The sequence below is a fragment of the Zalophus californianus genome, chromosome 7 (assembly GCF_009762305.2).
Source record: "Zalophus californianus isolate mZalCal1 chromosome 7, mZalCal1.pri.v2, whole genome shotgun sequence".
In the NCBI taxonomy this organism is placed as follows: Eukaryota; Metazoa; Chordata; class Mammalia; order Carnivora; family Otariidae; genus Zalophus; species Zalophus californianus.
The window spans coordinates 65,392,411-65,536,589 of NC_045601.1; the positions used below are offsets into that span (position 1 = coordinate 65,392,411).

A 144,179-nucleotide genomic window follows, 5' to 3' on the forward strand; every position below is an offset into this window, starting at 1 on the left:
TATATACTAGTTTATTTGTCAGTTATACTTCAGTAAAGCTAGGGTGAAAAGGCCCTCAAGGTGATTCTGATGTACACACTCAAGCTTGCGAACCACTGCCATGGAGATTTTAATTGACATTTATTTAAAATTATACTTCACATACTTCAGAATTTTTATTAACTACTTCATGATTCACAAATAAAAATAGTATTCAAAAACTAAAACAAAAAATACTTCTTTAAATCAAATAAATTAAATTTAATATATAACATAATTTTTGCATATGCAGATAAATATATATGTTTATAGAAATAAATGGTGATGATGATGGTAACTTTACTTTGAGCATTCTTATATACCTGGAGCTGAAGTTTAATTGAAACAAACATTATTAAAATCAATTTAGCAAAATATGTCAAGGATTATAAAAACAATTTAATAAGATTTGTACCAGTTATTCTCTTCCTAGTAATCTATTAAAAAGAAAAGAAAACAGGGCGCCTGGGTGGCTCAGTTGGTTAGGCGACTGCCTTCAGCTCAGGTCATGATCCTGGAGTCCTAGGATCGAGTCCTGCATCGGGCTCCCTGCTCAGCGGGGAGTCTGCTTCTCCCTCTGACCCTCCCCTCTCTCCTGCTCTCTCTCTCTCTCATTGTCTCTCACAAATAAATAAATAAAATCTTAAAAAAAAAAAAAAAAAAGAAAACAAAACAAAACATACACACCCAGAAACTCTTACAATGATTCATCTTCAGCAGAGTTTAACAAGACATTGCTTATGATAATAATAAAATTGAAATAGTCTAAGTATCCCCAAATGGAGGACTAGTTAAATAAAATATGGTACATGGATATTATAGTGGACATTTGTGAAGTACTACCTGTCATTCATTATTTCTTGTCCCTTTCTCGCAGGACCTGGATTGTCTCCCATTTTATAATATCTATCTGATTTTTGTGGTGTGGGCCCTGATTGGCTTGATTTAAAAATATATATAAATGGACAGAAATTAATAAGGTGAGAGGCAATTGACAGACATAAGCCAGTCAGTTCCCATCATTCTCTCTGTATATATTGACTGGTTCAGGCTAAGTATGTCAAGTATTATGTTCAGCTGTAAATAACTGAGAACCCAAATAATAGCAATTTAACTAAATATCAGTTTATTTGTATCATGGAAAAAAGCCTAGAGCCAGGCAGGCTGGGACAGGGTCAGTAGCTGCATTATCCATCAACAATATTAAGTATGTTCTTTCTTTTCAGCCATTCATATCAGACAGTATCATACTTGTGTCTTCATAGTCCCAAAATGGCAGCTATACAACTAGCACTTGCCCATTCCAATCAGGAAGAAGGGAAAAGGGCAAAGGCAAAATATTCATTCCAGTGAGTTTTTCACACTTAAAGAACTTCTTTGGAGCCACCCAACAACTACCCTGTGCTACTCCTAGGTTATATGCTTAGGAAATCTGGAAAATGCTGATTTTAGTTTTTTGAGGTATTGTTGGTAAATGAGGAGAAGACTAGGTAAGGTAGGTAATTAATGATTTCTGACAAAGGTAGGTATAAAAAATGAGTTGGTCCTAACAAAGTGATGCCCTTGACTTTTCCCATGGTTTAGAGAGAAGGGTTTACATTTAAGACTTTAAATGTCTTTTTTTTGTATGAATCAAATAATGCTTGATTAGTATACATCATCAGTGCCCTATAACATTCTTACTGTTTTCACTAAGAGTGAATAAGATATTAAAATTGACTATTCTGCGAAAATAATTTGTATTCTTACAGAAATAAGGTACATAAAATTGTCTGTTAAATGACAACCAATGCAAATTATTTTTCATTCCATAAAAATGTTTGCTTTCTATATATGGAGACAATTTATTTTAGGAAGTTAAATATGCCTTGAGTATATCTATCCTATCATTCTCTCTCTTAGGATGACACACAGTGATGGGAAGGATAAGGAAGTTGTAACAGGAGATTTGAGTTTGGGCCCAGACCCCATGTTTACTAATTAGGGGCTCTTAAGCAACTATCTGAAAATAATTGCTCCATCTATAAAATGGAAGTAACTAGAGTATACTCAGAGGACTCTTACAGGGATTAAAGGAGAAAATATTTGAGAAGCATTTAAGAAACTGTCCAGTTCTGCACACATGTTTTTGAACATTACCCTTTTATCCCTTTTTATTTTCTCTTTTATTCACTTATAAAGCACAATGTTGACTTACTCAGCTTAATTAATGTAATATCATGTAACCTCAGTTTCATACAAAGCTCTACCATAATGAAATTTTATTTCACTTACACTTTAGAAACACTCTGGTGCCATTTCCTGGGCAGAAACAAAGGGAAAAGCTAGCCCTAGGCATGGGTCTAACAGGCTGGACTCTCACCAAGCATATGGGCAGGCAGTGCTTCAGTGGAGAGATCAAAGCACAGTGGATGGCCTTTCTCTGGATGACTTCCCCAGATGCTTAAGGTTCTTGAAACAGCTGTTTCAATCCAGGCACAGCAGGTTTCCCACTCTACCCTCTGCAAATTGTGGATTCTTTGCAATATCCCCAATGGATTTTTTTTCCCTTACAAATTGGCCTATAGATTAGGCATGACAATTAGCACTAGTCTATAGACTTAGAAAAAGAAAGAAATTAGTCTGGAACTAAAAGAAAACATGCTGTGCACTAGTAAAACATATGATATAAATTAAGTCAGTAGATTATAAATGATGGAACTAGAAGGGACCTTTGAGACTCCATAGCCCATTGTCCTAATTTTACAGATGAGGAATCTGATGATACTGTATTTTGTTAGACTGCTCATGGTCACCATCTCTAAAATTGCTAAATTTGTCAGTGGGGGGGGAAGCAAAGACAATTTTGAAGATTCATTTTGTATATGGCTATATTTTGAATCTAAGCGTAACACAGCCTTATACATTTATTCAAAACACAGCAATCATTTAATCCCTGTAATCTATAAGAATACTCCCAAATTTTAAAAATACGATATTTTTTCCCTTTTATTATGTTTTAACTCAGATACAGTTTTCATTAGCATTTTAAGTGCAAGCAGTTTCTTGCTCTCTGGTCAAATCTTATTTTTAATGCAAATCCAGTATATCAAAGCAAAAAGCACTCTATTAAAAATTCATTTATTCATTCATCATTCAATCATCCAGTGAATATTTACAAAGTATCTATTACTGTTTTAGTAAAGGAGAGAGTATAGATAGTTCTTGAGAAAACCAGTGTGGAGCTACCTTGTCTAAGTTTGAGTTTTGTCTTCATTACCATCTAGCTAAGAGACAGTCAGCAAGTGACCTAACCTCTGTGACTTTAGTTTCCTCATCTGTTAACTGTTCATAATAATACTAGCTAGTTCACAGGAGTTTATGAGGATTAAACGATGCAATCTATGCATAGTTTTAGCATACTCCCTGGCAATTATTAATCACCAAATAAATGTTCATTACACATGACATTAGAAACTCCTTATCTAGTGAGAAATACAGAAAATTATACCACTACTCACAATATGATAAACTATGGTCTGAGAAAGATAAGCACGTTTATATGTCCTGTAAAATATGTCTCTGTTCCTATGGTACTACATAGATGCAGCACCAAATCTATGGTTGGAAGATAAGGCCACTGTTCCCTGAGAAGTTAATGCTTGAGTTGCTTTTTATAGATTTATTTTTCAGTTATTTGACAGCGACTTAGGAGAAACATAATATGAAGAGTGAATATTCCAGGTAGAGGAATGCATTTAGGTTTTAGAATGATTGCTTTGCCAACGATATTTAAGGTGGCTTGAACTTATCTTGAAGATAGGTGTTATGAAGGTAGACTATTGTGGTACTGCTGCTGAGGAATGACGTATGAAGAGTATGAGAGAGAAGACATATTTGAGAAACATTTAGAAGATGGAATTAGCTAGACTTAGTTGCTGATTATATGTGGAAGGTGGGGGGAGAGGAAGGAATTGTGTAAACTTCTTGCAGTTCTTTCCTTTAAAAAAGTAGTTATGGAGTCAAGTCCATTTACTGCAATAAGGAAGACCAGGCCTGATGAAATGATGAGGCCATGAGTCTGCCTGTGTTTTCCATGAGCAAAACTTTCCAAATAACGTATAATTCATGAAAGAAAAAGATAGTAAATCTGGATATGAAGATAAAGATATCTTCACTGTAAAGTGGCTAAAAGTCATATTCATGGATGGAATAATTTATTTAGAAGAGAAAAGAATGCTTTGGTTAAGCCTAAGATTAAAAGACTTGGACTGGGAGTAGTGAGGAGATAAATCAATCACTAAAGCTGTCAGGTACATTTGAGATGAGTTAAGGTAAAGGAAAGAAGAAGTATATTGAGGTACCTAACATTTAATAAATGCACACTATAACCTGAGCCATTTCCATGTTAAAATATTTAATTCTCAAAAGAGCCTGTGATACAGTCATCACTATTTCAATACTGAGAAGACTGAGGCTCTGCTGGCACAATTTTTCAAAATCACACAATTCGTATATAGCAGGGCTAGGTAACACAAAAGCCAACTCGACATCAAAGCCTTCATGTTTCAGTACCTCATTTCATAACCAAAAAAGCAAGATGAAATAAAACAAAGAGTAATATCAGACAAGCCAAAAAAGGAGAAAATTCCATGAACGTAGATGTAGAGAAAATAGAAACAGAATATTTTTGAAGATGTTGCAAGTGAAAAGAGTAATACTATTTATTTGGATTGATGTTGTTATTACTATTTTGAAGATGGGAGAAATTTGAAAATACACACACACATACACATGGTTATAGCATCCATATTTTTTTAATGATGCAACTTTGGAATAACTTTTCATTGTATGAATGATTGAGGCATAAATTTATATGTGTATGGTGAGTTGAAAAAAATATATAATAACCAGAATTTATTTCAGTAACATTTTATTTCAGGAATATCATCGTATTTGATGGGAAGACATTTTCTGATTATCCAGATTAGAGTGAAAGCTAGAACTTAGAGGGGATGGGGGAGCAGACTCTGGCCGTGACTGTATTTCAAAGCCTAGAGTTTCTTGTTTGTGAGAAATAAAAGGATGGGAAGAGCAAGAGGAAAAGAAAAGGAAAAGCCCACTGAGATAGATGACAAGAAAATTGTGCAGTGTGTTATATGAATCCCTCCAAGGGGACATTGTTGTATTCTGTACAAGTGCAGAGAGCACCAAATATTTTGACTTCAGTGGATTTCTTCTTTTATTGACTGTTAAATGGGCAAAATTAACTCTAGGAATTCAGATGTTAACCTCCTATAGGTTCTTTGTGAGAATTCCTTCCCTTTGACATCATTTTGGTTGATTTTAATTTTTAATTTTTCCCTTTGGCTATGTCTTTCAATAATTTCAATATGTTGAACTTAGGTATAGATTGCAGTTAATTTAACCTGCTAAGGATTCTTTTGGAATTTTTTTCTTTAAATATGGGTATGATGTCTTTTGCTTATTTTGGAAAATCTTCAGCCATTATCTCTTATATACTTTCTCTACCTAAATTTCCCACTTGTAGGACTCTATTAAATGTTTGATATTCTTATTGCTTGATTTTATCTTATCCTTTCTTCCAAAATTTAATCTCTGTGCTTTATTCACAGTACTAAACTGATCTTCCAGTTTACTACTTCTCTTTGCAGCTATTCTGTTTAATCTATACATTGAATTCATCTTTATAGTATTTTTCATTTCTATGAATTGTATTTCATTGTTGTGTAAATCTGTATAATTTTTAAAGTCTTTTGTTGTTTTTGTTTGAAAATTTCAAACATATGTAATCTTAGTCCGTTAGAATGGTGATCTACCATGGGCCCTTAAAATTCTCGCTGGGCATTTCAAAAAATGAAGTCTCTCAATGTTCTTTATTTCAGCCATTTCTTGAGCTTGAACCATTTTTTTTTTGTATTTGCAGTGAGCAACCATGAAGGATAAGAGAATATCTCTTTTTGGACTAAAATCAGACATCCTTTTATTTACTGTAAAAGTGGTGAATCTAGTAAGCTCTCAATTAACACAACCCACTGTGTATGCAGGCATCCACCAGAGGCACTGTGCCACCATCCTGGACATGGGGAAGCAGTGTGAACAACATGCTGATGATGTTCTAGTTACTGCTTTGTCCTAAATAATGAAATCCATTTTCCTCTGACCCAGTAATCTAGTGTCTTCTTCTAATAATCTACAAATGGTAATAGGCTAGTTTTTTATGTTGTCTATGTATAACCAATACCCACTGAAACAAATAGAATACATAATACATATTTGACTAATCTTGAAACAAAGTGCCTGTTAAATATGTATTTTATGTTCCCCTTGAACAAAAGTGCTTAAGAAAAATACTGTCTCGAGGCAAGTAAATAACAAAGTTATGTAATTAAATATAATTTAATTATTTTATTCAAAATCATTCTGTCTCAGTTAATATCAATTATTTTTCCAAAACTATGTATGGAATTGCTCTGCAGTGTACAAATCTTTCGCAGTGAATATTTTTTTCTACTTTTGTCTGAAAGTTTAGTTTGTCTTAGAGCTGGTATAAGATAGAGTTAACTGCAATGAAGTGATTATGAATACTCTATGTAGACAGATTAGATTAAAATATTTTGCTATCTCATAGAAAAGATAAGTAAATGAAAGCTGTACTTATATATGCATACTTTCTAGAGAAGGTGGTTTATTTAGAAGTAAAATAAGTTGAATCTGATCACCTATTGGAACACAGTAAGATAAAGCCATTTTAAAGAGCCCAATGAGTATTTCCATACAAATTTATTAAAATTCATATTTAATAAATATGAATAATGAATTTATAATAAATAATAAAATTCACATTTCTATAATGTATGGGGCCTGATAATGAGTAAATTGGGTTAAGTGAAAAAACCTAAAGAAAGCCCTAGTTGTAATTTTTTACAATTTTAAAATATAATTTTAATATCAATTTTATAATTTAACTCTAAGAAAAAAAATCAGATATATAGAATTTGGAAAAGAAGTTGTTTTTAGTCAATTATGGTCACCTTGCTTTTTATAGGAACTTGTCAACTTCAATTTTCTCATTGTAAATTCCTTTATAGCAAGCATAGGTCTTAGCAAACAAATAATAAATGATATTTTTGAAAGAAAATAATTCTGTTTTTGTGCGTAGTCTGGAACAAGCAGCTTCACATTACCCCCTGACATAGGTGTATATGCCTTTAAAATGAATGCACCAAAGTGATTTGCACTGAATTTTTTTATCGTTTGATACTATACCCGGTGCTTTATAAGGTCGAAAAGCCTCAAAGCTTTGGTTTGAATGGTGCCAAACATAAAGTAGAAAGCACTAAGTTTGATCTGAAACCCACAAAATCAAAAGATTGCTTTAGCCAAAATCCAACATTTTACTGTCTGTAGATTGCAATGGGAATTAAAGTATTACTTTTATTCCTTTCATCCAACATTCTGAAGGACGTTTGGGAACTTGATTTATGGCTTTGAGGAAGTGAGTCTGGGGGTTAACAAGCAAAGAATTTAAACATCCAATTGCATATATTCGTTCAAAAACATACCATTGGTACCTCCTGTACTTTCTTTTTTTTTTTTAAAGATTTTATTTATTTATTAGAGAGAGAGAATGAGAGATAGAGAGCATGAGAGGGAAGAGGGTCAGAGGGAGAAGCAGACTCCCCGCCGAGCAGGGATGCCGATGTGGGACTCGATCCCGGGACTCCAGGATCATGACCTGAGCCGAAGGCAGTCGCTTAACCAACTGAGCCACCCAGGCGCCCCCTCCTGTACTTTCATTAAGTGGTGTGTCTAGATTATATGGCCAAAGGAGGAGAATACTTCCAGTCTAGTTTTTCATTGATGTGGATGTAGCAGAATTTCTTTATGATCTATCATTCATGTATCCCACAAATTTTTATTATCTAAAGTGGGAGTTGAAGTTATAATTCATATAACTCCAAAATTGCGGTCAAGCATTTAAAATGCCCATACTTAAGATGGAGATGATGTATAAATAGATATACCACGTCTTTCCTATAGGAGGCCAAATTATTTTGAAAATGTGGGATGGAAGACAGAATTCATTGTGTAAACCAGGCAGCTCAGAAATAATTTCACAGTTGAGCCTGGAACAGTGAGCCTATACTTTGACTTATTAAACTCCCATGCCAACATATGTTAATTGTTGAAAAATGGTTTTGGGAATATCTCTTGGAAATATCTCAAGAAATGCCTTGCCATTCTGACCCAAGATATTAGAAACATTCTCTAATATCCATTGACACTTTTTTTTTCTATTTTCTTCATCCTTTTCTTTTTCCGCCTTCAGTCAGTTTAAATTGATTTTTTCTCTCCAAAGTTAAAAAAAAATATAGTAGGAATAGAGCTGGTAAAAAGCAAAGACATTGTCCTGGGGGAAGAAGTATACAAGATAGAGTCAGAACTAAGGATCCAGACTGTAGCTTTATAAGATGCCATCAGAAATCACCCTGAATCACATAGGTGCATCCATGTGGTACCAGATATGTCAGTGCCCTAAGTTAATAGCGTGAGTATAATTGGGTGAGGGATATACATTCAAATTGCCAGAAGTTGAATCTCAGTACATAGTTAAGTGCCTGTGTCTGATACTTTGAATAGAAATTTTTCAAACTTCCTCGCAACTACAGTGAATATAAGGAAATCCTTTACTTTTCTCTATTTTGCAACAAAAATTTGCATTGAGTTGCTTGCAGTGTGAATTAATGCTAAGTATTCAATATGAAAAGCAGTGTGACATTCATTTTTAAATTTCATGCTTCGTGTCACTTCACCTCTCTCCTTACTAAATTATATTTGGTCATACTTTAACCGCACAGGATGATGCAGCAATGTTATATGTGGAAGAGGGGCAGGTAGGTAGAAAAGTGCAGGAGTGTAGTGCAAAAAAATTAAAATTTTGTTTACAGCTCTCCAGGAAAAAAATATAAAGCTGTGGCCCACAGGCCAAAATATTTTGAAAGATACTGAGACTGATTCTTGTAATCCTATATATATTTATATTTACACTGAAGGTTAATTCATTCATTTTAATTCATTCACATGTAGTCGTTAAAATACCTTATATGTTTTGTTGTAATCATGTTATTTATGAGATTTACGTATTAAAGGTTTAGAATTTTTTACGTTATCACTACTTTGTGCAATGGAAAAAAAAGTTATATTCTGAGAGATCTGAAAGAGATAAGGAAAACACTCTGCAAGATCGTAAAGAGAAAAGTAGAAGTTAATTGGTAGTTTGTATTGAATCCTTAAATAACACCGATTCAATAATTAACTCAATACCTGCTATGAATAAGACACTCCTTAACACCCTGCAATGTAAGTATTGTAATCTTCATTTTATAGATAAGAAAACTGAGTCTCGGAGAGAAGCCTTTGTTGTAAGGTTACACTAGTAGTACATCAAAATCTGGGATTTTTGTCCAAATATACCTGTCTTGGAGGCTCATGCCTTTTACTATATATCCCACACTTTCCCTGCTATAACTGTTTCTTACTTTTAAAAAGTTTAAGGATTAATATAAATGGCAGAGATATAAAGAGCTAAGTGTAATAAAATTAGGATGAAGTAAGAACTAAACAAGATGTGATACTCTTGCTGTACTGATGAGAAAATGATTAAAAATATTAGTGTGGTCAGATAAGATTTGCTGGAGGAAAAAGTTCTTATTTAATCAAAGTTCTTTAACAAAAAACAGTAGATATGCAATTAAGTATAGTATACACACAGTTATGTTTTAAGTGTAGACACATAAATAATCACAGACTACATAAAAAGTCTGTTTTCTGTAGTCATTAGGACCACAATCTATAGGTTACATCTGCTTTGACTCAAAATCCAACTTTTGCTACTTCCCTACTGCATGGTATTACAAAGCCAGTTTCCTCATCTGTAAAGTAGGCTGTATAGTACCAACTTGTTTTTATGAGGCTTAAATGTGATAATCCATGTAAAGCTAACACAGTGCCTTGAAAATAACTAAAGAATCCCATAAATAGTTATACACTGATCACTCGTGATAGGCATATGGTATGGAATTTACAAGCAGAGTTTGGGAGAAGAGATGAAAAAGATATCCAGGCTGAGTGAATAGTGTTGCAAGTACATAGAGTCCTGAATGAAGCAATTTGCTGGGGATGATGGTTGGTATGGCCAGAATGCTAAGTGCAAGGTCATGGGAAGGGGCAGGAGATGATACTAAAATTCATTTTAGTTTTTTTGGACGATGCATGTCTTTCTTTTGTGAATAGTTTTATTATATTATTCTTATAAATTTTTAGTATACATTTAATACCAATCTCCAACAAAGCACTGATTGCCCTGACCAGAGCACAGCCTAGGTATTTTATACCAGGAGTTGTGAAACTGACCAAGAAGGAGCTGTGGGCTAGAGAATCAGAGGAAGACAAGTTAAATCTCTTTGGGGTAGCAAAGATGGTTTACTTGGAAGACATCAAGAAAAAAATAAATAAAAATAAAACTCTCAAGAGTGAACAAAAAGGCACAGTAGACACTAAATCTGGACATGTTAATTAGAATTACTTCTCTATAAGTAATAGAAATCTACTCTGAGTAATTCAAACCAGAAGGGAATCATTGGTAAGCATTTAGCAAGACTCTCAAAAATAATGAAAAGATATAGAAGAACCTTAAATGCATATTATTAGTGAAAAAAAAGCCAATTTGAAAAGGCTGCATACTATATGTTTCCAACTTTATGGCATTCTGGAAGAGACAAAGTTATGAGACAGGAAAAACAGCAGCAGCTTCTAGGGGATGAGGGAGAAAGATGACTATGTAGAACACATAGTACTTTTAGGGCAACGAGTATATGCTGTATGATGCTGAAATGATACATCATTATACATTTGTCCAAACTCAATAGAATGCACAAACCCAAGAGTGAATGGTAATCTAATTACCATGTGTCAATGTAAGTTCATCAGTTCTAACAAATGTACCACTCTGGTGGAGGATGTAGAGAATTGGGAAGACTATACATGTGTTGGAGTAGGGGACATATGAGTAATCTCTGTACCTTCCTCTCAATATTGCTGTGAACCTAAAACTTCTCTAAAAAAACTGTCTACATTTTTTAAAAGTTATTTTAAAAAATCTGGACATACTTTAAGTATATTTCTGAATTTCTAAAAATCAAATTGCAGTATCATCAACAATGTGGACAAACTCTAACCTCAAAACAAACACAAATTGGCAGGTACTGTAAGCAAACAAAAGCCCAGTGTAATCCAATGTAAAATAGATTCTCCACTCATTGTAAAGTTTGTGTGTATATTTTAATCCAAAATAGGCACTACTCTTTTTGAGCCTGTTCTGATATATTAGGTATAGAAATAGCAGTAACTGACTTCCTTTTAGCAGCTGCAGTGGACATACTCTCACTTTGAGGGTATGGTGAGTTCCAGGAGATTTAACCAATAAATCTATACAGAAAATTGTGGTGAAAACTTTTTGCTGTAATAGTCTATAATCAAAGAACTTGGAGAGAAGATAGTTTTAAAAAGATTCATGGAAACTGAATTTTATTTAATATCTGCTAAATGCCAGCCACAACCACCATACCTGCATATAAAGGCTAAAACTATGATTCTACTTTTTCTTTCCTCACTGCAACCCTCTTAAATAAGCATTGTTATCTTTATTGTACAGATTAAAAAAAAAAAAACAAAACTTCATTGAAGCTAAAGAATGTTTACAATTTCCTGCATTTTGTGGTGGTAGAACTATGATTTTACTCTGTATCTTGTGGCCTTTTACATATAGCAATATTAAAAGAACATTAATCTATAAACTTTCTAGAAGACTGTATAACATAGATCTCATAGCAAAAGTCAACTTTATTCTAGTTCTGTCTTCTCAGATAAATATTGAAAAGGTGAAAAGTCATATAAGGCCAATTGACAATCTAAAATTGATATGGTCTTTCTTGATATGGTCTTTCTTGTCTCTGGAGGCTTTGGTTAAGGGTACCTGAAGAAAAAGAATGTCTTTAGATATCGCCTGATTCAGTGGCAAAAGTGGTAAGCCTTACTAGTCAACTCTAACATATCGATAATAATCCATGTCATCTCTTCACTTGAACCATTACTTGAGCATCCTAGGAACAGTGTTGGTTGAAATAGTATTCCACAAATAGCCCAGAAAAAAAACCAAAATGATAACCTCACAAATGAAATCCTATGGGAACTGTATAGCTCAAATTAATGAATTCTAAAGGCATTTAATTCTTTAAGCATTTTCTCTACCAAATAATTTTTTATATCTAGTTTTAATAGTAAAGCTAATCTAAATTGTTTATTTAGTAAACTTGAGAAAACACTGCAAAAAAATTCTAATAAAAAACAAAAGTTTAATCTCAGGCATATGATGAAAAAGCAGCTGTGGTCTGAGGAAAAGAATATTTAGACAAGGCTTAGAGGTCTTGGGTTTGAATTCCCATTTATCCATTTACCAGCTGATTTTCACAGATAAATTATTTGGCCTTTTTGAACTTTGTTTCCCTCTGTGCAAATGTAGATGATAAAACATTCCTTAAATGAAGCTTTTTGAAGTTTGCAACCCAATAGGATTTTTGTACATTTAGGTATATTTTTAGAGGTTGTATATTTCTTAAAATTTTACACAAATGTCTTAAAAGTATCAGAACACCTCCTAACAGTTTAAAAATTACCAAATTAGACTGTTTCAAAATAATTATAAAAAATTGACCTTAAAGGACTAGACTATAGTTTAGTGAACAATTGATTGTTAAATGTGAATCTGAACTCAGGACATTAGAATAAATTATTGCATTTCAGATATTGTGCATATTCAAATAATCAGGTGTCCTGAAGCCATGCATTTCTCTACTTCACTTTCTTGTTTCTGTTTGTATAACTATTGTATTGTGTAACTGAGGGCAAGGTGATGTTTATCTGTATAGCCTGGCACAGAGTTGGTTGTTGATAAATGTTTATCGGAATAAACAGGAAAAAAGCAAACTGTTACCTACATTAATATGTATAATTAACACAAATACTAAATAATTAACACAATTAACTTATATGCAATGCTAACAAATTTGGCAGTTAATGAAAAGAAATGTACAAAAAACTTGCTAAAAATGAAATTTAAAATTATAAAAACTCAGAGCATTACTGTCATGCACTTTGCAAATGCCTCACAAACACTTAAGGCACAGCTGGTGAAGAGCACCAGACTCTCTGGAAATATTTATGTAACTTATAATTTCTCAAAATGATGTCTTGCAAAACAACAGGTTGGGACTCTGTGTGAAAGTTATTTTTTTCTTTAATAAACAAATAAATAAGAAAATTTGGTTTAAACAAAACTATGTCTTAAATGCAGGACTGCTGAATACTTCTATGTTAAAATGTCATGTGACTATCAAAACAACAGAATAGCCTTTCCTCAATATTTTTATTTTTTATGGGACTTTTCATCGTTAACATAGTGGGCTTTGTGTTTGTTGTTTGGGGAGGAACCTATTATTATTTCTCACAGCTAGAAAACACATGGAATGTAATTTGTACACTATCTAAAGAAATTATATAGAGTTGTCCTTTGTCACCCTGTCATGAGGAAACACTTGTAGCTAATGTATGCTCTAAAGGGAGATCTGTAAAAAGTGTTGTAAATATTTTTTAAACTTTTTTTTTTTATAAATTATATACTTGCTGCCCAGAATATGGCAGATATAGTTCTAAGTATTGAGTATACACATATCTGTTAATCCCTCTGGTGCTTTTATTTTTTTATTTTTATTTTTTTAAGGATTTTATTTATTTACTTGAGAGAGAGGGCACATGAGAGGGGGGAGGGTCAGAGGGAGAAACAAACTCCCTGCTGAGCAGGGAGCCCGATGCAGGACTCGATCCCTGGACTCCAGGATCATGACCTGAGTTGAAGACAGTCACTTAACCAACTAAGCCACCCAGGCGCCCCCTCTGGTGCTTTTAAAGCTTGCTTACTAGACTGTACTACATAAGGAAAAAAGAAATAATGAGCGTGAGAAGTGTTAAGAGTAGAACAGGCACAAAGCACTAACGAAGGCAGTGATAAACCATGTCAGAAGAGAGGAGCTTGAGGAATTCTGGAGTCAGTGGAATCCTACTTGGTCAAACAGTGAGCCTTCCTATTCTAGGAAAATTGCAAGGGCTTAACTTTGTTTTGAGGTTGATGTTGTTACTGATTATTGAGCGTTTTGGTTCCTTGAGTCTCTGTGATAATGATCAGAAAGAGTTACTTAAATTGCTTTGATTCACAGGTAATTAAATGACTCTCTACCTCACTGTGTGCTATGAAAGATTACACAATTTATCTTGTCTAATAAGGCAGAAAAATAGTAGTGATATGCTATTACAGTGTTTTATTTTTGAGCACATAAATTAGTGCTAGAAAAAGACATGAAAGAAAAATATTTGAATGTGTAATATCTGCTTTTAAAGCAGTTTTGTTGAATGTTAATTCATCATGCTTTTCTCCACATTGCTCTAAGGGTACTAGTTATGTGACTAGCCATGGATATATACATTGTTTATAGCAAATGAAATGGTGAGTTTGAGCTACTGTTTTTCCCTTGAGAAATAATATAGCTAAAGATTTTAGCCATTTCAGAAATCAGTGTTTTGCCTTAGTAATAATACTATGTTTTTCAACACTGGGAAAGTGAAGGTTTGACAGTCTTTGTATCAACATAACTGAAAGGCCCATTGCCTGAATAAAGTTATCTATTTTGCCATTGTCCTTCAAAAATTGTGCTTTGTAAAGTTGTTTATTATATTTCAGTAAAAATACATTTTAGATGGATACAGATTCTGGTATCTAAACTCTAATAATTAAAGAGTATATATTCTAAATGTGGAAAATTTTTGAATATTTCTTTCACAGTAACTACCATAAACTTACTAATGGAAGAATCTTCTTACAGTTGTAGTTATTGATATCCAGTGTAGGTTGGTATCATGCTATGTAGACATAGTTATTTATAAAGTAAGTCACAAAGTGCTCACCTTAGGCTCACATTTAGGCAAGATTTTTTTTTTAATTTTTTATTGTTATGTTAATCACCATACATTACATCATTAGTTTTTGATGTAGTGTTCCATGATTCATTGTCCGTGCACAACACCCATTGCTCCACGCAGAATGTGCCCTCCACAATACCCATCACCAGGCTAACATATCCCCCCACCCCCTCCCCTCCAGAACCCTCCGTTTGTTTTTCAGAGTCCATCGTCTCTCATGGTTCGTCTCCCCCTCGGACTTACTCCCCTTCATTCTTCACCTCCTGCTATCTTCTTCTTTTTTTTTTTTGTCTTAACATACATTGGATTATTTGATTCAGAAGTACAGATCTGTGATTCAACAGTCTTGCACAATTCACAGCGCTCACCATAGCACATACACTTCCCAATGTCTACACCCAGCCACCCCAGCCCTCCCCCTCCCCACCACTCCAGCAACACTCAGTTTGTTTCCTGAGATTAAGAATTCCTCATATCAGTGAGGTCATATGATACATGTCTTTCTCTGATTGACTTATTTCACTCAGCATAACACCCTCCAGTTCCATCCACGTTGTTGCAAATGGCAAGATCTCATTCCTTTTTATGGCTGCATAATATTCCATTGTGTATATATACCACATCTTCTTTATCCATTCAACTGTCGATGGACATCTTGGCTCTTTCCACAGTTTGGCTATTGTGGACATTGCTGCTATAAACATTGGGGTGCACGTATCCCTTCGGATCCCTACATTTGTAACTTTGGGGTAAATACCCAGTAGTGCAATTGCTGGATCGGATGGTAGCTCTAATTTCAACTGAGAAACCTCCATACTGTTTTCCAGAGGGGTTGCACCAGCTTGCATTCCCACCAAAAGTGTAGGAGGGTTCCCTTTTGTCTGCATCCCCGCCAACGTCTGTCGTTTCCTGACTTGTTAATATTAGCCATTCTGACTATCTCATTGAGGTTTTGATTTGGATTTCCCCAATGCCAAGCGATGTTGAGCACATTTTCACGTGTCTGTTGGCCATTTGGATGTCTTCTTTGGAAAAATGTCTGTTCATGTCTTCTGCCCATTTCTTGATTGGATTATTTGTTCTTTGGGTGTTGAGTTTGATAAGTTCTTTATAGATTTTGGATACTAGCCCTTTATCTGATATGTCATTTGCAAATATTGTCTCCCATTCTGTCGGTTGTCTTTTGGTTTTGTGGACTGTTTCTTTTGCTGTGCAAAAGCTTTTTATCTTGATGAAATCCCAATAGTTCATTTTTGCCCTTGCTTCCCTTGCCTTTGGTGATGTTTCTAGGAAGAAGTTGCTGCGGCTGAGGTCGAAGAGGTTTCTACCTGTGTTCTCCTTTAAGATTTTGAAGGACTCCTGTTTCACATGTAGGTCTTTCAACCATTTGGAGTCTATTTTTGTGTGTGGTGTAAGGAAATGGTCCAGTTTCATTCTTCTGCATGTGGCTGTCCAATTTTCCCAACACCATTTGTTGAAGACACTGTCTTTTTTTCCACTGGACATCCTTTCCTGCTTTGTCAAAGATGAGTTGACCATAGAGTTGAGGGTCCATTTCTGGGCTCTCTATTCTGTTCCATTGATCTATGTGTCTGTTTTTATGCCAGTACCATACTGTCTTGCTGATGACAGCTTTGTAATAGAGCTGGAAGTCTGGAATTGTGATGCCGCCAGCTTTACTTTTCTTTTTCAATATTCCTCTGACTATTCGGGGTCTCTTCTGGTTCCATACAAATTTTAGGATTATTTGTTCCATTTCCTTGAAAAAACTGGATGGTATTTTGATGGGGATTGCATTGAATGTGTAGATTGCTCTAGGTAGCAGTGACATCTTCACAATGTTTGTTCTTCCAATCCGTGAGCATGGAAAGTTTTTCCATTTCTTTGTGTCTTCTTCAATTTCTTTCATGAGTATTTTATAGTTTTCTGAGTACAGATCCTTTGCCTCTTTGGTTAAATTTATTCCTAGGTATCTTATGGTTTTGGGTGCAATTGTAAATGGGGTCAACTCCTTGATTTTTCTCTCTTCTGTCTTGTTGTTGGTGTATAGGAATGGCACTGATTTCTGTGCATTGATTTTATATCCTGCTACTTTACTGAATTCCTTTTTTTTTAATTATTTTTTAAAATTTTTTATTTATTTATTTGAGAGAGAGAATGAGATAGAGAGAGAGCATGAGAAGGGGAAGGGTCCGAGGGATAAGCAGACTCCCTGCCGAGCAGGGAGTCTGATGCGGGACTCGATCCCGGGACTCCAGGATCATGACCTGAGCCGAAGGCAGTCGCTTAACCAACTGAGCCACTCAGGCGCCCCTACTTTACTGAATTCCTGTATGAGTTCTAGCAGTTTTGGGGTGGAGTCTTTTGCGTTTTCTTTTTTTTTTAAGATTTTATTTATTTATTTGAGAGGCAGAGAGAGAATGAGAGATAGAGAGCACGAGAGGGATGAGGGTGAGAGGGAGAGGCAGACTCCCCGCCGAGCAGGGAGCCCGATGCAGGACTCGATCCGGGGACTCCAGGATCATGACCTGAGCGAAGGCAGTCGCTTAACCAACTGAGCCACCCAGGCGCCCCTCTTTTGCGTTTTCCACATACAATATCATATCATCTGCAAAGAGTGAGAGGGTGACTTCCTCTTTGCTGATTTGGATGCCTTTGATTTCTTTTTGTTGTCTGATTGCTGTGGCTAGGACTTCTAATAATATGTTGAATAGCAGTGGTGAGATTGGACATCCCTGCCGCATTCCTGACCTTAGGGAAAAAGCTCTCAGCTTTTCCCCATTGAGAATGATATTCGCTGTAGGTTTTTCATAGATGGCTTTTATGATATTGAAGTATGTACCCTCTATCCCTATACTTGGAAGAGTTTTGATCAAGAAAGGATGCTGTATTTTGTCAAATGCTTTTTCTGCATCTATTGAGAGGATCATATGATATTTGTTCTTTCTTTTGTTAATATATTGTATCATGTTGATTGATTTGTGGATGTTGAACCAACCTTGCAGCCCAGGGACAAATCCCACTTGGTCATAGGGAATAATCCTTTTAATGTACTGTTGGATCCTATTGGCTAGTATTTTGGTGAGAATTTTTGCATCCATGTTCATCAAGGATATTGGTCTGTAATTCTCCTTTTTGATGAGGTCTTTGGTTTTGGGATCAAGGTAATGGTGGCCTCATAAAATGAGTTTGGAAGTTTTCCTTCCATTTCTATTTTTTGGAACAGTTTCAGGAGAATAGGTCTTAATTCTTCTTTAAATGTTTGGTAGAATTCCCCTGGGAAGCCATCTGGCCCTGGGCTTTTGTTTGTTGGGGGATTTTTATGACTGCTTCAATGTCCTTAGTGGTTATAGGTCTGTTCAGGTTTTCTATTTCTTCCTGGTTCAGTTTTGGTAGGTGATACAATACACCCATTTCTTCCAGGTTATCTAATTTGCTGGCATAGTGTTGCTCATAATATGTTCCTATAATTGTTTGTATTTCTTCGGTGTTGGTTGTGATCTCTCCTCTTTCATTCATGATTTTGTTGATTTGGGTCATTTCTCTTTTCTTTTTGATAAGTCTGGCCAGGGGTTTATCAATCTTTTTAATTCTTTCAAAGAACCAGCTCCTAGTTTCGTTGATCTGTTCTACTCTTCTTTTGGTTTCTATTTCATTGATTTCTGCTCTGATCTTTATTATTTCTCTTCTCCTGCTGGGTTTAGGCTTTATTTGCTGTTTTTTCTCTAGCTCCTTCAGGTGTAGGGTTAGGTTGTGTATTTGAGACCTTTCTTGTTTCTTGAGAAAGGCTTGTATTGCTATATACTTTCCTATTAGGACTGCCTTTGCTGTATCCCAAAGATTTTGAGCAGTTGTGTTTTCATTTTCATTGGTTTCCATGAATTTTTTAAATTCTTCTTTAATTTCCTGGTTGACCCATTCATTCTTTAGTAGGATGCTCTTTAGCCTCCATGTATTTGAGTTCTTTCCGACTTTCCTCTTGTGATTGAGTTCTAGTTTCAAAGCATTGTGGTCTGAAAATATGCAGGGAATGATCCCAGTCTTTTGGTACGGGTTGAGACCTGATCTGTTACCTAGGATGTGATCAATTCTGGAGAATGTTCCATGGGCACTAGAGAAGAATGTGTATTCTGTTGCTTTGGGATGGAATGTTCTGATAATGTCTGTGACGTCCATTTGGTCCAGTGTTTCTTTTAAAGTCTTTATTTCCTTGTTGATCTTTTGCTTAGATGATCTGTCCATTACAGTCAGGGGGGTGTTAAGTCCCCCACTATTATTGTATTGTTGTCAATGTGTTTCTTTGCTTTTGTTATGAATTGGCTTATATAATTGGCTGCTCCCATGTTAGGGGCATAGATATTTACAATTGTTAGATCTTCTTGTTGGACAGACCCTTTAAGTAGGATATAGTGTCCTTCTTCATCTCTTATTACAGTCTTTGTTTTAAAATCTAATTTGTCTGATATAAGGATTGCCACCCCAGCTTTCTTTTGGTGTCCATGAGCATGGTAAATGCTTTTCTACCCCCTCACTTTCAGTGTGGGGGTGTCTTTGGGTCTAAAATGAGTCTCTTGCAGACAGCATATTGATGGGTCTTGTTTTTTAATCCAATGATAGCCTGTGTCTTTTGTTTGGGGCATTGAGCCCATTTACATTCAGGGTAACCATTGAAAGATATTAATTTAGTGCCATTGTATTGCCTATAAGGTGACTGTTACTGTATATTGTCTGTGTTCCTTTCTGATCTATGCTGCTTTTAGGCTCTCTCTTTGCTTTGAGGACCCCTTTCAATATTTCTTGTAGGTCTGGTTTTGTGTTTGCAAATTCCTTTAGTTTTTGTTTGTCCCAGAAGCTTTTTAACTCTCTTCAATTTTCAATGAGAGCTTAGCTGGATATAGTATTCTTGGCTTCATATTTTTCTCATTTAGTGCTCTGAATATATCATGCCATTCCTTCCTGGCCTGCCAGGTCTCTGTGAATAGGTCTGTTGCCAATCTAATGTTTCTACCATTGTAGGTTACATATCTCTTCTCCCGAGCTGCTTTCCAGATTTTCTCTTTGTTTCTGAGACTCGTAAGTTTTACTATTAGATGTCGGCGTGTTGACCTATATTTATTGATTTTGAAAGGGGTTCTCTGTGCCTCCTGGATTTTGATGTCTGTTTCCTTCCCCACATTAGGGAAGTTCTCTGCTATAATTGCTCCAATATCCCTTCTGCCCCTCTCTCTCTTTCTTCTTCTTCTGGGATCCCAATTATTCTAATGTTGTTTCATCTTATCGTATCACTTATCTCTCGAATTCTGCCCTCATGATCCAGTAGTTGTTTATCTCTCTTTTTCTCAGCCTCTTTATTTTTCATCAATTGGTCTTCTATATAGCTGATTCTTCTGCCTCATTTATCCTAGCAGTTAGTGCCCCCATTTTTTATTGCACCTCATTAATAGCCTTTTTGATTTCGACTTGGTTAGATTTTAGTTCTTTTATTTCTCCAGAAAGAGTTTCTCTAATAAATTACACACTTTTTTCAAGCCCAGCTAGTATCTTTAAAGTCATGATTCTGAACCCTAGGTCCAACATCGTACTAATGTCCGTATTGAGTAGGTCCCTGGCAGATGGTACTACCTCTTGTTCTTTTTGCTTAGGTTATTTTTTTTGTCTTGTCATTTTGTCCAGAGGAGAATAGATGAATGAGAGAACAAAATGCTAACAGGTTAACAACGTCCCCAGCAAATATACTCTATACAAATCAGAAAAGACCTGAAACCAGGGGAAAAGAAAGGGAAAGAAAGAAAAAAGAAAGAGAAAAAAAAAGAAAAAGAAAGATAAACAAAAACAGAACAAAACAAAACAAAAAAACAGAATATGATCAAATATGATCAGGCTAGTGCATAGATCAGTGCCACACACTAGATTTTGGGCGTATTTTGGTCTGTTAGAAGAAAGTGTCTCCTAAAATTTTAAAGGAAGAAAGATTTCTATATGTACAAAATAAGGGTTGATACAAAGAAGGGATGGAAGATGAGTGTAAAGATGAAAATTATAAAAGATTTTATAAAAGGAATAGATAAGATAAGAAGTTGTTTGAAAAAAGAAAGAAGATTAAAAAAAAGAAAAGAAAAGGGAGAGAATGTGATCAGGCAGGAGACTAGAACAAAGCCATATACTAGTGATTTATGGTATATTTTGATCTGTTAGAAGAAACTGTATCTCAAAATTTTAAATAGAGAACAACTTACATATATATGCCAAAAATAAGGGTAACTATTATGAAGGGAAAAATATGACTCTAAAAATGAAAAATATATATTTTTTTAAAAAGGGATTGATAAGATGTTGGTTGAAAAAGGGAAAAAGAAAAATTCCAAAAAAAAGTTAAAAAAATTAACTTTGAAAAACTAATGAATCATGGTAAAGAGAGACTCCCGTCTCTCCGGTCTATGGCCGCAGTCCGTGCTCACCTGGCCTGTGACCGAGCATTCTATGTCTTTCACCTGACCCCGTATGGAGTCTCCAAACCCAGCAGATCCCTGCAGTGCCCTCCCTCGCCGCTCCTTCCTGGGGAGGAAGGTGAGTCTTCCCGGCTCTGCCGCTTGTTGGGTCCCTGCTGGAGGAGCAGTGGTCCGACTGGGCCGCGGATCACAGTCTATGGCAACCCTGAGCGGAGAGCCCGCGCCTTGGCTCTGTCTCTTCAGCCGGCTTCCCCGCTCTGATACCTGGGAGCTCTGCTGCACTCAGGTATCCCCAGTCTTTCTGTGACCTCGAGGGTCCTGAGACCACACTGTCCCTTGAGGGTTCCACCCCAAGCTAAGCCACTGGAGCGACGTCCCTCAGCAGAGCCAACTTCTAAAAGTTCCGATTTTGTGCTCCACGGCTCTATCACTTGCCAGAAGTGGCCGACGGAGGCCCCCTCCCCCGCTGTCTATCCTCCCAAATATAGCCTCAAATTCACTTCTCCGCACGTCCTACCTTCCAGTAAGTGGTCGCTTTTCTGTTCAGAGAGTTGTTGCTATTCTTTTCTGCGATCTCCTTTTGAGTTCGTTGGTGTTCAGAATGGTTTGATCCCTGTTCAGCTGAATTCTTGAGACCAGACGAAATCCAGGTCTCCTACTCCTCCGCCATCTTGCTCCGCCCCCTCCCTAGGCAAGATTTTCAAGTGAGTGTGGGTGTTTACTTTCAGATTGAGAAGAGTGAGTGGAATTTTACATATCGTTACAGAGGACAACTCCCATATTAACAAACATATACTGGTCAGAGATACACAGCCATCTAGGGCTACGTGATAACCTTGGCAAGGGAAGCTTTCTATGGAGAACAAGATAGAAAGATCCCACTTGGACACTAGGAAAATCATATACAGCTTGTAGACTAACTTCTTCCAATTAGGAAAACATTTTGATTGTAATGGGACAGACTTCTTTGTTGCTATTGCTGTTGTTACTCTCAGCCAAACCCTAATTCCAATAATTCATTTGCCATCAGAAAATGCTCATGATAGATGGTATATGGGGGAAACAATGGATATAAATAATGTGTAATTATGTGTGAAGTGTGTGATAATAGGAAGGAGGGTGAGGAGAAAGAAGTAGGAAGACTTGAAGACTGGAAATAAACAGATGTGTTCATTTTAGTGTTTGTCCTAAATAGAGATTATAAGTAACTGAATTTTCTTTGGATATTCTATATTTTCCTATGAAATACAATCTGTATTAATAAACTTATAGTTAGAATATTACAGTTACTAAAAGATTTAAACACTGATTATGCATAGAAAAAATGAGGAAATTTAGCTTGTACTTCACTGGCTGGATCCTGAAAGAGTCTCACCCTGGTTTCTTTGTTCTCTGTCACACTCTGCTGATGATGAAATGTATACATATTCTTCACTGGTTATAAAAAGGACAGTTCAAAAGGTGAATAAAGGGTCATTATAAACATTGAGTGAACAGTCAGGGAGAGCTTTACCTATATCACACATTTACCACTATCTGTATTAAAGTTCCTTAATGGAAGTGCATAATAGATTTAGTGCTACAGATTTTTAGAGAAAATTAAGCATGGAAAGAAGTATAGACTGTTGAGCAAACATACATAACCTCCAGTAAAAGAGAAATTTATAATGTTGTACTATGAATTTTGCAGATCACAATGGTACATAAGAGGCTTGTGGTGATGTCACCCTGCGACCCTCAGTGAAAAGAACATTTCAGTAAAGAAGGTTGTGGATGATCATGTTTCTCTGTTGTGCATTGAATTGTGTCCTTACAAAGATTTATATATTGAAATACTAACAGTCACATTGGGAAGAGCATCCTTCGGTGATACCTCTTTTTTTTTTTTTTTTTTTTTAAGTTAAGTCCAAACTCTACTTTGCCTACCAGGAATCTCAAAGCCTGGCCCCATCCCACCTCTGCAGTTGACTTTCTAGCATTCTTACCTTATTAGTCTCCTGGTCTCATATAAACAACTTGCATTTTTTAAAAAACAAGGCATGTTTTCCCTCTTTCCTTCATCACACTTTTACACCTCCTGTTTGTACTTCTGGAAGTGTTTTCCTCTCTTCTACTTTATGCTATTCATTCTTCAGATCTCAGTTCAAATGTTTTTTCCTTTAAGAGACATCCCTGCCCATGTAAGCTTGCCTTAGCAGTGCTCTTTCTGTGTTCCCCTTTTAAGTACCCTTTACTTATCTATGTGAGAACACTTATTCATTTGCATTTTATTATCTATTTACTTGTCTATATTTTCTTCTATTATGTAAGTTTTTTGGAGTGTAAACTGTGTCTTTGTCATTATAGTCTCTCAGATATTTAGCCTTCTAGGCTAAATAGGCCCATGATAAGTACATGAAAAGTTACATATAAATGCATGAGTGATCAATAGAGTGATGCCAAACTTCTCATGGTAATTGGGTGCTCTTTGTTGGGCCAAATTAGCTTCATTATAAGGAAATTGTTATTTATGGTGAAGGATTTAAAAAGGCTATTGATATTTTCTAGAGGTAATGAAGTTTTTTGAGTGAAAATCTAACTGATATTTCAAAAGGCAAATCTTTGTATATGATATATATAAATTTAGAGTATATGGGAAAGTCTTTCTGAATGATTTGGTCTTACAGTTTGAACATACTTTGCATGAAGGTGACTACAAACTAATAAGCATGCAAAAATTTTTGTTTTGACAACTGAAAATCACGGAGTAAATCTTATTTACTGATACAGTGCTCTACCATATTATGTTATACTAATTAATAACTTTGAGAAATTTAGAGGCTTCAAATAATCTGATTTCCTGACGTGATAGAGTATAAATCCTGAACACTGTCAGTACCACAATAAAAACTTTAAAGTTTGCTCTAAATTAAGTTTAGGGAAAAAAAAAAAAATTTGATTAGGATTCAGTAAACCTCTACTTTAATCTTTATTATCACTAGTCATGTCTCACTCAGCCTTTCTGGACCTCAGATTCTCCATGTTCAAAATGGAGAAATCATGGGTTGTACCCATTTCATAAATCACTATGGAAAATCAGTGCAACAATATAAGTGAAAATCATGAAGAATGAAGTCATAAACAAATATAAGAGTTTTTATTGATGCTATTAGGCTAGGAAGCATCTATAGATAAGTCCTCTGAGATAGTAGAACGTTATAGGAACGGATAGTAGAGATGGAAGATCTCATTTAACCATTTAGAAAGTGACAATTTGATAGTTTCCTTTTATGGAAGGAGCATGGAAGCAATATTAATAACATTCTTAAAAACATTCTCTCTCTTTCTGTGTCTCCCTCTGTCAAATAAATGAAATCTTAAAAAAAAAAAGTGAAAACAACAGTATTCTTTTTTTTTTCTTCCTGTGAGACAGTTTTATTGTTGCTCCAGTCAGATTCCACCCTATCTACACACTGATTCTCCTGAGTTTTGGGGAGGCCGCCCCAGCAGGGCTGGGTTCCCCTCAGCCTCCCAAACCAGAGCCTGGTCATGGGATCTCTCTGAGGCAGGGGCTTTGGCCTTCTGGTTGCATCCAACATCTCTCTCGGGCCTGTCCATGCTCTGGGCTGGGCTGGCAACTTGGCTATTCCTCTAGTCCCCGCCCCAAGGCCGCGGGTGCCCGGGGTGGTGCGGCTGCCCACGTCAGTGGGGCTTGGGGACATGGCTGTCCACGTAGAAATTCCTGGAGATATTTGGCAACGTGAATTCGGCCCCTTCCAGCTCAGGAGTCAGCACGATTTGGCAGCCCAGCCGGGAGTTCTCCTGAAGAAGGGGGGCCATGTCCAGCATGTTGTCCTCCCTCTCAGCAGGAGGAGGCAGAAGGTCCAGGTGGTCCTCGTTCACGTACACGTGGCAGGTAGAGCACACCAGGGAAGCTTCACAGGCCCCTTCCAGGTCCATTCCATGGCGCTGCGCCAGGTGGAGAACATTGTCCCCCACTCTGCTGCTCACCGGAATCCGTAGGCCTGACCGGTCTACGAACAACATGTTCACCACGTCCCTGGGCCGCTCGGGGCCGCCAGCTTCTTCTTCCCCCACCGGGCACAAGCCTGTTGCTCAGAATCTTCTGGTTGTCACTAGCGCCGCCACCTCTCCCGACCCCTGAGAGTCCCCAGGCTGGCTCCACCAGGCTCCCCTGGCCGCCCACCAGAAACCCAGCACTCACACCTCCCCAGGCCACAGAGGCGGCCAAAACAACAGTATTCTACAGTTCATAAAAGTCTACATATTTTAATTTTTTATATAATTTATGTTAAATGTTTTAGGCATACAAAAGTAGTATATATAATCTATTTATTTTATGCATCATGTTTTGGAGCTCCTCATAGGTAAGGAGTATATTTTAAGTACATTTCTTTAGTGAGGAAAGTGAAGCTCAAATTTATTGAGACATAACAGATTCATGAAGAAAAGACATAAGTAGGACTAAACAGTTGGCCTTTTGTTTTTATAGCCCGTGCTCTTGTCTGTACAACCCGTTAATTCTTTTATTAAAAGGTAATTACTGCATATTGACGTTAGATGACACAATGGACTTGGTGCTCAACAGCACTAAGAGTAGTGTGGCTGAGGATTAAGTCTCGTGATTTGTACCAAATGGCAGTCCTTTCACCTTTTGGACAGAGACTTTGTAGAGGTTGATATAGGGCTATGAATATTTAATATTTTTAATAAAACCAGTTGCTTTCCTTGCTCTCTCTATAATTTCATGAATGAGACTACCAGCAAAAATACTGGAAAACAAATAGTTTTCAGTATGTCAGACATTTGATACTCCCATCTAGATAAAGAGGAAGGAAAGGAGTTATACTTCCAGGCCCCAAAGCATGATCTGAGTAATCTGTTATTTCAATAAATAAGCAAATAAATAAAGTGTTTTAAGTTAAATATTCTATGTTGTTAGGTGTTTTAAAACCAAAACAGAACTTTCTTTAACACTTATTTTTTAACTATCACTGAATGTAATTCTGATTAAAGAATTAGCTAATTCTTTTCAAGGACTATTGCTTGAGACCTTGAGGTCAAATCAAAGGTCATCAGTTTGGAGGAGAAATACCATTTGAAATCTCCTTATAAGCCTAAACTAGTGTTTCCTTATGCACCTACCAGTCACCTCCTTTCTTATTCCAGGCCCTTTGCATCAATGTTTCTGAGGTGGGAGGTGAGCAACTACAGTTTAAAGCTCTCCTAGGTATTCCCAGTGCACACTTCCTGAAGAACCACTGACCAAGTAACAATAGTACATCACTAAAAGAGCACCTCATTTTGTTCTTTTGCAAATGATTTCCATTAGGACTATTTCAATAAGACTTTAAGGCTTCTTCTAATTTTCCCCAGACTAGTAATGGTTCGCAGTCTAAAATCCTCTTTATATTTACCTCTAGAATCTATCCACATTTCTAGTGAGGCAAAAATCTTCCTGGTAAGTATAAGCCTTTCTGTTTATCTTTTCAACTTTACCTGACAACCCATCAAAAAAGAAAAATGTTCCCTTGAATGAATGTCATAACTTACACACAGTCTAATACAGGACTAAATTTATAAAAAAAAAAAAAAACTATCTTTCTCCCTTAGATAACATTTTTTTTCTCCTAAAAAATTGAGATTACAACAGGAAAGATGCATGTCTACCCATGGTAAAGGGTATATGTGAAATGATGTACTCTTATTTAGGTAATAATAGATTTACATGCATATACATTTTTATTTGTATCAGATATAATTCACACATTATTATATATTGCAACAGAGGCTTTTACCTTAAATTAAAACTCATAAATTTTGACTATGTTGCATTCTATTTTATTTACCTTTATTGGCATAAAAGTGTTGAATTTTTATACAATGCTCTTAAAGAGATGGAGCCCTCTACTTTCATTTGGGCTCCCTTAAGGCTTTGAAATGTTTGTTTTCACTTGACTCATCCCATTGATAAAAGAGCAGAAAGATCCAGGAGAGTTATCAGTGACAGGTTACAGAGCTATTTATGAATATCAACCACTGGCTCCACACTCAGAACCAAGTAGTAGAAGAATATGGAAATGTCTCTACTCTGTCGTGTCTGGTATTATTTCTAGACTGTTCCCAAAGAAAGCTTATTTTTGCTCTTGCCAAACCAGAACATTTATATTAGAAAATCACCTTCTATGCAAAGAAGCTATAACCAATATACTGCAGATTTCAAAAGGATGTAAATAGAGAATTTATAAAATTATCTATAGTAGTTCAGTTCAAAATTTTACCTTAGACATTCCTTACAAAATTGTACTTTTGTGCTTCAAATCCAACCCATGCTATAGTATTTAACCTTCCTACATTTGTGCTTCCACTCTCTGGTTATCCCCCAGACTCTCACTCTTCCATCTGTTCATGATACAGAGCACCGTACCTCTCTCTCTAAACTTCTGTTTCCTTACTTGTATAACATCACCTATTAATTATTTAATAAGGTCTTCTAGTTTGATTATCTCTTTTGTGCTAAGTAAACAAGTTTTTTAAAGTGCCTCCTCAACTTGTTTTGAATGGACACTTCAAACTAGTTTTATTTTGCAAAATATTTCCTTGCTGAAGATCTGGAGGAGTGACTTCCAGTCTGTGAACACCAGAGTTACTGCCAAGTACTCTGAAGTCCGTACGTATACCAAAATATTTATAACATACATGTGGAATGATTTTGCAAATGTGTGCTAATGAAATGCATGTCATTAAAAATAGCAGCTATTAGGGGCGTATTTATTTAAGCCAGTAAAATATAAATATCACATGAGAGGTATCTACAAAATTTTCACCTAAAGTTTCTTGGAAGATACTTAACTGGAGAAGGCACACCTGAAATTCCAGTTACTTCATTCTCAAATAGAACTAATGTAGTCCTATTCTACCACCACTGCCCCCTGTCCCCAGCCCCAGCTCTAAGGAGTTGATTCTTAGCTGAAACTTGAACTAAGTCTCTTCTTCAAAACACATCAGAGATCAATAATAATATGAAAGGACATCAGTGATTTTCCCCACTATATCAAGCAGATCAAGACTGGATATTTTCATATTCTCTCTTCTAGTGACAACACCACACAGGTCTTCTATTATTGATTCCTATTTTGACTCAAAAATCACAAAATTCCTGAGAATACAGAGAGTTTCTCCTATCAGAAGATAACAATTATTATTGGGCTAATGTGGTAGATATCATCTTTCTTTAGGCTCTTAAGCATCATGATTGTCACAGTTGTTCTCAACCAAGGCTAACTGGTTTAGGCAAAAGCTACCTAAGACTTGCCCTCTCAAATCCTGCTCTGTACCAAGCAAGCGTTAGTTATGTTACCTAGTGACAAAAAGGACTTCAGACTTCCATTCCTGCCTACCCTACTTTCTGAGTCCAAAAATATCATCCTTTGAGAACAGAAGAGGGGGCGCCTGGGTGGCTCAGTCAGTTAAGCATCCGCCTTCAGCTCAGGTCATGATCCCAGGGTCCTGGCATCCAGCCCCAGGACTGGTCAGGCACCCCACTCAGCAGGGAGTCTGCTTCTCCCTCTGCATTTCCCCCCTGCTAGTGCGTGCATGCTCTCCCTCTATCTCTTGTCTCTCAAATAAAAGCTTTTTTGGGGGGGCAGTTCCTTTTTTTATTTAAATTCAGTTAACATATAGTGTATTATTAGTTTCAGAGGTAGAGTTCAGGGATTCATCAGTTGCATAAAACACCCAGGGCTCATTCCATCACATGCCCTCCTTCATGCCCATCACCCAGTTACCCCATCCCCCCAACCCACCACCCCTCTAGCAAACCTCAGTTTGTTTCCTTTGCTTAAGAGTCTCTTATGGTTTGTCTCCCTCTCTGATTTCATCTGTTTTATTCTTCCCAGGTTTTTGTTTTGTTTTTACTAACCAGAATCATGCTGTATGTATTGTTCTTTGATGTGCTTGTTGGAGATGTTCTCAGCCTAGCACACTCCTTTTATCCATTATCTCTCTCTCTCAAATAAATAAAATCTTAAAAAAAAAAAACTGAAGAGAAAAAAAAGCAATTTGTACCTTGGCATCAGTGATATTCTTGGGTTTATTAGATATCAGTGATAATTTGGGGGGTCACATGATGGGAGTCATATCATAAATAGCCTTAGGAAATTTGTTTCTATAGCTCTGGCTCCTGGATTTTTACATCAACATCCATCCAATGCTAATAGAACCAGTGCCATTAGAAAAGTCTAACTACCCTTAAAAGGGAAAATTGTTACAGAGAAACAGAGATATATGGAAATAGATCTTTTCCTTTGTTTTGCTAACTCCTCTTTCTCCACCTATATATTTTAACATTGAGAACTAAAAAAATGTTACATTTGTAGTAGGAAGGCTTAATCCATTGATAGCCTTGTAGAAGATTTTGTTCTAGACATATTCCTTTAATTCAACATAGATTTTTTTTTTTAAGATAAAATGTATGACATCAAAATAGAATGATTTCTTATGCTCAGATACTAATAATCTGATCAGGATCATTTCTTGCTAAATTGTTATTTGCTATCATGAATAAAACTGCATTGCATTTTGTAAATCGAATAATTAGAGACTCTGGTGTGTCATAATATGTAGTAATTACAGTACTTCCAAAGATTTGGTTACTCTTTTCCCTGAAGTCATGCTGCCTTTTCAGTCAAGTACAAAGTATCAAATTTTGGTCATGGCAAAACTATGATGAACATTATTAAGTGTTTGTAATTATTATTATTTTTTTCAGTCCATTGTATCTCAGGATATAAATATATGTAACAAAAAAATTAACTGAAATAAATACTTTTTATTTTCCACTTTATATATCCCCACGTGATTTCTGTGGTAGAGATCCAATTTCCACCTGGAAAAAAACTAAGGAAGAAAGTGGAAATGATTAAGGCAATGTCAGCAAACAAATAATGAATTTGGTTATTTTTTCCAACATTTAATTGATTCAGTGAAAACAATCCACACACTAATTGCTTCACCAAAATTAATAAATCACTTGAGGCAATCAATTGCTTAGCTCTAAATTTCACTTTAATCCTAGGAAGGATGAACTGAGCCAGGAAACATACAATCCAGTCTTAATTAGTATTTTTTAGTTGAGAATTCCAAAGTAGTGTTTTACCAATAGAGCTTATTTTTTTGAAATATCTTACACATCATTATACACGATTTTAGGGAATAATTCCAAAGCATCTTAAAGTGTTTGCCAAATATTTTAAATAGTAAGTGTGAAAAAAGCATAAACTTTAAAATTAGAGATCTAAAATAGTTGGTGTTATTTTTGACATATTAAATCAATATACCAGTTATTCTTCAGAATATTTTTTTCTGAGAATATACTTGATTTTTCTAATAGCTACATTGTCTTCCATTAACTTCATTCATTCATTTAATGAACATTTACCTTCTGTAATTTTTCAGTTGTCCACTAGGTAGGCCCCTACAAGGGTTTCTTTCTTTTCTTTTTTCTTTTTTTTTTTTTTAATTATGCACTTTTGTGACCAGCATTTCATATTTTAAGATGTTTGTTTCATTGGGATATATTTCCAAAATATTGACTTGAGAACATTCTATGCCTTTCTTTTCCAATAAATATTTCATAAGCTTTGGTATATATTATTTGGTCTCCAGAATAACTGAGCAGATTTACAACCCACTAACAAGATTTAACATGTATGTGCCTCTACATGGCCTGGCAAACCAAGTTAATGATTTTTATTAGATTAACAGATGTAAAGTGAATCCTTAAAATTATTTTAACTCACATTATTATGCATGACTTTTATTATTAATGAAGGTTCTTTCTCTAAGTATATATATCTCCTTCACAATAAACTTTTTTTCTGTCCTTTGTAAAAATTTGTCCATAATGATTTATCTTTAGAAATATCTGTGTATGTATCAGTTCTTACAAATTTTTAGAATAAGTGTGTCATTTTCCATTGTTATATTTTTTTGATTACATTTAAGCTAAAGGTTGAATGATTCATGTTTATATGGCTCTATTAGTTATGACTTAGTTGATTTTATCTATTTCTTAAATACTCCTAAATTTTGTCTTGTCTTCTTTGTATTGCTTCTGTTTTGTCATTGTCAGAATAGCATTGGTCTACTTAAATATTATAATACCTTTGGAATTAAGATTTTGGAATTTTTTTAAATTCCTTGTTTAGAACCTATTCCGTGTAACTGCATCTTTAAAATGGTGTAATCTTCAGTAACAAATATTGTGGACTCTACCCTCAGGATTCACTTGATTCATTATTTTAGTATATTTCCATAAATTGCATAATCTGTATCCTGGTGGTATAATTCCTTTGTAAGCGCCTATTATGTGCCAAGTTATTTATTCATTGACTCTTCACAAGAGTATGAAGCATTCTTCAAAGTCAAATTTCATCTCTGTCAAAAAAAAATTCATCTCTGTCAGAGTCACCTAAAATGTTTCAACAAGGACCACTGAGTCAAAATCTCTGAGAATTTGAGGATTAGGCTGGAGGGATCTACTTTTTGTTTTGTTTTTGTTCTTAGTAACTTTTACTGGATTTTTTTTTCTTTTCTAGACCCCAAAGTCTGAGGACTGCTATTCTATAACACTATCTTAATCACTCATTCTAAGTATGAGGAAATAAAGTCTAAAAGGAGTTAAATGTCTTACCTAAAGCCACATGAATTTAGGAGCATGGAATCAAGATTACTCCAAGACTGATTACCTAACCTATAGTACCAACTCAACCCCCGAGGGGATGCCTAAAGAGACCTGAAGCTTTTTATTCTATCTGAGCTAAAATTAACTAGTTTGTTTTGATTCAACTGCTTATTAAGAACTAAAATTTGGGGAGCACCTGAATGGCTCAGTCAGTTAAGCGTCTGCCTCTGGATTGGGCCCTGATCTCAGGGTGCTGGGATTGAGCCCTGCATCAGGCTCTCCACTCAGTGGCAAGTCTGTTTCTCCCTTTCCCTCTCCCTCAGTGATGTCTCTTTCTCTCTCTCTCAAATAAATAAATAAAATCTTTAAAGAAAAAAAAAATTAAAATTTGGGTTTCGAGTAGATCTTGCTGGCATTGAGGCTAAAAAGATGACAGTTCTAGTAAAAATAATTATTCATAGAACATATACTTTTAGAACTGTAAATATCACCATCATACAATCTATGAAACAAACTATATATCTAGGTCATAATTAGCATAATATACCCATTACTATATGCTTTGGTGGATATCTGGTAACAAAATAACATGAAAGTGCATGTTCCTACACACACACATATCCCCCCAGCTTGAGAATTATTACTCCAACCTGATTCTTTTTAAATACATATTTTCACATATTTGATATAACAATGTCTATCTCTATGGAAATTCATAGTTATATCTTTAGAAAAGAAATCACGCATATTACAGAAAGAATTATAAAGTCTAACAAAGTAGTTATTTTGCAATAGAGCAGCTTTGATTTTTTTTTAAAGATTTTATTTATTTATTTGAGAGAGAGAGAGAATGAGAGAGAAAGCACATGAGATGGGGGTAGGGTCAGAGGGAGAAGCAGACTCCCTGCCGAGCAGGGAGCCCGATGCGGGACTCGATCCAGGGACTCCAGGATCATGACCTGAGCCGAAGGCAGTGGCTTAACCAACTGAGCCACCCAGGCGCCCTGAGCAGCTTTGATTCTAATAAGTAGAATGAGGTAGGTAGGCAATTCTATAATTTATGGCCTGTGGCCAACGTAAATAAAGAAATGCTATATTAACATAAATAAGTCTATAAACTAGAAGGTCCCTTATTACTTTGAGAGAAAAACCACAGAAATTTATAATTACATAATTTTTAATAAAATATAAGGGGCATAAAACAGGTTTGAACAAAAAAAAAAAACAAGAATCAGGGGCACCTGGGTGGCTCAGTTGGTTAAGCATCTGCCTTCGGCTCAGGTTACAATCACAGGGTCCTGCTTTTCCCTCTCCCTCCACCTTCCCACCCCGCTCATGCTTATTCTCTCTCACTCTCTCTCAAATAAATAAAAATCTTAAAAATAAATATTTGAAAAAAGAATCAGATTCACATATATATATATATATATATATATATATATATATATATATACATATACATATATTTTAAGAGATTGAGAGGGCAGGGGCAGAGGGAGAATCTCAAGCAGGCTCCACGCCCAGTGCAGAGCCTATGCGACACAGGGCTGATCTCACAACCCTGAGATCACTACCTAAGCCGAAATCAAGGGTCTGACGCTTAACCCACTGAACCATCCAGGCACCCCTGGATTCACATAATTTTTAAATAGGCTACAGGGAACTCTAACAATTTTGAACAAGAAGTAAATACTTTTAAAAATTCTAATGATATATCAGAATCAATAAAAATGGGAGTGAGAGTAAATATGGTAGAGGATCAAGAAAACAGAAGGGAAGTAAAAATTAGACAAAAGGCAGGTAAGAGAAATATGTAGATTATCATCATAAAACTTTGTATTGTACAAAATGAGTGATAACAGTAGATAGGCCAGGGGTCCTGTCTGTGAGCAGAACAGAAGTTAAGCATAGCGGAGTTCACAGTGATCAGACCATATGTGGAGATGGCCAGCATCATGAGGACACCTTGGGATGTCTCTAGCACTGTGAACAGGGCCTCCTTAGGTACTGGCAGTGGTAAATTAGGTAGGAAGTAGGAAGTTAAGGGAAAAAGTCAGGGAGGTTCAATTTAATTTTCCTAGCCAAAAAATTCCTCAAGCAGAGCTACTTTAAAGATCGGTATCTCACTCTGACCCAGTGAAGTAGAGACATAGGAAGAACCACACACTGAGATAAAAACAAGAAAGGGGGGAAACATACAGTTAGAATAATAAGTTCTCAGGTATGTATGAAGAAAGTTGCAGTTGCAGGTGGTGGGCCTCTGAGGGTTATTATTTACTGCCTTAAAAAAATGGTAGCTGATTCTTTTCACAGGTGCTTATTTTTTATCCTTAAATTATAAAAGCATCATTTGTCATAGAACTGAGAAGGCAGTGAATGAAGAGATACAATTTTGTATATTGTAGTGACCTTGACTAGAACTTTATTATCTCTAAAATTGTATGGAATCAATCACATAGTATATAGCTATGAAATCATACCTTGTTTGTAGGTATACATGGATATATAAGTGATTGAATGAAATCAGTCATGTGACCAGAGGATCATCACATGGAACATCTACAATTTTAAAATAATAATTTATTAATTTTCACCTCTATGTCTAATGCTTATTTTCCTGTGAATAAGAAGGAAACACAAAGTATAGAGCATAGAGCTCAGTTCTGTACTTAGACATACCTGAACTGGAAATTTTGCTCCTCACTCCCTTGAGCAAACTGCTTAACTTCTATATTTCTATGTCCTCATCTACAAATTTGAGGATATTTATAGTACAGAACTCAAGAGGTTGTAGAGAAAATTTAATAAGAGAATATATTGAACATATTAAGCATTCACTAAATGTTAGCTATTATTATTAAGAAGGTCAAAAGGACCTACAAAGCTTGAGCTTGTGCTTTATCAGAAAATCTCTCTGGAATGGAATCATTACCATGCCATTTCTCTCTGAATATGACGACCTCTTCATATTATAAACCCCACAGAAACCAGCCTCTCTGTAAATAGCACATAGAACTGACAAAAGTACCAAGAATGTTTTTTATTGAGGTCAATTTTAGGGGAAAATTAGATAAAACAATGAATTCAGCATGTATTTAAAAGTCCCTGAAGAAACCAACCATCTATATTTGAAAGCTTTGCTTTTAAATTAGATGATATTCCAAAAATGTTTTGGACAGAAACAGCAAAATCCGTCCTTCCCCCATCTCTGCATTTCTTTACCTGAAATTAAACAATTATCTTCTCAACTGCTTGACTTGTTGAACTGGATGTCAGAAAATGTGTTCTAAACTTCATTACCAGGCTAATATTGCATTGCTGTTGACAAAAACGGTAAAGATTGATTTCTTGAATGATATAAAAATAGATCATTTCATTATCTTTTTAACACCTTTTTTGGGGATTGATACAAAATAAACTGCACTTATACAGTTTTCTAAGTTTTCATATATGTATAAATCATATTATCACAATCTATGTAATTAATATTTCTAACACCCCCTAAAAATGTCTCTTTGTAATACCTCTCCCTCATCCCTCCAGGCCCACACCCAACCTAAGCAACCACTGATCACTATCTGTCACTTTATGATACTTTTTAATGACACTTTCTGTCATAGTTTGCTTTTTCTAGGATGTTATATAAATGCAAGCATATAGTGTGTACTTTATTTCCCTACTTGATTCATTAAGTGTAATTCATACTGTTGTGTGTATTAATATTTTGTTCTCTGTTGCTGAATAATGCATCCCATTGTACGGACATAACAATTTGTTTATACATGCATCTGAGGATGATGAACATTTGAGTTGTTTCTAATTTTCAGCTGTGAAAATTAAGGCTACTATGACACTTGTAGAAAAATCTTTGTATGAACGTTTGCTTTCATTTTTCTTAGGTAAAAATCTAGAAGTGGAATGTCTGGGTCAAGTGGTAGGTTCTTGTTTAATTTTTTTAAGAAACTGTCAAACCTGTTTTCCAGGTATTTGTACAATTGAACATTTCTCTCAATAGCATACATATGAGAATTCCAGTGCCTCCATATCTGCATCAACATTTCAAATGCTCATACTTTAAAATTTTAGACTACTAATATATGTGTAATAGTATCTCATTGTGCCTTTTAATAGGCTTTATTCTTTTAGAGGAGTTTTGGGTTTACATCAAAATTGAGCAGAAAATACAGACCACCCCCATATGTTCCCTTCCATTCCCTACACACAGCCCCCCACATTGTGAGCATTCCACAACAAAATAGTACATTTGTTACAATCAGTAGACTTTTTGACACATCATTATTACCCAAAGTCCTTAATTTATATTATGATTCACTCGTGGTGTTGTACATTCTGTGGGTTTAGACAAATGGGTAATGATCTTTATCTATCATGGTATCATACAAAATATTTTCACTGCTTTAAAACTCCTCTGTGCTCTGCCTATACATCCCTCTCCCCCACCCACAAGCCCTATCTATCAATGATTTTTTTTATTGTCTCCATACTTTTGGAGACACATAGACACATCCTTTTCTAGAATGTCATATAGTTAAAATCTTACAGTATGTAGCCTCTTCGGATTGGCTTCTTTCATTTAGTAATAAACATTTAGGGTTCTTCCATATGTTTTCATAGCTTTATAGCTCATTTTTTAAGTGCTAAATAATATGCCATAATATTCCATAATATGTCTGGATGTACCAATTTATTCACTTACTGAAGGACATCTTGGTTGCTTCCAAGTTTTGGCAATTATGAATATGGCTGCTTATTGTGGTTTTAACTTGTTTTACTCAAATGATGAATCATGCCGAATACTAATTATGTGTTTGTCATATATATTTTTTTGACATGTTTATTTAAATTTTTCCCTTTTTTGTTAACAGCTTGATTGAAGCATATATTGTACTAACATAAAATTCACCTATTTTAACTTGTATTGTCCAATGAAAGAGTTGTTCAGTGACCATCAGGAGAGAGTTCCAGTACATTTTTATTGCTCCCAAAAGTGCCCTCATACCCAGTGACAGTCGATTGCTGCTCCCATCCCCTGTCCCAGAATCTGTTCCCCTCCCTAATTATTCTGGTTTCTTAATGCATATAAGATTTGCTTCATCTAGAAATTTCATATAAATGGACTCATATAAATTATATTTTTTCCTCTGGTTTATTTCTCTTGCTGTAAAATTTTTGAGGCTTATGAATGTTATAGGGCATGTTGTCCCTTTTTATTTCTGAAAAGTATCCCATTATATACTTCATTTTTTTTATCCATTCACCAGTATTACCCTTTTGGCTAGATGCTGATTTCAGCTGTTTTGAATAATGTTGCTATGAAGATAAACAGACAAATCTTTGGATGTAAGATTCCAGTTTTCTTGGGTAAATACATAGGAGTGGGTTCCTGGTTCATAGAGTAAGTATATACTCATCGTTCAAAACAAACAAACAAACAAAAAAAAACCTGTTTTCCAAAAATGGCAGTACCACTTTACATTCCCTCCCCAGCAAGGTATAAGGGTACTGCTTTCTCTACTACATTGGCAACACCTGGTATTGATAGTTTATATCACTATAATTATTCTATAGAGGTGTATAGTGGTATTTCATTGTAATTTTAATTTGTATTCCCTAATGTTTAATGATGTTGAGCATCCTTTCATGTTCTTTTTAGATATCCATACATCTTATTTTATAAAATGTCTATTCAAATTATTTTCCCATTTTATAAATTCACTTGGTGATGCTGTATAATTGATTTTATGTCTTTCTGGATATAGTTTGCTAATATTTATTAAACTAGTGAAACATCAGCACCTGGACTTTTTGTGGAAACATTTTATTTACTAATCCAATTTCTTTACTTGTTATAAGTTTATTGATGTTTTTACTTCTCCTTGAATAAACTACAGAGATTTTGACTTTTCCAGATATTTGTCCATTTAATTGAAGTTGTCTAATTTTGAGGCATAAAGCTCTAACTTTTCATTTTTGCAGTGTCTGTAATGATGTTCTATACACTTCATTTGTCTCTGTGTATATATATGTGTGTATATATATTCTAAGGTTTTATATACACACATTCCTAGAGGGTCTAGCTAAATTTGAATTTTACTCATTTTCAAAGAATCAGTTTTTTGTTTTATTAATATTTTTATTGATATTTGTTGATTTTTTTGATCACCTAAAATGTATTTAGGTTTGTTTTATATCTTAGCATTTGGTCTATCCTGGAGAATAGTCTATATGCTTTTTTAAAAGAATATATATTTGCTATTATTGGTTCAAATATGAAATTCCACTTAATACAAATTGTTTTATAGTATTGTTCAAAACTTCTTTATTACTGATTTTCTTTCTAATTGTTATCTAAATCATTGACAGGGGAATAATGAAATCTCCAACAATTGTTGAATTGTCTATTTCTCTTTTCAAATTCGTCAACTTTTGCTTAACCTTGTTTGGGGTCTGTTCTTTGGTACATATTTTTTGTATTTCTTATGCATATCCAATGTATAAATAAACTTTTAGTCATTTTGAAATGTCCCCTTTTTTCTACTAATAAATCTTTTCTGAGATCTACATTTTCTAATATTAATATAGTCACTCCAGGCCTCTTAAAATTCTGTTTACATGGCCCATCTTTTTGCATTCCTTTACTTTGACTTTTGTGTATCATTGACCTTTTTGTGTCCCCTATTGATAGCATAGCCATGTCTTTTTTTCTTAGCCATTTTTCCAATATCTACCTTTTGATTAGAATGTTTGGTCCATTCATGTTTAATGTAATCACTTATGTGGTTTGATTTACATCAACCATTTTGCTATTTGTTTTTTGTATTCTTCCTACTTATTTCTTTTTCTTTATTCATTTGTAAAATATTTTTAGTGTACAATTGCAATTCCACTGATAACTTTTAAAAGATTTATTCTTATATTTAATGTCCAGTATCTTGAAAAACATGTTTTATATATATTTTGTACTTTTTTTTTTTTATTTAGAAACAGAGTGTCTGTGAGAGAGTTGGGATGTGGCAGCAGAGGGAGAGGGGAGAATCTTAGGCTTCATACCCAGTGTAGAGCCCCATGTGGGGCTCCATCTCTCGACCCTGAAATCATAACCTGAGCCAAAATTGAGTCAGTTGCTTAACTAACTGAGCTACCCAGGCGTTCCCATTTTCTACTTTATTAAAGTTCTTTCAAGCAACCTCCCCTGTTAGTTCACTCTGGCTGGAATTGGAAGTCTATTCATTAGGTTTTATTTGTATGTTAAACATAGTAGTTACAAAAATTTCATGTTGAAAAGGAGTTTCCCACATTTTATTCACATCATTGTAGGATAGGGAAACCTCACCAAAAAAATGATGCCTTTATCCTTCCTTTTTATACAGTAATAATTATATGTGTGCTATCTAAAGATAGTAGAGATCTTGTCATGCAGTTTTATAGTTTTTCTTTCAACTATCATACATGTTTAATATATACATATATGTATGTAATATTTACCCTTTGTAATGCTCTCCTTTCTTTCTTTCTCCTCTCTATCCCTTCCTTCCAATCTCTTTTTCTTCCAAATTAAGTTTCTCTCTGGCATCATTTCCCTTCCATCAGAAGAACTTCTTTTAGTATTTCTTTTGGAACCTTTTTGCTGGTGACAAATTCTGTAAGTTTTCCATTATGTGTCTTTTAGTTGGTGTTTTTAAACCATTTGTATTTAATTTAATTATTATATAATTATGATATTTTAATTGTATCATTTGTTTTCTCTTTGCTTCCTGTATTTTCTGTTTCTCAGTTTCCCTTTCCTGCCATCTTTTGTGTTCTTTCAATATTCTTTAGTATTTCATTTCCATTTACCTATCATGTTTTTTAACTAATTCTTTTTTTCTAGTATACATTTGTTCCCCTGAATATAGAATTATAAATTGTCACTTTTTTCTTTTAGCATTTTTTAAATGTTGGCATATTTCCTTTTGTCCCCATAGTTTCTGATTAGGGAAAAAAAATCACAGTCATTTGTATCATTGATCCTTTATATGTTTAATTCGTCTTGTTTTCTGATTGATTTTTAAGAATTTTTCTGTATTTTTGTTTTTCATCATTTTTATTATGATCCATCTGGGGAGGGAATGCTTTGACCTTATTCAGTTTTATATCTCTAATCTTCTTGAATCTCTTATTTGTCTTTCACCAGAACTGGGAAGTTTTTACTCATATTTCTTCATTTTTTCCCATCACCACACTCTTCCTCCTTACCTTCTAAGTGCCTAATGACAAAAGAGTTGGGTTTTTTATTGTATTGTGTCACAGGGTCCTTATTTCTCTTATTTATATTCAACTTCAGAGTCTTTATCATCTTTATTCTGCTATTGAATTAATCCAGTGAATTTTATATTCTTGTAAATGTATTTTTAATTCTAAAATTTTTATTTATTTAATCTTTATGTTATCTGTTTCTCTGCTGAGATTTTCTATCTTTCTATTTATTTTAAGTGGGTTCACCCTTACTTCTTTGAGCATGGTCATAATAAAAGCCTTCAAGTCCATTAGTGATAGTTTCAACATTAGTACCAACTTTGCATGTCTTTTTTTTTTTTTTTTTTTTAGTTGAAATTATCCTGGTTGTTTGTATGCCAAAACTTCTAAATTGTGTAATAGAAATTTTGGATGCTATGTATGAGATGCTGGCTCTTAGTTTAAATCATATTTTTTTCTTTTGTCCGTTTTTGTTATGACAGGGAATCTATCAGATTAGATTCAGTCTGAAAGTTCTAACCTCCCTTCTGTAGTGTGCAGTTTTAATGTCAATTCAGTTTTCAAGATGTTTATATATGTTTATATGTATGTTTATCTGTTACACAGATCAACCTCATGTGCCCACTAGTGGTCAGTCTCAGTCTTATGTGGTAATCTACCATATGGTTCAGTTGTCAAAGCCTATTTATATTCTTTTGGGCCAGATTCATTCATGCAAGGCTCTGAGGTAAACTCAGGAGATTTTACACAACTTTATGAGATTGTTCTGAGTTTTCACCACCAACATTATCTAGTTCCATAGAAGCTTCCCTCCCCAGTCCTTTGGCCAGAAAGCTGGTGCTTTGGATTTTCTACTCTGTTGCTCATTTCTTATAAATGAGGCTGCATATAGAGCTAAAAAGAGAAGGACAAAGAGAGAAAAAAGGGCAACAAGAATTCAATCCAAGATCTTAAGGCGGCAATGCAACTGGATAGATAGAAGGATTCCCCTTCAGGGTTTTCATGCCTTCCAGTTGATGCTGACTTCACCTCCCAGCCCCAGCAAGATTCTTGAGGGCTGAGTCAAGAGGAATGGATGAAGAGGGAAAATCCCACAGAATTTTCTCCATTCTATTTAATTCTTAAAACAGAGGGATTCTTTGAGGATTCTTTCTGTTCTTATTCAGTGCCTGCCTCTGAATTTCATGCTACCTTTGAGTCTAGGCTGGGTGATACCAGAGGAACAAAACTCACCACTGATTTGTTAGTACTTAAGATTATGATGTCTTTCCCAGTTTTCCTGCTCACATATTTACCTCAAGGTCCTTAGATAGCTGTTGCATGCAAATTGTCCAGGGTTTGATTTCATTCAGTGAGAGAACAGGATGCAGTGAGCTTCTTCCATATATGGAACTGGGTGGAACTCCTTTAGGTTCCAAAACTTGAACACTTTGATACTTTTTAAAGAAGTCTTCCTCATGGGGTGCCTGGGTGGCTCAGTTGGTTAAGCTACTGCCTTCGGCTCAGGTCATGATCCTGGAGTCCCGGGATCGAGTCCCACATCGGGCTCCCTGCTCAGCAGGGAGTCGGCTTCTCCCTCTGACTCTCTTCCCTCTCGTGTTCTCTATCTCTCATTCTCTCGATCTCAAATAAATAAATAAAATCTTAAAAAAAAAAGAAGTCTTCCTCAATCTAATCCTTGAAATAAGAATATTTAGAATATAATATAAATATAATATGATATATATATATTTAGAATATATTCCCCCTCATACTGTCAGTTGTTGGGGTAAATAGTATACTTTTTTTTTTTATTCTTTTACTAAGGATGAGGAGTGCTGGGGGTAGTGAGGATAGAGCATATGCTCCCTGGATGGTACGGAAGACATAGTAGAATTTCCAAAGCTAAAGGGAAAGAAAAACATACTTTATGTATGACCCAGAGATAATACAAATATCCCTATCTTGTAGGGGTTTGGTTTCTTGACTCCACACTCAGATGACTGCCCTAAAGGAAAATCATAGAGAGAAACTTTATGGAAAAATATTTCACTGAGAATGTTAATAATGAATTCAAAGTCTAGGGGACTGAGCTGCTAGAGCTTCCCATGATAGGGTTTTTCCAGTGGTACTTATCTTTTGAAATTAGCATTCTTTATTTATAATATACATCAAAATTCTAAATATGTCTATTATTTGATCATATAATTCATTATAGTGGTTTAAATATATACATATATTATACACACACACCCACATAATGTATACAGTTTTTTCTTCCACATCATTAACCCAAAGAGAAGTTGTCAGAGTTCTGAAGTGAAAAAAGTTTCAGAAATATGTGTTTACATTTTTCCTTTTTAGAGATTCACAATGAACATTATTATTGTAAGTGCTCAGAGAAATTATTCAGTACAGAAAGCTATTAAACTTTGTTGAACCCAGCACCTCCCAATCCTATTATATCAGAAAAGTTGTCTTTTGTTTTTTTTGTGTGTTTGTTTTCTTGTCATCTAACACAATAAATTTAAAGAAACCAGTGTTTCCTGGAACACACTTGAGAATGACCGTTCCATTGTAATTCAGGAGATTCCATCTTTAACCTGATCATTTATATTAATTTATGAACAACCAAAAAATAATATTCCATCAGGTAGTTTGAACAGATGTTACCATATCCATTGTTTCCCTAAAATTATGAGAAAAAAATGGGAAAAATTATGAGAAATAAAAAAATGAGAAAAGAGGTAGATTCTTGTAATTTATAAGTACCTCGCTATAAACTGTTTTTTGTTTTTTTTTATTTTATTTATTTATTCATGAGAGACAGAGACAGAGAGAGAGAGAGAGGCAGAGGGAGAAGCAGGCTCCCAAGGAGCAGGGAGCCCGATGCGGGACTCGATCCCAGGACCCTGGGATCATGACCTGAGCCGAAGGCAGACGCTTAACCATCTGAGCCACCCAGGCACCCCTCGATATAAACTGTTAACAACTCATGAAACTAATTAAGGAGTAAAAGCATTAAATTTAACCACTTACGATAATATTAAGAAGGGGGCATAAGTAAATGTTTCTTTTGAAATTCAAACTTAAAGAAAAAATACTAGAAATACTGTTCAAATGGCAAAAAGAAAAAATAATCACTCAAACTCCTAAATCAGTGTTTATTAATTATTTGAAATATATTTATTTATAACTATAACTTATCCCCAATTTATATTGTTAAAGAAATTGGACATTGATCACTAAATGCTACCGTATCGATAAAAAAAATGTGCTCTGAATTTTTGTTTGTTAGGCAGAAAGACACATTGCTGAAAAAATTTATAGAATGGCTCCTTCATGAGCTTAAAAGGGGAAGTTCATTGTGATCATGCTAACATGGATGCACCCGAGATAATGTAGAACAAATATACACATCCCTTGTGACATTGGCTAAGACAAAGTCCATTGTCATTGGTCAGGAAAGTCTTCAGTCGGATCCAGTGAGAGTCTATCATATATGTGTTACTTGAGGTTTATGATCATTATCAACATCAGATGTGGGTCACTTCAAATTCACAGTTGTTATTCAATTTTAGCTGGTTAGAACCAGTTTTAGTGAGTTAGAACACATGATTTTGATATCTCCTAGGGAAATGCTGCTTCATATAAAAAGTCCTTTGACAGCCCTTCTTGGTTTCCTACCTTCTTAAATGAAGAGGTGGATGCAAAAACATAAGCAGACTATTAGCTTTATAGTTTGTATCACTATACTAGTGTTAGGTGTCAGTGTCACATAATTCAATCTTTTTTGATACAGAATCATCTCATACATAAATATACAGGATGTTAAGTATGCCTCAGCATACTAAACACTGATATAATTGACAAGAGCATTAATTAGGAATGAAGATAGAAATAGCATAATTAGTATTTGTAGAGTACTTTTTATTTTATTTTTATTTTATTTTAAATATCAGTATAGTTAACATACAGTGATATATTAGTTTCAGGTATATGGTATAGTGATTCAACAGTTTCATACATCCCCCAGTGCTCATCACAAGTGCACTCCTTAATCCATTAGGATTAATCCTTAATCCAATCTCTTAGTTAAGAGTCTGTTTCTTGGTTTTTCTCTCTCTCTGTCTCTTTCTCTCTTCCTTTGCTCATTTTTTTTTGTTTGTTTCTTAAATTCCACGTATGAGTGAAATTGTGGTATTTGTCTTTCTGACTTACTTTGCTTAGCCTTTTACTCTTTATCTCCATCCATGTTGTTGCAAATGGCAAGATTTCATTTTTTTTGGTTCAATAATATTCCATTGTGTGTGTGTGTGTGTGTGTGTGTGTGTGTGTGTGTGTTTACACACACAATACACTACATCTTATTTCTCCATTTATCTATCAATGGATGCTTGGGCAGCTTCCATAATTGGGGTATTGTAAATAATGTTGCTGTAAACAGGGGTATGTATATCCCTTTGAATTAGTGTTTTTGTATTTTTTTTAGTAAATACCCAGTAGTCCAATTACTGGATTGTAAGGTAGTTCTATTTTTAACTTTTTGAGGAAGCTCCAACTGTTTTCCACAGTGGTTACACCAGTTTGCATTCCCACCAACAGTGCAAGAGGGTTCCTTTTTCTCCACATCCTTTCTAACACTTGTCTTTTATTGTCGTTGTTATTTATTTTAGCCATTCTGATCAGGTGTGAGGTGCTATCTCCTTGTGGTTTTGATTTGTATTTCTTTCGTGATTAGTGGTATTGAGCATCTTTTCATGTGTCTGTCGACCATCCATATGTCTTCTTTAGAGAAATGTCTGTTCATGTGTTTGCCCATTTTTAATTGGATTATTTGTGGGGGGTTTGGCTTGAGTTTTATTAGTTCTTTATATATTTTGGATACTAATCCTTTATGACTTTGACACTTTTGAAGAGTGCTAATTAGATTATAGGATCCCCCTCAATTGGGATCTGTTTTTTTCCCATACTTAAACTGGAGTTGTGAATTTGCAGGAAAAATTTTTGTAAAGGCAAAGTGATCTTCTCATTGCCTCATACCACAGGATACATGTTTTAAGATGGCTTACTGAAAATGTTGCTTTGATCATTGATTCAGGTAGTGTCTGGCAAGCTTCTTCCTGTAAAGTTTCTGTTTTCTCTTCCCATATGCACCCTAAAATCTGTTCTATTAATCTTGTCTACAGCAACTATTACCGTGCTATTCTACTGGTGATTTTCTAATTCTTTTATCCCTCTGTATTTATTATTTGGAATTTGTCTGTAAGAAAGATGTGTTCTTTCTTTCTCTCCTTTTTCTTTCTTTCTTTCAGTATTATTTATCAGTATGGACTCATGGGTATTTATTTGATTCTTTGGGTTATAATCTAATACTTTCATTATTTATTTTGTTGTCCATATTATTCCAACTCTGACCATTGGGAACTCTTTCAGAACAATTCCTTGGTCCCCATATCCTTTACACATGATCCAATACTTTATTGTTTTATTGTTATGTGTGTGTGTATGTGTGTGTGTGTGTGCATGTGTGTGTTTAAGCATTTCCTTACCTTATGGAACTATAAGTATTTGGCCTGTTTTCGATTTGTCATGAAGCATGTATCTAAACACAGCTGAAACTATTAGCTACAGAGCAAATGCCATATTGTTTTAGTAAATAATTAAAGAAATGTTATAGTGTAGCAACATTGCATCCAGCAAGTTAAGGTTCTTTTGCTGAGTTTATATGACAGCAACACTTCCATTTGTGATGATTATTATGGTAATAAAATATTTTGTATGCCACATTATAGTTGGAAAACATTATCTCTGATTCCTCTTGGGATTTCTGCACTTTGATGGGCACATTATTTTTATAAAATTATAAGGAGATTTTAGGTATTAGGAACCATAGAGTTTTAAATCCTCAAAATAGGATACAAAACCATTTCTCAATGGGAGACAGTTCCTCTTTTTCTAATGAAAACATTGTGTGGCAATATTACCCCTATAAAAATACACAAAATTAAAAGGACCTTTACAAGAAAAAAAAATGGTATATCTTAAAAGGATACTTTTCAGGTTTCTGGGAACTATATGGTAAAAGTATTGAGTTTTAAGAGGAAAAAATGTAGTTAGTCTAATCAGTGCAGTGATATAGTTCTGATAAATTGCTTTAGGTTAAACAGTATTATCAGGTACTTCCAGTGATGTCATAGCATCAGCAACATTATACATTACAGAAAACTTGTCATTCTCTGTGACTGAGGTTGTTATTTTGTATGTACAGGGATCATTGTAATGCCATTTTCACCCCTTTAACAATTTTAACCATAATAGTTTTATTTTTCCCAAAAACTGATTGCTGACTATTCAAGGTATACTTTTAGAGGTAATATTATTAATTATGGTTCAATCAGATACAAAAAATAATTTCTATAGATGAACCTCACCATAAATGCTGCTAATACTATTTTAATGGAATATCCTAGGACTTCCCCAATTTTCTGTGGGAAAAGGACTATACCTAACAGTTAATTAAAGTTTCTACTCAGTTATACTCTTGTTGAATCTAAAACAACACACTATCTAAATAGTTTATCCTAGCATTACCATATTTAGAAAAGTAATAATGTAAATTATCAAAGGAATTAAAATACACATAAGTAGCCCTATTTAAAGGTATTGATATTGACCTGTTGTTCCCAAGTAAAGCTACTTTATATTGCTTATGATACTAAAATTGTGTTGAGTTTTTTTCACAAGTCTGATACCAATACTGCCCTGCACACACATGCACACACACTTAGAGACATATTTATATTAAAATATATTTATTTATTATTAAGATTTATATTCTGAGATTCACTGCAAGGAATTGCCTTATGTGATTATGGGGGCTGCCCAATCAAATCCAAAATCAGTAAAGCATTTAGTCAGAAGAGGAGGTTATGATAGTATAGCATTCCACTGGTGCAGACCAATGGTATTATCCACAGGTGGAATATCTTCTTCCTTGGGAAAGCTTTCAAGGCTTTCTACTAAGTAAGGCAAGCCCACCCAGATTATCTAGAATAATTCCTCTTACAAAAAGTAAACTGTTTAGGACTTTAATTGAATCTGAAAAATCCTTTTTCATCAATACACAAATAATGTGATTGAAAGACTAGAGACTATAGCCTAGTCAGGTTGACACATCAAAAAAGCTATCATAGCCATTAACTTAATTGATAGTTCAACCTCCTCTTCTCTTAAATTTTTTAAAATTTTAATTATAGCATTAGCAATAAAGAAAAAAATAACATGAATATTTAAAACATTGTTTTTTCTTCCCCCAAATTATTGAATTTTTCTTATTTTAAAATTATATGAGCATATTAATCTCTTCCTACCATTCAGCATTCAAGCAGAGTTATAATTAGTGTATATATAAAAAGGTGGGGTTTTCTCAAAGGGATATTGGTTTTAAGTATTAAGACCCCATGTTTAATATAGAGCAGACAGATAAAGGGTTAATCTATTACAAAGGAAAGTTATAAGGAGTGAGTGACATAGAAACATTGTCAATGGAAGAGGTAGAAACATTAGTCATTGAAATTCAAGACTTTAAATAATATAAAAAATATAGAAATCTATGTGGCATATATAGAATTATTTGGAAGGTGTTTCCTTATTATACTTCAGTGTATTACACTTTATTCATAATTTATTTTCTGTGACAACACTACAAATGTCTAAGAATCTTACATAAGATCAGAAATGCAATATTTAGAACAAACATGTACCTATGATTTCTCGCTAGGTCCTAATCTAAGTATGACTTAGACTTTTTTAAATCAGTTTTTTTAAATTTACATTACCCCTAAAGTGTGATTGAGAAAGCACTTTAACAGATTATTTCTTAAAGAGAATAGGAAAAATTTTATACTTATTTGAAAACAGAATGCCTAAAACAAATCATGGACAAAGGTGCAGGCCAATATTTTGGTAATTCTCCCCTTAACACCTTGAAGGCTACTTTCCAGAACACTTTCCAACCAGGGATCTCTAGTTCTTTCATTTTCCACTGAGCACCTTAGCTGACATTCTTCTGGTTCTCTAGGTGAAGTAATATCTGCTTCAACTTCCTGACCAAAGGTTAATCTGTATAGGTAAGTAGAGGAAAGGCTCAATTAGAGACCACATTTACATCTTTTCTTGAAATTTCCTCTTATTAACACCTAACCGTAAATTATCTTCATCATGAATACCTGAAGTGCTTGTTAAAAATCTAATTTCGTAGGTTCCAACCCAGAAACAGACTTTCCATAGTGGGACATAGGAAATCAACATGATAGAACAAGCATTCCTGAATATTCTCCTGTGCACTTAATTTTGAGAACAACTACCTTTAGGTAAATTATTTTATAACATAGGACTTCAAATGTTTAAACTTTTACAAAATACTTCTTTCTCTGGAATGCATTTTTTACTATTCTTCGGGAAAATAATAAGAAACTAATCATTTAAAAGTACACATCAACTAGTTTAGATCATTCAAATTAATCACCCAGAGAAGGCTTCCTACCTCCCCTGTCAATTGAACAACTTACTTAAGGAGCTCTGTCAGATACAATCCGCTTTACTTTACTTTGTCCCCTGCTGATATCTTTTACAGGGGATTGCCAACACGCTGAGTGCCTGAGGGATCTAAACTCAGATTACAAAAGGAAACCCTGAATGCATGCTCTTGAAAGGTAGAGTTCTATGGGCTACAATGCCAAGTGTTTAGGAGTGTGTCAAATAACAGTGACAGCACCTTGCAACTATTTCACTTTATGAGGTATTTTTAATGCTCACCCTCAGGAAAAGATTCTCATGGACAGATAACAAGTATTAAGAACTCACTGAAGATCATAGCACAAAGCTCTGCTCCATATGCATACAGCAGCCAAAATTCCAAGTCCAGTTATGACCTAGAGAGGAGAGGATAATTCAAATAATGTTTTCTCCCAACCCAACCCCCAATGTTTTACTTTACTCTTGCTAAGGATCCTTTATAGAACATTTAGATGCTATTTCTGTAACTACAGAGCAAGATCTACCCCTCACATGGAGGTAAATGTCCAGGCTCTTTTGCTAGTATGTCAGGAATTTAAGACTTAAACCAGAAACTTTCATTTGTTTTCTTGCTGTTTGAAGACTGAAGCCAACAAACATGCTAACAAAATACAATACAGCAGGCTGAGGAGTCTATTCAGAAACTTATCTGAAAAAAAAAAAAAAAAAGAAACTTATCCGAGAATGATATGTAACTGAATTTTAAAATTTGCAGACACCCAAATTTAAAAAAAAAAAAAAAAAAAAGGGTGCCTGGGTGGCTCTGTTGGTTAAGCGACTGCCTTCGGCTCAGGTCATGATCCTGGAGTCCCAGAATCTAGTCCCACATCAGGCTCCCTGCTTAGTGGGGAGTCTGCTTCTCCCTCTGACCCTCCCCCCTCTCATTCTCTCTCTCTCTGTCATTCTCTCTCTCTCAAAAATAAATACAATTAAAAAATAAAATAAAATAAAATTTGCTGACACCCACTGCCTGCTCATAAAACAGACATGGTGAGCTCCATTGGGAACTGTGACAGTAGCTAGACTTTTCTTCCCATTCCACTACTGAACTCAAATTGTAGAGGCTTATCCCTGGAAGATTTGCATAGTCCCATCAAAACCACTCAGCCCACAGTACTTATAAAGTAATTTGGATAAAATCATCTCTCATTCGGAGAGATGTGTGGCAAACAAAACAAACAAGAAGGTCTTCATTCCTGCTGACTTAAATGAGAGTCCTCTCCCCACCAGCTCATTTGCAAGGCTTTTAATTTTTGACTCTACTGAGTAGCTTTCAGCGAGCTCACATACTCCCTCTACATTAACTACTACTGTTAAGCAGATTCAATATTCAATTAAATTCAATACTCTCGAAGACACAGATGGAGGCATAAAAATAATTTTAAAATATTCTTAAGGAACTTATTCATAAAATTGTGTGAAGGAAGACAAAGTAATTATGAAGGTAATGTAATGGCATACGTAGGTGTCTCAAAAGAAGGGGAAAATTACCAATGAGGTTCAAAGCCAGATTATGAGTCTCAAGTCTTCCCTGGCCTCCTTAAGGTAACCAGGAAACTACTATCTTGGAAAATAGTAAATACATGGAATGCTTAAATTTGGAGTAAAGAGGATTTTAACATACTGATTTTAACATATTCATACCAAGTCATAGCACATCAATTTTGAGAATATCGCATCTGTTTGAACTTGGTGAAATAACTTAGTCTCTCAAGTTATGGAGGCAGCACAGTCCAGAGTTTAAGAGGGTGTAAAGTGGCATAAACCGCAATATTACTATGAGTTACATAAAGTAATTACTATATGACTTGAGCTAATTACTTTCCTTTGAACTGTCAGTTTCCACATTATTAAAAGGGTGAAACAATAAGTACCTAATTTTCAAGATTGAGATGACTGAGTAAAGACATAGTATCTAAGGCTTGTTTTAGATGTTTAATACACAAGGAAGTGTGTACACACACGCAGTCTTTAGGAAGCTTGGCGTTTGCCATCCTTATATTTGGCAAGCATTAACCACTCTGAATTTGTCATCAGGAAAACCTCTTAATCTCAGAGCAAAAAATATTGGGACAAGAATATATTTTTGCCCTAGACTGAGTCACAAATTCAGATGCCTATCATATACTTGCAAGTAATGGAAAGGAATATGATGGGCCACAAATGAATGTTTATTCCCATTTTTCTTGAAATCTAGTCTATGAATCTTCTTTTTTCTTTCCTTTTGGACAAAGACATAGGTACAGATAATATTTCCATAGTATAAGAAAAGCAACGAATAAGGACAACAGTAAGTGGCAACTGTCACTCTTCTGTGATGTCAGGAGGATGACAAACAGTGTTGAAATTGTTGATTTGGGCAGTTTATGTCCCTTCGAAAGAGAATAGCTGTTACTCAGATCTTGACAACTCTTGCCATATGGAAATTCAGATACTATGTTAGTAGATTTTTCAAAAGGTGTACAAGGTGAAATCTGATTTTTTTTTTTAAATAAAATCTGCTGGTTGAAATGTTGAGTTAAAACAAAACAAAAACCCATTCACACTCATTCTACTGAAAAAACATGTCTGTGAAATTACTCATATAACCTCAGTCTTCTTGTTCTGTTTGAGGTAACCATAAATGTATGTGTTCCTTTCTTGTCTGTTCATGTTACTGGTGAAGGCGAATGGCAGTAGACAACCCCTGAGACTTTTTTTTTCAAATCCCCGCCATCGCCTTCTCTCAGTATCCCAGATAGAAATCAGAGGAGTGGTGTTATCACATGTTTGGCATCATCAGTGAAAACTTGGACACTATTTATAATTTAGTCTAATAATTCTAAACTGTAGATCATATTAAAACTACTCGTTTTCTGATTTAATTAGTTACGAAACTACTCCAAGTGTCTGATTTAATTAGTTACAGGTGGGTCTAGGGCATCATTATTTTAAAGCTTTCTGGAAAATTCTAATACGCGGAGTTACCAGTAACTGCTCTAGTTTGGACTTATCTTTTACACATAAGGAAATTGAAGATATGAGGAAATGATATAGCTAGTATGTACTAATTTCACACCATGCCTCACATGTGTGCTAAGTGCTGATGTTAGTATATAGCTGCTAAAGGGGGTCCCTGTTCGTTTAGACCTTCGTTACCAGACATTGTGGATTTGTTTTCTACTGTAGGCCTTTTAGCTTTGTACAAATTATACGACAGACCAAAACAAAGCAACTACTGGGGTCAAGGACTTTATCTTCTGTTATCTCAGAACCAAAGTTTCAACCCGTAGGTTCCGTCTGAGACTATAATCAATGGATTTATTTTGTCAGTTGAAACACTAACATGCTGTAGAAATCACCACAAAGTACATCTTCTGTTGGGTGACACCTGTAGTGGTCCCACTGAATCAAGTTGTTTTGTATTTAAAGTGCTCCACCTCTTATTTAATGTGACAGGTGATTGAGACTATTAGTTTTCTTTTCAGCAGACTCATAAGAGCAAAAGTAAAACCATGGTCTCATTAGAAGGAAATATATAACACCAGCATATAATCCAGACTCCGCAAGGACCACAAATTTGCATAGGCACTTAGAATAGTACCTCACACTAAATATGTTACAATTATACTCGTATTATTATTATCTGTAGAATTTTGTCATAGAGTGTTTTAGAATGGTTCATACAGAGAGTGAAATTTATTTATTTTTTAAAGATTTTATTTATTTATTCATGAGAGAGAGAGAGGCAGAGGGAGAAGCAGGGTCCCCGCTGAGCTGGGAGCTCAATGTGGGACTTGATCCCAGTACCCTGGGATCATAACCTGAGCTGAAGGCAGACACTTAACGGACTAAGCCACCCAAGCACCCTGGAGAGTGAATTTTATTAGTTGATATTGTTTTATATGAGTTTGGAACAGAGGTCAGCAAACTTTTTTTTTTTTTTTTTTAATGTCCAGATAGTAAATATTTTAGGCTTTGCAGGCCAGATGGTCTCTGTTGCAACTACGTAACTCTACCATTGTAGTGGGAAAGCAGCTATAAACAAAATGTAAACAAATGGGCATGGCTGTGTCCCCAAAAAATTTATTTATTAAAGTAGGCTTCAGGCTGCTGGATGGAGTGGATCCATGGATCATAATTTGCCAACCCCTGCTATAGTGGGTAATAATAAATGCTACCCAATTTTTGAATATTGATCTAGTTATAAATAGGTATGCTTCCCTAACAACTGCAAGGATCCTCATATAACTCAAAATGAAAGTAAATCTAGGCAATATGCATAATTAGTTAGGTAGAATGATTAAATCAAATATATTTAAAATATTTGATGAGTTGCTAGAGTAGTGCTAGAGAAGCTAAACTTTATAAGAAGTTTCTAAAAATCTCTTTTCTATGATAATTTATGTATTCACTGTTTAAAAAAAAAGAGATCTAACCCAGCATTTTTTATTCTGATGATTCAAATTAAACAAAAATTTTTGAAAACTCAGACATACTATACTACAGTGTGTGCTCGTTAAAATCATCTCATTTCTCTTGATCCCTACCCTAGCTATTAATTTGATCAATTTCTAATAAGATTTCATTGAGACTGGGATTCGTACTTCGTCAGTTTCTCAATTTTATGATGAGACATTAATCCTTATGCAAATTATACCATTTCTACCTTTACTGGATAATAAATGCCACTGCATGTACACCTGTCTACATAGCCCCCTACTGAATAGATGCAACAGCTACTTAGGATCTTGCTACTCAAACAGTGATTCATGGGCCAACAGCATTTATGTCATCTGGGATATTGTTAGAAAAGCAAAATACTGAATCAGAATCATATGTGCATTAAAGTTCAAAAACTACTGCTTAGGACACATACAAAATATGCTCTCAGGTACTCAGTAGAAATCTGAGGTGACTTTATGATCTTATAATGTTTATTTTAATTAGGAATTTACCCTAAGGGTGCCCCTGCAAGTAGGGATTTCAACCCTGGCTAGGACTACAAAACAAATCCGACCAAATGGGGAAAATGTTCTTTAGCCAAGGAAATCAGAATATGCAATTGAAAATGTTTACTTTTCAACTGACAGCTCTTATATCCTATTGAGAGAATCTTCAAACTCATGTAGTTATTATGTGGTAAGTTAGCCCAAGGGTTGTTGTTACTTTTTATGCTAACAACTGGAATGTGACCATTCCAGAGGTATAAACTGCCCAGTGATAGAAGTGTTGACCTTAAAATGAGAAGACGGGAGTGGAATATGGAGGCCACATTTATAGGACATTAGAGAATCCATTATGTTCACCTGAAGAGTCAATACAGTAACACTTTCATCTCAGAGAGTAAGGAAGAGTTAACTCTCCTTTTCAGAACCCTGACAGCATTTTAGTATATTATTCCTCAAAGTGCACTGCTTTGGTCCTGACCCATATTCCCATTGAATTACACCTTAACATTAGGAGACTGGCGTGCTTTTACTGTAGACCAAGGGTCCCCAGAACAGGTGGTTGTACACTTCCCAATAGGTGGGATCACAAGGTGATCCATAGGGAGCAGAATGGCAATATTGAAATTTTATATCTAATTTCTCCATATTTCCGTTCTCTTTCTGTACTACTTAATACAATTGTGTGCATTAATAATTAAATTAATATTGAATAAATATTCATATATTCGAGATTCAGAGTCTCTCTTTCGTTTTACTTAGAGTAATATACGTTCAGGGCACCTGGGTGACTCAGTCCGTTAAGCTTCTGCCTTTGGCTCAGGTCATGATCCTGGGTCCTGAGATCAAGCCCTGAGTTGGACTCTGCTCAGCAGGGAGTCTGCTTATCCCTCTGCCACTCCCCTTTCTCATGCTCTCTTTACACTCTCGCTTGTGCTCTCTCTCATAAATAAATAGAATCTTTAAAAAAGAAAAGAGTAGTATATGTTCACAATATGGAAACATTTAGAGTAGAAAACCAGGAAAGCTCCAAGATGATAATCTATCAGAATTTTTTCGTGTAGTTGTGAATCTGTATATATAATATGTATGTAAGAATAAATTTCAAAGACATTTCTTAACAAAATTGATCAATATTTTGATACTGTTTCATTTAGTAATCTATATTTTAGGAGAGAATTATTTTATTATAGAATGTGTAGAGAGCCATAGACATTATATAAGAAACTGGATTCATATTTTTTACTATAAAATACCAAAAGGACCTTATTTCCTATTTATTTTTTTTTTAAATTTATTTATTTATTTATTTATTTATTTATTTATTTATTTGACAGAGAGAGAGAGTGTGCGCACAAGTAGGCTGAGCAGCAGGCAAAGAGTGCGGGAGAAGCAGACTCTCTGCTGAGCGGAGAGCCTGATGTGACGCTCAATCCCAGGACCCTGGGATCATAACCTGAGCTGAAGGTGGATGCTTAACTGACTGAGCCACCCAGGCATCCTTAAAGGCCCTTATTTCTATGAGCAGCCAAGTCAACATATAGATCTTAAGGGAGTAAATTGTAGTTATTTTCACACACAAATAAGACTTGTATTTCACCTCGCTTTGGCTTCTATAATCATCACTATATGCTTATTTTTTATTATATATTAACTCAACATAGTAGTCTTCAATTTATTTTTCCTATGTTTCTATCTTAGCTGCCAATTTCACATGTAAATTGAGTAGCTTTAAAAGAAATTTCAGCCTTAACCCTCCTAGCTTCTATAAATGTTAAACTACTTGCCAAACTGAAGTCAGCCATTGCCTTAAATCTGTACCTTCTGAATATTTAGCAGGATTACATATTTTTAATGTTTGAATTTAATGGAAATAAAAACATGCTTTTAAGTAAAACACAGAAGTGCTACTTTGCGCTCTGAAGAATAGGACAGTCATGAAACATAATTCTGATCAATTTCAACTGACTGCATCCTTGTTGGTCTGTGTTTATTAGCATTAAAGATAACTTTCATACTTCTTCATAATATTGAGATTCCTCTAAAAAAATGAGGCTGATCAATAGTCCTGTTCAATACTTGTATGTCAGTCCCAGAGAAACATGCCTATGCTTTACTTTCAAAACAGCAAATGTATTTACCACCTCATAATCTTTTATTTGTAAAAGCACCTGTAGTTTCAAAGTACATTAATACGTTTTTAGAAATTAAAATATCTATTATGACAAGAGTTTGACTAGGATCAAACCAAAGGTAAATGACTTTTCACCGACTAATCCTGTCTGAACACTAACACCTAAAGATCCCACTGAAACATTAAAGACTAGGATCATACTGGCTGTTTGCCTAATTTTGAAACTTTTTAATATAGTGTAAATTATAAAAAAGTCATGATAAGCATATTAGTCTGAATTATTTTGGCTTTAGTTGTCATTTTTTTTCTTTATACCCCTTGTTTCATTTTAGACTCTTAATTTGTTACCTAATTATCTATTAAAAAGGAATATACTCATATAATAAAGGTTGATACTATATTTAAATACATATATATATTCATAAATGTAGTTTTATACAAATAAAACACTATAGATTTTAATGGATTTTGTAAGATAATTTTTAATTATTTCTAGATGAAGTAACAACCTGGGAGTTGCAAAACCTAAGTTTGGATCCACTACTAATTAATGACATAACTTTGGGTATGAATGTCAGTTAGATTTCTGGACTTCAGTTTCATCATGCATCAAAAGGAGATGAAACCGATCTTATGGATTTTCAATAATTTCTGAGTTGCAAAATCATTTGAAATTCTTACCAATAATTTCACAAAATGAGCAGTGTTCAATAATTAAGTCAATTAAATCTTCCAATTGGGCTTACTGCAAATTTAATTTCAGTGTGCATATACATATGTATGTATGTATGTGTCTGTATACCATTAAAATTTATTTTTAAATTTTGAACTTGATTTTACAAGGTTTGCCAATGTCTCATTGTACCAAAGTGACACTATTTCATTCTATGTCTTCTCTAAGCTAAAGAAGGTATTGTTTGATATGTAAGCATTCCGAGACTTCAAAATAAATCTAACAAAAGGAATATTTTTTCTTTCTTTATACTTTCCATTAATTAGAGCGCTTAACATGAAGAATTGTCCCTGAAAACAAAAATAGTAGTAAGTAAAATTTTAAAAACATTACAATAATGGTTTTATGGCCATTATTGGAAGGATTGCCTCTCAAAAAAAGAAAAACTTGGGCCCCTGGGTGGCTCAGATGGTTAAGAATCTGCCTTCGGCTCAGGTCATGATCCCAGGGTCCTGGGATCGAGTCCCGCATCAGGCTCCCTGCTCAGCGGGAGCCTGCTTCTCCCTCTGCTTCTCTCTCTCCCTCTCCCTCTGTCTCTCATGAATAAATAAAATCTTTAAAAAAAAAAGAAAAACTTATTTCAAATGAATATTTTTATATAGTTATGTAGACAAAACCTATGTTCTCATTTGAGGACATAATGAGGAAGTAATTCTTAGTAAAGAGAAACACAAGTTCCAAAAGAAAGAATCTCTTGGGGTACCTGGATGGTTAAGCATCTGCATTCGACTCAGGTATTGACCCCAGGGTCCTGAGTCCCATGTTGGGCTCCCTGCCCAGCGGGAAGTCTGCTTCTCCCTCTCCCTATGCCCCTCACCCGTGCTTGTGCACGTGCTCTCTCTCTCAAATAAAATCTTTAAAAAAAAATAAACTCCTAAAATGTGTTCCTAAAATATTCCTAAAGATATCCAAATTTGCCATACCACTCTCTTCATAGAAGACTTTAAATTTTAGTATGAACAGAGAGTAAGATGAAAAAAAATAATATTGAGATTCCATATTTATTTGCTTAATAATGTAATCAGTGCACATGAAATTTTCTAACTAAACTAAACTTGCAGAGGTCTGTAATTTGCCACAAGTCATTTACCATTGACCCATATAGCAGCAGTAGCTCTTTTACAAAATGCTGTGTGATGCGTAGGACACTTCAGTAATGCTAATTGTGAGGAGAAAAATGATTAGTGATAAATCCAACAGAATCTCCAAACAGTAGATTTCTTTGTGCAACTCATGGTTTCAACATTAAAATAGAAGAGTAATTTTATTTTGTATTATATAGTTTAAAAGTGGCCCAGCTATACTCAGTAACTAATGATTGCTAGGAAATACTCAGGTAGCTTTATTGTAATTTGGAAATTTATGATGGCTTTTGAGAAAAAGTAATGTGCAGTTTTTAAATACTTATACAATTATAAGGTCAAAAACTTATAAGTAGAAAGTGTTTCAGATAATAACTATAAACCTACATGAATAGTTTCTAATTTTTAACTATTATCAAAATAACCACGTGAATACATTCATTCAAATAATTTGCAGTTTTTCACCAAAAAAAAAAAAGTCAAACTTGCTTGATGGTTTGCTGGTTATTCATCTGAAGTGGCTAGAAACATCTATTAAAATGGTAGATGTTGGACATGTTGTCACAGGCTTTTTACGCTTGCACAGAGTAGAAAATACAACTTAAATAAACCTATGCTTTGTATGAAGTCTGTAATAAACTGTGAACATAGATTTATTTGTAATTTGGTCATTTGTGATACATTTTAAATAGTATTAGAGACTTAGTGCATACTTTTGCTCATATGACCTCGTGTGTGTGTGTGTGTGTGTGTGTGTGTGTGTGTGTGTGTGTACACACAGAAGTTTTAAACTTTCAGGTTCTCACAAAATTATGAAAAAAATCTTGATTCAGGTTTTTTAATTTTATTTATTTTTTTAACTTGGCATTTTCCAGCAATTACTACTTTTTTACTTTGCAGAGACACTGGTAAGACATTAATTGGAATTTACTATGAAAAGTCCTGGGGGATTCTTCAGTTGAACACTTCTTTTACCCATACTGAACAAAGATGTTTGAAATTGTTGATGCTGAATTCAGTGTTCATCCCTTTTCTATTTCAAATTATCTTTATGTTTCTTAAAGCTTACTAGTTTTGCAGTGAAATCTGCTTAAAGACTTACATCACTAAATTAGAGTAAAAAAATCTAAGAAGATAAGTTCTAATAAACGAAAGCTGTAAACTGTATTATATGTAGCTCTTTGTTTTCCCAACATGTCTAACTTACTGCAGTGTATTAGGTTGTAGTTATAGGAACACAATTACTGGACCATGGCATGGCTTGTTTGGTGAGCTCAGACATCTTATCTGTTTGAATTACTCCACAGTCACTCTAATCAATTCAGCTGTGAGCAGTGGTTAAATATGGCTGGAAAAAAATCAACCATGAAACAGTCAATTTAGAGACTGCCTAAAAAATACACACATCCTGTGGGGAAAATAGACTCTAATGATAATAAAAAAAGTGAATAAAACAGCTTAAAATAAGTTGAGATGAAATAGAATTTATTTTAACACTTGAAATACTCTATTTTTGGGTGTAAGGACCAGTTTCTCAAAATAATATGGACCTTTCTCTAATCCAACTGCCACTTTCTTTCTTTATGAATTTTTTGTAGAAATGATAGAGATAAGTCATAATTTCTACAGAAATTCTCTCTAGAAATATCCTCTATTTACAGCATCTATTTACTCCATTTTTCATTCAGAGAGTAATGAAACACACAATCCTCTGCTAAGTTTGCTGTGGAAAATCCCATTGCATCTCAAAGCAGTAATCTTTCTAGTCAAAAGATAACATTTTTAAAGGTTGAATTGGACCCCTGTGTTTTCCTTAACTAGACACCTGAGAATGAAAAACACAACTGTCGAGATATCTCCTAGCTGGCATTACAGGAAAGTTAATCCATTTACTTAATAGTGTGATGTTCTGCTAGCTGCAAGCCAGAAAACACTAATAAAACACTTCAGTTCATTATTTAAATGCCTATATTCTCCCCCAACCCCCCAAAAAGTATGTCCAGTGCAGTTTTAGGGTTCTTGAGGGAGAAAGCCATTTTCTTAGCAACTGGTAGGTAAAGAAACATTACAGATTAGGTAATTGTAACTACAAGCAAAATACAAAATTAATATCCTGAAATATGATAAACATGTATAAATGATTTTTTTAAGATACAATATTTCAAGTAGATCCTACGTAATTAACTGAATTTGTTTAGAATCTAAAGACACATGTCAACAGATAAGTGACCAAATTTCAAAGAACTAGGCTCAGAAGTAAAAAAGTTTACAGGACTTCAGACTAAGATTGATATTGTCATTATAGAACATTCCTCCACTTTAAAACCAGATAATATATATGAAGACTAATTAATGGATGGTTATTAATTTTATACAGCTATCCCTAAAAACTAGATGAGACTCTGAAGACTCAACAAAACTTTCAAGATAGGATAGTTTTTCATTTTTTCTTTTCCATCAAATGACTTTAGAATGAAAATCTACTCTGTATGTGTATAGGTCTATGTATACACTTGCTTGAACACACTTATATTAATAGGTAACATATAATTAATATGTGTTAAGAATCTTTTGTGCTAATGCAGTGACCTGCTGTCATCAGTCTTCTCAAGTACTATTCAAAAATTTGCTTTGGTTTTTCAAAAATCAATGAAGAAATGAGAAATGTTTCTTAAATAGTAGGGGCTGACATAGTGTTCTTTATTGAGCATCACCTGACATAACTAGATAAAAAGAACAATGAACTGATCTTGTGGTAAGGGCTAAAACAACTGAAAAATATTTACTGCTCCTATTAAAAATGAATTAACCCAAACAGACAGCCTTTTAATTGAAATCTTTATCACATTTCCTTTCTATTTAAATGCAAATGTAAAATCCTTTACACACTAATAGAAATCAGAAACTAAAAAGTGAACTACAACTTACATGATACAGTAAACTAAAATAAGTTCAGGTCCAATGTAACATATGAAACACTAAAGGCATTAAAACAACTTTTATAGAATTCTGTAAAATGTTACCATTTTGAGAATTTCTAAAGTAATTGCCTATTTTAAGCATCATTTTATTTATTTATTTATTTATTTATTTATTTATTTATTTTTAAAGATTTTATTTATTTATTTGACAGAGAGAGACACAGCGAGAGCAGGAACACAAACAGGGGGAGTGGGAGAGGGAGAAGCAGGTCTCCTGCTGAGCAGGGAGCCCAATGTGGGACTCGATCCCAGGACCCTGGGATCATGACCTGAGCCAAAGGCAGACGCTCAACCCACTGAGCCACCCAGGCGCCCTCTTCTTCAATTTCTTTCATACTATAAAATTTATAGTATCTTGTTCTTGTTTCATGCATATAATACCTTCTGTTTTCTCTCTGAGACCATTAATGATTTTATTTTCTTAATCCTTTAATCATCTCTGATTTCTCCATGTTTTTAAATATATTCTATTTATTTTTTTATGTTAGAGGGTTTCTGTGCACACTTATTAATATCTGATTTTCTTCTAAAGCTACAAAAGAGCTTATTATAAGCTCTTTGCCGTCATCAGGCTCACCTTTGGGCTTCACTCTAAGGGTGATCTTTTGGGGCCATTTCATCTTAATATAGACATTTATGTCTTCTCTGTTTGGCTGTTCAGATTCTCCAGAGAAGGCCTTATCTGAGTACCCTAAAGGCAATCTTTGAAGGGAGAAAGTTTGTATTTCTACCTTGATGTATAAATATTCACTTATTTGTATGTTATTAGGTATAAAATTCCTGCCCTCATAGTGCAATTGCTGGGTCATAGGGTAGCTCTATTTTTAACGTCTTGAGGAACCTCCATACTGTTTTCCAGAATGGCTGCACCAGCTTGCATTCCCACCAACAGTGTAAGAGGGTTCTCTTTTCTCCACATCCTTGCCAACATTTGTTTCTTGCTTTGTTAATCTTTGCCATTCTCATTGGTGTAAGGTGGTAGAACTACCCTACGACCCATCAATTGCACTACTAGGTATTTACCCCAAAGATACAGATGTCGTGAAAAGAAGGGACACATACACCCCAATGTTCATAGCAGCAATGTCCAAAATAGCCAAACTGTGGAAGGAGCTGAGATGCCCTTCAACAGATGAATGGATAAAGAAGATTTGGTACATACATACAATGGAATATTATTCAGCCATCAGAAAGGATGAATACCCACCATTTACATCGACATGAATGGAACCGGAGGGGGTTATGCTAAGTGAAGTATATCAAGCAGAGAAATACAATTATCATATGGTTTCATTCATATGTGGAACATAAGCAATAGCACGGAGGACCATAGGGGAAGGGAGGGAAATCTGAAGGGGGAGAAATCAAAGAGGGAGACAAACCATGAGAGACTGTGGATCCCAAGAAACAAACTGAGGGTTTCAGAGATGAGGGGGTAACAAGGAGAGTATTAAGGAGGGCATGTGTTGTGATGTGCACTGGGTATTATGTGTAACTAATGAATCATTGAACACTACATCAAAAACTAATGATGTACTATACAGTGGTTAACTGAACATAATAAAAAAAAAAAAATACCTGCCCTCAACTCTCGCTAGTGTTCCCCTTTCTAAAGTAGGCTCTTCGCTTTACAGACTAAGTCATCAGTCTTCTTTGGAGATGAGGAAGAGTCATTGTTGCAGGTTTGGTTTCTGGGAAGGAGGCTCTGAGTGAATCAGTGTGATGATTGAGTATTAAGGCAAACCCTTGGGTTCAGTATCTGCAGACAGGAGGGGAAGAGATACGATGTAGTCCCACAGACAGACTCAGCTGACCCGCACAGCTGTGAAACTAAAACAGGCCTTCAGAGTTGATCCTGTTTGTGCTTAAAGAGCTACTAGGCCTTTATCATCCTGCATTGATTAGCCATTAGATATAGGCCACCCTGAGTCAGGCTGAGACCTTGGATAAGATAGCCTTCTGAAGGGGCTAACACCTGAAGTCCGCTTGCAGCACCACTCATAGCAGTCTGATGACAAGTTTTTCATTGAAAGGGAATGTGGACCGTTCATTAGAATACCCAGCGGCACAAGCATTCACAAGAACTGCATGGGGGACTAGACGGGGGCTCCGACTACTACTTCAACAAACTTTAATACAATTCTGGTTTCTTTTTCATGTTTTTTTGTTTGTTTGTTTTGTTTTGTTTTCCTCACTTCAAGAGGCATCCAGTGCTGCCAATCTCTACACCTTTTCATGGTTCTTGTGTAAATTGTGTTACTCAACTTTTCCCACTACCAGTTTAGGATTCAGGTCTCTTGGATATGCTGAGTCAGTCACATGCCTCTGTCACCATTCCAGATTCCAGAAAGTTAGTTGTTGTTTTGTTTTTCCCTGTTTTCTTCACCCTTGTAGGTATAAGACTTTTTGAAAATCCTTCTCTCTCTTTGCAGTAAAAAGCAAAAATTAATGGGGAGTTCAACCCATCATCTTTACATATGTCCCTGGCCTCTCACTCTCAATATGGTAAGTTTTATGTTTCCCTCTACCTCACCTTTTGCTTAAGGTTTAAGCAAAAGTTTACTCTGCATTTTCATTATTATATACAATTCTCTTGCCCTATACCTAGAGGAATCAAGAGGGAATCATTTTCTTAATTATCTTAAAGTTTTATCTAAGTTCTCTCAGTTTTTATCTAATAGTCTCTAATTATGTCTTCATAAGTATTTTTCTACATATTAAAAAGAAAAAATGTTTTTACCCTCTCCACATGGCACATTGTTTTAAGCTATTTTAAGGTAGTCATTATAGGTGGAATAGAGAGATACTCTTCGTTCCCAACTTGGGTCCATCTACATTATTATTTTCTTATTATGATGGGATCTGAACAGAAACCAGTCCAGGTAGGTAGATAGGACTTTTCTCTCATAAAAAATTCTGTGTATAGTATAAAATTTGTAGTTTTACAAGTACATTTTAAAGAAGGAAGTAATGTGGACGTCCTCGAGCCCCTGTCCCTATGTAATACCATAATATATATTAAAGGTCTCAGTATAAAATAAACAGCATTTGCATTTTTGCTCAAAAATTTACCTTCTTAAATTTTTTTTTTTTTTTTACCTTCCTGCACTTGATGCTTGAGGTAAATATCTTTAGATGTCCTTGGTCTTCAAATTTCTAAACACATCTGAAAGGACACCTGGGTGGCTCAGTCGATTAAGAGTCTGCCTTCAGCTCAGGCCATGATCCCAGAGTCCTGGGATCAAGTCCTGTGTCAGGGTCCTGCTTAGTGGGGAGCCTGCTTCTCCCTCTGCCTGACACTCCCCCTGCTTGTGCGCTCTCTCTCTTTCTGAAAAATAAAGAAATAAAATCTTTTAAAAAATAGACATATCTGAAGCTGTTAATAAGTAAAGATCTATAATATATATTCGTGTAGTGAGTGAATACATGCCCTACACTAAGTTTTGTCCTTTAAATAATTTCTCTATTGGGTATGCCATTTCCTTCCTACATCTCAGTTTTGAAAAAAAAAAAAATATATATATATATAAAAGAACAAACATTTGGAAAAGAGAGATTATAATTCAGTTACCGTAACACTAATGCTGCTGCTGAATGCTATGAAAAGGAACATTTATCATTTGTCACAAAATAACAATGTTAGGATCTATTTTAGTAATCCACAGACCATAGAAACAACCTAGTACAGTTCTTGGGTTCACTTGCTTAGGTCAATCCTGTGAATTAATGTATGCAGCACAAGTGCCTATGTGAAAAGAGCAAACTGTGCCCAGTGATGGGAAGGCACTTCACTCATTATAATAGTAACTACACAGGGTGAATTATATATCACACAGGGTGATATAAGCTGACGTATAGAGGGATATACCTATATATAAGTAAGCTCATGCTGACATTTTTTTCTGCTTCCTGGAAATCTAATAAATGCTGAATAAGCCTTTTATTTGATCTTCTTTTAATGCAAGTGTCAGCTGTTCAGTATAGGAGCTGATGGAAGAAAAAAAAATCAAACTCCATCCCCCACAACACTTGTCTCTAAAGGTTCCTTTCTAGTAAATGGCAGTCTATTAAGGTTCTTCCTAGACTTAATCAAAGTGTTGTACAGAAAGATCTGCCTCTGTGTGAACAGCTCTCTAGTCTCTCGGTGAGAGCCCAGGTCTCTAATTTTGTAGCTGGCCTAGTCCTGCGAAACCCACAGTCTGCACAGTGTGTGGCTTCTCGCTCCCTGTGGTTCTTAGTGGCAACAGGAAGTTGGGGGAGAGAGAGGCTGCAGTGCCAGGCCTGCAGGCAGGGATGCTGTCAAGATTGCCTTTCTCTCTTCTCTGCAAATAAGGGGCTAAATCCAATTGACACACACTGAGGTAAACAGGCAGTGACATATTTGTAGACAAATTGTCATACTGTAGATTATTCACAAAACAAATTGTTTTTGATTTGTACTCATAGATGGGGGGGGGTGGGGAGAAAAGTCTGCCAGCACTAACAGCTGCTCCCTTTTCAAAGGAAACAAGCATTTAATGAAAAAGTGAATTTAAAAATAATGTTCTACTGTTGCTAAAATTCCTTAGGGGAAATGTTAAACACTGCTCAAAACTAAAGGAAAAGATACTGTTTCAAGTCCATTTGGAAATATCCTAGTTTCCCTAGGGAATGTAATAAGTCTGTAGTTCTTGGAATCATTTGAACTTTCTTATTGTTGAGAGGATATTTTTAAATAATAATAAAATAATAGAATAAATGTCCAGATATTTTCCTATGGCTCTTTTCTCATTTATAAAGCATTTAATAATTTCTTTACAATAAGATTTGAGCTTAAAAAATTATGTCCTCTCCCACATGTGTTCCCTGTGGATCTTTTAGAATCACCTGGGAGGCAGTACCGAAACTGCTAACAGGGAGAACTTAATGGATTCCACCACCATCTTTAAGACCAGGTCAGCTTTCACCCATTATTCTTATTTCAGTGCCAATATCACCTTTTATGGTATCCTCCTATCTTCAGAAAATCAGTCTGTATTGATATCATTGATTACAAACAACCTCCAGTACCCTGTTACCTAATCCCAGATCCTTCTTCCTAATTCCACTACTTTTAGGCAGCTTCTTAATTCTACAATTCTCTCCTGGATTTTCCCAAGGGAAATTCCATTCCCTACATTTTATATCTTTTGGTTTGGCTGCAAGGGGTCAACTAACTAATCTTAGGAATCAATTTGAACCTATTAACTGTTCATGGTTGAGAGAGGGTAACTTGGAAGCAGTATGTATGTAGGCTGAACATTTTACATTTTAAACATTTTTTTTAAATGAAAAACAAACATATTTTTGGCTAGTCTGACCTGTCAGCACTACTCTAGTCATGCTTTACAGGCTGCCACCTAGCTTAATGTAATCTACCACTTTATAGAACTAATTTTGCCTCAGGGTGTCTCTCTCCTTTACTCTCTTATATATATATATATATATATATATATATATATATACACATATATATATATATATACACACATATGTGTATAGCTGTGAACATTCTTTGGGTCTAATCAGATAAACCAAATATGGAAAATATAGTTACTATTTTGTAACTTATGTCTCCTCTTTTAGCATTGCTATTTAAAATCCATCTTTTCTCAATTTTTCTTAATCCCATTTCCCTCTTCAATGGCATTATGACTGAACACTTCAATTTATCTATAATCATTGCTTTGTATAATTTATGCTACATAGTATTTGTTGTCTTGAATTATTTAATACTTTAAAACATTGAGGGTATATATCTCATATAATGTTTTCCCCTAAAGAAAGGAACTTATATGCTATTTAAAAGTATTTCAAATGTTAATTTCCTTCTACATTTATTTTTATTATCTTCAATATTTAATCCCAAATGTGTTGCCTAATGTTTTAGTCTCTGGCAAATAATTAAGAACATAATGTTTGTCAAAATACGTCAGAATCAGAGGGAGCCCTGTAAAAATTTGAAGTTTTTTTTTAAATGTTGACAGTGATTGCATAATTTCAAAAACAAACAAACAAAAATGGCTTCACTGTACTTCTGGTCTCTCCTCTTACACTCTCATTTATTATCTACTCTCAGACAGTAATCCTTCCCCTCAAAATATTTCAGTATTTTAAAGCCATTTTTATCTTCTATTAGGAAGGTATTTCAAGAGAAAAACCAATAGTCATTCACTGCATGTATAATGACTTAAAGATTAATTTATGAAAAAGCAACCGAGTGATAGGATTTCTTTTCACTGCACTCTGTCCAGAGCACTGTCCCAACCTGCCCTAGAAGCTGCTTCCACCAGGCATTTCATCTCCTACCCCATGCCTGCCAACTAAGCGGTCCTAACTGCCATTTCTGAGATAAATAGAGGGGGAGTAGAAAGGAATCTCACAGTTTCTCAGCAAATAGAACATCTTTAGCTTTTGGTTTTCCAAATGTGATTCAATGCCAACATAATGACTGTCACTGCTTGAAGAGGTAACAGAAATGAATAAAACAAGATTCTTGAGATGTGCAGAGTCTAAGGAGAGAATCAAAAATGGAAGTACAATTGGGGTACCTGGGTGGTGCAGTGGGTTAAGCGTCTGACTCTTGGTTTTGGCTCAGGTTGTGATCTCAGGGTCGTGAGATCAAGCCCTGCAATGGACTCTGTGCTCAGGGTGGAGTCTGCTTGAGATTCTCTCTCCCTACCCCTCCCACTTGTGCTTTCTCTCTCTCTCTCAATGAAATAAATAAACAAATATTAAAAAAAAAAGAAATGGAAGCACAAATAATGATGTCAACATAATAATAAAGTTTTATACAAAATGCTACAGCCACAAAGAGGTAGAGTAAAACAGTCCTTTGGAGGTGAGAATGTGGGGAAGGCTTCACCAAGAAGATGACATTTAGAGTGGTGTCGGATGGGAAGACCTCCATATACTGCTTGCCCAAAGACTTAGGATAAAAAAGAGCATGGTGTGTTCAAGAACAGCGTGGGGATTGGTGGATTTGGCTTATAGAAAGCATTGTGGTATCTCAGAGAATGAGCTGAAGCCAAGCTAAGCTTCTTGCACAAGCTATACATAAAATTTTTGGAATTAAATTCTACAGAGTTTGAATTCTATAATAATATAGCTGAGGAGATGTAATCTTGCATTATCCAACTGGAATCAGGAAAAATTTGGAGAGGCAGTTTAGGATAATGTTTAAGTATCGGACTTTGAAATCAAACAGCTGGATTTGAGGAATGGCTCCAACACTTACTAGTTGTTTAGGTAATTGATTTAAAAATTTTAAGCCTCAATTTCTTATCTACAAAATAACAAGAATAATAATATTTACCCCAAGGGGTCTTGTAGGAATCAGTGAGATAATAGAATCTGGTAATACTCTGAATATGGTAAGTGTTCAATAAATAATAACTATTATTCTTCATCTCCATAGAAAAAAGTGCAGAACAAGGTCATTACATTGTAGAGCTCTGTTTTGTCATCAGCCAAGTTTTCACTTAAGTCGATTTTGTCTGCTGATGTCAAAGGAGCAGCAGGTTAGCCAGGGGTGCAGGTCAGAACAGAAGGTGCATACACCTGCCCAGCCACTAAATGAATCTGTCTTTGTGGGACAGGTGTTGGCAAGCAGGCTCAGTAGCAAGAAATCGAGAAGGTAGAATGCTCACATCTGAGGTTCAGTGCGCTCTCTCACTCTCTGGCTGTCACTCGCGTTCTATCACGTGCTCACTCACTCTTGCTCTTCATTCTTAGCCAAACACCTCCAGTTAAATAGTTTCCAAATTGAACTCATTTTCTAACCCCTACCTCACTTCTGCAACACCCAAACAACTCAGATCAAATTAAGGAATTAAAATCACCAATACATATTGACCATTAAATCCTATGGCTTCTACTTTCAAATACTTTCTCCCTCTCTAACTCTATTCCAGTGTTGAACCACCAATGCTCTCATTTGGGTTATTTCAGTATATTACTAACCCTCTGTATCTTCTCTAATCTTTATAGAACTGGTAGAATTTGTCATTTTTTTCATAGCACAAACATGACCATGTTATTTTACCTCATGATCTGACCCCTAACTGTTTAGCACCATCAACATCTCTCCCCAGCTTGACTCCCTTCAGTCTCCCACAATATATTCTCTGATTTACAGCAATGTGTATTGACTTAGGAAGGTAAACGTTTGTGAATTTGAATCTCAGATCAACCATCACTAACTATATAATTATGTAAAAAATATATTATTCCTCTCTGAACTTCAGTTATGGTATATGTAAAATAGTGATAATATCTTCATTGAAATAGTTTGTGTTTATGGTTAATATTAAGAAGTACCTAGAAAAATTTCTGGCATCTTGTAGACTTCTATAATATCTGCTATACTAATGAATAAGTGAAACAATGAGTGGTACCTAAAATTAATAACTCAAATTTTTATTACCTTTACTCCTATCTTTGCCTGGGATGCCCTCTACCATCTTGGACAACTAATATAATTATACTCTTAAGGCTCATGTGACTCTGAATTATTCTCTTATTTCCCCAAGTAGAATAAACACTTTAGTCCACTATTTCTTTCTTTTCCTTTTTTTATGTTCAGTTAGCCACTGTATAGTACATAATTAGGACTTAATGCAGCATTCAATGATTCATTAGTTAAGTATAACACCCAGTGCTCATCACAGCATATGCCGTCCTCAATACCCATCACCTTATTACCCCCTTCTTCCTCTCCCCTCCCCTCTGAAACCCCCAGATTGTTTCTCGTGGTCCATAGTTTCTCATGGTTCATCTCCCTCTCTGATTTCTCCCCCTTTGGACTTCCCTCCCTTCCCCTATCGTCCTCCATGCTATTGCTTATGTTACACATATGAGTGAAACCATATGATAATTGTCTTTCTCTGTTTGACTTATTTCACTTAGTATAATCCCCTCCAGTTCCATCCATGTTGATGCAAATGGTGGTTGGGATAGCCACTCTAGAAAACAGGATGGAGGTTCCTCAAGATGTTAAGAATAGAGCTACCCTATGACCCAGCAATTGCACTACTGGATATTTACCCCCAAAATACAGATGTAGTGAAAAGGGGCACATGCACCCCAATATTCATAGCAGCAATGTCCACAATAGCCAAACTGTGGAAGGAGCTGAGATGCCCTTCAAAAGATGAATGGATAAAGAAGATGTGGTCCATATACATAATGGAATATTATTCAGCCCTCAGAAATGTTGAATAGTCCACTATTTCTTACTCTGCTATAAGGGCCATCGCTAGTGAGGAGTTCAAGCAATTTAACCAGTCTTAAATTTGCCTAAATTATTTTAAAATAAATCAACATCTTTTGTAGGCCCTTTAGGGTAGTATTAAAAACAAATTTTGAAATTAAATTTTGGTGAGATCTAAAGAAGATATGTAAGTTACGTTGTTCTGTGGGTTACCTCTTACCCAAGCCTGGGGCCAAGGGCAGTGTCTCAGTTGCCCTACTCAAAGAAGCACTGTGTCTAGTTTTAATCTCACTCATTCTTGTCATACTCTAGAATTCTTTGTTTCCTAAACGGTTATTACCTCTTGTAAGTTCATGAAAGGCAGAGGATTTTTTTTTTTAATTTGTGTATTCAAAGCATGGTTCCTAAGCCAAATTGAAATAGATTGACTTGCCTCTGCTATAAATAGAGAGGAGACAACACTGATAGCATAGCTGTAAGCATGTCAGGGAGTTTTACAAGAGGTAATGGGTAGACATCCCAGTGGGGCTGGGGTCAGAGAGGTTAACATGGAGACAAGGAGTTTAGAAGAAAATTATATGAACCAGGAAGACTGGATGATTAACTGTGCTCTCCAACGTGGATTTGAGACCTGGGCTACCTAGGTTCAAATCCTAGCTCTTCTGAATGTTTAGTTCTGTGATCTTGGGAAAATTATTTAATTACTCTGTACTTCAGTTTCTTAAACTGTCCCAGCCACAGAAGGTTGTAATAATGATTATATGAAATGATACGTATGAATAGTTTACAGCAGTATTCCATAAATGTTAGTTTTACTGAGAAAGGTTAGTAGCAAAATATCATTTAGAGAGCTAGTGTTAAAAGTCTTAGAGGAATTAAAGTAATGTTATTAAAAAGAGTGTTTTAACAAAAGGAACAAAGCAAAAACTCAGTCAATCATGAGAACTAAGTTTCCAAGGTCACTGGTTTTGGATAAGAACAAGAAAAAAAGTGCTAATGAATGCTGGATCTAATCTGGGACAGGACCAAAATTACATGCAGGGACTATGAAGGGAAAATTGTCAAATGGTACTTGGAATGAGAAGTGAAAGATGAAGTGACACGGCCCTCGAAAGGCCTTTAGATGATTTGGAAGTATAGTCTGACTTTATAAACTCATTTGGGAAAAAAATGATGCTCTGAATTTCAAACAACTTATAAGTGAATGTTTAAAAATAATTTCACCTTAAAGTTGTCTGTTTTATCTCATTTAACATGATAAAATTACTTACTTTCTGTTTTCATCTTTTAGAGATAAAATGAATTCCAGCAGACTTGAAATATCCAGATGATGATTTAAATTGCTAAAAGGTACTGAACATTTAAATTATGCATTCATGATAGTCAATATTCCACACCAGTCAGAGCAATACATGAGGTCAAACTGGCCATAGAAGCCTTCAGGTTTTTATTCCTTTATGACACCGGGCTGGATCATCTTTTGCCCTCTCACCTTCTCTCTCAGTTAGAGGCTATAACACCATACTAGATTATCTCCCATTTCTTCCTAATTGTGACCATCAAAATAAAACATTATAAAGTTATGTACAAGGAGCCAGCTGAGTGTTAAAACTATTCACATTTGCCCACAACACTGTCAGAGAACTCTCAAAGGCAGTATGACCTCCCTCCCAAGGGTGGGAAGGATGAAGGGATCACCTAGTCATGCCTTTGTGCTGTGGCCACCCAAATTTCTAGTGGCTTGGAGGAGCAAAGCAAAAGAGAGAAAATGAGAGAATGAAAGTAGCCACACATAATTAGAGTGATTAGACCCTTTTACTTCCTGCAGTAATTCAAAAGAGAGATTCCTGTAAGCGATCAGTACCCTAAGTCAGACCTAAGAGGAGAGTTTGAGTTTAGAAGGAGAGTAGTAACGGGATAAGTGGTAAGAAAGTTAACTTCTGTCCGAATAGCACTTCACATTTGTCTCAGACCTTCCCTTATTTTATCTTGTCAGCAAAGTGACAACTATAATTTGTCTATAACTCAAAATGTCACTCTTCTTTCTCTGATTTAATAAAATATATCGAATAATGAAAAACAAATAGCTTGCTTTTATCATTTTCCAAAATTAAAAGTTATCTAAAACATTTTCATTATATTTTTGTTTTGTACTTTAGGAAGTTTTAATTCTGTAAGTGAAGCACTTAATGATTTAAAGTATCAACTCTAAAATTAACCATCTTTTCCCTTGAGGAGAAGAGGTGAGTCAATGGAGTAGTTAGTTTATGAGTTAATAATAGAGTCTACACTTTAGAATTAATGAAAGAAAAGAAATTACTTACTGATCCATATAAAGCAGAATTGTCCTAAAATAAGCAATAAAGCAGTGGCATAACCACAGAAAGGACCAAAATAAGGTTTTTAATGCACACTGTTCATTCTCTTCTTTTCATTGCTTCTATATCTTTATAATTGGATTAATTTTTTGACATTACTAAACATGCACTATTTGCATTTAAATTCTAAATGTAGCATCTTAACACTTTCAGAGGACACTTACAATGAAAGTCACATAAGTTAGCTAAACTAATTAATGTATATCAATTTTTCTTGATATCCTTCATTTCCCACCCCATCTCCTTGATGGTTAGTTATAGCATTAAAATATTGATCTTTCTTCATGGTTCATATCCAAAGACATTTATGAACTTAATTTGCTTTTCACATTCTCATTTTAAAGGATTTATGGTAGGATGAAGTGGGAACACATGGTAACTTCCACCAGCCTGGAGTACCAGCTGGTGGTGCTTGGTTGTTAAATAATCACCCAGCTTTGCTTTTGTCATCTGGAGAAAAGAAGGATTAATAATACATTTAAAATGAGAATTTTAAAAATAATAATAATGAGCATAATGTCCTTGATAATACCTTACAGAGGAGTGAGGTTAATCATCACTGAAGATTTTTCATCTTCTCTACAGATTGGTTAACCTGACTAACAACCAAGAATAAATTTGCACAACAGTTTAGCAGGTGGACTAAAAAAAATACTGGTAGGAGGAGATGAGGTCATTAGAATGCATGTTAAGAGTGACTAAGGGCAGTGTACTGGAACACACCCACTTGAATTAAATGCTGTGGGTATTTTTATAACCTTTGCTGGGTTACTAACTAAAAGAATACAAGTTTCATTTCTTTTGTTATTGGATATTGGCTTTCTTTCCTTGCTCGTATTTTTCCAGAAGTTATATTAATTCAGATAATAGTACCACAGTTGTTTGAATAAAAGTTTACAAAGCATTTCCAAAAGTACCCACACAAACTGATAAGAACAATGTCATCAATATTCAGTTTTACAAATAAGGCAGCCAAGGCATAGGAAAGTATTTCAGCAACAACTACAGAGTCAGTTAAAAAGCAGAGTCAAGATAGAATACAGTCTTTTGAAACAAACCTCACTTTGATAACACTGGCCAATGGGGAACGGAGTTAGAGACATGGATCAGTTGCATATTAATTTCAAATTGCCTATGATTTTTTTTCATTTCTCTTAAATGTCATGACCCTTATCCATGCTCCATGCATATCCATCCTATAAATCATTCTGTTAATTAGTCTATGTGGTTGTCAGTTCATAATTAACAGACTCCTTTTTGTTGTTTTTTTCCCTAGTCATGACAGTAGTCATTGGGTGCGGCCACATATGGGCAGAGCTGCATTCTACACTACTTTGTACAAGACAGTGGTTCACTTGCCTCACCAGTTTATTAAATAGGCAACATAATTTTCATTTAAAAACAGTCCTGTAAAGGCATTTCTACCACAATTCCTAGCTATAACCCTAGAACCAATGAATAAATAAAGCAATAAAAGTGAATTCAGCATCACCAACAACAAAATTCTCTTCAAGGAAAGGGGGAATAATTACCCAAAATGTAAAGAATGATTGTAAAATCAGTGATATTAAACTAAGGGAGGATAAAAAGTAGATATATATCATAGTAGGAACAGGACACTGGAAGTTGCTGACCAAAATACTGAAAACGAGGAAGCAAATATAAAAATATATAAGACTAATCTGAACACAAAAATATTTGCTATATCAGTATTTGTGAGATTCAGTTGTTTTGAAAAAAATGAATACTCTCATACTTAACCAAAAATATAGATTCCAACCTCTTCCATATGCTATATAACTACTTAAAAGTTAATGAAAAAAATAACCTACTTGGTAAATGCAAATCAAAACAAATAATGAAAGTAATGCATCAAATTTAATATAAAAAGTATAAAATGAAGCAAAGAGAACTTATAACAATAAACTACAAAAAGCTACAATGGGTAATTATTAAAGTGTATGTATGGATCAGAATTCATAAAACAAGTTTCTGTAAATACAAAACTAAATTTTTTTAGGAAACAAATCAATTTTAAGAAACTTAAACTTAGTCCATTTCTGCTTATGTAGACACAAACAAATAAAAATACTGACAATATTGGGACGCCTGGGTGGCTCAGTTGGTTAAGTGTCTGCCTTCGGCTCAGGTCATGATCCCAACGTCCTGGGATCGAGTCCTACATGGGGCTCCCTGCTCAGCGGGGAGCCTGCTTCTCCCTCTGCCTGCCACTCCCCCTGCTTGTGCTCTTTCTGTCTCTCTCTCTCTCTCTCTCTCTGACAAATAAATAAATAAAATGTTTAAAAAAAATACTGACAATATTAATAGCACCTAGAATACTGTAAAGAGGTATAAAATTCTCTTTATCTTATTCTTGATCTTTTTACACACACATACATACATACACACATACCTTCAAATATATTTCCTGCCCTGAATATGAACAGTGTGCTCTCATTTCTCATGCTCGTGAAACATGGAAACGGACCCTGGTAATTCTCATTTTTCAAGAAATTCTATAAAAATAGAAATAATATATACCATATTTTCTGGCCATAATACAATTAAATTACAGGTTAGTTTTTATGAACCCTAATGTGAACTATGGTCTTTGAATGGTAATGGGTTGTCAATGTAAATTTATTAATAATTAATTAATTATTAATTAATTAAGGACCATACCAGTCTGCTGGGACATAGAGATAAGGGGGAGGCTATGCATGTGTGGGGGCAGGGGATATGTGGGAAATCTCTGTACCTCCCTCTCAGTGGTGCTCTAAACCTAAAACTGCTCTAAAAAATAAAGTCTATTAAAAAATTAATAATGAGGGCACCTGGGTGGCTCAGTAGGTTAAGCGTCTGCCTTCAGCTCAGGTCATGATCCCAGCGTCCTGGGATTGAGCCTGCACTGGGCTCCCTGCTCAGTGGGGAGTCTGCTCCCTCTACCCCTCCCCCCTGTTTGTGCTCCTTCTCTCAAATAAATAAGTTTTAAAAAATTAATAATCAAATCCCAACAACCTTACATTTACCAAAAATCCAAACAAAAACAAGAACATCCAAACTTCTCTTTTAAAAAATTCCTGTTGGCAGAGTGAAAAGCAATACCTAAGTTGCTCACTGTCTAAAAAGAAATATAATGAAAATACTGTGTGTCAGTATCTGTGAGGACAATTACAGAACTTTTCAGATGAAGGCCTATGTCCTAAACACTTTTATTTTCTAAATAAATATTTAAAATAACAGACTTAAGTCTTCAACTCTAAATGATAGTGAGAGATAGCCAAAATAAATGTAAGGGAAGATGGAAAAACTATAATTACAGATGAAAACAGAAATAAATTAGTTATAAAAAGGATTTAATAAATACAAAATAATAAAATAGGAAATCTTTAAAAACTTAAGAAAAAAGTAGTGATTATAAAAGCACACAATTAAAACTGAAAATGACCAAAGAAGAATAAAAGGACATTGAAATACTTATAAGGTGATAATTCGTTAAATACTGTTCAAATAAATTTGACACTCTTGGATGAAGCAAATAATATTCTGAAAAACTACATTATTCATGTCCGCTACAGCATCAAAAATTGCTGGTTCATCAAAAGTGAACCAGTACAACCATGAAAAATCACAAATTAGGAGGAGATATTTGCAATGCATATTATTAAGACTTTATAAAGAATTTACAAATCCACATGGAAAAAAGCTGATAACCTAATAGAAATATAAGCAGAAGACTTGAGAATTACCTTGTAAAGAGAATATCCTGATGATGAGTGAACATATTGTTCAGCACCATTAGTCATCAGGGAAATACCCAGTTAAACTACAATAAATTACAAATATGCACCAGAAGACTGTTTGTTGGCAAAGAGGTACGGCAACCAGAACTCTCATAAGCTGCTGCTAGAAGTATAAATGAGTACAACCACTTGCAAACACTGTCAACATGTATTAAAGTTGAAGATAGGCAAATCCTACAAACTAGTAATTCTCTTCCTATATAGACACACAACAGAGATAGGTAAATATGTCCTCCCAAAGATATATACAAAAATATTCATAGCCATTTTATTCAAGATAAGCAAAAGCTGGAAACAACTTAAATGTCCATAAACTGTATAATACATAAATAAAGTATAGTCAGTTCATAAAGTAAGAATGATGAACTAATGCTTCTATACATGGTGAAAAAAAGGAAAAAAATAACTGCTTCTAGCAAAATCTTGGATCAATCCCATTGAAAATAAGGATCAAAAAAAGCCAGACATTATATGACTTCAATTATATAAAGTTCAAAAGCAGGAAAAAACTTTCTATGGTGATAGAAATCAGAATAGTGGTTACCTTTGGGGGCATAAAGAATGAATGGAAGATGGAGAAAAAAAGCCTTCTGAAGTGTTGATAATGTTCCATACATTCATCTGGGTTATGCATATATGGTGTTTAACTTATAAAAATGCTTCCAGTTGTTGCAAAGATTTTTGTTCTTTAATTCAATGTTTTGTTTTGTTTTGTTTTTCCCAGAACCAAATTTGAAAGAATGCTTTTAAAACTTTAACACAACAATAGAAGGATAGCTAAAATTTATGGTTAGGTAATTTTCTTTTTCTTTTTTTGTTTAAGATTTTATTTATTTGAGAGAGAGAGAGAACAAACCTGGGGAAAGGCAGAGGGAGAGAGAGAAGCAGGCTCCCCATTGAGCAGAGAGCCCAATGCAGGGCACGATCCCAGGACCCTGGGATGATGACCTCAGCAAACGGCAGATGCTTAGTTGACTGAGCCACCCAGGCAACCCTGATTAGGTAATTTTCAAAGGAAAATAAGCAAATGGTTCTTTTGGAAGAAAAAATAATATAATAATATATAATTAATATTATAATAAGATACCATTTGTTAAGTATTTGAAGATAAAGAATAATAGCATATCAAGGTTTCACGAGGCTGTGGTGGAATGACATTCTAATATATGGCTGTAAAAGATCACAACATTTGGGCGCCTGGGTGGCTCAGTTGGTTAAACGATTGCCTTCGGCTCAGGTCATGATCCCTGGGTCCTGGGATCGAGTCCCGCATCGGGCTCCCTGCTCGGCAGGGAGTCTGCTTCTCCCTCTGACCCTCTTCCCTCTCATGCTCTCTATCTCTCATTCTCTCTCTCTCAAATAAATAAATAAAATCTTTAAAAAAAAAAAGATCACAACATTTGTTAAGAACAATTTGGCAATTTATTTAAACCAAACAATGAACGACTTTTTTTTTTTTTTAAGATTTTATTGTTAGGTAAGCTCTACGCCCAATGTGGGACTCGAATTTCCAATCCAGAGATCAAGAGTTGCATGCTCTACTGGCTGAGCCAGCAGGAGCCCCAGAAAAACTTTAAATGTCCATATTCTTGAACTAATTATTTAATCCTTAGCTTTTTATCCAAAGATCAATTCAAATAAACAAAGATGTTAACACAAGATCTATGTAAGAGAAAAATCCAATAGATTATGATATAACATGCATACTTTTCAAACATTAAAAACATGTTGACAATAATATTTAATAACACTGGAAAATGATGAAAAATGTCATTGTCGTAAGTTGTAAGATGGCATGTATGATAGGAATCTTATTTCTGGGAGAAAAATGTATGCATATCTGCATACACTGTACTGAAAAGAACTTATAAGTTTCCCAAAATTATAAGTATCTCTGATTAATTTTCGATATTATTAATTTGTGTATTAAACAGAAAATAATTTTATCTAAAACACATATTAGTGCAGCCAGGTTTAAGTGTAAAAATATTCAAGGTCCTAAAATCCTGGGTCCATTGCTTCTCAACCTTTTGGCTAAGATCAAGTGTAAAATCCTGGGTCCCTGGTCACCCTGCGATTTTGTTTGTTTAGAGAATGGCGAGGATATATTTGAGCATTCACTGATCTTACTTTTTATGGTATTGTTACTGTATATTTCCAGTGCTTAACTGGAGGATTTGGCATGTGGAACACTGGCTAGGTTTCAGTACCCACTCATCCTGTACACTGGGTGTTCTGCTGGGCACACTCAGCGTAGCCATCTCCAGTAGTCTCATTATGTCTTTATGACCATGCAAGTCCATTGAATGATTTTCTATCGAGATTCTGATGTTCTGAACAGCCACCATTGTCACTAACCCAGAACTGCAATCAATCATAATTTATTATAACCTTGAACTCACTTCCAAATATAGATTAAACATTTTTCAACTATCTGTGAATGATATCTCAGAGTAAAACCTATGAGACAACCTTGGATACATTCCTTTGGTTAGTGACAGTTTCTTTCTCAGTCAAAAGAGCATTGAGATTATTTAGGAAGTCAGCTCTATTTTAATAAATGACTCTTACTGGTCTTCCTAGTCCTTGAATTCATATATGATGACTATGCCACACACTCTGACTTCTATACACATTCCTTGTCATATTAAAAAGTAAGGAATGGAAATTAACACTTATTAATCACCAACCTCATGTCAAGCACAATGGTGGACACCTCATTATGTAAAAATATTTCATTCTTATAATGACTCCTGAGAGGTGGGAAAAATCATTTTTTACTGAAGATGGAAAAATAAAACTCAGAAAGTTAGGGAACTTCAAAACGACAAAAAATAGTATGTGGCAGAACTGGTATTTGAATATTTATGCCTAACTCCAAAGATCCTGATACTCTAGGTGTGCTATAGTGGATAAACCTGTATGTGCTGAGAACCTAAAACTTCCATTGGGAGGCAGCACAGTATAATAATCAGGAAATTAGGCTGAGGAGTCAGACGACCCATCTGAATGCTAATTTCAATGCATTGGCTATATGACTAGAGTAAGGAAAGTTATTTAACATCTCTTAGCACTACTGTCTGGGTATAAAAGTAGTTTATACCCTATCAGATTATTATGAGGATTAAATTAATTAATCTAATTTTTGAAATTAATTAATGAGAAGAATTTAGTTCGTGACGCTTGGTAAGCATTTAATAATTAACTTTACCTCCACTTTTGTTTCATTCTTCTTCTTATTATTAAATGTTCATTTTCAAGATGAGCAGTACTCTGCTTTATTTTGAAAGAAGATGAAATCATCTTGTGATTTGCTCTAAAGATAGGGAATTCAATAGACACATTTACTGAAATATGTTTCTATCGATAACTATAAATGTTACAAACTACTGCTGAATTTTTTCCTCATGCTTCTTGCTGTACTTATTTATGCTTGCAGGAGGTATGAAGTAGTGTAGAGGCTTACCAAACCTTTATGTTTTACGAATTTTAATTTTATTCCTACAAATTAAAAAGATGCCAGGTGGTAATAACATTGGTCTAATAAATTCTCTATTTTAGATCTATATAAAAAGATAAGTATATATTACTAAAATAGATATTTCTGAACAGAGAGGGTTTTTTTTTAAAGTTTAGAGTCAAATTCAGTTAATAATTTCTGAAGAATATTAGAAATAAAAATATTCAGAACCAAGTTACACATTAATATCAAACTTGTATGGATGAGTGACTTTGTAGAAATTTTGAGAATCCTTCAGTACTGAAACTTTTGCCTCTACTTTTGAAAATTTAATCTTTCATTCGAACAGGACTCAAATTTGATTTTTTTAACTCCAAATGTATAGTAATATATTTCCACAATATAGTTCCACAATTTCTTACCTTGTATTAAATGAAGGAAATTAGAAAAGCATTTTATGTCTCCTCACAATACGGATTTGTTGTATTTAAAAGTTATTAATCATTTCAAAATTATTTCACTTCCCAAATGCATATGGCTATTAAAAAGAATACTGATATCCTGTCTCATCTATAAGATATATTTTCTTTCTTCTTAGTTATCATGGTTACATTTTCTTTTCTTGAGGTACTTTTTCTTTAAAGATCACTTGAGACATTTTCTATTTGAATGAATGCATTTGAGTGGAAAACAATAAAAGCTGTAGAAAATTAGAGTGAGTCTAAAGTGAAGAGACTGGCTCATTTTTTTCTCCTTATCTTTGCTTAACATAAACTTGGTAAAGAATCATTTAGTGTATCTGTGGCCATTTACAAAAGATAAAGATTTCTTACAATTATGTTTCCTTAGAATTAGAATTTATGGCATTATGCCTATAATGTGGTTCAAAGTCCTTTGAGAAGCCTATTATAGAAACAAATATAAAAATTATTCATTTGTTCATTTAGCAAATATTTATGCAAAACCTACCATGAGCCAGGGTATTTCTTGGCTCTGGGACAGCAAAGGACATGATACCTGTTCTTCCAGCACTTTTGTACAAGGTGAGATGGGCAGATATTCAATAAGTAACAAGTTAGAAAAAAAGGAAGTCAACAAAATAAGCTCAGATTGCAGTTAGTTTTATGAAGAAACTGATATTGTTTGAGCTTAAAGGAGGAAAATAACTGTAGATTGCTGCAGTGGTCAGGGTTACTTGGATTGAGATCTGAGATGTAAGAAACAAGAGGAGCCTGATACTTGGAAGATCCAGTTTAGAGTATTCAAGACATTAAGAAAGATCCTCTGAAGTAGAAAAGAAAGAAAATATGATTATAGTATAGTGTACTATAGTGTCTGAGTGATAGAAAGAAGATACTGTGGTCAAAACAGATTCCTAGACAAAGTGTTTGGATATCAGGTCTTGTAAAGACCTGTGGGGTTTTCATCGTAGAGTTTCAGCAGCATACACTAGATGTAATTTTCCTTTTAAAAAGATCACTCTAGCTTCTCATTTGAGAATGGGTTATATTGAAGAAAAGGGGAATTGGGGAATTCTATTATTGTGGTTGTGCAGGTGAGAAAGATAGTGATTTAACCCATGGAGTTTGCAAAGGAGATGGAGATAAGTGGATAGGTATGAGCCATAATTTGGATAGAACCCATGGTGAATGGAATTTCAAGGTCTGAGTGATATAGAGGACTCAAATATGACTCAGTTCTGAGTAATTGGGTAGTTATACTGTCAGCTACTGAGGTAGGGAGGAAGAGTTTGGGGCAACTAGTGATCTCTTACTATATCAATAATCTTCATTATCATCACCTTCCTTATTTCATATTTATTTTCTAGCCAAGTAGAGAGATGTTGTTTGATCAAATTAATATATGTTGTTAATTCCCATTACTAAGAATTAGCTGGATAGAGGAAGTTCTCTAAAGAACCTTCTGTTAGGAAGCTATTACAATGTTCTCTTCAAGGCATAATAATCAGTACAAGCAATTTAGAAAAATCTCAAGTTTTACAAACATCCAGATTGGTAGACTGCAAGAGTGTTTATTAATAACTGAACTCTAAAGAGAATATTAATAAAACAATGTAATATATTAAATAAGTAAAAAGAAAAATTAAAATCCCTCCCTCCCCTTCCTCTTTGCATAATTTTATTTAAGCCATGGTCCTTGTTTTAGTTATCTAATGCTGCATTACTGATAAATTACTAAATCTCAAAATTTAGCAATGTAAAGTGACAGCAGTCATTAGCTTTGCTCATAAATCTGCACTTTCTGCAGGGCTTGACAGAATGGCTTTCTACTTGATGCAGCATCCGCAGGGATGAATTAAGTGAGGCTGAAGGATTCACTTCCCAAGGTGGCTCTCTCATATAGCTGCCACATTGGTGTTGGCTGTCAGCTGGGAGCTCAGAGATGGTGTCATCTGGGTGCCTCAGTTCTTCACATGAGCCTTTGCATAGGTCTGCATGTGTGTCTTCACAAATTGATTTCAGTGAGCAAGTGCTCCATAAGACCCAATGAACGCTGAAAGACTTAGAAGTCTCAAAACATTCTTGCAGTATTCTTTTGGCCAAACAGCTCACTGAGGACAGCCCAGATTCAAGGAAAAGGAAATTGGACTCCACCTCTCAGAAGTTGCAAATAATGTATGGTCATCTTTAATTTACCACAAACCATCTTAATAATTCCATAGTGCTGCTAATAAGTAAATAAATGAGTGTATTTTAAAAATTTCATTTTGCTGCACTGCCTTCTTGCACTAGTTGCTTATTAGGGGCATTCCCAGTGAACTTTTTGTGGGTGCTAATGAGTATGCTTATGGGCCATTGAAGATTTGAAAAAGGAAATCCGTACATGCAGATAAACTATAAACAGGTGATTATGACAAACCAAGTTTTCAAGTAGAATTTCCATTACAGTGATTCAATGCTAGAAAACCAATTGAAATGCCAAATAATGTTTAGTTGAGTTGTGTCCTCAGATAACATTTTTCTAATTGCAGTTCTTGCTTTGGAGAACAGCAATTAGAAAATTACATATGCCGAGAAAAGAGGCCCAGAAAAGGCCTTGAGATTCTGGCTCACCATTGTTAATGAAGTCATACAATCTGTCTTTACTTATTAAGGTTTTTAAGCAGAGAACAGCTGAAAAGTAAGGCCCATTTAAAATGAAATTACAGAAAGGCAGAAAAGACTTTGATAAATATATTTGAAAGAGTAGTATTTTTTCACCTGTTCATGTGGTGAACATCTGTGGTTTTTTGGCAATTCGTGTTTTCACTCTAAAAGAATCTCCTAGTTCAAAGACTCATCCTCCCTTGTATCCATTTCTTTGAAGTGTTCCCTTGGATCCCTTAAACTATGGGTAGCCAAATGATTTTGGCATGTGGGATATAGACTCATTACAAATGGAGTCTCAGGATTCAATATTTTATCTTTTAGCTTGTCACTACCTGCTTAGAATTTTAACCAGGTTGTTTGACCACTTAGCCTTGCAGTTAAGCAGAAATGCCACTTTCACAGGCAAAACAATAGTTAGTGTAACATGAGAGTCTTTTCACATGAAAAGAAATGGAAAAAAAAGGTAGTGAGATTGTTAACTGATGGTGATAATAGATAATAGACCCTAAAGGCATGCATGCTGGTAGAGTAAGGTTTTCTGATATGCTAAAATGAAAATGATTATACTACCTAATTTTGGAGATTGTCTGTAGTGAAATGCAGCTTGCTCTTTGAGACTTAGTTTTAGGAATAAGTTTAAAACCCCCTTAATTCAAGTTATGACTTCAAAACCAAATATTCTGATGTTCAATGCTAAATCATACAAACAGCATCTATATAAGTGTTGGATGTCCAGAACCATTATGTACATTTTCAATCATATTATTAAGTTAATAAAACCCAGCCATTATCAATTATGTACGCATATACTATTCAGGGTTACTAGGTTTTACCAAGCCTTAGAGTAATCGCAACTCTCTAGAGATCTGCCAGCATCTATTTACAAACAACCTCAGATTTTCTATATATCTTGTTAAATAAATATTGGCTGGCCTGCATTAGAAATCCTGATTCCATCCTGAATTATTTTTTCTGAAATTGTACATGGTAAGAAATTTTAGGAGGACCATATTATTACAATATGCATTTATTAGATTGTTCTATGCTTTTCCCTTACTTTAAGTTATTCCTCAGAATTTTTACTAAATGAGTATTTTAAATACTTCTCTTCATGGAAAGGCCATAATGTAGGTAGAGAGCTAGAGCTTCAAAAAAAGAAAAGGATGATCAAAACTTAGGTAATGGAGGGCGCCTGGGTGGCTCAGTTGGTTAATCGACTGCCTTCGGCTCAGGTCATGATCCTGGAGTCCCAGGATCGAGTCCCGCATCAGGCTCCCTGCTCAGCAGGGAGTCTGCTTCTCCCTCTGACCCTCCCCCTTCTCATGTGCTCGCTCTCTCTCTCTCACTGTCTCTCAAATAAATAAATAAAATCTTTAAAAAAAAAAAAACTTAGGTAATGGAGTAATTCTTCTAAATATTCAGCCAAGTATTGAACTGATCTTACTTCTATGATTAAAGTCCTCATATTATTACCTCATTTATTGTCCAGAACACTTTAACCCAGTGATAGCTTAATTGTTAAGGTAATTTTATGATTTGTATTCAGTTTACTAATGTATTTTGATTCAAGGCACCAGATGGTGATAGATGACCCTCTTTTTATTTTTTGAAAGAAAAGATAAGACCTTTACATGTTTCATCTTTAAGATAGGAAAATACGTCTGTTTAGCATAATTTAGTGTTTACTGTTTAGTATTCTCATAGACAACTCATCTGTACATATAGAAATATTTACCTGTGTCGCTTTACCTTAGTAAGGACATGATGATAATTTACACTGCATCATGACCATTTGTTCGTTTTATTATTCTCCTAAATTGTCTATAGAAACATATATTTATAAGCTGAAACTATAAGGTGATTAATTTTAGCATACATATTTTTTAGTTCTGTTCCTCTTGAAAATCATAGTAATAACCATAATGCTTATAGTAATGATTGCTAACATGTATTGATCAATTAGTATGTGCAAGTTGACATTTTAAAATCTTTTATTAACTCATTTAAGATTCACAAAATCCATGAAATATATGTGCTATTGTTATACCAAATTTAATTTGGGGGAAGTAAAGTACAGAAAGTTTAAGATATTATCCCAAGATCCACAGGTTATTAATGTCAGAGTCAAGATTTGAACCCATGGAGTCTGATTCTAACTTTATAAAATTTAACTCTCCTGACTCTACTACTTGAGAAGCCCAGCTCCTGGTTAAAATCTTTTATGTTGTTTCTCAGGCTTGACAAAAGGCAGTTACAGAGGCTTTACCTGGCAGGCCTCATGGATAAAGTTGCCCCCCCCCTTCCTCCAGTATCCTATCTCACACACACACACACACACACACACACACACACGCACACGCACACGCACACGCACACACACACACACACACAGCAGACTTGGTGCACAGCTAGAATATTGCAGTTGCTCTCAAGGGAATTGTAGTCAAGGACTCAGTTTTCCTTGGCCAGTCATGCTTTTAGGAATATTTGCATTCCTAGCCCAGACATCTCAGTCCTAGATCTCTATGTGAGTTCTTGGACAGAGGCCCTTCTTCTAGAAGAGGAGAGAGGAAGGGGAAACCTTGAAGACACTTTTCCCCATTCTGACTCAGTATCCAATACTTTTCTACAACTAGCCCTTTTCCTTATCCTCCTCACAGCCTCGGGTTCATAAAACTGCTGGAGCCTTTTGTTCAGGGTTCCCTCACTCATAGGACAACCCTCACATATGCACTGATCTATGTAACCCTCAACTGATGCACCCTTCCATGGGAGAAAATGGAACCAGAGGAATTGGCACCTTCTCCAGTGTAGACTATTGCTTATACCATGGCAGTAAGTAATTGAAGGCTTAACTCTTTCATTTTGGCTTGGTATTTAATGCGCTCATCTGACACTTTGGCAGCTCATCTGAGCTCCTGAGACTGCTTGATGTAGTCACTGTTGTGTTATAATCAGATCTGGATTTCAGAAAGGTCATTCTAACTAATACAGAGAAATGATTGAAGCAGAATGAGACTACGAGTCTGGGAAATCTAAGTGAAACCTGATACTGTCATAGATTATGTTAGTGAAGTGTGATGGAGAAAAGTAAACATATTAGAGATATATTTAATAGGTAGAATTAACAGGGTTCAGTGATTGAAGGTAGAGGAGTGAGGATGAGGGAGAGATTAAGGATGTGTTATGTCAAAACTCATGTTGAAGTTCTAACACCCAGTACCTCAGAATGTGAGTGTATTTGGAGATAGAGGGTCTTTAATGTGTTAAAGTGAAGCCATTAGGGTGGGCCTAATCCAATATGATTGATGTCATTATAAGAAGACACAGGTACAGAGGGAAAATCATATTAAGAAACAGGAAGACACAGTAGTCCTCCCTTATTTGAAGGGAATATGTTCCAAGACCCCCAGTGGATGCCTAAAATCACAGATAATACTGAACCCTAAACATACTGTGTTTTTCTTCCTTTTCCTAAATATGATAAAGTTTAATTTACAAATTAGGCACAGTAAGAGTTTAGCAACAATAACTAATAATAAAATAGCACAGGATGCCTGGGTGGCTCAGTCGGTTAAGCGACTGCCTTCGGCTCAGGTCATGATCCTGGAGTCCCAGGATCGAGTTCCACATCGGGCTCCCTGCTCAGCAGGAAGTCTGCTTCTCCCTCTGACCCTCCCCCGTCTCATGCTCTCTCTCTCTATCTCATTCTCTCTCTCAAATAAATAAATAAAATCTTTAAAAAAAATAAATAAATAAAATAAATAAAATAAAATAAAATAAAATAGCACAAATATAACATACTGTAATAAAAGTTACTTGAATGTGTATTCTCTCTAAAAATATCTTCTAGTACTATACTCTCTCATCTTCTTGGGATGTGAGATGATAAAATGCCTATGTGTGAGATGAAGTAAGGTAAATGATGTAGGCATTGTGACGTAGCCTTAGGCTACCATTGACTTTCGATGGTATGTCAAAAGGATCATCTGCTTCAACACCTTGACCTTTGACTTCATCTCCCAGAATTCTGAGAATATAAATCTGTTGTATAAGCCACCAAATCTATGGTACTTTATTTTGGTAACCCTAGCTAACCAATACAGGGTGATGTCCATTTTTTTGAAACTAGTTGTTTTGTAGTTGTGCTCCCTGATATTTGAAAGGTACAAGAAAGAGTGATCTAGGGAATGGGAATAAGAGCTTACAGGCTCAACTGAGTTTGGGATGTCATTGAGCAATCAAATTGAGAAACCATGTATACAACTCAATCAATGGAACTAAAGCTCAGAGAGATGTCTGTACTAGAAACAGTCTGTGAATCATGACATAATATACAAAATATCATTGGAACCTTATACACAAGGTGAAATCCATTACTATATATATGTATATATGTTTGGATATAACTGTGTAGACTTGTCCTATATTTCTACGCCTGCATGGTGCCATTAAGAACTTCCTACAGGGGCGCCTGGGTGGCTCAGTCATTAAGCGTCTGCCTTCGGCTCAGGTCATGATCCCAGGGTCCTGGGATCGAGCCCTGCATCGGGCTCTCTGCTCCGTGGGAAGCCTGCTTCTCCCTCTCCCACTCTCCCTGCTTGTGTTCCCTCTCTCGCTGTGTCTCTCTCTGTCAAATAAATAAATAAAATCTTAAAAAAAAAAAAAGAACTTCCTACAAGGGAGTAAAGATAAAGGAAATGTCAGTATTTATAGTATTTTACAAATGCTGAATATGTAAAGTGGTATAAAGATAAAATGCTTAGAACACAAGGCCAGGGTCATTGGAGATCTACAAGTGTTATAATGAGTTAATCCTTATTTAAGCCTACCAAGATTTTCAAAGGAAAATGCAGTGAGCCTTAAATAACAAAGGAAACATTTAGGGAAAAGACCATTCATAATCATTCAGTGGACTTAAGTCCATTCAAAGCTAGTTACTTTTACAATTCCATTATTGACTTATTATCTGTGACTATCATCACAGGAGAAAAATAGGGATACAACAATACGAGAACATATTAGAGAAGCTGGTATGAGCAAAAATGGAACCCATACTTTCAGGGGCAAATAAGTCTAGGTCGTGTTCTATGGCAGCAACTGTATGCAGACTGTCCAAGGGGCTGTAGAAGCCAGAAAACATAGGGTTTGTACTGACAGAAGAGGCCATCCTAGGGCACTTGGCTTGCAGTGACAAGGTACTAAAGAGAGAAAAGAGATTTTTAACCTTCTCTTCTCTTGATTCAACACATTGAAACATGTGAAAAGAAAAATTCAGATACTTAGAAAAAAGTGCTTGTTCCAGTCTCCTTACAATTTCACAGTGGGTAAAGTGACCTTTGATTTTAATCTAGGTGCTTGCTTTTCCTCTTTGGTTTGAGAAAACCAGGAGTTTTCTTTTAATAACTCTTTGCTCAAATTCTTGAATTCTTTTCCAATATACTTGACCCACATTCAATGTTCTCTGAAGTTTTGAATTCCTTTTTCTAATTATGATGATGGCAGATTTTTGAGGTGTGGATTTATTTTTGTACTGGACACAGCTAAAGGTTTAACATTAGGAATCAGAACATAAAAATCATCAAAATTTTGCTAAGTTCTTTCCTGAAGTGTAGGGAAACCATCATGCATTTCTGTTTACTTTTTTGAACATATAAAATGGACTATTGTAAACCATGATGCGAAAAAACATACTCAGCAATGGTAAAGCCTTTTCAGAATTAGCCTCTCCAAAAGTCTACAACTTTTCAAGTTGTTGGAGTGCTGCTTAAAAATATCAAACTGCAAAGATGCACTTCTAGAAATTATAAGTAATTTGTGCATCAAACAATATGTACAATAGTACTATACAGTAAATTGGACCAGCTGCCTATGCCTACCATTACAGCTGGTTGCAAAGTATATAATTTATGTTTTCTGCAGTAGAAAGTGGGAAGGTTTTTTAAGACTGTGTTCATGCTTTTATAAAGAGCCATTTCCTGTTTTATTTTTTTAACCATTGTAAGCTCAAAAGAGGTGGTATTTTGCCATTATGTTTAATGTTAATCCATTTCTATTATAGTTGAAGGGTCTATCAAAGCACTTTGCCTATGACCTCTTATTTTATCCTTGTAAGTAGATGAATTAAATACATATTTATCTTCATGTTTTTCTTAAAATATGGGTTTAATTTAGGTTTAAAGAAAGGCATTGACAATGACTAATAAAGGATACTTGATAACAAATAATTGGCTCTTAAAATTCAGCAAATGGCATATGTTAATTTAAAAAGTTAAACAATATCTTCTGTTGATAAACTCAACAAGCTTCAGAATGGCACTGTTGTAATTCATTTTTCTATTTCTTAACTCTGTACATTTTTATTTGGTAACAAACAATATGAAGTATATTTATATATTAATCATTGGTTTCCAGTGTGTATAGTAGAATGGCTCAAAATCTGGGGAAAAGATCAGATGTAGAACAATTGTTTAGAAAACTAATCTCTGACAAATTTATTTTGTGTTAAAATAAGTTTTATTTTACTACCTATTCCAAGTAGTATTTGAAAAACAAATGAAAGTGTACATTAATATCTATAATATTTAGTTGGCAAAACAGTGCTGAAAGTTTCAATCTTTTTACCCTTATATAATTTTGTTCAATGGCAAAAATGTTAATGGTTTATGAAATTTTACTGATGACTTTATAATTTTTTAATAGTAAATTAACATAACCAAGTTACATAAAGTTTAAGCTTTGAGGTAAAATATTCATGTTATCCAACTTTACTCAAACAATTATTATGCATTTAGAATATGGACAAATTAATCTTAAATAGATTGTATCCCTCAATTAATGAAGATTCAAGTGACATGGCTTATGAATGATTTATATAAATGAAAAAATGGTGTCCTGATTGACTTTAGTGTAACTTTTAATATTAAAATGTATCTCCTGGAAGTAGAATGCAAATGTGTAGTTGAACATCTAATAAATTTCTGTGAAGAATATTTCCAAAGTTTTTGTTTGTTTTTGTTTTTGTTTTTTTATGGTTATTTTACTAACTCATTTGGCTTTACTATGGTTCTTTTTTGATTTACTAACAGTGACAAAAATATACTTTCAACATTTTGCCCATGACTCCCTGATGAAAGGAACTGACACATAATGGGAACATATCTCCTGTGCACACCAGTCCAGGTGGGGGGCTCCGAATATGTGGCAGAGAGAGATTCCAGACCTATTGCAGAATGGAGAAACATATTTTTCTTCTGTTGGGGCAAGATAAAATTAATGGGTTGCCTCTTCAGAAAAGCAATCTCCTAAAAGAACTTTCTCCAACCCTTAACGTGCCATCAATTAATAAGGTGGTGGGGGAGGAGCAACTTGCCAATAACCTAAGTTAGCAGGTAAATAAAGGGGGAAAAACAAAAGCAAAGGTTCATTTAAAGTGAACCCATAGAATACTATTATCCCATTTTTTTTTTAAAGATTTATTTATTTGAGAGAGTGAGAATACCCAAAAGGGGGAGGGTCAGAGGGAGAAGCAGGCTCCCCGCCGAGCAGGGAGCTCGATGCAGGACTCGATCCTGGGACTCTGGGATCATGACCTGAGCCGAAGGCAGTTGCTTAACCAACTGAGCCACCCAGGCGCCCACTATTATCCCATTTTTGAACAACAGTTTTTACTTATATATAATTATGAAACTTCCATATTTATATAATTTTACCTAACTAGGTCCTATGCAATGTGAAGAAAATATTCCACATTTGAAAAGAAAATAAATCTAATTGTTAAATAGGATCTCAGAAATATAATATTGACACTCTAAAATTAAGCTCATGGTCTCATTAAAACTTACAGAAATGTACATATAATTTTCACTAAAAGGAAATGTCAAATTTCTTTTCCATGTTTTATCCCTTTAACTTTCTATTTTTAGGTCTGTCTTGGTTTATCTACAAATATGGTAACCTCAAGCAGGTTATCCTCTTTGAGTCCATTATGCCATCTATAATATGGGAATAATATTAATTCTCCATTTTGATGATTGAGAATATTGGAGATATCATCTCTCTAATGAACTTAGTACAGACCTGTTATTGTAGTGTGGGTGCTACAGTTAAAATCCCTCTGGTTTTTCACATTCTGTTGCTTTGTGTAAGAAAATGAAAGATGATTAACTTTTTAAATAATAAAGTAGAGGGCGCCTGGGGGGCTCAGATGGTTGAGCCTCTGCCTTCGGCTCAGGTCATGGTCCCAGGGTCCTGGGATGGAGTCCCACGTCAGACTCCCTGCTCCTTGGGAGCCTGCTTCTCCCTCTGCCTCTCTGTCTCTGTCTTTCATGAATAAATAAATAAAATATTTAAAAATAAATAAATAAATACATAAATACATACATAAATACATAAATACATAAATAATAAAGTAGAATATGATTCCTTTCAATAGAAAAGTAGGTAAGTAAATAATTGCTTTTGTTGTCAGCTTGAATAGTAATAACCTATGTTGTGGGGCCTAAAAACCATGAAATTGGAATCAAGCAGATTCTGTTCAGTGCTATCCCAGGTATTAGTGACCTGGATTACAATTTATTTAACTTCCTTGAAAGTCACTACCCTCTCTGGAAAAAATATTAATTAAACCTTGTACTTAGGATTGCTGTTAAGATTATAAATATCAAAAAAATAATATATATATATATATATATATATATATAGTTGGCCCCTCCCCACCCTGGTTCCACATTTTCTTCCTTGGTGATGTCATAGATAGAAGATGGGGCATAGTCAGGTAAAGGACTCAAAAATAAGGGTCAAATAAGGGAAACAGAGCCCTCTGTGTGCCCCTAGGTCCCACAGGATGTGGCTCCTCCTTTGAATCACTCTGTCCCTGGGGCCCTTGCATTCTGGGCCTGTGATAGGAGCAACTGGGAGGATCTTTGAAATGTCTTGCTTTGGAGAGAGATCATTCTTTCTTTGTCTTAAAAAAGAGCTCTGGGCATCTGTGGAAGTGGCTGACTAATATCCTTAGGAAAGGTTGGTTAGCCACACCCTTAGTGTTCTTTTCTGAGCACACTTTTTCATTTTTTCAATATGGATAGGCTGACAATTTTACAAATCTTTACGTTCTGCTTCCTTTTTGATTAAAATTTCATTTTTAATTCATTTCTCTCTTCTGGCATTTTATTATAAGCAATTAGAGAACAAAAGCCACACCTTAAGCATTTTGTTGGAAGTAGCTTCAGCTAACTACCCAATTTCATAACTCGTGAGTTCTACCTTTCCGAAAAAACTAGGGCACAAACACAATTTAGCCAATATTTTTGAACAGCCTTTCCTCTAGTTTTACTTAACATGTTCCTCATTTCCTTCTAATACCTCATCAGATGACCTTTATCATCTATATTTCTACCAACATTCCAGTCAGGATTACTTAAGTATTCCTTAAGAAGATGGTGGTCTTTTTGTTTGTTAGTTTTTTTTTTTTTTTTTTTTTTTTGCAGTGCCCCCACCCCCAGGTCTCCTCTTTTCCTTCTGGGCCTTCCTCCAAATCACCCATGGCAACAGTCCATTCACAATGATGTAAGCTTTTTTATAGCATGCACCTCAAAATTCTTCCAGCCTCTATACATTACCCGGTTCCAAAGCCATTCCACGGTTTTAGGTATTTGCTATAGCAGCATTCCATTCTCAGTACTAAATTCTGTCTTAGTCCATTTTGGCTTCTATAACAAAAATATTAGTGAGTGGCTTAAAAACAAATATATATATATTTTTCTAACAGTTCCGAAGGTTGGAAAGTCCAAGATCAGGAAGCCAGCAGATTAGGTGTCTGGTGGTGGCCCACTTCCTGGTTCATACATGGTCACCTTTTTACTGTGTCCTCACACAGCAGAAGGGGTGAGAGAACTCTTTGGGACCTCTTTTATAAAGGCACTAACCATATTCATGTGAGCTCCATCTTCATGACCTAGTCACCTCCCAAAGGCCCCACCTCCTAATACCACCACATTAGAGATTAAGTTTCATTTTATGAATTTTAGAGGAGTGCAAACATTCAGTCTAGAGCAGTTTGAATCAGTCACTTACAGGCCTAGTCATTTCTACCCAACATGAGATAACTCTGATGGGCTTTTTTAGCTCCAGAGCATCTCTTTAGTGTCAGATAATATGTACTCAGGTATGCCTTACAGCTGGACTCTCTACTCACTTTTGCTTCTTTAATTTCCCTTTAGCATCTGTTAATCCCAAGACCATTCAAAAATAAATATTCTGCACACTAATTCATCTCAAATCTACTTCCAGAAGAATGCAATCTGTAAAAACTTTTCATGGACATCTCAAAATCAGTATTTTTAAAATGTGAACACTGCCTAGAAATTGTTTCCTCTTGTGGGTTTTCTTATACATTACCTCCTGGTCTAAAAATATTGGGCATCTGGGCGCCTGGGTGGCTCAGTTGGTTAAGCGACTGCCTTCGGCTCGGGTCATGATCTTGGAGTCCCGGGATCGAGTCCCACATCGGGCTCCCCGCTCCGCGGGGAGTCTGCTTCTCCCTCTGACCCTCTTCCCTCTCGTGCTCTCTATCTCTCATTCTCTCTCTCTCAAATAAATAAATAAAATCTTTAAAAAAAAAATAAAATAAAATAAAATAAAAATATTGGGCATCTGGGTGGCTCAGTCGGTTAAGCATCTGCCTTCGGCTTGGGTCATGATCTCGGGTCCTGGCATCAAGTCCCACATTGGGCTCCCTGCTCAATGGGGAGCCTGCTTCACCTTCCCCTTCCCCTGCTTGCCTGCTTGTGCTTCTCTCTCTCTCTTTCCCTCAAATAAATAAATAAAATCTTTAAAAACATAAAATAAAATAAAAATAAAGACCTTATTTTCATTTTTTTAAATTAGGCTTTTGTTTTGAGAAAATTATAGATTTACAAGCATTTGTAAGAAATAATACTGACAGATCCCATTAACTTTTACTTACTTTCCCCCACTGGTAACATTATGCAAAACTGTAGTACATTATCATAACTCAGATATTGGCATTGTTATAGTCAGTCTACAGAATATTCTCATCACTGAAGGATCCTTTGTGTTGTCCTTTTGTAGCCACACCTGCTTCCTCCCTGCCCCTACCCCTCCTTAATCCCTGGCAATCACTAGTCTATTCTCTATTTCATAATTTTGTCATTTCAGGAATGTTATATAAGTGGAATCAAACAGTATATAACCTTTGAGGATGGGCTTTTTTTCACACAGTCTAATTCTCTGGAGATTTATCCAAATCAACAATGCTTTTATTTTTATTGCTGAGTAGAACTTCATGTTTTGTTTAGCCACTCACTTATTGAGGGACATCTAGGTTATTTCCAGCTTGAGGCTCTTAGGAATAAAACTGATTCATAAACATTTGTGTATAGGTTTTTGGATGAACATAAATCTTCCTTTGGATAGATTCTTAGGAGTGTGATTGTTGAGTCACGTGGCAGATGCATCTTAAACTGCCAGTTTTCTATAATGTCTGTACCATTTTAGATTCCCAACAGCAATATATGAGTGATCCAGTATTTCCACGTACTTGCTACCATTTGAGTGGTCTTTTTTTTTTTTTTTTTTTGCTGTTCTAAGAGGTGTTTGGCAGTAACTCTTGAGGTTTTAATTTGCATTTACATAAAGACTAATGATGGTTAACATCTTTCATTTTATTTTTTAATTAATTACTTAAATTTTTAAAATTTCCAGTTGTTTATCTTCTTCAGTGAAATGTCTCTTCATGTCTTTAGCCCATGTTTTAATTGGTCATTTGCTTTTTTCTCCAGTTGAGTTTTGAGAGTTCTTGATATATTTTAGTACTAGTCTTTTGGATATATAATTTGAAAATATTCTCTCCCAGTCTTTTACTTGCTTGTTCATTCTTTTGACAAAACTCTCATAGACGAAATATTTTTAATGTTAATGAAATCAAACTTACACATTTTCTTTTTTTGTAGATCATGCTTTGTATGTCAAGTCTAATAATATTTTTACTAGGCCTAGATCTTTAAAACTTTTTTCTATGTGTTTTTATGAAATTTTTACACTTTATATTTGTGTTCATGATCCATTTTTTTTTTTTTTACTTAATTTGTGTACAAGGTATGAGATTTGGTAAGGATTGTTATTTTTGCCTATTGATATTAAATTGTTCCAGCATGATTTTTTGAAGAGGCTGTCTTTTCATCAGCTTTCTTTTGCACCTTTGTCAAAATCAGTTGGGCTTTGAAAACTCAGTGCCCACAAAATTGATAACCTAGATGAAATAAACCAATTTCTTTTTTTATTATGTTAATCACCATACATTACATCATAGTTTTTGATATAGTGTTCCATGATTCATTGTTTGCATATAACACTCAGTGCTCCATGCAGTACGTGCCCTCCTTAATACCCATCACCAGGCTAACCCATTCCCCCACCCCCTCCCCTCTAGAACCCTCAGTTTCTCAGAGTCCATAGTCTCTCATGGTTTGTCTCCCCCTCTGACTTCCCCTCCTTCATTCTTCCCTTCATAATTTGTCAAAACTCACTGTTTCTGAAATGTTGTTAGGAATTGCATTAAACTTGTATTTCAATTATAGATGAAGTTCAAAAGTCATCTTCTCCAAATAAATCAGTATCTGTTATTACAAATATTTGAACAGTGTGAAAATCTGACTGTTTTGTCATATATGTCTGTTTCTTTCATTAAATTATAAAGCACTTTAGGGAAGGCAGTCTTTCAAAATTCATTCATATATTTTTGAGGTGTAGCTTCTTTGTGTGCAAGAGAAGATATTCAATAAGTCATTGCCTAATGAGTTTTATTATTAGTATAATTAACTTTAGCAGGTTATAGTATACTCTCGAAGTTTATTTTCCAATACATTATTCATTACTCAAAATAATGCCATTCTTTTAAGACTTAACTCATACCCCTTTCTTCCACAATGATATTCTTCCATTATTACCTTTGGTGGTTTAGAAAATGCCTCTAATTATCTGATAATTAATTGCATGAAATCATCAAAACTTATTTTAAGTTTTGTGTGTGTGTGTGTTGATTTTGAACAGAATTCCTGATCATCATACTTGCCTAGAAATTCACATTTGTAAATTTATGTTAACAGATCAGATCTTTATAAGAGATAACTGGAAATTAAATCTATTGCATTTGTTTCTCTCTGTTGTCTATGTAAAACCTAAGATTACAGCACACTGTCCAACATTTACTTTTCTCCATACATTTTTCAAGGTAAAAGTACCTTTGTGAAGTTATTATCCATTTATTTTTTTTTCACCAGTTCAAAAGCCACCCATCAACCATACATAAATAAAGGTGCTCTATTATATTTTTATTGTGGGTTACATATTGCCACATGAAACTTCTTTTACCATTAATAATATTCCTCTCTTTTCACATGTTGTGAATTCTTCTAGGTCAATCTCTTACATAAATTCTTTTCTGAAAAAACTTACCTGATTAGCTTATGAATAATACTCTGTTGTATCAATTAATGGGGAATTAAGTCTAAAATTTCTCTTGACAGTGCTTTTATTGCCATTTAACCACTACTTAAATATTAATTTTTCTGTGGAGGAGGATATTTTGGGTTTCTTTGTTTGTCTTGTTTTGTTTTTCAGTTTTTATGGACTTTGCTTTTCCTCCCAGTTGTAGATTCCTGGAAATCTAAGGTATATAGTATATTATAAAGACATGTTTATGATTTGATTTGAGTAATATTTATAACCCAAAAGCACACTGAATAGTCAGTTGTGACCCAGAAGCTATACTTTCAAAGCCTTTAGCAGCATCTTTCTTCTTTTCTTATCTTGAAAATACTGGCCATACAACTATTCAAGGTATGTTTATGGTAATGAATATTCACATGATCATATAATGATAAAGAGCTAAACTCTATGGTGGTTATATGGTCTCCATTCAAATGTTTGCTACACCATTCTTATTATCCCTTAACTGTGTTAATTTAACCTTTCTAATATATATTAATAATGAAGATAGATTATTTTATTGTGTAATTCTCTGATTTTAAAAAGTAGTCAAATTTCTCTTGGATCATATTTCAGTAAATAACATGCACTTTTGAGAAATATATCTTTCTGTACCTCACTGCTATACGGCACTGTATGTAAAGCACTTGGTATGTGCTTATAATGTAGTAAGCAATATCATAGATGTTACTTATTATTAATGGCATATCTTTAAAGATGAATGCTTTTTCCCATTCACAAGCTACATTGTACAAATTACTGCAATTATTTAGGAGTTACCAGTTAACATCAGATTACTACTATTACTTCCATACTACTATCCTAGAACAGGGTTACAACATCTGAAATTTCTAAAGAGAGATGAAAACCTCAATGTTGAGTTCTTTTCTTCTAAAATACATGTATCATATTATTACAAATAACATTTAATATTTGTTCAATAATCTGTAATATTAATATTCCAACTGTTGAATTTGTTCATTTTTCCAACAATATTCTGCCTACATTTCTAGACCACATGTTCAATTTTAACAAATCCTGATTCTATGGAAGACTGTCACAGTCATAACACCACCCTTCTAGACTAATTTGCATCACCAAAGCAAGCTGTCTCAATGCTCTGGTAGTCTGATTCTCTTTGATCAAACTTCAGTAAACATTCTCTGCTTCTGTGCACTGTATCTCACTGGCTTCCATTTATCTCCTGGGCATGATTTTAGTTAGAGGGCAAGCCTTAGGGAAAGAGCTTTGTAAGATCCTTTAAAGAACAAATTGCCTTTCTGCTTTGGCAGCAGTTAGCTTGTCCTGTTCTAATCCTAACAGCATTGGTACTCATACTTTTCTCAAGGTTGTGTGAGAATTTACATCATGGCTGTTCTAGCTTAATCTTATTGTTTGTCATCCCTCTAGGTTAGTATGGATCCCAAGTGATTTGAGGAAATTGAAATAGTGAAATAATACCAATTGAAAAATGATTTCTACTTATAGAGTATTAATCTGTGGAGTTCAAACTCATTAATCTAGATCACCTCCCTTTGAGAGAGCAGGAAACATGTATGACAATGTAACTGAGAGGTCAGATTGCAAAAAAAAGAAAAAAAGAGTGATATTAAAGAACTTTAAGGTTATATAATAAATCAAAGGGGAATTAGTAAATTTGCTAAACTTCTAGTTTGCTTAACAGGGCACTTCTCAAAGCCAAATGAAATTATTTTGGTTTAAAATGCCCTACTAACCCAGAGAAGGAAACTTCAAAAATTAAACACAATAATACTCAGAGAAAAAAGTTTTATTAAGGACAAATTTTGATTTTTTTTCCATTCCACTTAAACTCTTCAGTTACAACTAATAGAACTCATTCCAAGAATATAATCAGACTTTATGTGATTTTAGCCCTTTTATTCTTTGTTCAGATGTTACTCTTTAGAGATTTAGAGAAATAGATACTGAGGAAGGATGGCATTTGTTACTGTGGCAGCTGTGACCATTTGGATGGCAGGAAAGACATTTGTTAAAACAGAAGTAATTCTAACTTGGCAGGTGAGTGCTTAATGAGAGCAATGGAACCTTATAGCACTCTAGGACAGTGATGATAATATCATTGCCTATAGTGTTTTATATAAATGTCCCATTACAATACAGGAACAAATATATGGAAGATGCTTGTGGAATCAAAAAACTAAATCTAATATCAAATTTTATAGCCATAGCACTGAGAATATAAACAGTGTTCTTGGGAGTTAAGCAACCTGATTAAAGGAATGTAATTATTTTGTTGAGAAAATTCATTGTCCAACAAAAATGTGATATAAGATTAATATCCAGTACCATGATTTCTATGAAAGAACAAACTACTATAAACAAAAGAGGGATGAGGAATTTTAAGTGTCTTAGAGAATGAGACAATCATTTAATAGGGAATAACTAGAGAGAAAAGCCCCATTGGTAGGAAGTTCAAGACAAGATTTAAAAAACAAACAATGTCTAAAATGAGTGTGTTTTTTGTTTGTTTTCATTTCTTTAGAATTGTTTTCTGTGGTGTATGTCTGATGTCAAACTTCTCCAAGGACATAAAAAATTCTAGTAAAATCATCTTAATCACTTCAGGTTTCATTGAAAATTAGAAGAGGCTTTGAATTTTGTGTCCAATAGCACACACTGTAATATAAGACCCAGAGAATGAAGAAGATATATAGAAGATATACCAGAGATATATTTTAAAGTTTTAAAAAATATAAAAGCATTTAAATAGAAAACACTTTATGTTATACTAGTTTCAACAGTAAAATTACCATGTTTTCTAATTTAACTCTATAGGTAGAATGACTACATCTGAAATATTATCAGTTTTGCTGCCTGAACCTAAAATGCTTTTTCAAATTTACATTTATCAATTAATCTTAATAATAGTAGAGTTGAAAATATTCTAAGATTTGAAATATCTTAACCTTTTTTTTTTAAGCATACTGACATCCAGTTATAATTATGAAGGTTTTATGTGGCATGGCTGAAATGCATTAATATATTCATGAGGTTAATTAAAGAAGAACAATAGAAAATGGAAGTATTCAGTGAATGAATGTGGCTCTGTTTGTGTATGGGAAAGAGGTGTATGTATAATATCCATATATTTTTTATAGGTATTTACTTATTTATTCTTGTATTTCTTTAAATTATTTCTCATATTTCACATAAATACATAATTATTTTAAAGGTAGTAAAAATGCCAAATATTTATATTATTGGTGACTGGAAACTAAAATTGCTTGTTTTTAAGTATTTATTTCCTTAAAACAATATGGAGTAATGACTACTAATATTAAATGCTGTGCTCTCAGAAGAAATATTATAAATACTGGTTTTGTGTTTCTTTCTTATATTCACACAATTTAACTGAAAACAATGGTGGTGAAGTTAGAAAAATATATATCTTAGTATTTTTCTCATTTCAATGTTAATGAAGAAAGAGTAATGAGAAGCACATTTAAGATTGGAGGAGGAAATACTTTCGACAGGTGCATGGATTTCATGGCATATAGAGGGTATTCAAACTCTCCTTCTCTGTTGGTGGCTGCCAGATAGCTGTGCTTTTTGGCCTCTTTATAGAATTAAACAAGATTACCCAGCTGGCTAATAATTAACTGGTAGGATAGTGCTTTTCATCCTTTTTATGGAGCATCATCCATACTCCCTTTACAGCTTTCTTAATCCTGGATTTGTTTGCATACATATAGTTGAAAAAAGTTTTTAAAATATTGAACTCTAGAAATAAAAAACTTAGTATATTCAATTTTAGCCTGACAAAAGACTTCTGACTTTGTGTCTCAGGGTCCTTGGTTTTTCTGTTGTTTTTTTTTTTTTTAATGTCACAATAACACCTGTTACCAATAGATAATTTAGCTAAGGTATGAGGATGTGAGGGGTCACATTAATTAGTCATATTTTTAGCAATAATGAAGTGTCAAGTATTTTTTATGTTAATGCCAGCTTTCTAGATCTGTAGCTGGAAGACAATACATGCTGTCCCAAGTGGGATGGGCTCCAGCTTTTCCTCTCCATTTTAACTAAAGATGTTTTGCTTGGATTAGTTTTATAACAACTTTCTAAGTAAGCTTTTAGATGAAAACGTGTCTTGTAAATTAAAAGCAAAGGTGGAAAATAAAAGTACTACGGCAAACAAGTTATTATGTCCTATAGTATGTAAAGGCCAGGCCGAAGAAACAGATTCTTTAGGCTCTAATCCTGGCTCATAGATAGATAGATAGATAGATAGATAGATAGATAGATAGATAGATAGATAGATAGATAGATGATAGATAGATACCTATATCTATATGTGTGTGTGTGTGTGTGTGTGTGTGTATAATGGGCAAGTCACTTAACCTCTTTGTGTTTCAGTTTCTCCTATGTAAAAGAAGATAATAACAATACTACCTACCTCAGAGAGTTGCTTTGAGAATTAAATGCATTAGTAGTACCTTGTAGAACACTTAAAATGATGACTGGCAAAATAATAAATTGATAAAACTTAAACATTATTAACATGTTTATTGTCATTACCTTTGTATTTTTATCATTATGCTTGTTGGCTCTTATGTCTCTTTTTATAATGACATAGGAATAGATGTCTAATTTACCTCATTAAATTGTAGATTGCATGAAGAACAGAGATAGTAGGTAGGGCTGCTAACAAATATTCTAGTTGTACTTCTAGGTAGCTGGAAGGATTTCACATTCTTGCTCTTATAGTTAGGAATTGCCATGTAACTATTTTTTGCTCAGAGAAGAAAGAAATGGAAATATGTATGTCACTTTCAGATAGGAGCTTTAACAATCAATGCACAATTTACTGTGTCACCTCCCTGTGTGTTGGTGATTGTGGAAGCATGTTAAAACTGAGCTTCCATCAGCCTCAGTGGCTATAATGAACAGAGACTTTGTCACTACCCTGCATGGAACCTGCAGGAAAAATAAGAAGTAACTTTTTTGTTTCCTTAAGCCACTGAGAATTTGGAGTTATATTATCATAGCATAAATTAACCTGTTTTGACTTATACAGGAGGCAAGTATTGGTATTCCTTTCCTTTTTTCTCAACTTATTTGTCAGTACAGAATCTTGTCAAATAAATGAAAGAAAATATCTTTATTGAAATAGTTGTTCATCCTTGTGAAAACATGTGAATTCCACAAACTGTACTATCTTCAATCAAAGGATTATTTTCACCTTGTGTTTGACATTTTAATATCAGTTGACTGTTGCTTAATCCTGCTTCTTTCATTTCATCTGATCATGAATCTACCCTATAGAGCTGCTTTCACTGGGAAATTTATGGGTTACTGCTGTGTTTCACTATAAAACCACACTTTGACATTTATTTCCTTGGAAATTACAATGAAAGAACAATTGTTTAGTTGATTATTATGAAAATCTTCTGTGTTTTCTTGGTATTAATCACAAAAAGTTGGAAATGTTTTTGTCTTAAAAAGATGTAGTTTCACTTTTAGTTTTTCAAGTACTCAATTAAGGTTTTAGAAAACACCAAGGCTTAGGGAATTCAGGAGAATCAGGGGAGGGGTGTACTGAAAGCTCTGGGAAAGAAGGAAGACTTTGAGAAAAGATAGTGGCTTCCAGAAGATTTATTGGTGCTGCTTTCTAAAACCTTATAGGTTTTTGTGCTTCTCTCTGTACACACAGGGGACCAACAGATGCTGCTTACATGAAAGTATGTTGGGGAGAAGGTGGCAAAGGCAACAGAACACCTTTTGTGAAGTAAAAATTTTCTACTGAAGGTATTGTGAAGGTCAAATAATATATCTTCTGTGCTATCAGCTAATATTTTAATGGGCTTCAAATGTTTAGCTTCCCCCTTAGATTATGATTTCCCTGAATATAAAATCTGCATCTTTGTCACTGTTTTTTTTTTTTAAAGATTTATTTATTTATTTATTTATTTCGAGAGAGAATGAGAGATAGATAGCACGAGAGGGAAGAGGGTCAGAGGGAGAAGCAGACTCCCCGCTGAGCGGGAAGCCCGATGTGGGACTCGATCCCGAGCCTCCAGGATCATGACCTGAGCCGAAGGCAGTCGCTTAACCACCTGAGCCACCCAGGCACTCCATCTTTATCACTGTTGTTTTCTAACTTCATAGAACAACATTTAGAATTTATTAGAAAATAGTAAAGTTTAGTAAATAAATAGAAGATTTACTGTTTAAGAACTGAACAAAGGAGAGCTAAAATACACATAATGAGTTGCTTAATAAAGAATTGGTTTAGTAAAATATTCTAGCCTGGAATTTATAAAAATATAATAATAGGAAGTTAATTAGAGTGTATAGATTTTCATATAGAAACCCAAAATATGGCAGGGTCATTGAATTATTTTATTTTGAGGATTTTGTACTGTTTTAAAAATAAATACATATGTTTTCTTATTCTTTCTGCTCATGAACTTCTGCTCTATTTCTTGCTTATTCTCATGAAAGAAACTGTAGGGAATTTATGGCTATGGATGAATGAGATACTCCCCAAAAAGTAACTATAAAATGAGTGTGATTAAAACAAATATTTCAGGACTTTTGACATTTACCAAACAATCTGACAAGCATTTATATTTGAAAATTGTTGAACTGGAGGCAAGAAGAATGAGAATTTGTCCTTCTGGCCTAGAGCTGATCCCACCTCCCCACTCCCACCTTGGGCGATGTGAAGTTCTGCCAAGGCAAAGTAGGCTATGAGGACCAGTAGTTTCTTTGCCAGGGACAAGAGGGCTCATTGTTTCCTGAGAAAATTACATTTTGGAAGTAGCATATGAGGGATAGCCATTGTCTTGCTCCACTAGTCAGATATTGCTTTTGGGTCTGGGCAAGCATATTCCTAGTGTTGTTCTACACAAGAACCAAAAGGCCTTCCAGGAGAGTAGACTGGAAAGGCCCTGAGCTATTTAAACACTCTTGTCATATCATGAGCTTGTGCATATAGACCCTGGAAACTCAAAAAGTTCAGTAGCAAGTAAAAAGCAGGACAGATATATAAATGGCTTATACATTGAATGTTCTTTCTCATCTTATACACACTATACATACAACATATAAGTCTTACTTGGCTCCAGGCTTTTTATTGTTGTTGTTCAAAATGGTTTTATGGAAAAACTAATCTGTAACAAAAATTTGGCATTGAGGCAAAGCCTCCACCATTGTTGAGCAAAGCATACCAAAGTTTCCAAGGGGGACAGGGCAGGAGAGAGCCCCAGACATTTACAACAGCAGGCATTTTCTTTTCATCTTTTTGATGGGAGGGGTGCTGAGCCCTGCTCCATTAGCTTCATCAAATACTGTCTTGAGACCTTGCTGCGTGAGAGTTGAGCATTCCAGGTATTTGAGAACACTGATCTTAGCCATGGCCAAACCCTATGGGTAGGTGATGGGAGTCAGCTTCTCCTTCAGTTTCTCAATCATGTCTTTGTCATCCCTGAGATCAAGTTTAGTCCCCACCAGGATGATGGGAGTGTTAGGACAGTGGTGGTCACACTTTAGGGCACTACTTTGCTCAAACATTTTCAAAAGATGCAGGACTCGCAAGAGCAAAGCAAATTAAGAATACATCTGTTAAAAATACATCTCTTTAAATGGAAAAACATTCTATGCTCATGGATTTGAAGAACAAATGTTAAAATGTCTATACTGCCCAAAGTAATCCACACATTTAATGCAATCCTTATCAAAATACCACCAACATTTTTCACAGAGCTAGAACAATCCTAAAATTTGTGTGGAACCACAGAAGACCCTGAATAGTCAAAGCAATCTTGAAAAAGAGAACCAAGGCTGGAGCCATCACAATTCTAGACTTTAAGCTATATTACAAAGCTGTAGTCATCAAGACAGTATGGTACTGGCATAAAAACAGATACATAGATCAATGGAAAAGAATAGAAAACCCAGAAACTATATGGTCAACTAATCTTCAACAAAGTAGGAAAGAATATTCAGTGAAGAAAAAAACAGTCTTTTTGACAAACGGTGTTGGGAAACTGGATAGTTACATGTGGAAGAATGAAACTGGATCACTTTCTTACACTGTACACAAAATAAATTCAAAACAGATGAAAGACGTAAATGTGAGATAGTAAGCCATCAAAATCCTAGAGGAGAACACAGGCAGCAACCTCTTGACCTCTGCCTTAACAACTTCTTACTGGACACATCTCCAGAGGCAAAGGAAACAAAAGCACAAATGAACTATTAAGACTGCATCAAGATAAAAAGCTTCTGCACAACAAAGGAAAACAACAAAACTAAAAGGCAACCTATGGAATGGGAGAAGATACTTGCAAATGACACATCTGATAAAGGGCCAGTATCCAAAATCTATAAAGAAATCAAGCTCAACACCCAAAGACAAATAATCTAGTTAAGAAATGGGCAGAAGGCATGAACAGACATTTTTCCAAAGAAGACATACAGATAGCTAACAGACACATGAAAAGATGCTCAGCATCACTCATTATCAGGGAAATACAAATCAAAACCACAATGAGATACCATCTCACGCCTGTCAGAATGGCTAAAACTAACAACACAGGAAACAACAGATGTTGATGAGGTTATTTGTCCCTTTTCTTTAAAGGGGAACCCTCTTACACTGTTGGTGGGAATGCAAACTGGTGCAGCCACTCTGGAAAACAAAAGGGAGATTCTTCAACAAGTTAAAAGTAGAACTACCTTACAACCAAGCAATTGCACTATAGGTATTACCCAAAGGATACAAAAATACATATTTGAAGGAGCACATGCACCCTAATGTTTATAGCAGCATTATCAACAATAGCCAAATTATGGCAAAAGCAAGCCCAAAATTCCATTGACTGATTAATGAATAAAGAAGATGTGGTAGGGGTGCCTGGGTGGCTCAGCTGGTTAAGCGACTGCCTTCAGCTCAGGTCGTGATCCTGGAGTCCCGGGATCGAGTCCCACATCGGGCTCCCTGCTCAGCGGGAGCTTTTCCCTGCTTTTCCCTCTGACCCTCTTCCCTCTCGTGCTATCCTTCATTCTCTCTCTCTCAAATAAATAAATAAAATCTTTAAAAAAAAAAAGAAGATGTGGTATACACACACACACACACACACACACACACATATATTTACAATGAAATATTACTCAGCCATCAAAAAGAATGAAATCTTGCTATGTGAAATGACATGGATGGAGCCAGAGTGTATTATGCTAAGCAAAATAAGTCCATCAGAGAAAGCCAAGTATCATATGATCTTGCTGATATGTGGAATTTAAGAAACAAAATACATGAACATAGGGCAAGCAGATAAAGAGAGAGAGGGAGGCAGACCATAAGAGACTTACTTATAGAGAACAAACAGGGTTGCTGGAGGGGAGTTGGGCAAGGGGCAGGCTAAATGGGTGATTATTAAGGAGGGCACTTGTTGTGATGCACAATGGTTATTTTATGTAAATGATGAACCACTAAATTCTGCTCCTGAAACCAATATTACACTATATGTTAGTTAACTAGAATTTAAATAAAAACTTAAAAAATTACATCTGTTCACAGATAGGATAGGGGACGTAATCACTCATAATCTTCTTGTCCAGCTGTATCCCATGAGCCCAAATTCACTAATTTTCCATCTATCATAACATTGGCAGAGTAGTTGTCAAAGACAGTGGGGATATATTCTCCAGGAAATGCATTGGTTGTATAACTGATCAGTAGGCAAGTTTTACCTACAGATCCGTCTCCAACCACCAGACACCTGATGGCCTACATCTGGGTGCTGAGGCAAGAGGCAGCAGGCTGCAGGTGGTGGGGCATGGGGTGCCTGGCCCTGTTTATGCTGCCTTGCCCTCTGGATGGGAAGATGGAGCCCAGCATTGGCCACCACCCAAAGCTGGGGAAAACTGCCAGCTCTGGCATTTAAACACAATCTCTGTCAAATCATCCAGTGACTACTAATCTGTGGACATGAAGGTCAATTTCTAAAAGTAAGCTTACAAGTTAGAATGACAACAACAACAAACACAAAGCAAAATAAAACAAAAATTAAAAAACAAACTAAAATCTGAGTAGATTTTAGTGGCCCCGCACTGCAAGAGATACATGTTATAGATTTAGCCTAGGCAAGTTAGGAAACACAGAAACAAACACAAAAGGACTAACAACAACCTTCAAAAATGCCCTCAGAATCCAGAGTTGCTACAAAAATTATCTGAAATGTCCAATTTTCAATAAAAAATATATCTGTAAAGAAACTGGGAATTATAACCCATATTCAGGTTAAAATCAGTCAATAGAAGCCCTCTCTTAATATCCCCAGATGTAGGATATAGAGTACTAAGACTTCAAAGCATCTACTATAAATATGTACAACATATCCAATAAATGAAATTGTGTTTAACAAATTTAGGTTAAGTATGACAACAAGTCAACTAAGAGAGATGCTCAAAAAGGATATATAAATTGAAAAAGAACCAAATGATAATCCTAGAATTGAAGAAATACAATAATTTAAATAAATATTTCACTGGATAATTTTAATAGGCAATTCAAGATGGCAGAAGAAAGAAATAGAAATTATACTATCTAATTACCAAAGAGAAAAAAGATTGAAGAGAAAAGAAAAAGAGCCTCAGATCTATAGGAAAAGGTCACATATACCAATGTAAGTGTAATTAGAGTTCCCAAAAGAGATGAGAGAGAGAAAAGTACTGAAAACACTATTTGAAAAAATAATAACTGGAAACTTCTACAATTTGATGAAAAACATTAATCTACAGATCCAGGAATCTCAACCAATTCCAAAGAGAATGAACACAAAGAGATCAACTTCTAGAAGCATCATAGTCAGCCTTGAAAACCAAAGACAAAGAAAATATCTTGAGAAGACTAAGAAAAAAAACAATCATCATGTATAAGAGTATCTATATGATTAATGACTAACACTTTATCAGGAACAATGCCAGAAAGCAATGGAATAATGTACAGTATTTAAATGCTGATTTTAAAAAATCATCTAAGAATTCTGTATCCAACAATTTCTTCTTCAAAAATGAGCCGAAATAAAAATATTCCTAGATAAACAAAGAATAAAAGACTTTGAGCAAAATGCTCTCAAAGAAATTCTAAAGGAAGTCCTCCAAGCTGATAGGAAACACTGAAAGGATGATAACTCAAATTCACAGGAAAAAATGAGAAATGAAAAATGCATTAACCTTTTACTTCTTCTGAAGAACCATTCCCTTACACAAATGATCAGTGTTGGGTTTTCTATCCTTTTCTTGATTAACCTTCCTCCATCTATCTATTCTATACCACTGCCTCAGTGATTACCTCAGGGATGTACACAAAACTTAATCAGGGCCATGAATTTCAGGGAGAACATTCTGTTTCTAAGGGAGAAACACTTCCTCCCCAATCTGTCAAAGAGTCTCTAAAAAGAGACTATCTCTCTTATGTTCTATATTTCTATGAGAATGTAAGATTTAAGCTCTCACTATAATTTACAAATATGAAGATTCTAGAGGAAGCCACCATAAGGAATATTAGAGATAAAACACCTCAGAGAGCAAAGAAGAGATATAGGGGAAAGTCAAGTCCTTGGTGATATCATTTTAACCATTAGATCAAGGCTTACTAACTTTGACATTTTTTAATATACTTTATTTTTAGAGCAGTTTTAGGTTCACAGCAAAATTGATCAGCAAGTACAAAAAATTCTCTTATAACCCCTGCATAAACATTGTCTCTCCCATTGTCAATATCCCACACCAGAATGATACACTTTTTACAGTTGATGAATCTAGAGTGACCCATCATTATCACCCAAAATTTAAACTAAGTTTCTCTTTTGGTATTGTACTTTCAGTGGGTTTGGACAAATGTGTAATGGCATGTATCCATCATTATAGTATCATGTAGGAAAGTCTTACTAACCTAAAAATCCTTTGTGCTCTACCAGTCATTCCTTCCTCCCTGGCAATCGCTGATCATTTTACTGTCTCCATAATTTTGCCTCTTCCAGAACGTTAGTTAGTTGGAATCATATAGTTTATAGCCTTTTCATGACTTCATTTACATAGTAATATTCATTTAAGTACTCCCTGCCCCATCTTTTCAAGGCATGATAGCTCATTTCTTTTTAGCACCAAATGATATTCCATTGTTTGTGTGCCCCACCATTTATTCATTCACATACTAGAGGATATTATTATGGTTGCTTTCAAGCTTTGAAAATTATGAATAAAGCTACTAAAATATCAATCTGCAAGTTTTTGTGTAGACAAAGTTTTCAACTCATTTGTGTAAATACCAAGGAGTATTATTGCTGGATCATATGGTAGGGGTGTGTATAGTTGTGTAAGAAACTGCCAAACTGTCTTCCAGACTAGCCATACCTTTTGCATTCCTACCAGCAATGAATGAGGGTTTTTATTGTTCCACAACCTCACCAGCATTTCGTGGTGTTAGTGTTATGGATTTTGGCTATTCTAATAGGTGTGTGGTAATACCTAATTGTTTTAATTTCCTGATTACATATGATGTGGAGCATCTTTGCACAGGGTCATGTGCCATGTGTATTTTTTAGTGAGGTCTTTTACTTTTTTAAATTAGGTTGTTCATTTTCTTATTATTGAGGTTTAAGAGTTCTTTTTATATTGTGGCTAACAGTCATTTATTAGATATATCTTTTACAGTTATTCTCTCCCAGTCTGTGCCTTGTCTTCTTATTTTCTTTTTAATTACATGAACAAATATATCCCTTTAAATTTATAAACCATTAAAAAAGTCTAAATGATACGGTCTTTTTCAAAAGAGTAATTGCATGATAGCATAACCATTCAAAGAAGAGAATTATTTCAAGTGACTTTAAGACAATGCATTTTGACTATATATCTCTAGTAAGTTATAGGGTAAGGGAAAGAGAGAGAGAAATCTTAAACTACAAACAATACAATTAGTAGCAATAATATAAGTATTATTTTGAAACTATTTTATGTGTATATAAAGGAACTAGACTACATGTTAATATTATTAGAACCAAGATTTCAATGTAGGAAAAAAGATATAAATATAAAATCAGATAGGTCTAGTAAAACTCTATAATCTTAAATTTGAATTTGTAAAACCAGTATAAACTTATGATTTATATTTTCTTTCTAAAAGTGTGTATTTCTAGCTGTATACACTAAAAAGAGCAAGAATCAATAGCAACCCAATGGCAAAGAACAACCACTTTTGGTCTCTAAACATAATTTCCACTAAAGGAATCAGAGGTGTTTGGGGAAATAGCTGATTTCAGGTCTATGGCAGGATATGAATGTACAAGATGAATCTAGAACATCTCTTTCCCAGCAGTCAAGGAATTTGTCAAAGAGTAATGTGGTCATGTGAAAAGGACATTTCAGTCAACCTGAAGAAGCTCTCATTGGCATATGAGAAGAAAATCTGAGCATTAAAAAAAGACTAAAATTGGGGCACCTGGGTGACTCAGTACGTTGAGCGTCTGACTCTTAGTTTCAGCTCATGTTATGATCTCAGGGTGGTGGGATCAGCCCACACAGGGCTCTGTGCTTAGCTCAGAGGATGCTTGAGATTCTCTCCCTCCCCCCACCCTATGCCCCTCCCCTTACTCATGCTCTCTCTCTCTCTCTCTCTCTCCCTCTCTCTCTCTCAAATAAATAAATCTTTTTTTAAAAAAGACTAATTTAGTGCTCGCTTCGGCAGCACAGATACTAAAATTGGAATGATGCAAAGAAGATTAGCATGATCCCTGCACAAGGATGACACGCAAATTTGTGAAGCATTCCATATTTTTAATTTTTTAAATTTAATTTTTTTCTTTTTCTATTTTTTAGTTGAATTTTCTTCTTTCCTTTTTCAACCAACATCATATCAATTACTGTTTTAAAATCTTTTTTTAATTTCTCATTTTTACAGTCATATTCTCTCTCTTCATTGTATTTAACCTTATTTTTTGTATATATACATAAATTTTTCTTTCATTAAAATTTTGGGAAACACTTTCTTCTAACAGACCAATATATACCCTAAATTTAGTATATGACATTGTCCTAGTCTTCCACCTGATCACATTCTATTTCTTTCTTTAAATTTTTTCATTCTTTTCTCAACCAACTTTTATCAATTCCTTTTTTTAAAATCTATTTTATTTTTCACTTTACAGTTATATTCCATCCCTTCATTGTATTTACCCTGATTTTTGTATATATATGTTTCTCTTTCTTTAAAATGTTGGGAGGCAACTTCTTCTAACAGACCAAAATACACCCAAAATCTAATATGTGGCTCTGTTATTTTCACCAGTTGGATCATATTCTTTTTTGTTCCCCCCTTTCATTTCCCCCTGGTTTCAGTCTCTTATTTGTTTAGTGTATGTTTTTCTGGAGTCATTGTTACCCTCTTAGCATTTTGTTCTCTCATTCATCTATTCTCCTTTGGACAAAATGACAAGATGGAAAAACTCACCTCAAAAAAAAGAACAAGAAGCAGTACCAACTGCCAGGGACCTAATCAATATAGACATTAGTAAGATGTTGGAACTGGAGTTCAGAATGTCGATTATAAAGATACTAGTTGGGCTTGAAAAAAGCACAGAAGGTACTAGAGAATCACTTTCTGGAGGAATAAAAGAACTAAAATCTAACCAAGCTGAAATAAAAAAGAGTATTAATGAGGTGCAACCAAAAATGGAAGCTCTAACTGCTAGGATAAATGAGGCAGAAGAGAGAATTAGTTATACAGAAGACCAAATGATGGAGACTAAAGAAGCTGAGAAAAAAGAGAGATAAACAACTACTGGATCACGAGGCAAGAATTTGAGTGATAAGTGATATCATAAAGCAAAACAACATTAGAAACAATTGGGGTCCCAGAAGAAGAAGAAAGAGAGAGAGGGGCAAAGGGTATATTGAAGCAAGTTATAGCGGAGAACTTCCTAATTTGGGGAAGGAAACAGGCATCAAAATCCAGGAGGCACAGAGAACCCCTCTCAAAATCAATAAAAATAGGTCAACACCCTGACATCTAAGAGTAAAACTCACAAGTCTCAGAGACAAAGAAAATCCTGAAAGCAGCTTAGGACAAGAGATCTGTAAACTACAATGGTAGAAAAATTAGATCGGCAGCAGACCTATCCACAGAGACCTGGCAGGCCAGAAACGACTGGCATGATCTATTCAGAGCACTAAACGAGAAAAATATGTAGCCAAGAATACTATATCCAGCTAGACTGTCATTGAAAATAGAAGGAGAGATAAAAAGCTTCCAGGACAAATAAAAACTAAAAGAATTTGCGAACACCAAGCCAACCCTTCAAGAAATATTGACAGGGGTCCTCTAAGCAAAGAAAGAGCCTAAAAGTAACATAGACCAGAAAGGAACACAGAGAATATACAGTAACAGTCACCTTACAGTCAATACAATGGCACTAAATTCATATTTTTCAATAGTTACCCTGAATGTAAATGGGCTAAATGCCCCAATCAAAAGACAAAGGTATCAGATTGGATAAAAAACAAGACCCATCGATATGCTGTCTGCAAGAGACTCATTTTAGACCCAAAGAAACCACCAGGTTTAAAGTGAGGGGGTGGAAAATGATTTACCATGCTAATGGACATCAAAAGAAAACTGGGGTGGCAATCCTTCTATCAGACAAATAAGATTTTAAACCAAAGACTATAATAAGAGATGAGGAAGGACACTACATCGTACTTAAAGGGTCTACCCAACAAGAAGATCTAACAATTGTAAATATCTATACCCCTAACATGGGAGCAGACAATTATATAAGCCAATTAATAAAATCAAAGAAACACATCAACAATAATACAATAACACTAGGGGACTTTAACACCCCCCTCACTGAAATGGATAGATCATCTAAGCAAAAGATCAACAGGGAAATAAAGGCTTTAAATGACACACTGCACCAGATGGACTTCATAGATATATTCAGAACATTCCATCCCAAAGCAACAGAATACACATTCTTCTCTAGTACACATGTAACATTCTCCAGAACAGATCACATCCTGGGTCACACATCAGGTCTCAACAAATACCAAAAGATTGGGATCATTCCCTGCATATTTTCGGACTACAGTGCTTTGAAACTGGAACTCAGTCACAAGAGGAAATTCAGAAAGAACTCAAATACATGGAGGCTAAAGAGCATCCTACTAAAGAATCAGTGGGTCAACCAGGAAATTAAAGAAGAATTTAAAAAATTCATGGAAACAAATGAAAACACAAGTGTTCAAAATCTTCGGGATACAGCAAAAGCAGTCCTAAGAGGAATGTATATAGCAATATAAGCCTCTCTCAAGACACAAGTAAGGTCTCAAATAGATAACCTAACCTTACATCTAAAGGAGCTGGGTAAAGAACAGCAAATAAAGCCTAAAACCAACAGGAGAAGAGAAATAATATAGATCAGAGCAGAAATCAATGAAATACAAACCAAAAGAATAGTAGAACAGATCAGCGAAACTAGGAGCTGGTTCTTTGAAAGAATAAATAAGATCGATAAACCGCTGGCCATACTTATCAAAAAGAAAAGAGAAAGGACCCAAATAAATAAAATCATGAATGAAAGAGGAGAGATCACAACCAACACCAAAGAAGTACAATTATAAGAACATATTATGAGCAACTATATGCCAGCAAATTTGATAATCTGGAAGAAATGGATGCATTCCTAGTATGGTATAAACTACCAAAATTGAACCAGGAAGAAATAGAAAACTTGAACAGACCCAGAACCACTAAGGAAACTGAAACAGTAATCAAAAATCTCCCACAAACAAGAGCCCAGGGCCCGATGTCTTCCCTGGGGAATTCTTTAATACCTATTCTTCTGAAGCTGTTTCGAAGAATAGAAATGGAAGGAAGACTTCCCAACTCATTTTACCTTGATCCCAAAACCAGACAAAGATCCCATCAAAAAGGAAAACTAGACAAATATCCCTGATGAACATGGATGCAAAAAGTCTCACCAAAATACTAGCCATTAGGATCCAACAGTACATTAAAAGGATTATTCACTACGACTAAGTGGGATTTATTCCTGGGCTGCAAGGTTTCTCAACATCCACAAATCAATCAGTGTGATACAATACATTAATAAAAGAAAGAATAAGAACCATATGATACTCTCAATAGATGCAGAAAAAGCATTTGACAAAGTACAGCATCCTTTCTTGATTAAAACTCTTCACAGTGTAGGGATAGAGGGTACATACCTCAATATCATAAAAGCCATGTATGAAACCCCAAAGGGAATATCATACTCAATGGGGAAAAACTGAGAGCTTTTTCCCTAAGGTCAGGAACACGGCAGGGATGTGCACTATCACCACTGCTGTTCAACATACTACTAGAAGTCCTAGCCTGAGCAATGAGACAACAAAAAGAAATAAAAGGCATCTGAATTGGCAAAGAAGAAGTCAAGCTCTCATTCTTTGCAGATGATATGATACTTTATGTGGAAAGCCCAAAAGACTCCACTGCAAAACTGCTAGAACTCATACAGGAATTCAGTAAAGTGACAGGATATAAAATCAATCCACAGAAATCAGTTGCATTTCTATACACCAACAAGACAGAAGAAAGAGAAATTAAGGAGTCGACCCCATTTACAATTGCACCCAAAACCGTAAGATACCTAGGAATAAATCTAACCAAAGAGGCAAAGGATCTGTATTCAGAAAACTATAGAACACTCATGAAAGAAATTGAGGAAGACACAAAGAAATGGAAAAACGTTCCATGCTCATGAATTGGAAGAACAAATATTGTGAAGATGTCTATGCTACCTAGAGCAAACTATTAATTCAATGCAATCCCTATCAAAATACCATACACTTTTTTCAAAGAAATGGAACAAATAATCCTAAAATTTGTATGGAACCAGAAAAGACCCTGAATAGCCAGAGGAATGTTGAAAAAGAAAAGCAAAGCTGGTGGCATCACAATTCCGGACTTCAAGCGCTATTACAAAGCTGTAATCATCAAGACAGTATGGTACTGGCACAAAAACAGACACATAGATCAATGGAACAGAATAGAGAGCCCAGAAATGGACCCTCAACTCTATGGTCAGGTAATCTTCGACTAAGCAGGAAAGAATGTCCAATGGAAAAAAGACAGTCTCTTCAACAAATGGTGTTGGGAAAATTGGACAGCCACATGCAGAAGAATGAAACTAGACCATTTCCTTACACCACACACAAAAATAGACTCAAAATGGATGGAAGACATAAATGTGAGATAGGAATCCTTTAATATCTTAGAGGAGAACACAGGCAGCAACCTCTTCGACCTCAACTGCAGCAAATTCTTCCTAGAAACATCGCCAAAAACAAGGGAAGCAAGGGCAAAAATGAACTATTGGGATTTCATCAAGATAAAAAAACTTTTGCACAGCAAAGGAAACAGTCAACAAAACCAAAAGACAACCGACAGAATGGGAGAAGATATTTGCAAATGACATATCAGATAAAGGGCTAGTATCCAAAATCTATAAAGAACTTATCAAACTCAACACCCAAAGAACAAATAATCCAATGAAGAAATAGGCAGAAGACATGAACAGACATTTCTCCAAAGAAGACATCCAAATGGCCAACAGACACATGAAAAAAAGTGCTCAACATCCCTCTGCGCCAGGGAAATACAAATCAAACCCTCAATGAGATGCCGCCTCACACCAGTCAGAATGGCTAAAATTAACAAGTCAGGAAACGACAGATGTTGGGGAGAATGCAGAGAAATGGTAACCCTCCTACACTGTTGGTGGGATTGCAGCTGGTGCAGCCAGCTTTATCCTTTTACTTATAGCCTATTTGTGTTTTTATATTTAAAGTGCATTTGTTATATGGGGCATGTATTTGGGTCTTGTTCATTTCTCAATTCTACCTCTGACTTTTCATGAGGAGTGTTCAGATCATTTATTTCATGTGATTATTGATATGGTTAGGTTTAAGTCTTTTATCTTGCTATTGATTTTCTATTTCACATGTTCTTTGCTCTTTTTCCCCTTTTTGTGTTTTCTTTTGAATTAACTATTTTCTACAATTTTTGTTCCCCTTATGACTTATTAGGTATACATTTTGTTTTATTTTAGTGGTTGGTTTAAGGTGTGTAGTTTTTATGGTTAAATTATCAATCTACTTTCAATTAATATCTTAACATTTTACATACAGAATAAGAACCCTGCAGCTTTTAGGTTATCATTTCCATACATTATGCATTTAATATTATAAACCCCACAGTACATTAATTTTTAAAGAGACAGTTATATTTTCAAAGAGATTTAAATAAAAGAGAAAAGTTATTGCATATCTGTCCATGTATTTATCATTTCTAGTGCCCTTTGTTCCTTTTTGTATTAGTTTTGTGTAAATTTGTAGATTTGTACCTCCCTTTGATGTCACGTTTTTTCTACTCAAAGACTTTTCTTTAATATCTGATGGGCTTTGGGTCTGACGGAGATGAAATATATTAAATTTTGTATATCTAAAAAGTCCTCATTTTGCCTCCATTTGTAAAAGACAGTTTACACTGTGTATAGAATTCTGGGTTGAGTTTTTTTCTTTTCTTTTTTTTCTTTCAGTAATTTAAATGATTCTTCACTCTCTCTCTCTCTTTTTTTATTTTGCATTTTTTTTTCCCAATTAGAAAGCTGGCTGTCAATCTCATCTGTATTCTCCTATACAGAAAATGTGTTTTGCTCTGGTGTGTTTAGTGTTTTTTCCTGCATTCCTAGTCTCTAGCAATGTGATTCCAATTTTCCTCAGCACTGTTTTCCTTGTGCTTTGTGTGCTTGGGGTTCCTTGAAATTCTTGGACCTTTTTTCATAGTTTTTATGGAATCTGCATAATTTTCCAGGATTATTATTATTTTTTTAATTAGGTCACTCAAAATTATTCTATAGGTCAGTGATGCTCTTTACTTTTAAAAGTTTTTTTTTTTTTCCTTTTCTCTGTGTTTCATTTTGGATTGCCTATTGCTGACAAATTCAGTTCAAATCCAGTAGTATTTTCTTTGTAATGTCTAATCTGTCATTAATTCTATTCACTGCCATTTTTTTAAATCACAGCCAGTATAGATTTCATGCTAGGATTTTGATTTGAGTACTTTTATATCTTTCATGTTGGCAGTTATCTTTTTGAATATAGCCCACATATAGTTATAGCTGTGTGTTAGTTCTGGTCAGTTTCAATTAATTTACTTTTCTTTTCATCATGAATTCCATTTTCTTGCTTTTTTTTACCTGGTAGTTTTTGCCTGGGATGCCAGATATTGTGACTTTTACCTTGTTAAATGCCTGTTACTTTTGTATCTCTATAAATCTTGAGCTTTGTTTTAAAATGCAATTAAGTTAACTTGGAAATGGTTTAATGCTTTCAGCTCTTGCTTTTACTATCAGTTGGGCAGCACCAGAGCAGTGCTTATCTTAAAGCTAATTTTTTTCCTAACATGACATAAGACTTATCTAGATATTATATCTAATGTCACATGAATTATGAGGTTTCTAGTCTATTTAGTGAAAATTAGCACTATTCCCAACCCTATGTGAGACCCAGCTAGGCACTGTTATTTATAAATCCTTGAGTGTTTTCTTTTGTTTGCCTTAGGTAATTAGACCTACATGTCCTGATTACTACTCTACTGAATACTCAAAGATGATATTTTATGGATCTCCATATTTCTCTCTCAGAGCATCCTCCTTCTTTCCAGGAGTCTGTTCTGCAAACTCCATTCTTCTTGGTCTCCCCAAGTTCTCAGCTCCACCTTCTCAAGGGAACTCCTTCTTCATAATAGAGTCTGAAACCCACTCAAAGCTGTAACCTGGGTCAATTATTGCATTCATCTAAATTGTTTCTTGTCTCTAGGGATAATTTTTCTTCATTGCCTGAAGTCTAGTTTCTTGAAGACTATCGTTCTATGCATATTTTCCAGATTTTGGTTATTTCAAGCAGGAAAATTCTAAGGAAGGGAAATTTGGTTCTGATTATTCCATTTTGTTTAGAAATGGAAGATCTTATCTATTTAATTTATAATTTTATTAATACATTTTTGTTTTTGCTCTGGCACTTTTACTTGATTTTTTTTTCATACTCTGCTGAAATTCTCAACCTGTCCCTAATTTGTTCAATATATTAATCATGACTATACATAAATTTGTGTCCAGTTACTTCAATATGGGTTTCCTACAGGTCTGTTTCCATTTTGTTTTCCCTCTGATCTTTAGTCACCCTTTGTATTTTTCAAATTGGACTATGTTTTAATGAATATTATACATGGAAAATTTAAGATATAATCTTAATGATGTTATGTTCCTCCAGAGGCAATTTAGTTTTGCTTCTAATAGACCATAGGCTAGGAGAAGATCTCTTTAATCCAATCAAAAATTGAGCTGACATAAAGGTGGGTGTCAATGCCTTATTCCTTGGACCAGCTCTTTGGAGCCCGAACTGGGTGTTTTTAAAGCAAGAGTCCCTCCTCTAAGACATATGTTAAATTCCTTTTCTCTTTTTTCATCAACCAGGTAAGTCTTCATAAACTCTGTGAAGCTTTACGGCTATGTTTGAATCAGTACATGCTTTGAAGGCAAAAGCAACACTAAGTACTGGGCTTTCCTCTCTGGATTTCCCTTCTCTCTGGGATTAAGTTCTCACTACCTTGGTAGCTTTTAGATGACTTCAAACAGATTTTTTTGTCTATCAATTTTTCAAGTTTTTTTCAGCACAAAGGTTGACCTGAAACAAATTCATCCACCAAAGCTTGAAGCAGAAAGTCCCCAATAATATATTTTAAAATAACTAGAAAAAAAGGGGAAAATAGAAATGCTGATTTAATGCCTTCTGGGCTAAGATATTTTAGAATCTAACATACATCTGTCAGCAAAGAGTTAAAAAATGGAAGAAAATCATACAGGATTTTCTCCATTCATATATTAAAATACTCATCGAGTGCTTACTACTAACCAGATTAATGGTTATAAGTCATATTACATTATGCATTTTAAGCCTACAAAGGCAAGTTTATACTTTTACAAAATATCTTTTTAACCCAGAAGGGAGTTTGAAATAGGTAAACAAGAATTTTATAGATTTGAAATTTGAGACTGAGCTATTTGGGAGTGATAGAATTCTTAATTATAAATAGAAGCATAAATATAAATAGAATTATAAATAGAAGATTTATAAATAAAAATAAATGTTCAACCTGGAAGCAGAGGAGTAAGTAAATGACAACTGATTGACCAAATAAAATGTGATTCAATTCAAAACATATTTATTGAATGCCTACTTTTTCAAGTTACTCTGCTAAGCACCAATGAGAGGTAACATTGTTACACAGTCTCCTCCAGTATTTATTATTAATTTGGATTGAATCATTTTCAATCTTGTATGTCACAGGAATACATTTTACTCCTTACTGAAAAATTCAGTTATAGACAGATCTAGTAGAGTCTTTTGATGTTATGAGCATTTAAAAAAATGTGTAGTTATAAGGTTTATATTAAGAGGCACCTGGGTGGCTCAGTCAGTTAAGCATCTGCCTGCCATTGGCTCAGGTCATGATCCCAGGGTCCTGGGATCGAGCTCCTCATCAAACCCCTCATCTGGCTTCCTGCTCAGTGGAAGTCTGCTTCTCCCTCTTCTTCTGCCTGCCTCTCCCCCTGTTTGTGCTCTCTCTCTTTCTGTCAAATAAATAAAATCTTTAAAAAAAAAAGGCTTTATGTTTAGAAATTATGGTAAAAACCTAGTCTCTCAATGACTCATCATCACCAGTATAATATATCCAAATCATTGTGTGTGTGTCTTTTGTTTATCTGACCAGCCTAATTGCTCATCACTCTCTTTATTCTTGAGTAGAAGTCAATGGGCCGCTTACTCTTCAACATGCCATGTCTCTATATAATTATTTCTCAGGACAGTAAATCTTATCTACCTCATTTAACTGGAAAACTTCTACACAAACTCCAAAGTTTAGTTGAAGTATTGTTAGATCTCTAAAGCATTGTATAGTGGGCTTATTTAGGCTTAGGTTCTTTTTTCACAACAATATATTTTATGTATCATCTGATCCTGTTTGTCTGTTTGTTTTGAGAGATAAATTGGAAAATTTCATTTGAAAAAACTCAGTTCAAACCTACTTCTGAAAAAGTGGTGCATAATTATTAACAAATTGACACAACTATGTGTCAATAGAAAGCCAAGTTCAGTAGACAGCCAAGTTCATAGTTCATTCTGCCTATAAATTTTAAAATTATGCACATTTGATGAATTTTTAATTTGGGGTTGATTTACCCTATTTTAAAGTTTTTTTTTTAAAGATTTTTTATTTATTCATTTGTCAGAGAGAGAGAGAGAGAGCACAAGCAGAGGGAGAAGCAGGCTCCCTGCTGAGCAAGGAGCCTGATGCGGGACTTGATCCCAGGATCCCGGGATCAGGACCTGAGCCGAAGGCAGACGCTTAACTGACTGAGCCACCCAGGCGTCCCTATTTTAAAGTTTTTGCATCAAGTAAGACTTTATTAATATTTTATATGATGCTCTTTCAAATTTGCATTGTTCAAATTTGCATAAAATTAAAATATAGTACACTATTGTTATGGCACTTGTTTTTCTATATTGCACCCATCTAACCAATAGACTTGTACAATCCTCAAATGCAGGACAGTATTTTTTCATCTAAAATCACCAAAGCCTAAACCAAAGCTGTGATGGTGTTTAGTGTTCAGTAATTTTCAATGAGTTAAAAGACAAGACTATGAAGAACCACTAAGCAATATACATATATTTTAATTAATCTATCTTCTCTATAAATTTTTTAAAAAAAGAAATAAGGGAAGGAAATAAAGAAGGAAAGAAAGTTATAGTTCAAGAACGCATTAGAAATTTTTTTTGTATGTCTCTGTGTGGGTTCCACATTGACAGAAAATATTCTGATTATTGATTAAGTCTATTGGTAGTTATATCGGTGGTTCCATTTCCTTTTATTTTTTTTTAAAGATTTTATTCATTATGTATTTATTTGATAGAGAGCACATGACTGGGGGGGCAGAGAGAGAATCTCAAGCAGACTCCATGTTGAGCCCAGGGCCCCACTCAGGGCTTGATCTCATGACCCATGAGACCATGACCTGAGCCAAAACCAAGAGTTGAACACTTAATCGACTGAACCACCCAGGTGCTCCTGTTCTATTTCCTTTTAATGTGATTTTTATGTTTGTTACTCAGCAGTATAGTTTCATTCACCTCAAGCACTATAAACCATCCCATTTGATTTTATACATTAAAAATATTTTAAAGAAATTATGATACAAACTATTACAGCTTATTCATTTATTATTTAAGAATTCTATTTTTAAAAAATTAATTTGAAAATGAGTATTTTAGCAAATCAGTATACCTATTAAAATTATCTTCTAATCTCCATGAAAAATGCTTAGGCAATTGAAGATGTATAAATGTGATTGGAAAGGATTATAAAAATAATATATTTTTCTTAAGTTTTACTTTTATGTTTATATGCTATAAGTAAAAAAAAATAAATACATTTTACTATTTTTTCAAGTTTTTATTTAAATCCCAATTAGCTAATGTACAATGTTATATTAGTTTCAGGTGTAGAATTTTGTGATTCAACACTTACATACAATCCCCGGGTGCTCATTACAAGTGCCTTCCTTAATCTTCATCACCTATTTAACCTGTCCCCCCACCCACTCCCCTCTGGCAACCACCAATCATCTGCTTTTACAGTTAAGAGTCTGTTTCTTAGTTTCCTCTCTTCCCCCCATGTTCATTTTGTTTCTTAAATTCCACATATGAGTGAAATCATAGGGTATTTGTCTGACTTATTTCACTTAGTATAATAATTTCTAGCTCCATCCACATCATTGCAAATGGCAAGATTTCATTCTTTTTTATGACTGAGTAATCCTCCATTGTATAGATATATACCACAACTCTTTATCCATTCATCAGTTGATGGATATTTGGGCTCTTTCCATAATTTGACAGTTGTTGATAATGCTGCTATAAAAATCAGGGTTCATGTATCCCTCTAAATTAGTACTTGTGTATCCTTTGGGTAAATATGTAGTAGTGCAATTGCTGGATAGTAGAGTAGTTCTATTTTTAACTTTTTGAGGAAACTCCATACTGTTTTCCACAGTGGCTGCATCAGTTTGCATTCCCACCAACAGCATAAGAGGGTTCCCCTTAAATTTTACTATTTTTGACACTTGTGTAAATGTAATGAACTACATAGAAAATCAATGCCTGGTTTCTTTCTTACATTTTGCTACCTGTACTTTTCAGATTAAATATATAAAACATTTTTAAGACACTGTAGGCACTCATAGTTGATTAAAATTATTATTTGAAATTCTAAACATGTTTAGTTACCTGGGGGTCACATTTCAGTAGAAAATCATGTAAAACAATATGCAAAAGTTCATCAATCAAGAAGAATTTTAAAAATTTGTATTTATTTATTTTTAGAGATTTTAAAGATTTTATTTATTTATTTTAGAAACAGAGAGAGAGAGAGAGTGGGGGAGGAGGGTGGAGTGGAGGGACAAGCAGACTCCCCACTGAGTGTGAAGCCTGATGTGGGGCTCGATCTCAGGACCTCAGGGATCATGACCTGAGCTGAAACCAAGAGTCAGACACTTAACCAACTGAGCCACCAAGGTGCCCCAAGAATTAAAAAAATTTTGGTGAGCATTTCAAATAGCTACTTAAGATATGTTATGTTATCTATTTCTCTATGCACACACACATTTGTTTTCTGAAGCTTATTTGTATGTACTTATTGAATATATCTACCTGCTTCTTTTTATTAGAACCACTGATCGAATATTTTAGTTGGCAGAATCATAAACCTTATTTAGGCAACATTCTTGACTCTAAATTTTGTGACAGATACCAGACGTATATACTAATAACAGCACTGATATTTTCTTGGAAAATCTGGGGAAATGAAGACAATAACAAATCTCTCCATATGTGACATGAATACACTGCCTTCTAACTGTATAGACTTGGATTTTTTTTTAACTTGGATGGGAAATTTAAATTGAATTTAGGAGAGGACACCTGGATGATAGCCTTTTTTTTTCTCCAAGTGACAAAATGCAGGTCTTCAAATTAAAGTGTATACATTGTTATTTAAAAGACTTTGTAATTAACCTCATGTTATGAGGGAAATTTGCTTCTGTAAAGGTCCAGAGAAGATAGGAGTTAGAATTGATCATGGTTGGAAAGTGGCTAAAGGATATTTGGCAGTGGAGTTCTGTCCAGAATTTTGCTGTAGGTTTTCAGCTAATAAAAAAAGAGAAAATGATGGGGGAAAAAGGAAAAGGGATATGATATTGGGACATTTGTATTTCAGCCTTATAAGCTTCTTTCTTTTCTCTTTCTTTCCATGTTCTTTTATCCATGGACAAATGCCATGTGCCATGAAAACAATTGGCTCTTTAAATTGGACACTATCCAAAGCCCAGGGTGTAAAGATGAAAAATAAATAAATATTGGAGCCAGAATGTTACACATCTTATCTTTGGAGAGTTATTATTTCAGAGTTACCATATGTGATGCCTGTCTATGGTTAGCGTGGTCAAAATCATTATTAGGCATATTGAACCTACAACACTAATTCCAGTGTCATGAATTCAGTTTAAAAGCAACTCTTCTGCAGTCAGGTTCTGGCAAAACTTCAAAGCCAGCATTCAAAGTCAGAAAGCTTAAAACCATGCAAGCTTATTTAGATTCCTTAAATGGTCTGGTTTAGGAGATTTCTGGGCATTTGAAGCTTTGTAAGCCATTGCAGAATGAAAAAAAGTTAATCTGTGCAGCTACGTTTTCAATAATGTGACATTAGATTCATTTCAAAGGCTTTTCTTCTTGGGTATCAAACCACACTCAGGATTTCTCCAGGGTGTAAGATACAGTCACTTCCTTATTTATTTATTTTTAATGAAGGGATTGATTTTCATGCTGAGGATTATATAGTCAGAGTCTAAAGATATTTGGTTTTTTGTTACATCAAACAGCAAAAATGGGCTGTTTCTTAAAAAAAAAAAAGTATGCCCGAAACTAGAGGGAAAGGGAAAGTATATTCTTTTAGGAAGAGAATGCCTAAAAATATAGGTGGACTTTGGAATAAAACTGACATTTGTGGCTCTAAGGGTTATATTAACATGACATTTGAAATATAGCATTCTAAATTCTCTCAATCTCTCTCTCACTTTCTCTCTCTAAAATCTTTAGAAAGCATCTAATTCTCTGTTAGTAGAATGTATGAGATGAATATATTTATATCAATGACCATATAGGCTTCTTTCTACTTAATTCTTTCAATATGCATTTTTAAATGTTAGGCAATTTAAAGATTATTAACAAAAACTCAAATAGGACCCTGAATAGCCAAGAAATGGTAAATAAATATTTTAGAAAAAAATATTTTCTTTATAGAAGAAGAAAATTTCCCTTTGACCATTTTAACAAAGTGTTTTACAAAGTATTTTTTTCCATAAGATAGGGAGAATTTCCCATCAAAACGTATACTTAATACGGTTAAAAGAAACTGAAGTGCAATCAAAATTTTAAGAGTTTATTTGAGCAAAAATCTTTCAGAAACAGGCAGCATCCAATCTAGCAGATAGAAAGGAACTCCAAGGAGCTGTACAAAATTAAAGACTCATATAGACAGAAGGGAGTACGAACAAAGAAGGTATACTGGCAAAAAAGTGAGTTGATTATTGTAAAGTTACTTTTCTTGAGGGGATGTCAGGGGTCTATCAGATAACCTAACTAGTGCTGATCTGGCAATTCCTGATTCACTGGTTTAAGATTCCATTTCTGGGGGAGCCAAAACTATAATTAAGTCTTCATTTGGTGATGCAGAGCTTAGCATACGCAACTCAATTTTAGGCCCGTTGTACTGTTTATAACAATACTTACTCAAGTCTGTATACTGGCCTGATATTGTGCTCAGCTCTAGTCTCTGCATTTGGGAATATTTTGTCTTTGAAATATCAGTTTTGGAAGTTTTAAAAGTTGATGAGATTAGCCACATAGACTGCATTGAGTTTTTTTGTTTGTTTTTTATTTTAATTTCAAACTATATGTCATATTTCACTAACTTGGTTTGTTAAGTGTATGGATCACAGCAACTTCACCTTAAAACACATTTTCATCTCTCTGGATACTTTTCACAGTATTCTCCATGGAATAGGTTAATTTAAAACTGGTTTTGGATAAATGGATATATGAAATAATAAATCATTAAAATTTTGATAATTATTTGGAGATTCACATCTTGACCCCAAACCCAAATTGAAAATTAAGGTCATCATGCATTTCTTTAAAAAAAAAGATTTTATTTCCTGAAGTAACTTGTGTTCTCTTTCAGATTATTATTTTTCTAGATTATAAGTCAAATATTTATATTATATATATTTATAACTGCTTAAATATATTTATAAGTATATATAAAACTATAACTATTGAACTACTGAATATTGAATATATAAATATATTCACTAGTTGAATTAGCAAAATTGGAAACAATATTTCAAAAAAATTATGTTAACTAAGAAAATTATGTAAATCCATAATATAGAATATAGCCACTAAAACACTGATGACTATTTTTTTTTTTTTAAGATTTTTTACTTATTTATTTGAGAGACAGAATGAGATAGAGAGAGAGCATGAGAGGGGAGAGGGTCAGAGGGAGAAGCAGACTCCCTGCTGAGCAGGGAGCCCGATGTGGGACTCGATCCCGGGACTCCGGGATCATGACCTGAGCCGAAGGCAGTCACTTAACCAACTGAGCCACCCAGGCGCCCCTGATGACTATTTTTAATGTCCTTTTTCAGCTCACCTTTATCTCTGTCCCTTCCACCAACTTAAGGGAGAAACTGGCAGTCCATTTCTCATGATTCCTTTGCAGAACTGTTTCAAGTTAGATTCTGAAGGCAAAAGAGAACTCTTTTTTTCTAAAGGCAGCTGTACACAAGCAAACTGTGATTTTAGAAGCCCCACCTAACAATCACCCACTTGAGTCCTAAAGCACCTGAGGTCTCGGGACAGCATTCAGGTGCCCACAGACATGCTCTTCAGAATCACTCTCTTTGATAATTGAGATATGGCTGCAATCATTGGTGGCATGTTCTTTGTAACCCTTTCACTTCCAGATTGATTGAACATGGCCTTCCTAGTTTTCATTCCCCTAGCCTATTGAGAAGCACTTAAATGTCCACTGAAGCAAACACTTGTGATGATGTCAATTTACTTTGTGCTTCCTGGACATAAATCCCTCTGTGGCAAATGAATGATAGATTTTAAAAATACATCATAATTCAAGTGGGGTGACCCACAAACACATGGAATTTTTTAGTGCTAGTAGAGAACAATATTATTGATGAATGACTGTCCTGAACTCCCAATTTTCTTAAAAATACTCAAATTATGTTGTGTTTTCCTTGGTTGTAGTTTTACCTTACAGAGTTGAAAACAAGTGTCTTATGATTAATTTTTTTAGACTATAAGCAAGAACATGCAAAAAGCCTTTTTTAAGTTTCTTTGCTTTATTTCCTTGCTTATGAATTAGTCAGCATTTTTAATTAATTTACTTGTTGGATTAAATAATATTCTCATAGTCTTTGGGTCCCTTTTTTTTAGTAAATAAGACCCTAAACCAAAAATGTGTTAAGGACATTAGAGTTTAAACAGGTGCCAAATGTAAAGCAAAACAATCTGTATTATAAAATATTTAAAAACCAAATTAAACTTTTTACTAAAATCTAATCTGGTAGATATCCCTGAAAATATTTCTAAAAGCCAATTTCTTACAGAATTAAATTCAGGCACAACTACAGTATATATCTTCTTTGGTAAAACATCATAAAAATTTTGACTAAGTAATTTGAAATGAAAACATTTTACATTTAATGCTTATAATTTTTTTCCCATTTTCAGGAAGCTTTTCCATATATCTTATTTTATACCCATTTCATAGACTAATTTCATAAGGGTTTCTCAAAATGCTGGACAGGAGGCTTAGAAAAAAATGAGCACTTCTGCTCCAACGCAAAAGAATGCTCACTGTTTTCTGGAAGAGTAAAAAGGGCTATTGTAAGTGAGGTGCCATTTAATTACCTAGAAGATAAGACAGGAAAGAGAAACTCTTTGTTGTTGCAGAAGGGGTCTGACATTTTAGGAAGAAAGTATTTTAAATATCAAAGGTGAGTGTAGGAGGTAGCTGAAAAGCAACATAAATGTGTTCGATGCCAGAAACATGGTTGAAATACTTTGATATTTCTTCCCATTTAGGAAAAACAGAGACAAAATGGAAACCTGAAGTGGTCCATTAATAGAAACAGATCTGGGAAGCTAAATGAAGAGTGTGTGTGTGTGTGTGTGTGTGTGTGTGTGTGTGTGTGTGTGTGTGTTATTTTGCAGATACAGTTGAATAAATACTAAACAAAAACTAATATAGAATTAAAATACAAGAACTAAAGCTATTCAGTAAAAATAAATGATGAATATAGCCTAAAGTAGATATGACTTGCCCAGTGAAAATAAAAATGATCTTTAGATGTCAAGGATTATTATTTTATTACAATAATACAATGTACTGAAAATGTAAATATTCAAACAGAATTCAGGGAGAATCTTGCCAACATATTTTAGGAAAGGTGTTGTAATTGATTTTAATGAAATAATATGTGGGCTTATTTAATGTTGTCATTGGAAGTGTCTACTAAGGATTTAGCAGTATGCTGTGACACACCACAGAATCCATGTGGGAACTCTCATCCTAATGCCTTCACCACACACAAGTAAATTCATAAGTATAGGCAGAATCAAATGAACACTCTCACCAATAGGTTAACATCACCAAAGTTAAGTGGTTTTATTTTACATAGTGAAAACTAGAACACTGCTCACACAACTGCTGACATGCAAATAGTTTATACAAGTTACTAACTCTAAATGTCCATTCATATAGCAAGGGCAGTATCTCCATGTTTCAACTGTTTGACACAATGATGGATTATTTATTTACTGAACAGCACTGGTGGCCAGAAAATCTGATTTCCATGCATGAAATCCATGAAACCTCAGCCACTGAACAGTTTCTTTTACATGTGGCAAAGGTCATCTATCAAGGGATTTTCTCACGTTTTGTGTGATTGGTCATGCCTCATTTCCTTCAAGAAAATATGATTTCCCTAAAGTCCGTGCATTTTAAATGACTCACAAAAGGCCTAGAAAGTTATTTCCTCTCTGTTTGTGATAAGCACAGAATATAGAGGCTAACCTACAGGGAATGACAAGCAACTGTTTGTAGCTAGAAACCATATTTAATCCTATCATTAGGAAAGCCTTAGCACTCACCAGGTATAAAAGGACTGCAAAATTAGACACTTAACCTTGTCATTTAACCTTGCAGAGTTTAATCTGTATTCAAACTTTAATAAATATGTTACAAAGACCTATTCTTACATTTTAGAAGAGATTTCTTTCAAAAAATATATTTCAAATTTTGAGTTTTATTTGCTGAAGAACTATGTGAAGATTTGACTCCCTTAAAAAGCAAAATCATCATTTTTATTTTTGGCCTGAAAAATCAATGAGAAAAAACAGTAAAAGATTATGTTTTTAATAAAATTTTTAAGAACAATAAATATGAAATATGATAAAATGAAGAGCAATTTAAAGAGCACCATTTGCCTGAGAAGAGATTATAACATATAATTCTAGAGATTAAAAAGAAATAACCCTAGTAGCCTAACTTAATTATGTTTACAAAATGTTTTTTAGCACACTGTTCAGAAGGATCTTAGAGTAGTACAAATATCCCAAATCTTTTCATGATCTCAGGTTATGTCCAAAAACTTCTAACTATCAGTGGCTAGTTGATATAACCAAAAGCACATCCATGCCTCCATCATTGTACCATGTGTTCAGTTCAGGGAAGTGATGCAGGAAGACCAGGAATAACCACTGATTATTAGTGTTATTGTGATACATTTATAAAGACATCAGCTATAGTGAGTAGACAGGATGTGACAAATGATAAATAATACTCTTATCAGTTACTGAGTAGAATATAAAACACAGTCACAGATAGATAATGTTGTGAATCTGTTGAAGTGTAAGCCTCATAGCTCCTGATATATGAGCTTTTTTCAAGGTCTTGTACATATTTTTGAATTAGTAATTTTGAATTATTTATTTTTTAATGAGGGCATCCCTGATTATATAAGGCCCTCAAAATCTGAATCCATCAACTTGGGCCATACCTGGATTTCTTTACTATTTTTAGCTCCTTTATGTAATTAAGCATTCATTTGTCTGCTCAAAACTGTTCAAAGTTAGATTTGGAGGACAATGAGTAGGAGGTGGGGATAACAAAACTTTCTTACTACATGTGTGTGTTTTTATTTATGTCTAATATTGAATTGTTTAACTTGTACTGAGATCTTAGGAATAAAGAATGTAATCATAAGGGACAACCATCACAGTTAAAGTTGTGTTTAAAAAAATGGTACAGAAAATAATAAATTTCCTGAGAGAGTTACAAAAGAAGTTTAGAGAGTTTTACAAGCAGATAAAAGAAGTATTTACACACTGACATTTGGATATGGGCAAAATGTATTAATACCTTCTTTCTCTTGCAGCTTTCTTGACAACCAATATATGTGAGATTTTGGGAAAATCACCCTTAATTTCTTTATTTTGGATATGACTCTTTCTTGAGCCTCACCTACTTTAATGTACCAAAATTAACAAAATGATGTAAATGCAATATATTTACACACACACATACACTTACATATACACATATATTATCTTTGGTTAATTTAATATTTATGTGTATTTATATGTGTGTGTGTGATTGCATGTGTGTGCATTTGTGTGTTTACACACATCAATAAGACCAAATATCAACTCAAAGGAATTTAACTTCTATAGAAACACAAATTTCCAATTACTAATTTTGAGTAATTGACCTTATTAAAAAACTAATAACTCATAGACTTGACGGTAGATACATATTTTCTAGCTTGGGCATCCTACTATCAAAATTAATGATAGCAAAAAAAATTAATGATAGCAATATTAGGAGTTATAATTTTGTCAAAAATTTTTTATAATTTATTGTATAAAATATTCCCGATGTCTTTCCTAAATCTTAAGAAAAGGTCATTTCTAAGTCTTTTAAGAGTACCTTCAATTTTAACATTGAACTTCTGTTAAAGTGTATTAATTTACAAAAAAGGAGAATACTGGAAAATTTACCACAAATAATTAGAATACTTCTTTAAACTATTTAATATACTCAGTTCAACTATAGACTCTTATTCCTTGAATTAGATTTTGTTGGCCAATTATTTTCTACCTAATGATTTAATATTTGTTGCCATGAGTATTTTAAATTATAAATATGTATTTTTTTAAAGATTATTTATTTGAGAGAGAAAGAGTGCACATTTGTGTGAGTGGGGGGAGGGGTAGAGGGAGAGGATCTTCAAGCAGACTCCCCACTGAGTGCAGAGTCAACAGGGGGGTCCATCTTGGAACCCATGAGATCACAACCTGAGCCAAAAGCAAGAGTCAGAGGCTTAACCGGCTGATCCACCAAGGCGCCCATTAAATTATAAATATGCATTTAACCATATGAAGTAAAATGCAGTTTATTTAGCTATGGATGATATTCCTCAGGTAAATATATTACTTTTTTTTAAATTATATTTAGTCTACTTCATAATTGTGTGGTATATTTGAGACATACATTTTCTTATAATAAATCACATTACTATTAAAGCTATATAGATTTGTAAATAGATAGTTTGACAATTAAATGGTATGATTTTACTAGTTGCACTTTAAGGAATTACAAAGATGTTCATCCAAAGAAGTACTTGGTATTTATTTTCCAGTATAATTCTTACTAAAAATAGATCAACAGTCTTTTTGGTGCTTCACTGACTTGTTATATTATGAACAAAGGTGCATTTCTAATGGACCCTGTCCTTTTTTATGATTTTGAAAATAACAAATAATCATTACTTGTCATAAATTTTTGACAGTTTAAGGATTAAAAAATCAATTCCTATAAAACCAATATCTGGATTACTGTTGAAAAGAAACTTGCTTCATTACTACTCACTACCACAGAATTGATTTTTATTGTTTGAAACAATCTGACTATATTTAATATGTTTTACTGATTTTCAGAATTCTTATACTGTAATCCATATATTCAGTACATGGGAAATAAGTGTAATTTCTTATGACAAAGTAATGTCGGTCACTAGACTTAACAATTGTACATGAATGAGAGCAGTGCTTAGTAATTTGCTGAGTATATAAGAACAAAAGTAGCAGTCTTTCCCTTTATCATTTATAAGTATCAAGAGGTCCACAAATGGCTGCGGTGCTGGGTGGCTCAGTCGTTAAGCGTATGCCTTTGGCTCAGGTCATGGTCCCAGGGTCCTGGGATCGAGCCCTTCATCGGGCTCCCTGCTCTCCTGCTTCTCCCTCTCTCACTCCCCCTGCTTGTGTTCCCTCTCTCGCTGTGTCTCTCTCTGTCAAATAAATAAATAAAATCTTTAAAAAAAAAAAAAGTCCACAAATGGGCCTGTTTATATGGACTCCAATGTGAAGACCTGACAGTGTATGTAATAGCTCTACACAGCAGCTCCTGGTGCCTTATGCTTTGTTATGTCTAAATGTCCCGAGGTGGAGAAGAATCCATGGATTACAGAGAAACTAAACTCTAAAGAGAACATTTGTTGCTTTGACGTTAGAAATTTGAAATGAAGATCCAATAAAAAAATGTAGGCTGATATACTTCTTAGGACAAAATACAGAAATGAATAAGGACCTCAAAATTCCCTAGTATTCAAAAATTTACCCTGATGCAAATAAAAAGTCCAGTTCACAAGAGACTAGTAGAATTCAATTTTATAATAATGTCTGCCTTACTGAAAAAAATGCAGAGGTCCCTTGAGAAAAGAAATGCAAAAGTTTCTATCAAATAAATGTAAAATATGCTAATAAAGTGATTGGAAAGTCAAGTGCGTATTAAGGCTGACCCTCAGGATTGCTTTGGTTTCTAATGTTACAGATTGTGACAAAGATCAGAATTATTTGGTGCAGTAATTAGTTATCCTTTTTGTTCAAGTCCAACAAAACAATCTGTTTCCTTATCTAACACTCACTCCCTTCTTCATTTTTCTTCTCATTTTTTTATGGAGAGCATTTTTTCCCATGAATTCAGAGATATTTAAAACACCCTTTGGTTAAATTATATATTTTAGTTTTAGATTTAGTTTATTTTTCCTTAAAGTAATAATATGATGGCTCTTTGTTTCCTTCTCTCTTTTTATTTAATTTTTTGTCATGAGAGTATGGATCAAAATTTGGGATTTCAATAACTAAACCTGAAAACTCAGCGTTCAAAGACATGGTGCCCTGGCCCATTTCTATTAAATTATCAGACTTTTCTGTGTTAATGTTTACATTTAAACATAATGAATTGTACATGCTGTAATGAATAGCATGGAAAATTGAAATCATGCTACTTCATAATTATTCAAACCCGGTGAAATGCTTGAAACATTTAAAGTAATATAAATGAATAAAAGAAGAAATGGGTTTTGGTAAAAAAAAAAAGTTTTGGATAATAGTTACATGCCTGTTAATTTGGAGGACAAATTATAGGTGACTGTGGATAAATGAAATCACTGCTTATTTAAAAATGTAGGGGACAGAGGCGCCTGGGTGGCTCAGTTGATTAAGTATCCGACTCTTGATCTCAGGTCTTGATCTCAGGGTCGAGAGATCAAGCCCTGTCTTGAGCTCCACACTGGGGCCTGCCGCCTACTTAAAAAAAAAAATGTAGGGGACACCTGGTATTTTAAACTTTGGAATCTTAAATAGGTTACTACGCTGAGCAATATTTCTGTCTGTATAAGTTTCTATTTTAAGAAGCTAAGAAACATGAGGCTGCATTCTAAGAACTGGGAACAAGCTCAGTGGAAATATTTCCAAATTTCAAGATACTGTGAGATGGTCACACAACCCTGGCATCCCATAAAGTCCAGTAGGGTGACAAATTTATCACTTACCTAAATTTTTCATAAGAACTCTGTTATTCTTTTAAACTCTTATGATTTAACCCCTTTGGCTTTGTTGAATATTCAACGACAACCGAACTTTTCCTATGGGTCCTCCACTCTAATCAAGTCAAGCTCATTATTTTTTTTCACCAGAAGTGTCTTTGATCTTGCCTTTCTTTTAGAATATATACAGTGTTTTCAAATCTCTTTCAGGACTTCTTTTCTTCCAAAGTAGAAGTTTAGCTCTAACAGAACAGAGGTATTTTCAGTGCTCCTCACCATTGAATTCCAATGACTATAATATTGCTTGGAATAAATAGATAGTTAAGAAATGTTGGTTCATTGATAGCAATAAATGAAAGACTATAATCAATTGACAAAAGCCATGATAGCCTTGATAATACAATAATTTAGTGAGTATATGCTGTGTGTAAGGTTTCTCAATTATTCTTTCATTTTCACAATGACTAAGCTAGAAACCATTATTCCCATTACACATGGGAACTAAAGCCCTAATTAATTTGTCAGTAATATTCGAAGGTACATACATGGTCACCTAACACCTTGCCTTTTATACTGTTGATTAGGAATATCTAATGGTAATATTCTGTGTACCTCTATTGACACCTCATGCCATGGATTATTAGTGCTCTTTTTACTACTGGAAGTAAAAGTCATAGTGCTTTTAAATCTAATCAGATTAGAAAAACAATTATAGGAAACTCAGAACCAATTCAGAAAACTGATCCTTAAAATTCTGGTCCTCTAGAATCACTCTTGGCCCCCAAATCTGTATTAGTCACAACTCTATAAAGAAAAGACACATTAAAGAAAGAGATTGCAAATTGGCTCATGCTATTGTAGAGACTGGCAAATCCAAATTTTGCAAGGTAGGCTGGCAAATGTGAGACCAAGAGAAGAGATGATGTTGTACCTTGACTCCCAAGGCAATCTGGAGGCAGAATTTCCTCTTTCTCTGGGAACCTCTGTTGTTTTTGTTTGTTTTTTTCATCTCAATATATTCAACTAGTGGATAAGGTTTACTACGTTATGGAGTGCAGTCTGCTTTTCTCAAAGTCTGTTGATCTAAATGTTACTCTTAGCTAACAAATACCTTCACAGTGACATTTAAACTAGCATTTGACTAACTATCTGAGTACTTGGCCAAGCTAAGTCCACATGTAAAATTAATCATCACAAGGCAGCAAAGCTCAGTTGCTCTGGACTTCTAGGAAAACATACTCAGAATTGTGCTAGACTCCCTGTTCTTTCTAGCTGGACTAAATGGGTTCCTGTGGCACTGGAGATGCTCTTGGACAAAATTTATGAAGACCTATTAAGTTGTATCTGAGCTTGCAGGGAATAACTGTAGCAGCTGCAGCTGAAATTAGGGGATAGGCAGAGAAAATGAGTCTATGAGAGTTCCCAAATCTGTATTTCCAGACCTACCAACTCTACCTCTGCATCTGTAATTTTAACAGTCTAATAATCACATCAGATATAACATACCCTGATTAGCAACACATTCTTTATTTTTCCCACCATCTGATCTTCCAACATTTTCCTTATTAGTGAGTGGCACCAATGTTCATCAATTTGCACAACCTATAAAAATGGGAATCATCTCAACTCTACTCTTTTCCTTGTACCAGTATGTTTTCTTGGTTATGCTTTATCTACTTCCACTCCTGCTATCCAAGTCATTAACAGTTCTTGCTGAACAATCCAAAATAGGCTGCAGAATGGGCATTTAAAAATATAAATCAGATCTTACTGCTCTTGTTCAAAAATAGCCAATGTCTTCCATCAGAATCATAATGAACCTGGGTGGTTCAGTCTGTTACATGTTTGCCTTCAGCTCAGGTCATGATCCCAGGGTCCTGGGATCAAGCCCGCATAAGGCTCCCTGCTCAGCGGGGAGCCTGCTTCTCCGTCTCCTCCCTGTTCATGCTCTCTCTCGCTATCTCTCTTTCAAATAAATAAATAAAATCTTTAAAAAAAAGAATCATAATGAAATCCAAACTCTGTACCTAATCTGACTCTTTCCTGACCCTTGATGCCCTCTCTTATCTCTTCCCATTCCATTATTTGTTGTACTCCAGTCATATTTCATTCTGTATCTGCTCAAATGTCACCTTCTCAGCAAGCCTCCCCCAAAATGCCTTATCTAAAATTGTCCACCCTTTCTCTGCCTCTTTACCATCACACTCTATGCTTCACTATATTTTGTTGGTTTCATAGACTTATCAATACTGGCATTATATCATGCATCTGTTTGTTTTCTTTCTGTCATTAAAATGTAAGTTTTACGAGGGCAAAGTTTTGCCATTTCTGTCTTTATTTTCTATGCCTAAAAATGAGACTAGCACAAAATTGCACTGAATAAATAGTTGCCAAGTGAAAGAATTGCTATTGAATTTAGATACATGTGATAGTGGTTAAGAGGAAAATTTAAATATCACAATCTGTTTATGTATGACATAATTGCAATAACAAGGGATTCATTCAGAAAACATGTTGGATATTTTTGCAAAAAAGCAAGCAAAATAGTTGGAGTAGTTACTTAAAAAGTTACTTACAAAGAAATATACACAATACTAAGGTTTTTTCACTTAATTTTAGCACCTGATGGCTTAAAGAATTCCATAAGGATAAAGGGCCACAATGTTATCCAGACATGTAATATATATTGTTTTATAATTTTAAAAATACAGTTACAAAACTTTTTGGCATATATGTTTCTTCTCATTTTAAGATTAAAAAATGTACAGAATTACTCTTTATTGTTTTAATATTTTTCTTAGTAGAATTTCTTTTCCTTCTCTTTATGACTTATTTGTATTCAAGTGTTTGGCACCTTAAACTCCATGCAATCCTGCTTCAATAAATATGTGCTAATATGTCTAATTAAATGAAAATAACTAACACTAACATGGGATACAGACTCTATACAAGACTTATTATATTAAACTATCCAGGAAATAACTCATACTGAGACTAAACCTCAACCCAGGAAGAATTTCTCTGGCTTTAACAGTACAAAATTACTATTTGAATTTATAGCTTATAATTTGACTTTCTCAAGGGGAAAACTATAGCATTTTGAATGTTTAATTATAGAGAAAAAGAAAAAAAGTGGATGGCCTTATAGTAAACCATGACATTGACATTTAAGGTATTAGAATAGGTATAACTAGGGGTCCCTGGGTGACCTAGTCAGTTAAGTGACTGACTCTTGATTTTGGCTCAGATCATTATCTCAGGGTCATGAGATCCAGCCCTGAAGTGGGCTCCATGCTTAGCATGGAGTCTGCTTGTCGCTCTTCCTCTGCTCCTCCTCCCCCCAATCCCGACCCTCCATGCACTCACTCTCTCTCTCTAAAATAAATAAAATAAATAAATAAACAAATAAATAAGTAAAATGTTCTAAAAATAAATAAGTTAAATAAAATAGTTATTACTGTTATGTTGATAATTGACTCATGGCTTTTACTTAATATTAATAAATGAATAAATTAGTTGGAAAGAAAATAACTTCAATCTTTTGCTTTGTGAGTCTAAATGCCATTTCTGATCCAATTTGATTTTTGGTGAAGTAAATCAAGGAGCTACATGAGTATTCTAAAAATTGTTTCAAATAACAAATTTCACACCCTTCCTTAAGAATTTCATAAAATCAGGGCACCTGGGTGGCTCAATCACTTAAGTGTCTGACTTCGGCTCAGTTCATGATCTCAGGGTCCTGGGATCCAGCTCCAGGGGAACCCCGTATAGGGCTCCATGCTCAGTGGAGAGTCCGCTTGTCCCTCTCCCCATCCCCCCACTTGTGCTATCTCTCTCTCTGTATCTCTCAGATAAATAATAATATTTTTAAAAAAAATTTCATAAAATCATCAAATGCAGGCTTCCTATTATGGTATTGATCTAATGGCCTATTTTTACCTATTTTTTTACATATCATCTTCTCTTTATTCTTAATTGTATAGATTTAGATAGTTTTATATAAATTACTCTCATACATCTAAGTATTTAAATAATATCTTCTCATTAAAATTTTTGGAAGATAATTTTTCAAAAACTCATTTGTCCTTTCATATTAAGTTTTTATTTTAATTTTTCCCTCACTGGCCTCTAAGTCATCATTTTTCCTCCAGTTAGGTATACAGTCTGAACAAGTTATCAGTGAGATCAAATATTACAAAGTATCATGTTTTCAAATGCTATGTCTCATTTCTGACACATACCAAGTCTGATTTTTGTTATCAGTCCGGTTCTTTTTAGCCTAGCTTGGTTTCAGGTTCCATTTGACCATTAAGTGTTTCAATATTACGTTCTGTTATTTTCCTCCAGGCACAATCATATTCTCAAATTGAATTTCTTTCTAATTTTTTCAAACCAGGGTGTGAAACTGATAGTTTTGAACACCCCTAGATGCTGTGTTCAGCTTCACGGTGTAGCATCATCACCATCCTACATCTGCACAACACCATCCTGCACAAATCTGCTGCTCCATATGTCACACCATGCAAAGAGATTACAATGGGCTTGAATTTGGATCTCAGTCAGAGATTCCCTGGAGACATTCCACATGAAAAAATATTGCTCAAGCCAATATTTAAATCTTTGCCTAGAGCTACCCCCATTCCAAAAAGAAATATAATGAAAATGAAAGCACAAGCCCCCAAATTCTATCACCATATTTTTTTTTTCCTTCTTTTGAGGAGTTTGTCCTGTTCTTCTTGTTGTGATTCCTTTCTGTTGGTACTGGCAGTTGCCAGATGGGCTTTATTTTTAAATTTAAATGCTTTATTTTGTGGCAGTGTTGCCCACTGCATTGTATTCAGTGCCAGCTCTTATTCCTCTAAAATTCAAATGCTTGGCACATACTTAAATGGTTTAAGGCTCAGAGACTTATGTGGAACTTAAGGCTCAGGAACTTATGTGAGGGGAAAAGTGTACATTGCTATCACTCTAATATTGAGAATAACTGAAGCATAGAATGGCTGTTAATAGGAATCTTTGAACCTAGATATGTGTTTCTTTCAGTCACAAGCAGTGGCTAAATACTGCTCATAATATATTGACAAATAGTGAAATCTAGAAGAAGGTAAGCTGTTAAAGAGATTCAACAATGCAGAGGACAAAGATACCTTGAGAAACAAAGCTGATATATCCCAGTGCCCATACTTTATTCTTATCAACACAAGTACAATGGGTAGAAACTTGGAGAGGTGATTAGCACGGAAATTTAGAAAAATTTTTATCAATGGCATAAAAAGTATTCATCTTGCAAATATAAGCATAAAATCCATTGTGTAGAAATATTTTTTCTTATATGAGTACATCGATGTTAATATTTATTAAACATGAGTAAAATTTATTCTTTGGTGTATTTTGCTTTTCAGTAACATTATTTAAATATAGTTTGTCAGACCAGTTAAATATTAAAAGTATATTTAAGGCATCGTCTTGTAAGCAAAGACCAGTGCTTTTGTGTGTACAAATTATTATCTGAGGCTCAGTTAGAATCCCTGTGTAAGTAAAGTAGCTTCTCATTATGCCCTTTTGGTACTGAAAATTATTTCTTTTTTTAATCTATAATAGTCAATAGTGTAAAGCACAACTCAATTCTGCCTCTTATCTTCATACTATATAAAATATACTTTAAAGTATATTTGTCTGGCAATTTCAGCATTTTAGAACATATTTCACAAGGAAAGAAGAATCACTGACCTCTAAACAATGATAAGATCATTATAAAATCCATACACTAATATGTGTGTACTTAGTAATTACTTTTACCTTTGCTTCCTCCCCAAAACTCTGCCTTAGAGATACATTTTTCTCCTTTCCAAACTCAACTTAAAAGCTTCTCTGACTCACAGAGGCAAAATTAGTTGTTCCTTCTTCTGCTTTGCCACTTCATTTCTGTTATACCTCTTATCTTCATTATGTATTTTTTAATTATACTGCAGTGTAAGTATTAAAGGTCCAAGGCAAAAATTTATTTACCTCTATATTTGCCAACAATATTACTGCATAGTACGAACTCAATAATTAGTGTAGAAAATGAATTTAAAAGTGGCACTAAGTTTTCACTTTGAGATTATTGACCCTCCTTTCAGTTTTTACCATGTTGGATATTATAACAGGCCAGAAGAACAATATGTGAGGCATTAGAGAAAACCCAGGGATTGGGGAATTATTAAGCAAGAGCACAGTGATAATGATGATGATGATGATGAAGAATAATCATGACTGTGAGACAGGAGAATTTAAAAAGCAAAAATTGAGTAAAAAGTAATTTACAGACTATTGTGATAGAATGTGATCACTGAAGTTAAAAATTACTATCCAGAGTCATCAAAAATATTAATGTACAGAAATGAACAACAAAGAAAAAAAAGATAAACATTTGTCCAGTTGATTTTATCATTGTTATATATGACAGTAGGATGAAGCACTGAAAAAGCCATCATTACTTACACATGTTGGTACTGGAATGTGAGTGACAAATATGACATAATAAATTGTGGTATTAGGAAACTAAATTTGTCCTTAAAGTGTATGAATCATTTGGAAGAAAGTACTATATTTTTGCCAAAGATTAATTCTCTAAGTAGCTAGGTCTTTTTATTTGCTGTTTTTTTAATGAAATGACAAAATAGTAAAAAAAAATACTGTTCCTGGAATTATCATGCAGTGACTAAAGGAGTTAGTGTCCTTGTTTAAAAGTTTCTATAAGACTTTATTGTTCTACTCTGTCCATCTTTATAGGCACCAGGTTACAGAGCACTTAAATAATGTAGGAAGAGTAAGACAGAAGTAGAAGCCTGCCAGGACATGTTGAATAATTGGACATCTCAAAACAACTAGCTGACCAGGGGGACAGTTAAGAATGAAAACATAGTCTGGATACTCTAAACCAAGAAAGGCTTCTCAGGCTTGGTAAAACAAGGCAGCAAATGATTTTTTTTTCTCTCTACTCATCCATTCTTCACATTTTTAAAAATCAAGAGAAAGACTGAAGGGTTGAAGGTGGTGCTTACAACACAACCTAGAGATATTGACATATCAATCCTACCCTTTATGAAGATTTGTTCTAGAAGAGAAGCTCACTCGTATTACACACAGTGTGCCAAGGAACCAACAAGGTGTGCAACTGAAAGAGCAGAACTTCTTAGCTAAAATAAATGTTTTGTGAGATTTTAATATTTTATGATTTAATGATATATTGATCCTTAAGAGTTTCCTTGGGTTCAAATGTCATTCTTATAATAATGAAATGAAAAGAAAAAGACTATTTTCACCATTTGCCCTCATAACCCATGGCTGCCATTTTCCTCAAACTCTAATTATTTTATAGTTAATAAAGGAAAAAAGTTCTTTCTAAAACTTGTGCTTGCGGCTTAGGGTTTGAACTCACAGTATTACTTAATGCAAGGGAAAAGCTTAATTACACTCCACAAGCAGTTCTAAAATTATTTTATTAAATTGGTGACTAACAAAATCTTTTGCTTTGAGGAAAAAATGAATGAAAATAGACTAGAATTTTGAAGAGAAGTTTAGTGTACATAAAATAAACACATTTTTTAAATGGAAGGATCACTAAACATTGTAGATCTGTTAAAAAAATGAGATCTTGTACTGTCTTTTTAAATTAGTAATTTAAGCAAACTGTATTAGAATCACATATAATTTACATTTGAAAATAACTTTTACAAAGAAGAAGGTTTTCAGATTTATTCCTAAATTAATAATGGGATGAGCATCTTTATATACCACTTTATTCAGTATAAGTAGGACAGTAAGGCTAGAGTTTGCAGTAAATGAACACAAATTTGTAGAAAAGTTAACCTCTCATAGCTAACATAGCTACATCTTTCATTAATTAATGCAATTATTTACAGCTACATATTAATAAATGCAGTTTCCTCAAACAATGTGTCCTCAATTTTACATAACAATGTACCCAGCAATAAAACCATAAAAGAAAACAATGAGATAGTTGATTATTAACTGAAGTGTCAGGAAAGAGAAGTAGAGTAGAAGTAGACACTATTCAATTTGATATTTTATATATATATATATATATGAAATCTCCTTCAGCATGCAGAGGATTTCTAGGTTGATACTAAGAGGGAAATGTTTTAAAAGCTAAATTATGTAATATTTTAAAATTCTCTGCTAACATAGCATGAATTAAAAGTCCCTCAAAAGTGGTAAGTAAATACGATATGTCTCATTTGTTATTCTAAAATAAATATAAGTACAGTTATTACAACAGCAATTATTTAAAATATAGCAGAAAATTAGTGTAAATCTACTTACAGTTCAAAATATGTACACCGGGGTTATTAAAAAAAAAAGAGAGAGACAGAGAATAAATGGCCTCAACTCCCACACCCATCTATGCATCTTGGACAGGATGGTTATAAATAAAGCCTTCCCTTTGTGAATTTTACGTGTGTGAACAATATTCCCCCAAAGCATATGATGAATGGCTGCTGGATGGCTGTAGCCTGTGGAGACAGACCAATGGCATCTCACTTGCGGTCACTTGGGCATCTGGCTTCTGACTGTGTTTTCGGATTTGTGATCACTTTGAGTTAAGTGTAACATTTTCCTTTTTATAGAAAATATATCCCCAAATCAGTCTTTTCCGGAATATTCTGATCAGGTTTGTGTCAGATGAACAACAGAGTACTTACGAGGTTAAGAGAAGTGAAGTCTATAGTTTTCTTATTTCATCTATAGGAAAATAAATTATCAGCTTCTATATGAACTATGTCATTGACTCTAAAAAGTTTCACTTTAAAGCATCATTAATTTGCTGAAGTTCTTCATCTTGAAATGTGTAGATCATTATAAAAATAGAGCATGTTTCACAAAATCATGATGTAGATAGATCATTACTTCAAATTATCCAACAGCAGGCTGGGCATTGATATGTCAGTGTGAAGAAGGAAACATCAGACATGGATGAATGCTGTCTACATACCTGTAGATGAATTCCTCGGCCACAAGAAAATGCACCTCTCGTCAGCAGGGTTAAGGACTGGGTGTCGTTTGAGAAATATGCAAAGATGTTTTTGTCAGCCTGCTTTTGTCCACCCACCATTCCCTTCTGTCCTCCTATCCCACTTATGCACCCTTCTTATATTATGATTCTACCGATCACTCCTCATTGTTATGCTCGGTGCTTCTGCACAATATTTAACCCAATTTGAATAAGATTAATTGAATTAAAATTAGGTATTGAATGTGATTTTGTCAGCAGGTTTGTATTTTTTTTCTTTCTTTATGAAGGGGAGTTTCCCTCACTGTGGCAAAAAAGTAAATGTTGCCATACACATATAACTTCAAGTTATATTACACAACCTCAAGTTCCCCAGACTTCAGGATATCACCTCTCCTTTGAACACCTGACCAACATAAGTCCTCCTTTCTACCTGTCTGCAGGAATTCTATGCTTTCCTCCTTCCTTCTTTTTCTCCTTTCCTCCTCCTTCCAACATATCTCATTTGCTATTGCTGAAAATCCCTGAGCATTCCTGTTAACTCAGATGGATTGCTATTCCCTCTTATGGATTGCTGCCCAGCTATCAATTTGGGTCACCTGTTACAATTTCACATCTGCTTTCCTGGCTACTGATGTCCTCACTGGTTTACTTTTCTCTAAACAGAACAAAGTAGAACTAATAAAACTTTCCTGAAATCTTAATGAAAATGAAACTTTAGAGTGTAGTGAAGAAATTGGGAGGGGGAGAAAAAAAACATAATACAACTCTGAAAGTTCACCAGTAAGACCCATATCTGCCATGTCTCTCAGACTCCTTGGCCTGTCACAGTTGTCAAAGATCTTAATACTCACAGTGCCCTCTACACAGGGCTTATTTCAGGCCTACGTCATTCTTATTCAAGTTCCATCATTACAACTAGAAAAGGACTAAAAAAAGTTTACTTCTATGAATCTTTATTTAAATTAATTAAAGGATTTAATTTTTAGATTAAATTGCCTGCACTAGGTAACTCATTGGTAAGGGTTCTGAGAGTTGTGCAATTGCGTTACATTTTACACCCCCCCACACACACACATATACACAACTCTCCTCCCAGAACTAGGACAAAGGACACATTTTCAAGTACAAATTCTGTTCAAGTTTACAGAGACTTTTTATGACCTCCACCTGGCAATTCTACACTCAACTAATTTAGATCCCACTCTCATAATAGGAAGAATACTGCAGTTCTTTCCCTGCAACAAACTTGCCTCCTACACACAGAAAATAATTTTTAAATATATATAAAATGAAAACTAATGCATTACCAATGTATACTCAGTATTTTAAAGTCATATTTTATTATAATATTGTTGCTTGTTGCCCACATTTTAAGGCATAAATATATTTATATAATAAAAATAAAAAATAAAAATAAAAATGTATATAATAAAAATATAGTATATAATTATATAAGGCATAAATATATATATGCACACACATGCATACACATATATGCTATATATTGAATGTTGTGATTCCCTTTACTTTTCCCATGATTTGTAATTAAAATGATCAATGTATTTAGACAAAAGGCAAGATGTTCACATCATTTTCTTTGGTAAGTGGGAATTCATTTTGTTTGAATTTGTGCTTGAATATCTAATTATGTTGTTTTGGGGACTCTGGGGATTTTACAATTACCTCTTCAAATGAAAATTGATCAAGGTTGAATATCAAAGGAAATAAAGACAACCTTTTAAATATATCTGGTTTCAGAAACTTCAAAAGTATACTCTAGTAGGTGCTATTTATAGTTAGAATTCAGTGTCTCTTATTGCTAGGTACCATGCAGCCACATGAGCAATAATCGACCTAAAAGTTGTAAGCTTCTATTAAGAGTATCAGCTGGTAAATATTTTTTGTAAAATGTAAATGGAACCCTGAACCTGGGTAAAATTTATTTATTCTACAAGTTTAATATATCTACTTATATTTTCTTTTCTACCGAATTTTATGTTTTGTTTGTTTTCCTTTGTTTTTGTTTACTGTAAGAACTAAGGATATATTTATTACACAAGCTAATGCTTGTGTCAATTAGTATTTAGAGAAATATTACATAAACATTTATGTATAATGGCCGATTGAAAATTTTCAAAATAAAATGAAATTTTAAATCAAATAAATTCAATGCAATGCAGCTTGTTTACATTCTGTACTATAACTGAGCATGATTTTTTTTTCTTCTTCTGAGTTCATCTATGGGACATGAGTGAATCATACTGTATCTATGGTTTGAAGAGTGTTCCTATATCACAATGTCTAAAAATAAAACTATTAGCATTATTTATTAAAATCGAATGTTACCTCATGCATGAAGGAGGCAATCATTAGTAATTATGCAATCATGCCCATGCCCAAAAGCAAACAGAAACATAACTAGTAGGATTCTATTCAAACCTTGGAAATGCAAATGTAAAATTGAATTAATGAAATGTGCCATCATAGGCAAGAAATAAATTGATCATTCAGCAGAGACCCACAAGTTGATTTTTTAAAGTCTGTCATACTTTTC

At 34.5% G+C, this 144,179-nt stretch overlaps 1 non-coding gene and 2 pseudogenes across 1 annotated transcript; 1 reads left to right on the forward strand and 2 right to left on the reverse strand.

The window, feature by feature from the left end:
- Positions 1 to 25,241: 25,241 nt before the first annotated feature.
- On the reverse strand, positions 25,242 to 78,675 carry LOC113927898 (annotated as a pseudogene).
- A 24,988-nt stretch (positions 78,676 to 103,663) lies between these two features.
- Positions 103,664 to 106,190, reverse strand: LOC113927324 (annotated as a pseudogene).
- Positions 106,191 to 110,128: 3,938 nt separating this feature from the next.
- Positions 110,129 to 110,235, forward strand: LOC113928101. Its single transcript, XR_003521785.1, has one exon. It is a non-coding gene; the product is annotated as a U6 spliceosomal RNA (small nuclear RNA).
- Positions 110,236 to 144,179: the final 33,944 nt, after the last annotated feature.